This window comes from Azolla caroliniana, unplaced genomic scaffold (genome assembly GCF_043228905.1).
Source record: "Azolla caroliniana isolate FFs.n. ecotype wild unplaced genomic scaffold, voAzoCaro1.0.p SCAF_12, whole genome shotgun sequence".
Lineage (NCBI taxonomy): Eukaryota > Viridiplantae > Streptophyta > Polypodiopsida > Salviniales > Salviniaceae > Azolla > Azolla caroliniana.
In genome coordinates, this window is record NW_028230447.1 from 848,845 (window position 1) to 993,023 (window position 144,179).

At 37.9% G+C, this 144,179-nt stretch overlaps 10 protein-coding genes and 1 pseudogene across 11 annotated transcripts in view; 7 read left to right on the plus strand and 4 right to left on the minus strand.

The window, feature by feature from the left end:
- Positions 1–8,149: 8,149 nt before the first annotated feature.
- On the plus strand, positions 8,150–15,240 carry LOC147856719 (uncharacterized). Its single transcript, XM_087328815.1, has 17 exons — positions 8,150–8,536; positions 9,229–9,333; positions 9,418–9,484; positions 9,567–9,754; positions 10,415–10,654; positions 10,735–10,818; positions 10,900–10,947; positions 11,324–11,388; positions 11,486–11,534; positions 11,612–11,846; positions 12,024–12,139; positions 12,647–12,727; positions 12,805–12,879; positions 13,264–13,409; positions 13,498–13,648; positions 14,441–14,674; positions 14,754–15,240. Exons 1-16 carry the CDS (start codon positions 8,165–8,167, stop codon positions 14,654–14,656), a joined length of 2,238 nt encoding a protein of 745 aa, XP_087184941.1. The 5' UTR covers positions 8,150–8,164; the 3' UTR covers positions 14,657–14,674; positions 14,754–15,240.
- A 1,504-nt stretch (positions 15,241–16,744) lies between these two features.
- On the plus strand, positions 16,745–18,950 carry LOC147856720 (pentatricopeptide repeat-containing protein At3g53360, mitochondrial-like). The gene is made up of 2 exons (XM_087328116.1): positions 16,745–17,258; positions 17,346–18,950. The coding sequence occupies exons 1-2, from the start codon at positions 16,751–16,753 to the stop codon at positions 18,896–18,898; spliced, it is 2,061 nt and encodes a 686-aa protein (XP_087184242.1). The 5' UTR covers positions 16,745–16,750; the 3' UTR covers positions 18,899–18,950.
- A 3,156-nt stretch (positions 18,951–22,106) lies between these two features.
- LOC147856721 (uncharacterized) lies at positions 22,107–25,401 on the minus strand. The gene is made up of 5 exons (XM_087328920.1): positions 25,280–25,401; positions 24,512–24,644; positions 24,272–24,375; positions 23,890–24,061; positions 22,107–23,707 (listed from the first exon to the last, which is right to left on the minus strand). Exons 1-5 carry the CDS (start codon positions 25,336–25,338, stop codon positions 22,670–22,672), a joined length of 1,506 nt encoding a protein of 501 aa, XP_087185046.1. The 5' UTR covers positions 25,339–25,401; the 3' UTR covers positions 22,107–22,669.
- An 11,393-nt stretch (positions 25,402–36,794) lies between these two features.
- On the minus strand, positions 36,795–41,591 carry LOC147856722 (ankyrin repeat protein SKIP35-like). The gene is made up of 4 exons (XM_087328468.1): positions 41,344–41,591; positions 40,537–41,252; positions 39,277–39,721; positions 36,795–37,682 (listed from the first exon to the last, which is right to left on the minus strand). The coding sequence occupies exons 2-4, from the start codon at positions 41,163–41,165 to the stop codon at positions 36,873–36,875; spliced, it is 1,884 nt and encodes a 627-aa protein (XP_087184594.1). The 5' UTR covers positions 41,166–41,252; positions 41,344–41,591; the 3' UTR covers positions 36,795–36,872.
- Positions 41,592–55,364: 13,773 nt separating this feature from the next.
- LOC147856723 (uncharacterized) lies at positions 55,365–73,749 on the plus strand. The gene is made up of 11 exons (XM_087328356.1): positions 55,365–55,492; positions 55,865–56,019; positions 56,133–56,247; positions 57,038–57,379; positions 58,246–58,400; positions 59,926–60,043; positions 64,917–65,098; positions 65,580–65,709; positions 71,663–72,155; positions 72,230–72,519; positions 72,627–73,749. The coding sequence occupies exons 2-11, from the start codon at positions 55,987–55,989 to the stop codon at positions 73,535–73,537; spliced, it is 2,769 nt and encodes a 922-aa protein (XP_087184482.1). The 5' UTR covers positions 55,365–55,492; positions 55,865–55,986; the 3' UTR covers positions 73,538–73,749.
- LOC147856724 (uncharacterized) lies at positions 60,453–64,064 on the plus strand (annotated as a pseudogene).
- Positions 73,750–85,340: 11,591 nt separating the features above from the next.
- LOC147856725 (glycolate oxidase 1-like) lies at positions 85,341–89,480 on the plus strand. Its single transcript, XM_087328325.1, has 12 exons — positions 85,341–85,444; positions 85,893–86,052; positions 86,405–86,529; positions 86,840–86,886; positions 87,001–87,078; positions 87,495–87,619; positions 87,737–87,803; positions 87,912–87,974; positions 88,058–88,127; positions 88,400–88,500; positions 88,764–88,868; positions 89,045–89,480. The coding sequence occupies exons 2-12, from the start codon at positions 85,910–85,912 to the stop codon at positions 89,228–89,230; spliced, it is 1,110 nt and encodes a 369-aa protein (XP_087184451.1). The 5' UTR covers positions 85,341–85,444; positions 85,893–85,909; the 3' UTR covers positions 89,231–89,480.
- A 2,965-nt stretch (positions 89,481–92,445) lies between these two features.
- Positions 92,446–96,412, plus strand: LOC147856726 (ras-related protein RABH1e-like). The gene is made up of 6 exons (XM_087328896.1): positions 92,446–92,680; positions 94,587–94,657; positions 95,011–95,099; positions 95,186–95,297; positions 95,430–95,520; positions 95,849–96,412. Exons 1-6 carry the CDS (start codon positions 92,513–92,515, stop codon positions 95,999–96,001), a joined length of 684 nt encoding a protein of 227 aa, XP_087185022.1. The 5' UTR covers positions 92,446–92,512; the 3' UTR covers positions 96,002–96,412.
- A 3,748-nt stretch (positions 96,413–100,160) lies between these two features.
- On the minus strand, positions 100,161–103,759 carry LOC147856727 (cytochrome P450 CYP736A12-like). Its single transcript, XM_087328639.1, has 2 exons — positions 102,263–103,759; positions 100,161–101,101 (listed from the first exon to the last, which is right to left on the minus strand). The coding sequence occupies exons 1-2, from the start codon at positions 103,541–103,543 to the stop codon at positions 100,355–100,357; spliced, it is 2,028 nt and encodes a 675-aa protein (XP_087184765.1). The 5' UTR covers positions 103,544–103,759; the 3' UTR covers positions 100,161–100,354.
- Positions 103,760–115,681: 11,922 nt separating this feature from the next.
- LOC147856728 (uncharacterized) lies at positions 115,682–129,259 on the minus strand. Of its 2 annotated transcripts, none has more exons than XM_087328353.1 (18): positions 128,877–129,259; positions 128,604–128,720; positions 128,271–128,433; positions 123,876–124,007; positions 123,572–123,796; positions 122,095–122,519; positions 121,794–121,974; positions 121,251–121,387; positions 121,126–121,177; positions 120,124–120,318; positions 119,199–119,450; positions 118,577–118,717; positions 118,344–118,490; positions 118,142–118,273; positions 117,959–118,058; positions 116,764–117,404; positions 116,430–116,511; positions 115,682–116,352 (listed from the first exon to the last, which is right to left on the minus strand). In XM_087328353.1, the coding sequence occupies exons 1-17, from the start codon at positions 129,257–129,259 to the stop codon at positions 116,434–116,436; spliced, it is 3,501 nt and encodes a 1,166-aa protein (XP_087184479.1). In that variant the 3' UTR covers positions 115,682–116,352; positions 116,430–116,433. The 2 variants fall into 2 exon arrangements, with proteins under 2 accessions (XP_087184479.1, XP_087184480.1); XM_087328354.1 differs by having other exon boundaries at positions 128,604–128,724; positions 128,877–129,016.
- An 8,639-nt stretch (positions 129,260–137,898) lies between these two features.
- LOC147856729 (uncharacterized) overlaps positions 137,899–144,179 on the plus strand; it is a 6,482-nt gene continuing 201 nt past the window's right edge. The window contains exons 1-9 of the mRNA XM_087328355.1: positions 137,899–138,284; positions 138,363–138,819; positions 139,547–141,035; positions 141,296–141,413; positions 142,607–142,707; positions 143,315–143,380; positions 143,470–143,559; positions 143,650–143,830; positions 143,917–144,179. The exon at positions 143,917–144,179 is cut by the window's right edge and continues 201 nt beyond it. Coding sequence (XP_087184481.1) covers positions 138,068–138,284; positions 138,363–138,819; positions 139,547–141,035; positions 141,296–141,413; positions 142,607–142,707; positions 143,315–143,380; positions 143,470–143,559; positions 143,650–143,830; positions 143,917–143,951 — 2,754 coding nt within the window. The 5' untranslated portion in view covers positions 137,899–138,067 and the 3' untranslated portion in view covers positions 143,952–144,179. The remainder of the gene's footprint in view (positions 138,285–138,362; positions 138,820–139,546; positions 141,036–141,295; positions 141,414–142,606; positions 142,708–143,314; positions 143,381–143,469; positions 143,560–143,649; positions 143,831–143,916) is intronic.

The window sequence follows — 144,179 nt, forward strand, 5'->3', positions numbered from 1 at the left end:
GACATGATCATGGTCATTTGTCATAACATCTCATAATAAATCCCAATAGTTTCTCATAAAACATATAAATCAAGTGAATGTTATCATAAATTATTCCGACAAATATGGCGATTAGGTTGGTCACAAGGTATGTGTGTTTACAACACGAGACAATCTAAACTCCAAAGCTTCAAATGTCCCTCTCTCGAAATTCTCAGCCTCGATCGTGCCTCTTCTTTTATGCATGCATGGTACCTTGCTTCACGAGAAATCATGATTTGGGCCATTGGATCTAGTCACTTTCTTTTTTGCAACATCCGCATATACTTTGATGCCAAGTTCAAAGATAAACGTGGATTTGGGCCATTGAATGTAGTCATGTTTTAATCGAATGAATTGTCAATGGATCAAGTCACCTTCTTGGCATGAATAGTCAAGGTCTTCTTTTTAGACATTCATTAATTATTTGCTTGCCATTTATTTTTATTTATTGAAACTCTCCAAACACCAACACGTGGGTAGTTTCAGAGTGAATCATGATCAACTTTACAAAGAAAAATGAAATTTGATTATTTTATAGTGCAACAACTAAGGTATATTAAAACATAACATCTTGATATATCGTACATCCTTTTTGTTTACAAATATTCATATACTTAAAAGTCAACAAGAGATCAACTAGTTGTAGTTTCCAAGACATGAAATCTAAATGTGTTAAAATTGGTTTCAAGTCATGCTTATCTTCTATTGTACTCTCGCTACAATACATCAAAGGTATGTATAAACATTATTTATTTGCATGTTCTAGAGTTGTGTGTGTGTGTTGAGCATTGAACTAGTACAAGTGTCGTGCTTGAAAGCATGTAATCATATGTCAAGTTTTTACAATAAGCTTTTGTATGATGTCTTCTTGTCATATATCATCATGTTTTACAAAAACCCATGCATGATAATGCGAGACCCATACACTTTGGCCTCTATAAAGGCACTAATATAGTGTTTCTCTCTGTACAAGTTGGAAATAACACAACATTTTCCTTGAGATTGGAAATACATTATACAAAACAAATATTAAGAACTAAATAGCACAACTGCATACGATGGAATAGGTTAAAATAAGATACACATGTGTGTGAGAGAGAGAATATATTGCTTAAGAACTTGTATTACGAAATGGAGGAGGATTAAAATCTACCTAATTCAATTGTTAATCAACTTGTAGTCATTACTTTATAGAAAGAGGCGGCTTGTTTATATAAGCACTTATTCAAGTGCACATAAGAGTTGGGAACAATATAACAATCACGAGACAGCTTGCAAGATATTTAACATATGCACTTCATCCAATATAAAAAAGACATATTCCATCTGTAAAGTCAAAGGTAGACTTTAGCACACACAAACACATCTTGAGGAATCTATAGATGAGTTTATTATCTCCACATGCTCCTTCGAGTTCAATAGCATCATGCGATCATTTGTATGGCGAACTTGGATTTTCCCATTATGCTCCTCTTAGCGTTTCGGTATTCCCTCTCGAGTTTAACAAGCCAAGCCAAGTGTATACAAAGCATGTGCCCTTGAGAGCTACCCATCCTTGGGCATGAGCTACTTCTGTGAAGCTCTATTGATTGGGGATGCCATGACCATCATGTGGAGGTTGCATATTGTTGTATCATGTAATATCATAGCCAAACAAGACCATTGGTTTGTTCTTGTGGCTTTAGCAATGTATTTGCTTACATGGCTTTTGTAAGGCTTTCTACACTCGGGTGTATTGAGGGTAAGAAGTAGCAAGAGGTTGGGCCTCTATGAAGGAGATCACATGATCATTTAGGAGTCATGCCCTTGATCAATAAAGCACCATGCTATTGTTTAGTGATGGGATAAATGAATTAGACACATCATTATACTCGAAGCCTCATAACATTACTTGATAACACACATAAAATAAGGAATGTAGAGAGGGAGAGAGAGACGCACGCACACAGGCGCATGACAACAACACTATTTCCTTAGAAACTTTATAGATTACTCTTATCGCCCTAACAATTGAGCTTTTACAAAAAAGGTTTTTATGCAAAATTACAATTCAACATAAATATAAGGTACAAAGAAAAATGCATTTGGGAAATCTCTAAGGCTAATTTGCTAAATCCCAAAATGCTTTCATGTTGTATGTTATATGTATTGGACTTCTTCTTCTTAAATTTTACATATGATAATTGGAACTACATATCATTTACTAGATGTCTAATATAGGGATTGAAGTGTGCGCAAGTACTCCACAAAAGCTTAATTGCCTTTTTTATTGCATATAAAACTTTTAATGCTCTTTTAAACTATATGATTAGTTGTTTAATAAATGTATTTAATTAAAATTGAATTAATGAGGTCTCCAATTGTAAATAGTGATGATAGAAGTTGAATAATTGTATTTACTCGATGATAATTCTTCTCCTTTTCTTCTTTTTCCAAAAAAAGGATACTACATTAGTATTAAGAAACGCCCTAAGGCTATACATAAAATATGTATCTTCCGATAATGAGCCCTTTTTCTAAATTGTAATCGTCGACTTAAATAAACATGTCGGTGTAAAGTAGAACCACTCCACCTTATAAAAAATCCATCTATAAAATATACCTTTGTCCCAGATGGCATGAAACTCCAATCATTTCAACTTTGCCTAGTGCGTATTACCTTTTATGTTATCCAGTTAACCTTTGAGTTTATGCACAATCAAAATCGAAATCCTAGAAATTATGTGGGCAGGTCTTTCAATCACATTGTACAATCACCCATAATATTGCTCCCCATGTATACACTGGTCGAGGATATATTGGTATTAATTGTGTTATGATTCTTTTCCATATTTCCATCACAAAGTCACAACTCCACAAACAATGCTTAGCAGTTTCTACCATGTCTGTACAAAAAGGGCACATATTGTTTGCTTTCCACTTTCACTAACCATTAATTGGTATACCTCTATGAACCAACAACCAACAAAAACAAACAATTTTCTTACTCATTTTCCTTCCCCACAACCATTTCCAAATTTGCGATGATACTTTGAATTGAACATAGTGATTACGTGATTATTTAGTGCATATACTTTTATTAATTAGCCCTTATTCCTTAATGCAATTAGAGATTCTTATAATTAAACATGCCTCAGAAAGCTCAATTATAATATTAACAAGTGCATTAATGGGCAAAGCTCCACCTGCGAATGATATAAGCTTCTAAATATTGTAATAGTTTGTGATTTTGCAATAACAAATGGTGAAGATGTTTTTTTATATAATATTTGGAATTTAATTCAGCATGTGGTCAAGATTTGCGTCTTCATGAGCTATTCAAAATTGGAATCATTAGAAAATCAATGAAATTTCAGACACAATAATAAAATTTGAGCTCTTCTTTTGAGGGTAGTGAATTGATCAAAACAATGAGGCTCGAACTCGAGAAGCATTTTGTGGAAGTTGCAAAGCCTTGCCATTTTGATTGTGTAGCCTTTAGTTAATTTGAAGCAAAGGATTTTGTCAAAGTCAATTATATCTTGTTTTTTCATAAATCGATCGACATCTCAGCTCACACTTGAGTCTTCTCTTGCTTCACATGTTAGCCCAAATCCCCCTAGAGAGCACAAACATTAAAATTGCTCCTTTTTTGGTGGTATTCGGCGAGATGATTGATGTGGACTTAACGAAGCAATTTTCATGGTTTGGGTAAGGATGAGTGATGATGGTGTGGAAGCCGAAGCATATTCTCATGAGAATATGAGGAATTTAAACTCATTTTATTGTCTTTGTGTAGGAATTTGGTGGTAATCGGCGAGATGGTTGATGTGGACTTCACAAAGCAAATTGTAGGTTTTTGATAAGAATGCGTGATGATGGTGTGGGGGCCGAAGCATAAGCTCAAGAGGAGAGGAGAAATTTGACTTAATGTGTTGTTGTATGACAGGAAGTTGGTGGTAATCGGCAAGATGGTTGATGTGGAAAGAGGAAGCATATTTGTTGAGTTGATAGTATAATGTATTGGATCGCCTTCAAAACTACAATAGACATGAGTAGGTTGAAGAAGTATCGAAAGGTTCATAACTATGACATGCGAGGGCTTGTTTCTGAATATAAGTACTTTGGTTGTTGTCTATGGATATGATACCTTGCATTGTATCTAAGGAATAACTTACAATTAGTGGATTGTTTTCTCTATTTTGGATTTGTTTCCTCAACTAGTGTCTTTCACAATACGGGCTGGGGGAAAAAACTTTGTATGTTGTAGTTGTTATGACCCTTTTTATGCAACTAATAGAAGGATATTTGTTTTGGAAAAAAACAACATTAAAATTGTTCCTTTGACACGTGGAGAGGTGAGACTATAAAATTCGAAATTGAAAACTTTCACAAGAATTTGATCAAAGTATTAGACTCGAGACAATATTAAATCTAGACAATCCAAATTCATAGAATAATAATAGAAAAATGGAGTATTTGTAAAATGAGATTGAATGTCGAGTTTTCCATAAAAGAGTCAAGAATATGTATGGTATTCACAACGTAACCCCAATCAAGTTCTCCATAACAAAATTGAAAATCCAAGAACTAATGAAAACCTTTTGTATGGATTGGAATTCCACCAATTAAAAATACGTGACATGGATGAGAACTACATAAAACGTATCACACTATCATAAAAAATAAAAAAAACTCAATGAATTTAAAGTGCTTTAATTAGATCATCCATCTCTCAATGAACAAAATCCATAATTCAATTAAAATACTATGAATTACGGAAAATTCCAGCCAAAACTATCAATTAAAACTCCATAAAATGGACGAAATTGTCGCAATTTCTTTTATAATTTACCTCGAAATAATGAATACAATTAACCAAAATTCCTTAAAATAGATAAAAAATCATCTCCTATTAAACTCCCATAGAACAAATTAAAATATTTAAACAAAATTAATCAAAACTTCGTAAAATAACAAATCAAGTGAACATAAAACATCAATTAAAATGGATTAGAACTCTATGAAAAATGAACCAAACTATCATAAAAAATCAAACATAAATGGATTAAAACTCCATAGAAAAGATATCAAACTATTTATAAAAATGGATTAACAGATAAAGCAAATTGTCATAAAAAAAGAATCAAACCCACAACGTTGTAGTTCGCTAATCCAATATGTTGGCTTTAGCTTCAACAACACTCATTTGTACATTTCCTCTTATTTGGTTGGCCCATTTTAGGTAATATCTATCTAATTGAAAACTTTGGGTATCAATGCCACGACATTCAACTCAAGTCAAATTTAGCTTCAACCAAATCGCGGTCAACGACCAAGGTCTTCTTTATTAAGACTTGGGGTTAGTATCACAAAACCAGTAAAAGAAAGTTTTTAAATAATCCATCTAAAAAGAAAATGAAGCAAATTGTGAACCCAAAATCAACGACAATGGATTAAAAAAACCCAAAACAAATTGTAACAATAAGGTCAATCTAGACGAATTAAAGAAATTCGTGAGAGAAAACGAAACAAATTGCAAGAAAAGATCAATCGAGGTGGATTAAAAAATCCATGCCACCCTCTAGAAAAAACAAAATTATGATTGATCATGAAATGGGTTTTAAAACATTGAATAAAAACGGAGAAATGGATTGAACGGTCAGAGGAGATGAATTGGAAGAACCCCATTCAACACGATCAAAACAAAAATTTTGATACGCACACTAGAGAGAGAGAGAGAGAGAGGTAAATGGTTTTTCACAAAGAAGATTAATGGCCTTTTGAACAACAAGATCAACATTTCATATTTGGAGAGGTTATACCTTTATATGGGATAAGTTGCAATATTTACCATCATTGTATGAGCCAAATCTTGATTTAGATGGGGGATCTCAAAAGCTTGATTGGATGTTTGTTGGAAATAAGACATCAACTATGATTTCAACTAATGATGTTTATCACATATTGATTGACAAACACAAGTGGATGGAAGAAAGGGTTTTAAAGATATGGGGTTTTCATAAGCCCATTACTTGGTGGTTTCATGTGATTAAGGCAAGTTGGTGTTCTCAATTGATGCTACGAGCTAACAATCGACAACGGTTCGGTTCGGTTCGAGGGGGTCCAAACCAAACCGGTTTGGAACCGAACCATTTAAAAATTTTGAAACCTGAACCAAACCAAACCGTGAAACCGAACTGTTTAAATTTTTTCAAACCATTAAACCGTAAAAACTGCAGTTTCGGTTTTCAACATATGTCAAATTTTTAATTTTTTAAAATTTATAATATTTCATTTTTTAGAATTTTTAAGATGTTCCTAAAATGTGAGAATAAGGTGTAAAATGAAAAGATTGTTTAAAAACAAATTTTAAAAAAAATTATTAAATTTTTTTTAATAAAAATTAAAAACCGTTAAACTGTTTAAACCACGGTTTTTGACTATTGAAACCAAACCAAACTGTTTTAATAAATCTAAACTTGAACCGAACCATTGCCGATTGTTACTACGAGCTAAGGTATTCATTTGGAGAGTTATGGTTGGAGTGTTGTCATTGGGGGCTGCATTAATCAAAGGAAACATTGCTAATGGAATGCGTTTCTTTCTTTTTGTGGAATTGGAATATAGTAGGCATCAATTTCTTTCATGCATGATGGCTACGATGGTTTGGTGATGTATCGATTTAGTGTAGATGTCTCTAACTGGAGTAAGACTATCTTCCTTTATTTGGGTTTTTGCATGTATGACGAGCAATGAAATGTTGCCTCATTTCTAAATTATATTTTGAGTTCTCGAGGTATTGGGGGCTATGGTTCATTTGGAATATGTGGAATGCCTTAACGTTTGATTTGTAACTTGGGGTGAGAAACTATGTTGTAAAGTTAAATGAATTTCTTTTGTGGCAATTGACAGTGCTAAAGAAGTAATGAAATCTCATCAACAAGGAGAAAGAACGATGCAAAGTCACATATAATCATATTTGCAATTTTAATTAGTGTGTAGGGTAGCATCGGGTTTTTAGTCGTAGTAGTATTTAGATCCCTATCAGGGTTCTATACTTAGTTGTAAGTTAGTCATGGTGCTATTTTTTTCTTTCATAATGAAAGCAATTCTTTATAAAAAAAATGTGAGGCTAGATGGATGTAGCTCAGTTGGTAAAGTTGCCCAATGGAGACTAGGACATAATGGGTTCAACCCCAACATTCCATAGGGCCATCTAGTAAATCAAGAAGAAAAAGAAAGAAAGATATATTAACGTATTCTAAGGCCAAAATTTGGCCCATGAGACAATTGGTACTACAATAAAATAGGGTGTCTACCCAAGACATATCTATGGAGTAATGGAGATGTCAGAAAATTGGGTTTTGAAAACCCAAGACATAATGCTAGCAGTGTAACAACTTACCATTAGGGTAATAAAAAGAGAGAGACAATAAGTCAGATAGATGTAGCTAAATTGGTATAGTAATTCATTGGAGATCGAGGGGTCATGGGTTCAACCCCTAGTGATCAAAGAAATAATCGTGTAGAAATTTTAGGTATTTGAAGAAAATACCCCTCCTCTCCATCTCCATCTGTTTGTGTGTGTGTATGTCTCTCTCATCCTTGAGGTTTTAGGCGTTTGCAGGAAATACCCCTCCCAACACAGTTCTTAGGTCAAAAACCAAACCCAAACCCGCAGAGCGTATGTCTCTCCTTCCGAGGCTCCCCATGGAACCTTCGAAGCTCCACGACTTCAACGACCTCGACACTACTGGAGATCAAGAGGTCATGGGTTCAACCCCGACGTGCCACATGGAAAGGAAATAAATACATGGTATACAAAGAGAGAAAGGCATACATAATTCTTCATGTAAAGACTGTGCCTAGCGATGAAAGAAAAAATTGTGTGGGAATTTTAGGTATTTGCAAGAAATACCCTTCTCTCTCTCTCTCTCTCTCTCTCTCTCTCTCTCTCTCTCTTTCTCTTTATCTCTCGGCCATAACAATTCTCAAGAGGTTTTAGGTATTTGCAGGAAATACCCCTCCATCTCCATCTCCATCTCCATCTGTCTGTCTGTCTGTCTCATCCCTGAGGGTTTTAGGCGTCTGCAGGAAATACCCCTCCCAACGCACAGTCCTTAGGTCAAAAACCAAACACACACAGAGCGTCTGTCTCTCCATGGAACCTTCGAAGCCCCGCGATTTCAACGACCTCGACTACTGGCAGACCTTCTTCAAAGCCAGAAAAGGCAACGCCTTCGAATGGTATGGAGACTTCTCGGACTTCGCATCCCTTCTCTCACGCGAGTGTGGATTAGACGTATCGGCCTCTCCTCCTCCTTCTTCTTCTTCGATATCTGGAAATCGTTCTTTGAGCATTCTAATTCCTGGATGTGGGAACTCGGAACTTTCTTCGAGCCTTTATGATGCTGGTCTCGAGAACATTGTTAACATAGACTTCTCCAAGGATGTCATTGTGGAGATGATGAAGAAACACCTTCGCCGTCGGCCTCACATGAAGTGGAGAGTTATGGATATGACTGCGATGCAGGTAAGCAAAATCGTGGTGATCGAAAATTTCTTTTCTTTCCCCTGCTTTTGACGCATAATGCATTTATTGAAAGAGGTTGTTTATTAGTTTGCATGAAAATCAGTTTTTTTTGCTCTGCATATCACAAATTTACGTAAATAATTAGTTATGTTGTCACGTGCAAAACTTGTATAAGGAACAAATTTTCTCTTTTCTGCACATTATAATTTATGAGTATGCATTTAAGTAACACATTTTCTTTTGAAGCTTATAAATCTGCATAATAATCAGGGTTTGTCGTTCGCAACAATATATGTACATAAGAGTCAGTTCGTCTTCTTCATTTGTGCATATTATGATTTTGCATGAACATCAGTGGGCATAAGAATCAGATGTTCTGTTTCCCTAACTGAAGATGCAGACAATCTAAGGGTTATCAGAACGGAAAGTGTTCATAAGTTTTTCTTTCTCTCTTATTGCATACAATGAATTCCTCTCTTATTGCATATAATCAATTTGCACATTATGAATTTGCATAAGAATCACACAGACTTTCACACAATGAAAGTGCATAAGAACCAGGCAAAATGATCTTGGAGTGAAGATAAATGAAATAGACATAAAATGGGCTTAATAATGGAACTTTGACAAGTAGGATAATAGGAGTTGTGTGAGGCTAGTTAAAGACACATGCTGCACTCAATTGTATGTAGTTTCCAGATGCCTCCTTCGACATTGTTATTGATAAAGGTGGCTTAGATGCCCTTCTTGGAGACCCAGGTCAAGAGCAAATCCAAGCTACACGGTTTCTGTCAGAGGTAGAAACAACAATATCTCTATTGTCTCTTTGCAATGACCCTAAATATTTGCGCACGAGTTTCTCATCATATTCACACATGCAGGTTCAACGGATACTTGTTCAAAAAGGCAAATATATTTGCATAACTTTGGCACAATCTCACGTGATTGGTATTTCTAATCAAAAGCCTCATTTCTTCTATAGCTCTCCGATTAATTTATTGCTCTTATTTTTTGGACTGATATCTGGTAGAGCTGCTGCTTACAATCTTAAGGCATGGATGGTCTGTGAATATCCATCGGGTTCCACAATCATCCACAACGCCTGGATTCAAACTAAAACCATTTTTAGTTGTGGCTACGCGAGATACATCTACTTCTTACTCTTTGGTCTCAATGTCATTTGATCCAGCGAAAGACTTTGCTGATTATGAGGAACAGGTGAAAAATATGAATACTAGTTGTGTTGAAGCTTGTTATTTAAGAGTGATAAATTATAAGCGGAAGCATATAAACATTCTTTTGATTATGACAATCAATGAAAGAAGAATCTAGTGTAAGCTCCAGCCTTCAATGATTATATAAGAGTTTTACCACGCTAGTTTGAAACCAATGCCCCGTGTTGTTTATTGTCAGTATGCCAATTAATTAGGCATTTAGTATAAGCTCCTGGCTGCAATGATTGTATAAGCGTTTTACCACCAGCTTAGTTTGAAATAAATATCTCATGTTTATTGTCAGTCTACCTACTGTGCATGCAAAATATGGGATTGATTTAAAAGGGAGGTCTGGCTGAGGGTCTAAAGGGTTCAATCTAGCAGATTTGAGATTCTTAAAATTATCTGACTATATTTTGAAATAAACTCTTTAGTTTACCGATGATCATTCAATTATGATTGAATATTTTATTGTAGCTTTTTTGGGCGTCTTTTTTTTGCCTTAAATTTCTTTTAGAGTACATGCGAGATACTAGAAATATATATCTTTGTCATTCTGAAACATAAAGCAAATGGAATCATGAATGGATGATTCTTATTCGCAAAAAAATAATCGATTTATATTATTGTCGTTTACTTAAGCATACACATGCTTGAATTTCAGATGCCTTCTCTCCAAACGGTAGTGCAGAAGGAGAATTTGATTCGAAAACTAATCATAGATGCAAATGCAGACGAGGCTGCATTGACAACTTCATTTGATGCTGTTGTTCCTGGCCGTAGGGTGATTAAAATATTAATAGGAAAGAATGCATCAAGTTCAAGCTACTCAGCAGTGGTTCTAGATGCACCAGAAGATTACAAAAATTTCCAATATAAATGTGCTGTATTTTTGGTACCGAAGGTAAATGCTTTTGGATATCCTTGATTAATTTTGCATGGTAACTGTGGGGTTTTGTGTTTATTGATGTTGTTCATATGCAGGGAAGGAGACATGAATGGCTTTTTTCTTCTACAGAAGGACAATGGCAAGTTGTAGAAAGTGCCAAAACCAATCGGCTCATCATGGTGAGGTGCATTCAATTCAAGTACATATGTCATATATCTGAAAGTCTTTTTTCTGAGCAAAATCTCTTCGTATTTTTGCAGGTTTTTCTCGATACTGATTTCTTTTCTGGAAGTATGGAAATAATTCAGGTAATGACTAGAATTTGACTGTACCAGTTTTAGTTTTAGATTCTTTGAAATAAGTACTTTAAAAATTTAAAAGTTACCAACGTCACCGGAAATTTATGTATGAACATATAATATGAGATTACAATCAGCAGTATTTTTGTGCATCATGAATAATTTCTATGACATTCTTATTGTCATTGGACAGACGTCTGACTGATACTAAAGCATGCATACTGTACTGTTGTCCATTGAACTTCTGGATTCTGTGTAAACTTCCGTTTTGAAATGTAATATGGTTTTATAAAAGATTATGTGCTTTGAAGTGATCTGCTATGGTTTATTGTTAAACAAATACCAGTTTTTTATTCCTAAATCTTTCCCTTGGGCATTTCCCTAGAATGATCTTTCACCATTGGTACAAGACCTACTACCGGTTGATTGCAAGGCTGGTGTAAGTGTACCGTGAGTATATATAACATTTACATCAATTACGTTTTTTTCCCTTTTCTCAGTTGGATATATTATTCCATTTTCTTGTTTTCGTTGGCTGTTATATTAGGTACTTGATGTGCAGTGATGGAGTTCTGAAGAGAGCCATTTTAGAGGAGGTAAAATATGTGTACTCTTATGAGTTTCAGAATATGCTTTGGTATAATATCCTCTGATTGCAGAGGTGTTGATGCAGGTAGAGTCTTCTTTGACAGGTCCAATCCTCGTTGAAAATATTTCTCTAGCTGATGAGGACACAGAAGGCCAATGTAAATATTACCGTCGACTTGCTTTCCGTCGGAACCCAAATATGATACAGTCAGAGGCTTTGCTTATAAAAGTCCCATCCAAAACCCACCAGACAATCAAAGCTGGTAGCAATAAAAAAAAGTCAATAAAAAATACAAGTAACGACACAGATGAACTGTCAGGTTAGATTTTATTGAAGCTCAGAGCCAGTAACCTTAATTTATGGTGTTTTGGTTATTGGTTTCTAGGAGTGATACCTTATTACTATTGAGGGGAAGAAAACATCTTTATTGTCTTGTGTAGCATAGCTTTCTGACTTTGGAGTGCTTGGTGATTGACTGTATGTTATATATATACAGGTGAAGATTTCCTAATAGACCATAGCTTTTTGGCAAGCCCCTACCATGCTGTAATGATAGCTGGACTATCATTGATTGCATCAAATCTGGAGAGCCAGATTTTAGAACATCAACCGGTATTTAAAGATGCATATCCAAGCTGTCCACTGTCTTAAATACAATTTTTTTGGTTCTCAACTTGTGAAAAATGTTTGATTTTTAAGGTTATTGTCTTATTTTTGTAATCAATAATGTTAATTGCTTTAGTTTCTGGAATTTATTGAAATGATAATAATATACTATTCCTGTTTCATTAAGCTATATATTCTTGATGTGCTTATGTGTGCATTGAGTCCTTGTGGTCATTCGAAGCAAAATTGGGCAGTTACAGTGTATAGATGATATTTAAACTATTACTCACTCTATCACTGTCTTAATAATTTGATTCTTATTCATTTAGATATTTGCCCTCATTTCAGTTTTCTATGCATATGATTATACATGCATTGAGATATATATCCTTGTATTTCTTGACTTGTGGATGTTTCTCTAGCTGGTTTGGTCTTTGGATGTTCTTGACTTTTATTCATTTCTGTCAGCAGTGTGCTTATTTTCTCGTCTTGACTAATATCAATATTCTATAGGTACGGGCGGTAATTATTGGACTTGGGGCAGGGCTTCTTCCCATGTTCTTACACAAACACATGCCTTTCCAGAAGATTGAGGTAAGTTGTCTTTGCATGGCTATGATTACTTGCCTTTATGAGATTCAAAAGCTCACTGTTTTTCAAGGTACAAGTAGGTCATGGAGCTAGATCCAGTGGTTGGTGGGCTGGCAAAACGTCATTTTGGCTTTATTGAAGATGAACGCATGAAAGTGAGTTCGCTAATCGTTTTCTTGTTTCTACTTTTGTCTTAAGGATAAATCATACATATTGTGGACTACCATTTTGTGTGCTTAAAATATTGTTTTAGAAGCGAATTCAGTAATTCTTGCTGAACTATGAATAGATATGACCTTGTTTGCTGTTAGAATTTGCTATATTTAAATCTGATACTTTGAAAATATAGCCTCAATATGCTCAATTAAAGGAAAGTTAGGCTTGCTGTAATGCAGCATGCAGTGACATTCTTGATTTGATACTCAATGGGGTTTTCTTAGTGTTATGATAGCTTAATTGAACTCAAGGCCACTATAGGCAGTTACTTCTTGCTTTTATTTAGCTTGACATTAATGTTTGATGATCTTTTTCTACTGCAGCTTTATATAGGCGATGGGCTGACAGTTGTAAATAGAAGCTCCCAAAAAAGTAATGGCATTTCCCAGCCCCTCACTAATGATCAAATAGAGGACATGGACACTCCAATTCATGTGATCATTATTGACGCGGATTCGGATGATCAAAGGTAACTGTTGAAACACATCAATTGCACAAGTATGCTGATTTTTGTGGACATATATTTCAACCTGATGGTTGAAATTATTTATTCTTAGCTCTGGTATGAGTTGTCCTCCTGCTGCATTTTTGGAGGAGTCCTTTCTATATGCTGCAAGGGACAGGCTTGATGAAGGTGGAATGCTGGTGGTTAACATTGTTGCTAGAGCAAAAGCTCCCCATATTACTGTGCCACAAAAACTATTGAAGGTTCTCTCTCTCTCTCCCCCCCTCTACATGACAAGGCCCCATCTCATATATTGCAATCTGTATCCCATGGATGTTAAAAATACATCTATCTCTCTAACTACATGTTAACGTGAACTACTGAGACCATTATGTCATTACTTTTGACTGATAATAGCTCCCACCTCTTACTGTAAACACTGAATGAGCATGAACAAAATGAAAGTATACTAATATTTGATATAAATGCATCAGTAAGTCATGTCTGGCAGGGAATGCCATCCCACTATGCATGAATCATGATAATCTTTTTAGGACGTCACAAATATGCTTTAACCAGTTGGCTCATTTACATTCATCACATGTAGAAACTAGATGTAATGCTTATCTTTTTGCTACTGATGATGAAATCAGAGTGGTGTATCCTTTAATTGGGAATCCTCGTTGTTCCTCTACTTCTTGCTACTTTTGATTCATTTTTTTTAACAGGAATTTGGTTGTTTCTCATTGTCTATTTTTTTCATTCAATTTCTTTGGGATCTTCTGTCGTTTAGTATGTTTTCCAAAGATAGTTCTTCTTATCCTTTTCCAATCCCTTCTGAAATAAACAAAAAACAAGTTTGTAATGTTTAAGAAGCAAACTAGCTGTTGAGCAGCACAATGTGCAAGACCAGTAAAGGTGATTTCTGCCTTATGTTCTCTTTGAGTTGGACTAGGTTGCTAGAAAGCCTCGTGTATTGAGATATTTTTGTATAAAAATTTGTTGGTATTATCATGAATGTAAAATTTGTTAAATCATCTTGGATTTTGTTGAAGGTATTTGCCGAAGTTTACTCTCTGGAGGTTGAAGATGATGTGAATCGAGTTCTTTTTGCCTTACCTCACTCAAGTGGCATTGATGATAAAGATGATATCTTAAGACTGGCATCAAAATTAAAGGAGCTAGCCATGAGTTTTGCACCATGGGATAATGGTCCAAATATTCATGAGCTTGCAGAAAGATTGAAGCGATGTTCGATCCCCATGTTATAAACTATTCTTTATTTACAGGTTTGGCTTCTAGTCTTTCCGAAGAAAATCTAAGATGGCTTTGTAGATGGACTAAATAGTGAAATGGTTTGCAATGCAGAGGCAGTGACTCATTACAGGGTCGCAAATTAGGGATATCAGGACCCTGGTGGAGAACCATAAAGGATTTATATGCACGTGTACATCAATTGCAGAACATTGCTTTTGATTTGCAATGCAGAGGTTCACAAATTAGGCATTTAGGAAGCCTGTGAAGAACCATACAGAATATATATGTGAAGGCCATAGCTTTTGAGGCAATAGTAATTCAATAGGCATAGATGGAGCGTGGTGGAGAAGAACTACAATTGGCGAGAGGTAGCTTTTGATTTGTAAAAAGATAGGATTTTGGAAGAATGCTTGATCGTGTACCAGCTATGATTTTCCCTCAACTGATCTATCGTAGCTCCGGCTATGGCAATTTATAGTTGCCTATCTTTTTCTTTGTTGAGTAATTTTCAATTTGGAATCCACTTGGATTTTGGAATTCATACAAATGGCATTTTCTACAACATTATGCAAATTTATAAAAATGTGTTATGTTTGTACATTTGTTATGTTATAGAGATGGGCGGTCAAGGTAAACTTTGTCGTTCCAATAAGACTGACGTGTTTCACAAATACATGTCCCATGAAATTGTAGGTTGCAAGTCAAACCTTAAACTTGTGAATCATCACTACCTATTATCTTGAAATGAGATTAAGAATTTATTAAAAAGAAGAGTAAACCATTAGAAAGAGAATGGAAACTAATTAGTGTGAAGGACAATGAAAAAAGAGGAGGAACTAAAGAATTGGTAATAAAATTCAAGATGTTAATGTTTTCAAGATATAGATGATATGTATTTCATCCATAACTCTCACTCAACTTCAGACGAACCTTGTGAATGCATCCAGTGTTGCAGAACTAGGATGATGTATAACACGAGCCACATAACATCCAAGAATATGATTTGACATGTTAACTAAGTTTTTTACACCTCCACATCCAAGTTCAAATCCCACCATATGTATATGCATTACTGTAGTAGAAGCCAATGTAGAATGGAGGGATAAATGCATGACCTTGTTGCATCAATGAAACACCTAAAAACAACAAACATAGTTGTAGGCCTTAGTGGCAACATATAGCCTTCATCTTGCCATATAAACTCACACTATTAATCTTGTACACTGATTCCAAAGCAAACCCAAAAGACTATGTCAAACTAGAATTCTAATGCATAATTGGAAAAACATACATAACTGCATGGAAATGATTAAAATATCGCCTCATCAAAGTTCAACATCAATGCATTTTTTCACTAACCATGGTGTCTCTTCCGATTCAACAATTGAAAGGTTTATCTCAACAAAGAAAAGAATGAAATCCTACATCCTATTTACTCCAAATATTTCTATTGGAACATAAACATTCTGATATTATTTTTGGGCCACCCCTAAAGAACAAGGCCACAAGACGACATAGACATGGCTTCCCATGTCTCTCACTATCCAGAAGACTTGTGGCCATTTTTTAAAGCCACCACTAAGTTACATTATACATAACACATTTTCTCCAGCAATGTATCAAGCCTCCTTCTATAGGATCAGGCTCCAATCCTCCATGGTGATGTCCTCCGAAACTAAGACGTAATGCAAAACATTAGAAGGGTGTATAGAGAGAGAGAAGAGAGAGAAAGAGAGAGCTCAAATGGATGTAGTTCAGTTGGTAAGGTTGCCCAATGGAGACCAAGGGTGGTCATGGGTTCAACCCCCTACATTCCACAATGGCATCTAGTGAATTAAGCGATATGTATGGAGTATATAATAGAGAGGTGAGTAAAATTGGGTTTCTAACCCAAGACATATGTAACAACTTACCAATAGAGTAAGCTAATTACGATAAAAAAAAGATAGAGAGAGTCTTGAGAGAGCACCTGCCTGGGCAAAGCTCTCTTTGTGGAGGAGCAAAAGAGACATAATGCTATCAATGTAGACCCATGGCCATAGAGAGAGAGAGAGAGAGAGAGAGAGAGAGAGAGAGAGAGAGAGTGTACCAAGGTCCTCATGGGTAGTATGTGTAGAAAAGCTTCTTTAGAAACATCCCAAGAGAAGAAGAAGAAGAAGAAGCATATAGATATTGTGGCCACCCTAAAACTCTGTGCCAAGCAGAGAGATGTGGTCAGAGGTATCTCTGTACATGCTTATATCCTCAACAGAGGTTTGCTCCATGAAGATATTTACCTTGGTAGTGCCTTGATAAGCCTGTACATAAGATGTGGTATGCCTCATGATGCTCAAGATGTTTTCGATAGTCTTCCATGCCATGATCTTGCCACTTGGAATGCTCTCATTGGTGGATATGCCCGGCTTGGCCATGGCGAATCTGCATTGAATTGTTACGAACGTTTGCGACAAAATGAAGAGAAATTCTCTCCCAATGAAGTCACCCTTCTTTGCGTGTTGAATGCATGCGGTGGGATAGGAGCTTTGTATAAGGGTCAAGAAGTGCATGGTGAGATCTGTAGACGCGGATTTCTTCGTACAAATGCTTTGCTTGGTAGTGCATTGGTGGACATGTATGGTAAATGTGGCATGCTTTCACTAACCAATGAAGTGTTTGATCAGATTTCTGATCGAAATGTGGTCACTTGGAATGCATTGATTACAGGGTATGCCCAACATGGTCATGATGAGAAAGCAATCATGTGCTTTCAACAAATGAAACAAGAGGGATTCTTCCCTAGTGACGTAACATTTGTTTGTATATTGAAAGCATGTGGAAACATGGGATCAGATAATACAGGTAAAGAAATACATGCTGAGATTTCTAAACGAGGGTTGTTGAAGACAAATATTGTAGTAGGTACTTCAATGGTGGATATGTATGCCAAGTGTGGAATCTTGGTAAAAGCTCAAGAAATATTTGATGCACTTGTGGTAAGGGATGTGACCTCATGGAATGTATTGATTTCTGGATATGCCCAACATTGCTATCATGAAGAAGCATTGAGCCTCTTTGAAGAGATGAAAAAGCAAGGTTTCTCTCCAGATGCAGTGACAACCATTAGCATTTTGAAATCATGTGGCAAACTACAAGCATATCAGAAAGGAAAAGATATACATAGTGAGATTATGAAAGATGGATCAGTAGGCATGAATGTTTTGGTTGGTGTAGCTCTGGTGGACATGTATGTGAAAAGTGGTGAATTACATCTAGCAAAGGGTGTGTTTGATGAGATCAAAAACCATAATGCAGTCTCCTGGAACACAATGGTGGGAGGATATGTCAAACAAGGACATGGAGAGGAAGCATTGGTATGTTTTAAGCAAATGCTTCATGAGGCTCTCTCTCCTGATCAGGTCACATGTATATGCACTTTGAGAGCATGTGGAAGCATAGGAGCACTTGATAAGGGAAAAGAAATACACATTCTTATTCTTGTTGAAGGACTTCTTAAACGAGAGCCCCTTGTTGGTATTGCATTATTGGATATGTATGCAAAATGTGGGGAATATGCAAAAGCACACAAAGTGTTTGATCAACTTGATGTCCGAAATGTGGTCGCTTGGAATGCATTGATGGCAGGATATGCACAATTTGGCAAAGATTCCATTGTTCTTAAACTATTAAATAGAATGGTAGGTGAAGATATAGAACCAAACACAATTACTTTCATTATTGTGTTGAATGCATGTAGCAATTCTGGCCTTGTAGATAAGGGTGAAATGGTCTATGATGCAATGCATAGAGATTATGGTATTATACCCAGTAAGGAACAATATACATGTATGGTTGATCTTTTTGGTCGGGCAGGCCAGTTGGGAAAGGCAATTCAAGTAATCCAAATGATGCCATCTCTTGATTATCTCCCAATGTGGACTTCACTATTAGATGCATGTCGAAAATGGGGAGATATCCCACTAGGGCAATTTGCCTTTGAGTATGCAATGAAGTTGGATGAAAACTCCACGGGGATGTATCTTTGCATGCATAACATGCATAGAATTGATACTACCATGCCCGAGAATGTAAATAACATTGACACTTTTGAGACTAAAACATGTGGCATTAAAATAAGTACCAATATGAAGCCCTTTCAAAGTCGCAAAGATAAGTGCAAATTTACCACTGCCTCGTCATCTGACATGATTCAAACTATTAGAACTTCAAACCTCATTCAACAAACAAAACCAAAACAATTGATGTCAACAAAAACCTAGAGATTTTCTCATGCAGTTGGTCATTGTAAATGTAATACCAAAACAATGGGAAGATTTCTACACTTTTAGTCACGCAGATAAGTGGAATCCACTTGGATTTTGGAACACGTATCAAGTTGGTGAATTGCAGTTCACATAACTGGCATTTCCTTAATGGATTTTATGTGTGTCTACAAATTGGGTGAGTGTAAGGAGATGTGAAGCAAGAAAACAATTGCATTAATGGAGATGGGCACTCGATAGTGAATATTTGAAGATATTTTTCAATGTCCATTGAAAAACAATATCTTCCCAATAAAAACTCCTTTCAGATAATAATATTGAATGAACACCTTTGCTATTGACCACTGATGTGATTTAATAGATTGTTGGATATACCTGACACTGGTACAATGATGCTAACAGATGATGCAAATGATTTGCCAAGTATATATGATCCAGTTTGACAAAATATGATCCCATGCAAAGGATAATTAAGGCTATTAGCCACTGTTGGTCTTGCAATGTCCATTGATAATTAAGGCTGTTAGCCACTTCTGGGCTTGGTGGAGGGGTTCAGCTGTTGTTTTATGGCAATTGATTCCCTCATTATAGGAGGATATATGCGCATGATAATGTATGAGATCTATCATGTTGAAATCAACATGACCTGACCTTAAAAAACAAGCAAAATATGTTTATGAATCCTTTGCACAAGAAATCTGATCAAACACTTCATTAGTTAGCCACATTGACCATACATGTCCACCAATGCACAACCAAGCAAAGCATTTGTACGAAGAAATCCATGTTACAGATCTCACCATGCACTTGGCCCTTATACAAAGCTCCTATCCCACCTTTTGCGTTCAACACGCAAAGAAGGGTGACTTGGTTAGGAGAGAGATTCTCTTCGCTTTGTCGCAAATGTTCGTAACAATTCAATGCAGATTCGCCATGGCCAAGCCGGGCATATCCACCGATTAGAGCATTCCAAGTGGCAAGATCATGGCATGGGAGACTATCGAAAACATTTTGAGCATCATGAGGCATACCATATCTTATGTGCAGGCTAATCAAGGCACTACATTTAGGGTTTGCCTTACGGCTTTGCAAGGAGTGCGGGTCGGTATACCGCTCGAATACGAAGCGTGTCCACTCTTGATAGCAATGGGACCCCCCCGAACCCATTACTATCGCAGATGTAACTAGGACTTCCTGGGATGTCACCCATCCCAATATTGTTTTGGCTCAAGCACGCTTAACTTGCAATGCTTGAAGCATCCAAACAACACGTAGTTGTATGCTCGCCTGAGTTTTCTATGCCAACAACACGTAGATGCACTTCTAACGTGTTGCATTATGTCTTTGTTTCGGAGGACATCACCATGGAGGATTGGAGCCTGATACTATAGAAGGAGGTTTGATACATTGTTGGAGAAAATGTGTTATGTATAATGTAACCTAGTGGTCGCTTTAAAAAATGACTGCAAGTCTTGTGGATAGTGAGAGGCATGGGAAGCTATGTCTATGTCACCTTGTGGCCTTGTTCTTTAGGGGTGGCCCAGAAATAATACTAGAACATTGATGTTCTAATAGGAATGACAAATATTTGTACTAAATAGGATGCAGGATTTAATTCTTGTTGGGTATGATGTTCGATGCATATGTGGAAGTATGTTGGGACTTGTCGTTTATGTGCTCAACAAACAACACAGAAAGTATGGCAGGAGAATAGATAGAAGCATAGACACAATTTTTAGCTTTAATGGAAGCTTTCGTTATTTCTCTGTTCTCTCTCACTTACAGACTCAAGATGCAAGAAGGAACATTATTACAACATTAGGTTAGGGCTTATATACTCATGCCCTAACTATTAGACGTGTTCACACTAGTAAGGATACAAAGTGGAAGGAGTCGGCCTTTTATGCGTGAACACTATTAGAAGCTTTTCTTTGTTGAGACAACTTTTCAATTGTTGAATCGGAAGAGATGCATTGATATTGAACTTTGATGTGAGTTTAATAATGTCAGCTTATATGGCAAGATGAAGGCTATATGTTGCCACTAGCCCCTACAATTATGTTTGATGTTTTCAGGTGTTTCATTAAGGTCACAAGGTCATGCATTTATCCTTTCCATTCTACATTGGCTTCTAGTAAAGTAATGCATATATACAATGGGATTTGAGCTCCGATGTGGAGATGTAAAAAACTTAGCTAACATGTCAAATCATATTCTTGGATGTTATGTGGCTCGTATATTACATCCTAGCTTTGCAACACTGGATGCATTCACAAGGTTCGTCTGAAGTTGAGCGAGAGTCATGGATGAAATACATATCATCTCTATCTTGAATACATTAATATCTTGAATTTTATTATCAATTCCTTAGTTCCTCCTCTTTTTATTGTCCTTCACACTAATTATTTTCCATTCTCTTCATAATGGTTTCCTCTTCTTTTTAATAAACTCTTAATCTCATTTCAAGCTAATATGTAGTCATGATTCACAAGTTTAAGGTTTGACTTGCAACCTACAATTTCACGGGATATGTATTTGTGAAACATGTCAATCTTATTGGAATGACAAAGTTTAACTTGACAGCCAATCTCTATTAGCTATACAAAATGTACAAACATAAGACATTTTTATAATTTTGCATAATCTTGTAGAAAATACCAATTTATTGTTTTTTCATAGCTTGCTATTGTGAAATACACATAGAGGGGATCCGAACTAGATTGTGTTGCTTCTTACTTCCTGCTTAATTTATAGTTGATACAAAGATAACCATTTGGGTTGGTTTGGCTACCCAGTAATGCATGCATACATTCTTGCTAAAAAGGTCGCACAAAGGAACAAAGGTACACTACAATATGAAGCCTTGCGCTTGATAAAAAGGTGGCACAAAGGTACACCACACTATAATAAAAACAAATGTAGCATTTATTCAGAAACCAACAACATAAACCCATATAGTATCATAGAATGATTATATTTTCACACATATATAATGATATATTGGTGAACATCATCATGTTTATTGTCATTACTCCAATCCTTTGTACCCTCCCAACATATTCAAACCATTCTTTCCATGTAACCTCTCCTATATTCTTGCAACAATGGCCACAAACATCAATTAAATTACAACTTTAAGAGCAATTGGCTTTGCTCTTTTTCACCTTAGAAAACCCTCTTTCACGTGCAAGCAATGATATGGACAAAAAAAAATGGTGCATTTTGTAGTCATGTCAAAATTACACACTTGTTGACAATTTGTATGCAAGTCTCTTTAGTAAAAATTATATGTCATAGATTTGTAATCAAATAGTTATTTGTGAGAATATTACATGTTTGGGGCACTTTACTCCCCTCTGATGCATACAAAAATAGTTGTGCAATAGACACTTTGAAGTGGCTTCATGTAGAGATCTACTAGCATGTACATATACACATATACACTCTAGGTATCAAACATCTCAATTCTAAGCGTACAGTTACAATGAAGTTACCCTAATAGTATCTACAACTTGAGTTTACGTTTATGAAATATGATCGATTGTAACTATAAAGAACTCGTGCAGCTAACAACAAAACTTCATGGCTTAGTGACTTACATTGACTCATAAACAAGGGTGGCAACCATTTCAAAACTTACTAGAAGGAATGAACTCATGCTACTAACATCTTATGTGGCTTATTAACTTGGATTGATCCCAAAAACTATTGGCATCAAGGACTAGGATTGATCCCAGAAACTAATGGCATCAAGGACTATTTAACATATTAGAATGAGGATTCCTTTTGGAGGGTTCTACGATTTGATAACTCAGCTACCCGCGCAACTACATGCTCATAATCAGGGGGAATGCTCCAAGGTTTTTTCATATGAAAGTCGTCAAAAGTGCTTGAAGAGGATCGGGGAATATGATTCTTCTTGTCGTTTTCCGTGGTCGTCTTGGCTAAGAGAGGCATAGATGACACCCTAGGGAATGGTGGAGGTGAGCGGCTCGGGGCACATGGCAATGGTGGTGGTGGGCGGCGAGGTGGCATGGATGACAATGAGGGTGATGGACTACTACTATTCGTGTCATAATTTCCAATATTATATGCTCTCGCCATGGTCGAGTATTCATCTGAATATTGTTGTAAATGTTGTACACTACATGAAGCACGGGGAGTGGTCGAGTAGTCATCTGAATGATGATGTTGGCATCGATATGCAAGATATTTCGTTTCATTATCTCCTAAGAAGTATCCATCATCACTAGTATAATTCACTTCTCCCCATCTATCACCCTCATGATCATCATTAGCATGTTGATCACCATATTGCCCATGTCCTCGGATATCTCTATATTGCTTTATATATTGATCATTATTGGTATTTAATGCTGCTTCATATTCATCAGCTTTCATTTTCCACTTTTGGGATCTAGGGTGTATTCCTCTCATCTTGGATCGGGAACCATAAGTACATGAATGTCGGCCATACGATGAATTCATATCATAAAGCCTTGCATTGGCACTATAATCAGATGCCGACATATTTAGCTCTTCATCTAGAACCAATGCCATATCGTTTGCTTCGAAAGGTTCTACATCGATTAGTTCATGAGTGCTACCATATGCTTCCAACTCTAATTTCGGTGTTATGACAAGTTTTCCCTCATTCACTTCATTGGCTTTAGTACCACTTTTGCTCAAAAGGCTGAGCAATTCTTTTTGTATCCTATCTTTCATATCACTCTGTTTCAATACATATTCTTTCAATTCTTCCTTGAAATTCTCAGGTGGCCCTTTTGTTGATAAGAAGTCCAGTATCTATATAAGATGAAACAGTAGAAAAAAGAAGAAGATTTTAAGTCAGAACACAAGTTTCCAAGGTTTAGGATGTAATGGCATAAATAAAACAGTTAGGGTATTGCAAAAACGATGAATCCAAGATCTCAAAAGAAATAATGTGTTGATGTTCCTTCAAATATTGATGATGATTAATGACATACCGATCGGTTGACATGAGATGTATCCTTGAGCTCTTGTGCAAAGTTAACAAAATCAGCGCCATACTTTGTTGCGAAAATTTCTCGCAATTCTTGCAACTCGGGAAGATCTGCACAACATGATGCCACAAAGCACAAGCCCGCTACAGGTTCTTCCAAATCCATCGGGCATTCTCTGCAATTAATTGCATCAAAAGACTGAGATTAAACATCACAAAGCTAATATTATATGGAAAGACCAATTTTTAATATAAAAACTTGAATCCCACCAACAGATCAAGATGAAACTCAGGGACAACCATTCTGTATAAATGCATTAAATTTTGATTTTATAAAATTTAAAGACACAATAACCTTCTATTATTAAGGCTTAGAGCTTATATACCTTTGTCCAGCAATGTTGCTCAGATTTATTCTGACTTTATTACAGTATTCTTGGATTTTGATGTACACAGAGAGCAGGCACAGCTCCTTCCACAGATGTTCAAGCTGTATTAATAAACACCGAATAATAGTATGAGAAACAAGTAAGAAATTATATATACATACTCTCATACATGCATATACCCATATATAATATATATCTAAATATGATATATTTTAGATTTAAGCATAAATTGCATACCCAAATTTGTGCTTTTTGGTTTTTTCCTCTTTTCATAAGCTGCGCTGCATCACCACGAAGGTGCTGAAGCTGAACTTCTCGCTTGCAACGCAAAATTTGTATTCTTTCCAGAGTGGTCTCCAACAGCTTTTTGCTGAAAGATGAGAAGAGTAATTGATATTAATTAAAAAAAACGGAGCTGATAGGAAATGAATTGAAATTGAAGTTAACCCACTAAAAAACTGGTGGGCAAGAGGAAAGAAAACTGTCAAAGAAGATGTGAAAAAAATATTGATAAAAGGATGGGCTCAAATCGAAGCAAACCCATTACAAGCAATGGTGAGATGAACAAATCCATCAAGAGACAGGCGGGTAAAAGATTGGATACATGAAAAAATGATGTGAAAATTAAAGTTGACTCACTATAAGATATGGAGATTGAGGAGAATCCATCAAGGAATAGTTGAGAAAAACATTGAAACCATGAGAAAGAGAGTTGAAAATTATAGCTATGCAAATATGAAATTAATCCATCAACGAAAATGCAAGAAATTTTTTTTATTGAAAAAAGGCCAACCCATGAATTGAAATTGAAGCTAATCCATTACAAGATATAAAGAGATGACAGAGCCCCATCAAGCGATAGATGAGAAAAGTAATAAGCGTTATGACAAAAGGAAGGAACAAAATTAAAAAAAAAAAAAAACAGTTGGAAAAAACAAGCTAATGCAGAGATGAAAAGAAAACCGATTTGAAGAAGAGAAGTAAAACGCGAGAATTTGAGCTTACCATTTTGATTTCTGGAAGGTTCGCACCACACCCAAAACAGAGAGTACGCAGAGGATCATCTGTGGGACTCAGAAACAGGAGCTGAAGCGTTCAGAATCCGATGCTTTCTTCGGCAAAACGAAAAAAAAGAAATCGAACAAACTTATATGCAGCTAACTGTTCTTTTCCTTGCAGTTGCAACACCTTTACATACAATGGCTTTCACAAAATTCTCTTTTATACCCTCTTCAAGACTGAGAGACAAAAGCTCACTTCTCTCTGCAAACCACTTTCACATACATACATACATACATACATACATATGTATATATATAGACTCTAGAGAGAGAGAGAGAGAGAGAATACCCCCTCTCTCTCTTTCTCTCTCTCTCTCTCTCTCTCACACACACACACCTACACACACACACACACACACACACACACACACACACACACACACACACATACATACACACACATACATACATACACATACACATACAAACACAAAGAAGAAGAAGAAGAATGAAGAAAAGAAGAAAGGTTCTGTTGCCGAGGTTTCACATTGTTTATTGCTTTTTCGCTCCCAGGCAACTACCAGTCACCTAAAAGAAAGCATCTTTCCAGATACGTCCCTCCCTCGGAGCGTGCCTTTCCTTCGATCACACTCCTCGCAGCTTCCTCCTTCCTCTAGCTAGTCCTCACATCCCTTTTCCGAGACCACACTCATCCTCAACATACGTGTCCATCCATCTCTCTCTCTCTCTCTCTCTCTCTCTCTCTCTCTCTCTATCTCATATCAAATTTTTTATAGCTTTTTCTTCATGTGGGGGGGATCTCCCTTATATCTGCCGACTCCTTTTTTCCCTCTTGCCCTTTGCTTGCTCGTACGCTTCCTCACAACACCTGTGACCTCACCTTGTCGATATTTGTATGTTGACTTATAATGCAGAAAGGACACGTGCAACTCAGAATGTTTTAACACCTAGACCTCGGTGGCATCATCATGACTACATACATATATTACAAGCCAGATCCAAAATTTTCGACCGATGGTAGGCAGTGAAAAGTCATTTTTGGGTGAAATTGCTTTCATTTTACGCATGATATGAATGCCAGTTGGTTTTGAAAGTTTCTACGAAATTTCATCCATGCTTCTTCAAACCACCTCTCATGCATGCGTCAGATATTTAAAGCATTGTGCCATCTGATGACGCAATGGCATCCTCTTTCCACCAATTTCCCAACGTCATGTTTTCTTGTTTCTTTTTTACCGTTCCATGGTGTACCCCTAGAAGAATATAACTTTCCAACAAATGCAATGACTGGTTTTTGCATCTGGCATCCACCAATCTAGCGCCACCGATCAATGAAGATGGTGATCAAGGAAAAGTGGCCTCTTTTAAGGCCTAGGTTTTGTATATTATTTTATTGGTCCATTAAAAAGCATGTTGTTTGTCCTTATATATTCGTAAGGCTAAAGATACAATGATGTCGCTTTCTTTATTCATGTTTTTCTAATTGGTTCCAATGAACAACTACATATGTATACCACAAACGTATACTTCCCTTGCAATGTGTTCATGCGTCATCTTTCCACTAATAATCATTAATGGTGCAAAGGAGATCTTTTGGATATCTAAATCTTGGAGTGAAAATGTCTTCCAAGAGAGGCAAATTATGTTTGAGCCTTCTTTCAAATGGTTTGGTTTCTGTTGCATTTGATAAGAACTCCAAAAGTCCGAGATTTCAATATCTAGAGAGACATATATTTAACAACATTTAAAATACTTTTTGCGGAGAATGTTTTTTCTCCTTTTAAATTATAAATAGAGTCTCTAGTTCCTCAAACTCAAAAAAGCACTTTAATATTTCCGAGATTTAAAAGCATAAAAAAGAAAGGAGAGCAATAGAGAATAATGGGAAAAGGGCGTGCACGTTGGTGTAGACAATGCATTTCCTAGTTGTGAATGTCATGGTTTTAAACAATACAATGGATTGTAGCTGATTTATCAACTACTCTATTCTCTCTAATTCGGCAATAGCATCAACACATTGAAATCTGTAATAAACAAAGATTTTCCGAACATGTGTCTACTTTTTTCTCACTTTCCCCTCTTGACCGTTTGTAATTCCCTTTTTGCCCTTTTGGCATACACCACCCACCCCCACGAACTTCAAAACATTCTTCACATGACCACTCTACGCATCTATGTTTCCTCTACTCCAAATATTACCGTTTACTTTGTCCCGATCAACATTAAGTTCGTTTCATCGAGTTTCAAAGTGTTGTGAGTGTCACATTTCTTATTATGAGTTATATCAAGCTCACAACATCACATTACTATGATCAAAACAATGGCATTCCATACATTATACATCTCAACAACAAATATGCCACCTTGTAAAGTGTTGAAAGGTTGTGAACTTTATTTTTTGAACTAGGAATTGACAATAGTTTGGTTTCGATTGCCTTAAGTGGTTGGGTAGCGCTCAAGTTGAACCGAACAGAGCTCAAACCGGTTAAGGAAATTCAAGCCTGAATCGAGTTGAACCGAACAACCACTACCAAACTGTTTAAAAACAGTTTTATGGCTCAGTTATGGCTTGAGTTGATTTGTTGTCAGCTCCTAACTTGAATGAAATTAAAATGGGTAAACCATACAATTTGGCACGATTATAGATGAGAAGGAATATACATAGGTGGTATTTTGGCGAGCTTTTGAACTATCTTAAGTAATTGATTGGCATTATGCATGTGTCTAGCAAATGGGGTTTACAATACCAAGGTACTTGAAACACATTTTTATATCCAATTTCTTGAAGAAAAAGGAAAAGCAATCATACAAACAACAATGGAGAAGTATATCATATAACAAGTCGTAATTAGAGCATTCTTAAAGGAAATGGGTACTCTTGTTGTAAATCCTTGTGCCATTACATAGAGAACTCTACAATATATGCTACATGGTATTCTTCAACTATATGACCTCCATGATCTCTATGGAATGAAGACAAAAACTTTAGGTACAAGATATAAACAATATCTAATAAGTTGTGTTGAGCACCACAACGACCTTGTTTGTTGTTTTTCAACATTCTCACATAAAGTTGTTCCCAAATAACGTGAGATTTACATGTTAATGATGGTTTTTTTTCGAGCCGCCTCAACTTCATGATCAATCTAAAACAAACATTGGTGGTTTACACCATATTATCAACATCAAAGTCATAATTTGAGAGAACCCATGCCTGATCCTTGTCATGGGCTCATCCTCATCCCATTGATCACGATTAGTTTCCATGGACCTAAAAAAGGCACTTGTGTGTGTGTATAAATTTATACTACCCTTTTCTTGATTTGTGCGTGTCTTGCTTGTGTAAGGGACTATGCTAATCTTCTTTGTATCATGCTCGACCTTGAAAAGATATCTATCCACTTATCACTCCCTCTCCCTCTCTCTCTATTTTTTTTCCAAGAAGGATTCTTCATTAGTATTAAGAAACACCCCAAGGTTGTACATGAAGTATGTACATATAAGTTCTAATTGGCAACTTGAATAAATACTTTGGCGTCGATTAGAACCACTCAACCTTGTAAAAAATGCGCTTATAAAATATTCCTTTGTCCCATATGACTACAATCATTGTAATTCCCCATCTGTCTATTTTGTTCATTTTGAAACTTGTTTACATTCAAAATAAAAGAAAGGATAATATTAAAATAACAAACACATACCAGAAATGGAAATGATAAATAGTACTATATTTCATATATACAAGCTTGGTTTATATATGTCATAGTGGGCATTTACATCACTGTATTATATTTTATTACAAGTTTTTGTGAGATGGCCAATCCAAGTAGGTGGTGTCATAGGCAAGAAAACACATGTTCATTCTTGATATCCATGAGCTTCATTCAAGGATCCCATTTAGTCTACATTCACACGAATTTGTTAACAATGAGGGCCAAAGCTTAGATGATGAATATGGAAATAGTAGTATATTCAAGAAGTTATAATTTGGTTAGGTTGTTTGTACAACATGTTTGATGTCTAGCAGTGTGGGTCAAATTTGTGATTTTTCATTCTTTGTCTACATTTTTGCACTAAGGTTTGAGGGAACCTAGAAGAAGGGGTGTGGAGATTGAAATATCCCATATTTATATGCAATATTGTTGACATTATTGAACAACGAAATTCTAGATGACTATCAATACAACTATTAGACGTGCTTTATAGAATAGGGCAAACTAATGTATGTTATTCTCTAATTATAAGGGTACAAATCATAAAATAATAATTAGATCAGCAAACAAAATTTCCATCTTGATTGAAATATCCCATATTTATATGCAATATTATTGACATTATTAAATAACGAAATTCTAGATGACTATCAATACAACTATTAGATGTGCTTTATAGAATAGGGCAAACTAATGTATGTTATTCTCTAATTATAAGGGTACAAATCATAAAATAATAATTAGATCAGCAAACAAAATTTCCATCTATTATGGTCTTGATTGAAATATCCCATATTTATATGCAATATTATTGACATTATTAAATAACGAAATTCTAGATGACTATCAATACAACTATTAGATGTGCTTTGTAGAATAGGCAAACTAATGTATGTTATTCTCTAATTATAAGGGTACAAATCATAAAATAATAATTAGATCAGCAAACAAAATGTCCATCTATTATGGTCTTGATTTCTAGTGCAAATGAACATAAAATAATAAAGCAGTCAAATCCACCTGCATTAAGTGCACACCGAACACCAATAAGTGGTCAAAACACATAAGAACTTTTGCATTCAATAGAGGACATAAGACAAAACACTCAACATCATCTTTCGAGCACGAGAGTTTGTCATGAGCATTAGCTAAGTATTCTATCATATATAGATGCGGTTGCAAAGGTTGTTTCCTCTTTAATATTAGGTCATGAGGTCATGAGTACTATTAAGAAGGGTTAAGGGTTTAATCAAATGTCCAACAATATAAGAACATACTTTCAAAGTATTTCAATAATGTACTCGTGAATATGTTTCCTTAAGTTTAACATGCGAACATCAAGTTTTCAATTTGCGAGACAAGAAAACAAAAACAAAATTACTTTTACTTTAATTTAATTGCACTTTTCTGAAGAGCACTAAAGATGTTCATGTATATTTATTTTCCAATGATGTGATCTATATTTTAGTCTCAGTGCTATATTCTTATAGGTGGGCATGTTAGGTAGTTTACACTCTTGTGATACTAAAGTTGGTAATAAATTTATTGACAACCCTCATTGGTCATGTGCTTATTAAGTCCCCCTTTCATATTCTCCTACATAAGAATATTGTTATCTTTTGTATTAACAAAACTAGTTGGAGAAAATGTTGGTAACGTCATTGGAATGAAACCTCCCTCTCCTTCTCTCTTGATTCTGTTATTTCTATGAAAGTATTGTATACATTAAAACAACATCACAATATAAAAAACCCATGTCGTTGCTACAAATTTCAAGATCTTATGGCAAATTGTTGTAAAGCTAGTTGGGTAAAATGCAGCCCCTCTAACAATAAGGTGCATCCACAACTTAGTTGCAAGAATTATTGAATAAATTTTACTTTCCACCATAGTTCTCAAAATTAACATGTACGGGCACCTTGTGTAGATCCTCTTGATTGTGGAACTTCATGTATGTATTATGGGAATGTCATATTTGTTGAGGATTTAGACACCTTCACTTAACGGTCTAACAATCATACTCAGCCTACAACATGATTAAGGAAAAGAATAACACACAATGTAAAGAGTCAAGTGGGATTGTAATCGACTTACACTTTGTCATCCAAAATTTACTTAGTATGTTCGAGATGTAATCAAGTTGGGTAACCAATATTTCACAAAGGCATGCATATGATCTCAATGTTAAGGATGTATTGAAGCTCATACACATCCTTTATTTCAAACTAGGTGATGAGCAAATACTTCAAGTTCTGGATGGTGGCCAAGTGGTCTCTTCCAGACATTAGGTCATTGACATATAAGAGGACAAAGGTCATACCATTGGGGTTGTATCACACATAGAGTAACATGTTTGATTTGGACATGTTGAATCCAAGAATAGGAAGGTTTTGTGTAATCTTTGAGCGAAAGGCTCTAGGTTCGTGTGTGAGACAATAGAGGAGCTTCTTGAGTCAGCATATTGACGTGTAGATGGAACTCAAATCTCACACCTCTTTCCTCCTAATTAATTTTAACCATTTGGCTTATAACACTATAAGTCATATAATCTTGTATATATATACTCTATACCACCCTCCCTAGCCTTTCCACTATCTTTCTACACTTGAGCTTGCCATGTCATGACAACGACAAAGGGGTAACATATTTACCAAATAGATTTGAAGAATACTTTCCTCCAAGAAGATGTCATGGAAGAATTATATATGGTACAACCACCTAGAAATTCCAATGAAGGAGAGGAGGCCCCAAGGCAAGCCCTATGATGGTCGATTGTTGGCCATGATAGTTCCTTCTCAATTGAGGAGCAATTTGTTTCTTTGTGTGGGCTGGTCCACATTATTGTTTATGTTGGGCCAATGATGGTTGGCCAATTGAAGGAATCTAGATTTTGGCATTCGGAGATGTGGGTTCGAACCATGTTGCTCCTAAGGAAAAGTTTAGTGTAGTTTTTGTTTTCTTTATTTGCCAATGTTCTTGCTTTTCTTCTTGAAATAGAATCAAGCACACTTTTGCCCAACATTAGTGTGGAAATCCAAGTAGTATGTAACAAATAAGTAAACAAATTCATAGTTCCAACTTGCACTAAGTGCTAAGAAAAGAAACAAATGGTGGGTGATGGGTGATTCTCTCAGGCTCACATGAAAAGAGTGCCTTGACAAGTTCCACAATCAGACACACGTGTTCTCTTGTGAGGAGCTAGATTAAGTACTTTCATGTTGAGCCATTAAATGATGGATGGCTCATCTAGTGTACACGGGGGTACCTCTCCATAAGTTGTTCCATAGGGAAAAAAATATTTTCACATATGGAGAATTGTGCCGAGAACTTATTTGTTGTGGATAGAGAATTATTATCCTTGTGCAACACCCAAAATCGTGGGTTGTTATAAAGGATGTATGCCACTTAATCTCTCCTCCTTGGGGCACACAAGTACTATATTGAGGCTTGATAGCTAAGTAATAGGAAATACTAATGTCTATGAGTAATGGTTCGTTCAAAAGATACAACATTATTATGTTGGCATGAAAAAAGTAAAGCTCAATGAACCTTAACTATCTGTTCATCTAAATAAAACAAATCTCAATAAAAGCAGGCCTAATTGGTACTAATAATGTCTCATCTATGGCTCTTACTTTTATGTTGTAGGTATAGGAATATTATATCTATGCTAACACCCAAGTTGTGGGCACACAATTACTATATTGATCCTTGATAGCCAAGTAATAGGAAATAATAATGTCTATGAGTAATGGTTCGTACAAAAAATACAACATTATTATGTTGGCATGAAAAAAGTCTCTAATTATGCATTTTTTATTTTCATCAACATTGCTGCCATTTTCATTATTCACGTCAGATGGGGTTCATGCTTGGCCCCCTTGTCATTATCATTTTCACTTTGTCATTGCTATTGTGTCACTATCCTTTTGTTTTTGTATTATGTTTTAGTTGGACTAGTTGAATTGTTTTTTTTTTACAAAAAAAAAATCCTTCCATTAGTCATAAAATTTTATATATGAGATTGTTATATACAAATCCCAATAGGGGCGTGATAGTTCCATCTTATGTGGAGGCCCACTGACTCAAGAAAGGGAGAGAACGACCATTGTTGGATGAAGGTTAATCATTGTCTTTCGACTCCATCATATTGGCTCTTTAGAGTGGCTACAACTTCACTTCATATCTCCTACAATAACATTGGTTAATGCACGATTTGATTGGATAAGACCCATATACACCATTGTTTCTAGATAATCCAAAGAGCTATTGGGCTGATCAATTCCAACACAACTTGAGCTTTGGCAGTAATAGGAGTTGAGTGGATATTCTCGATTGTGGAAAACAAGATCTCATATGCCCTTATCACCAATATCATCCCCTCCTCTTGATGTTCGTACTTTTCAACCGAACCAGAGGGTATGCCATGATAACCAACATATATCCTCCCACTTGATTGTGTCTTGCACATGGCATAATTGCAACCGAACCAGGGTATGCCATGTGCAAGACACAATCAAATGTTCGTACTTTTCAACCAAACCAGGGTATGCCATGATAACCAACATATCTCCCCCCACTTGATTGTGTCTTGCACATGGCATAATTGCAATAGGTAGCAAACCCCCCACCATATTTGATGGGTCTTTGGGCAATCCCACAGAGTTGGATTGACTCTGTTACATTTGGGCACACTACACAATTATCACCATTGACCAACATCATCCCCTCCTCTTGATGTTCATACTCGTCAATTGGAGTTTGCCATGATAACCAATATATATTCCCGCACTTGATTGTGTCTTGCAATAGGTGGCATAATTGCAATAGGTGGTCAAAATTTTCCATATTTTCATATTTTCCGCCAAAATTTGGTAATAACTGTATGGGGAACATTATATGTGTCCCATATATTTGTAGCAACTGGATCTCGAGCAATTTGAGGGGCGAGAATGTGGCGACCTAATCTAGTCGTGAATTGGAAGAAAGGGATGACTTTGCTTCCTTGACACACATAAGGATTGGGCCACATCCATTGCAAAGGGTCTTGGTAGACCTTACGTAGCTATGTATTTTCATGAGTACATGTGTCATTCTAGTTGTACTTTGATTGGATTGGGATCTACAATCCATTTAGGACATGTATATACGAGTACTTGAATTGTCATGTTCGATGTTGATACCTCATTGTCTTGTAGTTCAGGACCTTGGATCTTGTCTACTGTTTCCCTACCTCTTGGGATCAAAGAGCCCTCCTCCTCATAGCCTACCTCTTGAATTGTTGTATTGCAAATCCAATCTTCTTTCCTTGGTCTCGCTCTTGATCATAATTGTAACTCAATCATTAGAGTGGGTGCATGTCCAATCGAACTTCAAGTTTTCCATATATATTTATTTGAATTGAATTCGAGTGAACAAGAGAGATTCATTTAAGATGAATGAAAATATCATATTAAAGAAACATCATGTTATCTTCCATTACATGATTTTAACTTACAATTCCATTAAATTAAAATACCTTGTTGGTAACACATCAACACACATAATCAAAAATGAAATGGAATGATGAAAATAAATACCATAGCCATGGAAAATATTAGTAATATGATTGTTATTAGGCGAACTGTCCACAATTTGGACCTTTTGATGCAACAAATAGACTCTTTAGTGAAATATATATTCATAATGATGTAAATATTATCTTCCTTCTAACCAAGATTTAAATACGTGCAAGAGGATCTAGTGCGGCCCCCAGAGGAAGTGATCATGGACATATGGTTTGCGCTTATCAGTTGCCTACAAGGGCAATTGGACGAGGTTTGCAACCATTCCAATGACGTGGTTACTGCCCATTTGCGCTTTTGGCAGAAATGGCGGAACACGCCTATGGTGACACAAGGAGGAAGTAGCCTGAGGTGGAACTACCAACCCCCACGCTGGTTGTTTTCGTCTCACTTACCACCCTCCCTTCGTTGTCGACCCCAGGAGTTGTCTCGTACTAGCCATCACTAAAGGGCACCGTTTTTAGCTATAGGTGCTTACATTAAGTAGTCAATCCGAAAGGCGATGTAACTAGTCTCATTTTCTTGAACTTGATCGGGGGGAGATTCCTCAATCTATGTATAAGCCTCCTTGTACAATCTCTTTGTAATAATCCTTCCTAACTAATGGGAAAGTAGCTTCATTTTGGAAAAAAAATAAATAGGTGCAAGAGATTCTCCTTAAAACCCCATTTTTTTGCCAGAAATGCTTCTAGATTAAAAAATGGTTCTCTCTTTGTTTCTATCTTTAGATGCATGTATTTGACGAGTTTGCCTTTTATGCTCCCCAGAACACATCTTGGGCTTAATCCATAAGTTATAACTCCTTACATCACATTCTTTTGCTAAAATGATTGTCGTAGCCAAGTCCATCTTCAAAAGTCCTTTTGTGATTATCAATCCAATCATATTTGATTCCGTTAATTGTGAACTTTTATCAAACAAGACATTTCATCCAACACATGGATGTGGTTTCACATCCACAAATTTCCCTACTTATCAACAAACCAATCAATGTATAGGAGTTCTATACAAATTCCAATATTAGTGTTTTTTAAACAATAAACACAGGTTTATACCCTTAACCCTTGTGCAATCTATTATTGGTTATTGGTGTACTTCACATGTTTCCACAAGTCTTTCATGGTTTTACATTATTCGAGACCACACTGATTGTTTCTCCTAATTCTAAATTCACAAAATTTCTTTTCGATAAACCATGGGTTGTGAAGACAATAAAATTGATTGACTTAGGCATACTAAAAAACATCTAGGCCAAGCGCATTGGCAATGCAAAAGAATTATTAATTAATGTGGTAGGAGGTCTCAATGTAATGCAAGTGCAATCTATTATTGGTTATTGGTGTACTTCACATGTTTCCACAAGTCTTTCATGGTTTTACATTATTCGAGACCACACTGATTGTTTCTCCTAATTCTAAATTCACAAAATTTCTTTTCGATAAACCATGGGTTGTGAAGACAATAAAATTGATTGACTTAGGCATACTAAAAAACATCTAGGCCAAGCGCATTGGCAATGCAAAAGAATTATTAATTAATGTGGTAGGAGGTCTCAATGTAATGCAATGGTTTGACACACATCTGGTTATAACCTCCTCAATGTAATGCAATGGTTTGACACACATTATAGTTATAATATCATTCTCTAAACTATTGTTATGTAGTTCCTCTGAGATGAATCAGCAAGTGAGAAGTGGCAATTTGGTTGATTCCCCAAACCAAATGCAAAACAATCACAGCCATAACTGAGGCCTCTGTCCGGGTTTGAATAGCTTGCTTGTTTGTGGATTGGTCATAATGCTGATGGAAAAAAAATTCCCAAAGTTGGAGTGAGTTTCAGGCTTTATGAAGCATCCTTGTAACAAGGGGCTTTAGGAGGAAAAAACTATGTTTAAGGGGAATGAAGAAAGCAACAAAAACAAATGTAAGATGATTATTCAATCTAGGTCCTTGTATCCTAAGGAGAAAATATTCAAAGGAGAATTTGGATGGCCCAAGTGGAGAAAGGTGTGAACCATTTGAATGTGAGTTCATCAATATTGGTGGTACCATTTTTAAGATTCTTACATTTGCTCCAACACAAATAGAAAAGGTGACACCTTGTAGATGCAAATAATGTTGCGTTAAGAGCACGTAGATGAAGAGACCTCCAATACGAACAGATTTTTTTTTCCCCGCAAAAAATTGTATGATAGAATTGAATCTAGATTTGTGATGCAAGTTACTAAAATGAGCAAATTATATATACTTTCAGTGAATAAATGCAAATATGGCACAAAGTACCTTAAGGAAATGGTTGTCAGTAACCATTGACAAGAAAAGATGGTAACCTTGCCTCAATAATGGCAAGAAGGTCTTCTTTATTGAATCCTTCTATCTCTTTTGCAGAGTAATCTTTCCCTCCGAGTCGTATTGCGGCCTCCACAAGTTGACCCCGAAGCCATTGAGAGAGGAGAACCCCAGAGCTCCCCACACATTGCTTGTATAGGGGGAAATAGGCTATAGTAACTTGCAATTGTAAAGGAAGCTCTAGAAGACGAAGAGCTGATGTGCCTCTCTTAATAGCTCTCATCGTGTTTGTATGATGAGCTTCACCCACCAACCGGCCCAACACAAAAGCTTCGTCCGACCATTCGGCTTTGAAGAATGACTTCAACTCAGTTGATATTGATTCATCGTCAAGCTTCGACATACTATCGGCAACCGCATAAGTCGCCTCAGAGTTTTTCAGGAAATCTGATCGGAGAAGAAATGCGATTCCTTCAGAGCAGCCCGAGCTTCGCTCTCCTGCAGCTTTCAGAATGTCAAGGCTCAATGCATGTAGCACGTGAAGAGGAATCTCTTTGAGAAGGTACTCTGACACGATGATTCTACTGCTTGATGCGGCGGCCGTGAGAGCTAGGCAAAGCTCCATCTCTCTACATCCCCTCTCAACAAACCATTTCACAACTTGCATACAGCCTCTATCTGCGGCTCGCATCAAAGGACCCAAGAATGCATTTGTGTTACCATCGATAACCAGACACTCCATTGTCCCTATCTTGCAATAGTGAGACGCAAATCCCAATGCCAGATCCACATCCACTTCAATACCATTCCGTTGAGCTATCTGAATCACATGAATGACAGCTAAGTTTTGGAATTCCATAGTATCATTTATAAGTCTAACTAACTTTCAATATAGCAGGATACAGTACCTATCATTTAGAAAAGCCAAAATGGTATCATTCATAAATCTAAAATAGCTTTGTGATTCTGATGGTGAAATATCATTTATAAATATAACAAGGATTCATTTTCGAAGTTTATAATATACATCCAAAGTGCACATATGTTCTGGATTCCAAGGATACAGTATCTTTACTAAATCTAATTAAATATGAGATTCCATAACCTCGATTACCATTGTGTTCATAGATTTAAAAAGGTTCAGGTTCAGATAGCATACTATATAGCAACTTCTTAATTAGGATTATAACCCATTAGTCAGAAGTTCTAGTATAAATAAAGCTTGTCCATCCAAGAGAAACTTGACTGTATTTAGTGTTTGACTTATTATGAACCAATCAAAGAGAAATTTAAGCACACCCAGATACTAGGAAAAAAAGTGTCATGGAAGAAAAACAAAAAGCTTAGGACAGGCACAGTTTTTAGCATACATGAAACATACACATACATGTTGGATGTATATTTCAAGGTCTCAGACAGAAACATACACAGGTAAAATAAATAGTACTCAACAACAGTAAAACAGATGAAATTATGAGACACACAGCTAGTACAAAGTAAGAATCTGTGATAGAAAGACTGAGAGATAACACAAGGGCCATTTACACAAACTCTATACCCTAAAGGGAGAATCCAAGTTCCTGTAGAGCCAAATGGCCAGGATACTCACGGTAAGTATTGCCTCATGATGTGGTCATCACTCTCAAGAAAATCCTCATCACAAGTTTTCAGCTCTCCAACATACAAACATTATGGGAGAGTTCTTCTGTTCTGATGTTTACCATGGTGAGCTATGTGGACAAGCTCTAATGGAAAACTAAACTCAACTTCAGACATAAATGCAAGTAAACAATTAGGGAAACATTGCCTGACCTTCAAGTCCATCACATAAACCTCAAGACTATGCTTAGAAACTGAAGATGGTGTAGTGAACAATAGAATAGTCCTCAAACGAAGAAGGAATTTACTTAGGCTAAAAGCCAAAGTCGCTCTTGTTTTGAAACCTACAGAAGTTTAATTACTTCAAGAAAGCTTGAATATGCTGCACAAAATCCAGGTCAAAACATATCTACAGGTTTATATACCCACGTATATGAGTTAAATGCACAAGCTTCCTTGCTATGTAACCGAACAAGACAATCAAAATGGGTTACAGAACTTCCCCACATATACACTTGCCTTGAAATTCCGAATAAAGTGTGCCTTCACATTTCACAACATACTACAACAAACCTTGCTCCTGCCTCAAGCATAAACACTAATTATGCAAAGAGTATGTACAAAAATAGGTCATTTATGTATCCAATGCACTCAAGAATGAAGAAAAGTATCTGTCAAAACATTAATGCTCATAGGACATGCATAAAAGGCAAGCACAACAACACATAACATTAAAAAAAATCACTGAAGAAAAAATAAACATTAATGAATTCGTGTATATATATATATATTATTGATTTTTTAGGATGTGTTACCTGAAGTAGAATGCGAACCAATTCGGTGCTGCCAAATCTTGCTGCCTCCAGGAAGCACTGATTCACGTTATCAGCTCCCCCCTCGACAAGCATCCCTAATAAACCTTGCATGGCACTTGCAGCAATACCAGAGGCCCACCCAGAATCAATAGCAGTGGAAAACAGAGTAAGTGGAAAGCATGCTGCATCAAATGCCTCAGTGTAATCCTTTGCACTAAGACGGTCCCCAGCCAATTCTAAAAACCTCTTGAAAGCTTTGAGCTGGAGCTGAGATTCTATTGAAGAACTATAGGCAGCTATTTCTTCCCCTCCGATTCCTCGTTTTCTTGCACGCGAGTGTGAACCGATGCATTTTAATGCCCATTCTGTAAACCTCTGCACCTTGATAGCTGCTTCTGCTTTAAGCATCTCATCCACACTGCATTCTTGAAGTCTTTCTCTCAATCTGAGGCACATATCAGAAGCTACCTCAACAAAGACAGAAAGCATTACCTATTTAGGGGGTGGGAACTCTCTTATCATATAACCAGTAATAATTAAACACATTTAGTGGAGCAAACAATAGAAAAGCTAGAGATATGTCTCACTTTTCCAGCTGTGCTCCCCGCTGCTCGGCCTCAGGTCAGGGGGTACAGCAGGGTAGGTGATACACAACTCTAGTTTCTCTCTTGTTTACACTGTTGTATGTTAGTGGAGCAAACAATAGAGAAGCTAGAGATATGTCTCACTTTTACAGCTGTGCTCCCTGCTGCTCAGCCTCAGGTCAGGGGGTACAGCAGGGTAGGTGATACACAACTCTAGTTTCTCTCTTGTTTACACTGTTGTATGTTAACCAACCAAAAAACAAACAATTTTCTAGCTTCTCTAAATCATAGCTAATCCTGTTATTAGAAGAGACTATCCTAATACTACCTTATGACCAACAGGGAAATGAGCATGTTACTAGCATCTCTTAGCCACTAAATGCGGTTCATTATAGCTAAATTATATGAGGAAAGCTCCTCCTAAACATAACCCAACATTCAGATGGAAAACAAGCACAAGTCTAGCTTCTCTCTCTTTAATGCTGATTACATTTAATTATTATTATGTTAGGTGAGATAGTCCTAGCATTGTGATTGATGCTCAAACAAACTTGATTATCGCATCTCTCCTCTTTACAACTGATTGTATTTACTTATTGTTAATTGTGTGACTAAGTATCATCTGACGATCAACAAGAAGGCAAGACGAAATTACAACCTTTTGTCAAATACTAACCTTTGGGCCATGACCGTGACAGTGTCTGCAAGGCTCATGGTTCGACTCCGACAAGCCGAGACACATGATGCAAGAAAAGAGGTTCGAAGAGCTGCCCTTGTGAAATCATGTGCTCCTGCTTCAACCAACTTCTCAATAAGCCTTGTTGCCCCCTTTAACTCCTCATGAGTACACAAGAACCATACTGAATCAAGTGTGATACAAAGCCCATCATTCAGTCTTTGCAAATCAGCCAATGGAATCAAACTCTCGGCGAGATTCCAATCATGAGATCCTACTGCAAGCTGAAAAGATCGTCCAATCTCGATCTTGTCTCTCCTATGTTCATACCTTCTTGAACTTCCTCTCTCTCTTGATCTTCCTTTCATAGTTCGACATTTCCCTAAATTTGCTTGCTCTTGGGTTTCATCATGTGAATACCATACCTCTTCATTCGATCTTATATGGACTGATCGGGTTCTATATGTAGAGCCCACATCTTCTTCGTCTATCATATCGACTAGAGATTCATCAGCTGAATGTTCAGAACCAAAGCTAGTTGTACACTCACAGTGTGAACTTAGTTGGCATTCAATACTCTTAACCACTGATGAAGCTTCATCTTCTTCCATAGCTATGGCCTCATCCATGGCTTCTCAGAATTATATGCTACTATATATATGTATATGTTTATGCATAAACATATACGTATATATATTTAGAATAGCGATCTTTATCTGATAGAAACAAGAAAATTATATAGCAAAAGAAACCAAAATCAGATCAAAACCTGCAGAATGAGTCTCTGCGAAATGGAAAAGAGCTTACTTCTGAGGAACTAGGAGATCGACCGTTCCTCCTCCGTTCTTCGTTCTTCGTTCTTCTTTCCTTTTCTTTTCTTTGAGAAATCCTTGTCTTTTGATCGGCAAATCCAAGCCTTTTTCGGAGAGAAGGGCAGGAACTGATATAGAAGTAAAGAATGGGTGAGGTAAAGGGGAGATCGAAGCTATGGCGATGGGGTGAGTTAGTCTGTGTATTTCAGGAAGAAGAAGCAGAAGATGGGCAGCTTCAAACAGAATAGCCACAATAGAGTATGAGTACTCTCTCTCTCTCTCTCTATGGACATCTATGTGATGTCCATGACCATGACCATCTATGTGATGTCCATGGACCATGACCATGACCATCTATGTGATGTCCATGACCATGACCATGATGGCCATGATCTCATGTCTATTTGCTACCAAATCATAAAGAGGCCTTTTGAGGGAATCGCAGCCACGAACAATGCAGGGTGCATTTCGAAAGTCTCGCGTCATCTGCGTTGTCAAGTCCCGATCCACAAAAAACTAACTCGGCTCTGATCAGCCTCTATCACGATGATCCCGGGCAGTTGGAATTTCGAACCAGGCTTTTGTCTAGCATGTGACACGTCTATCTAACCTAGCTCTGACCAGCCTTTGTCACATCAATCCTGTGCAATTGGAATTTCTAACCAGGCTCTGTCCAACCTCCGTCATGTCTATCTAACTTGGCTCTATCCCTGTGTCTGTCATGTCTAACCAGGATTTGTCCAACCTCTATCACGTCTAACCTGGCTCGGTTCTTGCCTCTGTCATGTCTAACTCGATCGAAAGTTGCTAACTTTACTGTCTTTTTTCTAACCCCGCTACCCCCCCCCCCCCCCACCCAAAGTTTGAAACCCGACCACCTGCATCTAACCCGGCTCAAATTTTTGAAGAGACCAAAAACTTCTAAGATCGTCCAAAAAATTCAAAAACATATTCAAAGATCAAAATATCCGAGTTTTAGGTATAAAAACTCTAGTCACCAAAAACTTATGCCATCACCGAATGTAAACGAAAGGTCAAAGATCATTGCAGACGCCTAACCTTCTTAGATTTCATCCACCATAAAAAATTTAGCCACCATTTTTTATTTTTTGAAGAGACTAAAAACTTCAAAGATCACAAAATTTCAGTCACCAAAATCTTCAAAGGTCATACATTTATGCAAAACCAAAAACTTCAAAAAACATGAGAAACCAATATTCCAATAATCCAAATTTTCATATTTCAGCATCCATAAAAATTCTAAGCCACCATAAATATTTCAGCCACAAAAAATATTGCAGCCCTAAAAAATTTAGCCACCATAAAAAAAGTTTGATCATACATATTCAACCTTAAAAATCAAAGGATGTAAACAATAAGTTAGAGATCATATCTCTTGTTCAGAGGATGGCCTGAGTTGGCAGATCCGTTGATAGAGGTGGTTTCTTTTAACAACACTTACTTTGGGCAACAAGTTTGAATCCATGTTGTTTTAGCATGGAAATGACACAATTAAACATGGTAATGTGTTTGTGTGATGTTTTGCCATTTGCAACAATCCAACTTTGATGGTCTTGAGCAATAACATTAGTTATGACATTCTATTCTATCCAAGATTTATCAATTACTATGTCATTTGGCCTCACACTTAGCATCCTTGCAAATATAACTTTCAAGCAAGTTTCCAATGCTATTTTCTCTTGATTTGAGCCCTGGTTAACTACAAATCTATACCATAGTGGGATCCCGATTCCATGGTGTTTGTGCAACTGTTGCATTTAACAAAAGTTGAAATTGATTTGTACATTTGCGACAATTGCCCACATATTTCCAAGTTCCAACATCAATTGATCTTGAAGTATTAAGATAAATGGTTGTAGGGTTAGATATCCATTTGGACAAGGCAAGTATTGTTAAACATGTGTCACTTTCCTTTGCTCTTTAAGTGCAAAGGCATCTTGCATCATCGAAGACCAATCACCTTTCGACAATGCACTTCTTATTTTTAGCTTATTGTTCATATTATGCACCTCCCTCAATATCATAAGGAATCTAAAAGAAACAAATTCTAATGGACTAGCCTTAGATTTGTGAAATGGGTTTCTTCACATGGTCATCTTGTCAACATGCCTTGCACACCCAACATCAAATAAATCATATTTGCAACAACTTATTATATTAGGATCTAGGCCAGAAATGATACACATAAGGTCTCATTCTTGGGACATAACGACTATGGCAATTGTATACATAAATGCTCACAATCCCATGTTTAACCCCTTCATTCACTCTTATTGTTAGGATCACGAGATTTATTTATATGTATGTATATATATATATATATATAGATATATATATATATATATATATATATATATATATATATATATATATAGAGAGAGAGAGAGAGAGAGAGAGAGAGAGAGAGAGAGAGTATGATAGGATGGAAATATATTATAAAAAAGGAAGAGCACAAAAATAGGAATAACTTTGAGGCTTAAGACTGGTTTGAACTAATTTGATATTTTTGGAGCATTATAATAGTTATCTTAACAGTAAGCCTTTGACACGTGTATCGTAAGTTCAAATCTTTTTTGGGTCAATATGTGCATGTTATCATGACACTATCCCCCTCTTTGAATGAAGAGTATTAGGAGTTGTCATTGGTGAAGGACTTGGTTTGTTTGGGTATTGTTGATGAAATTCCTCAACAAGGGTTCAAGAATTTGCAATATTCTCCACCAATTCCCAAGTGCGGTCACTCAAAGTATAGCCTAGCAAATCCACCAAATAATATAGCTTGTTGTGAAGAATCTTGCAATCAAGAATGGCGACAACTTCGTACTTTGATCTTCAAGTTCAACAAGAGGTAGAGGTTGTATAGTACAATTTGGAATATAACTTATCTGACATGATTATAAAATAGAAATATGAAATATTGGATGTAATCGTAAGTGTGGGGGCAGATCAAGGTGAAAACTTACATCATTGATTTTTCCATTAATGAAAAAGGGCCTAACCGTTGATAACCCAATTTGGCACATGACTTAATAGACTTTATATGACGTTGTAATAACAATACTTGATCTCCAACTTGAAAAGTGGACAGAACCAGATGTTGATTTGCATCAACTTTGTGTGTTACTTGAGCTTCCTATAGATGATTTGAAAGTTCCGCTTGAATCTATCGTAGTCAATCTAAATGATCTTGAGCACAAGGATTTAGGAGCTTCAAATAAACACCATCGAGGATGATAACCTATGTATGCATAAAATGGTGTAACCCTAGTAAAGGAATGTATAGAATTATTGTAATATGCAAATTCGGCGAAATCTAATATATCAACCCAATCGTCTCGTTGATAACTAATGAATCATCGAAGGTACTGCTCCAATATTTGATTTCTACGCCCTATTTGGCCATTAGTTTATGGATGATAAACTGAGGAGAGTTTGTAGGAGACTTTAGAGCATTGTGAAGAGATGCTTTGAAATTTTAGACATAAACTGTGGTCCATGATCACTGATGATGTTCTTTGGAAGCCCGTAGAAATATTTCACACATAACTAGATTTGTTGTTTCCTCAATAGTGATATATTTAGCGCATGACAATAAATGTGTCATTTTAGTATATCACTCAACTACTGGTAAGGTAGCATGGAACCCCTTACAATGTGGAAAATCTATAATAAAACCTAAAGACATAGGTTGTCATGATTTGCTTGGAATTGGTAACAGTTGCAATAAACCATATGGATGATGTCAAGCATCATTTCTCTGCAACATATATCACATGTGCGAACATAATCTTCGACAAATTTATGTAGATGAGGCCACCAAAATGATTGTGTTAGCAAATCCAAGATTTTATTGATACCAAAATACCCAATGTATATGTATCATGGCAAATTTGTATGACTTGGAGGCGATATGATCCATTTGGAACATAAAGAAGATTTTTGAAGAAGAGTAATCCATCATGCCACTTGAATTGCGTAAAATCTGTATAGGAATGTTGTGACTGAGAGCAACATATATGACTTGGAACAATATGATCTAAGGTTTCTTGAGCGAACACATTTGTCTTGAGATTATGATGAATAGTATCAATAATACTTGAATCTAGTAAATTATCAAAGACTGTGGTTGTTTGACCCCGTGCAAGACCTAGGGTTATTTGTTTTTTTATTGAAGGTCGGATCACCAAAACAAAGGTGCTAAATACGAATGTAATGATAATGCACATGCTTTCCCTTGTTGTTTTCCTGGACGGAAGGTAATCTTGAAATCAAAATGAGTAAGGAATTGTGCCCATCGATCCTATCTCGTGTTTAGTACACGAGCACTACGGAAATAGGTGAGGTTTTTGTGATAAGTGAATACAATTATTTGACGAGGAGAGCCTTCTAAGAAATGTGGGCATTGTTCAAAGGAATTAACTATAGATAATAGCTCCTTATCATGTACCTCATATTTTATCTCAATAGTATTAAATTTGCGCAAATTGAAAGCCACTAGGTGTAGCTTCCCATCATCACCTTGTTGTGACAAAATGCTACCAAGTGTAAAATCTAGTGCATCTACTTAAAAAATAAATGGTTTTTGCGGATCAATACGAGTTTAGATAGGGGTGAATGTAAAGGTCTTCTTAAGATCCAAAAAACCCTTATCTCCATCAGTAGTCCAAACAAATGATTGATTATTCCTTCTATGTGTGAGAGGCATAATAACTTTTGAGTAATCTTGTATGAATTTGCCATAGAAATTTGCAAATCCTAGAAAACATTGCACATCTCTCATAGATTATGGAGTTTTCCAATTCAACATTGTTTGGACTTTAATTGGATCCATGGAGATTCTCTTAGAGGAGATGATGTTGCCTACGAATTCCACTTGTTTGCAATCAAAACTGTAGTTCTCCAATCTTGCATAAAGGTCATATTCTCGTAGTTGTTTTAGTACTTGAAGAACATGAGAATCATGCTCCTGTTGTGTTTTTCAATCAATCAATAAATCATCCAAATATATTTGTTGAGAATCAAACTCAACTTCCCTAGTGTGGGAACACACCTTGGGAATACCCAATTATGTGAACATCCCACCTCTTTGTATCATAACTAATGTGTCATAGAAGTTTAGTCCTATAACACATATTTAGTAAGTAGTTAAGACCCCACCTCTTTCCCAAGAGACAGTTCTAATGAGAGAACTTAGAGAGAATGTGACTACATAAGCACCTTCTCATTCTCTTTGTAACGTTGGTTAATTCTTGCTTCTTGTTAATACAATTTTCTTGTTTTTTGTAAACATTGTGTTCTCTCTCTCTCTCTCACACACACACACACACACACACACACACACACACACACACACACACACACCACACACCACACACACACACACACACATTTCTTCCGTTGCACAGAATCACTCCCGATTCTGTACATAGTATCAGAGTGCTTGGTAGCTTGATCCAAGTCCAATGTGTGTCATGCCTAACCCCACGTTCACGAAGAGCCAGTCGATTGTTGTAGCAACAACGTGCATAGTTCGTATCACAAAGAAGAAGAACATTCGACATCAATACTCAGATGGGACACGCCCTTCCCACTAAGAAACTCGACAGAAACAACTTCACATATTGGGAGTACAACATGCACCAATACCTTGTCGGCCAAGGCTATTGGAGTTATGTCAAACGAGCACAAGAAAATCAACCCAACCCAGCACATGTTGACCACCCAGCTTGGGAGCAAGCGACGAGTCACGTGCTGCACTGCCTTGCATCATGCGTTCATGATCATATGCTTCGCTACATTTGAGAGGCCAAAATGTCAAAAGAGGCATGGGGGAACCTCAAAAAGATATTCGCGGCCAACACAACTACATGAAAGCTTCAACTTCACCAAGAGTTGAACATCATACAACAACGGGATATGTCAATCAGTAGCTACACCTTGAAGATCAAGGAGATGTGCGACTCCCTCGGTCGATCAATGTCAACATGACGAAGAAATGGTGCAGATATGCCTCGAAGGCCTACCACCTCGGTTCGGTGCGATACAGTCAACAATCCTTGCGACGAAGAATCCTCCCTCCTTCTTCGATCTCCAGTCAATGCTATTGGTTGAAGAAAACCACATTCGAACAAGAGGCAACAAATCAGGCAGACAAATGCTCTACACGAGTTCGGATGGAGGGAGAGGGCGGGGTCATGGAAGAAGAGGCCGATTCGGGCAAGCCGATGTTGTTACGGGCATGACCATATAATATCCCGTGGTGAGAATGTATCGTAGTATTCTATACACCTGGATAAAAGTGTGAGGGTTAAACGAGAGTGTAAAGAAGGGGAGGATTACTTTTAATCCACGGGATTGAGACAACTAACAATCGGAAATTGTTTGGTTCGGTTTGAGAGGGTCCAACCCTAACATGAACCGAACCGATGAAACCGTTAAACCGCGGTTTAGCTGTTCAGTTCGGTTCGGTTCAAACCAAACCGTTGCCGATTGTTAGAGACAACCCATTAGGCCAAGTGTGAACTTGTATGGGGGCCTTGGGTCTAGCTATAAATATGAGGCCTAGACCCAAGGCCCCTAGGCAAGTTCACACTTGGCCTAATGGGTTGTCTCAATCCCGTGGATTAAAAGTAATCCTCTCCTTCTTTACACTCTTGTTTAACCCTCACACTTTATCCACGTGTATAGAATACTACGGTACATTCTCACCACGGGATATTATATGGTCATGCTCGTAACATACACAACCAAGAACAACCCCAAGAACACAACTTCTACTATCGGCAAGATGTTTCAAACACGCGAGGTGGAACGTTTGGTAGAAGGGGGAGCAATCATGCCGGACCAAGCTGACAAAAAAAATCCGTCCAATGCGGATATTGTGGCAAATTCGGCCACTACAAGACAGAGTGTTGCAAAAAGAAGAGCGAGTCGGCCTTCACGAGCCAACAACTCACCAACTACGCCTACAACTCCAACTATGACGATCGTGGCCAAATGTTTGTAATGAGGCACATAGCGAACTCAATGTCGACCTCCAACTGACCAACACCTCCCAGTTACTCAAAAGATGTATGGTTTGTCGATTCGTGTGCATCCAATCACATGACGTCTCATAAAGTTTGGTTCGGATAGCTATGAAAGCCCGAACAACCCGACTATGTGGAAATTGGGGATGACACAATTCACCCCAATTCAGCATGTCGGTAATGTCCCATTCGGCGAAGAGGGAAACCAAACCTACATCAAGAACGTCTTGCATGTTCCGACAATAACGAAGAATCTGGTCTCTGTTGGTCAAATTGTGGAACATGGCATGCAAGTTCGGTTCAATGACGGAGGATGCTTCATAGAAAAGGAAAGCCGAATTATTGCTCGTAGTCGAAGAGAAGGTCAGATGTTCATCCTCGATTCTCATGAGATGAAATTTGCAATGTTTGCCAAAGGCCATAACGCCAACATCGACAAAGAGTTGTGGCATAAAAGAATCAGCCACATCAATCTTCAGAAGCTCAAATGAGTGTAGTCAAAAGGAGTCATCATCAGACTCCCGACCTTTATTGAGAAGGAGATTGCATGTGTATACGAATCCTACCAATTCGGTAAACAACACTGACAACCGTTCGCAAAAGAGAGGAACGTGAGCAAAGGGATCCTGGATGTAATACATTCAGATGTATGGGGACCAGCCCAAACGGCAACATTCGGTGGTTGTCGATATTATGTGACATTCATTGACGACTTCTCCAGGCACACCTGGATATTCCCTATGTGGTGGAAGAGTGAAGTGTTCTCACATTTCCAGAAATTCAAAAACGAAGTCGAAAAGGCAACGAGACGTCATGTACAATGCCTTCGATCGGACGGCGGCAAAGAGTACTTCTTCAACGCCTTCACGACATACCTTCGACAAGAAGGAATCCGACAGGAGTTTACTTGCCGACACACACCTCAGCAGAACGGAGTAGCCTAACGAAAGAACCGACATATACTCGAGGCGGCAAGGGCAACGATAAATGAGAAACATCTGCCAAAAAGTTCTATGGAAAGAAGCTAGACCTATCCCACGTAAGGATATTTGACTCTATCACATTCGTACATATTCTCGATGAAAGCGGCAAAAACTCAATGCAAAATTGGAGAAGTGCATCCTCGTGTGGTACTCACTTAAACAAAAAGGGTATAAGTCTTTCAACCCCTCTACCAAGAAGGTTCGAGTGACTAGGGATGTTGTATTCGACGAATTGGCATCTTTGTACACATTTTATTCAACTCCATTTGACCCAATCGAAACCTATTTCGAAAAAAATTCAGAGGAGGAAGATCGACTAAGGCTCATAACAAAGGAAAGTCCAATCTCAACCAAATTGAGTGGACCACATGAGCCACGGAGTGACCATAGCACCTCACAGCCAAGTCCAAAATCAGACAAAGGAAAGGCTAAAATGCCTAAGTACAAAGACTCAAATGGAAACAAATCGGCTCACTCACTCGACAGTGAGTATGGTGGATTGGAAGTTCCTATCTTGAAGACACAAGGAGCCAAGAAAGCGTTGTCACGGTTTTCCGCATGGATGCGTTGAAATGGGGTGGGACTACCGGGGTCTCCGACCAAGAAGCCAATAAGGGAGAAAGGCGGCTCGTAATAGTGTCCGAATAGCTTCATCGGATCGACTTCCGAGCGCGTGCCCAATCTTGAATGATTCCCCGATACCAGTTGATTAGCGCATGGGCCAAAAGAAGCGTAACGTCCCGGTCAAAATGCCAAACAACAACGATGAGCTCACAAGCTCACAGGCTCGGACGCACACACAACAGGAATAGATCGGGATTAAGAACACGAACTTGGGGTGCAACAAATTGCAGCAAGTAGGAACCACGCAGGAGTACACAAACGGAAGAAGAGACACTACAACACTAATGATTAACAGAGAACGAAAGAATACAACCGGCGGACTTGGCTGACAAGTGGTGCGTCGAGCTACGGCCAACACAAACACACCCAGAACGATGAACCTCTGGTCGGGCACTCACGGGCTTCTTGTGCGAGTAGAGGCTTCACCTTCTTCCCTGGATCAACATGGAACACAAAACAGAGAGAGAGAGAGAGAGAGAGAGAGAGAGAGAGAGAGAGAAAGCCGTGCACCCAAACCGATCAACATTTCTTCCTCCCAATCCTCGATTCCTAAAATAGGCTCAAGCCTCCCCTTTTATAGCACCAGGAAAGACCGTTACGTCGTGATCAGTGTCAGAGATTCCCCCCGATTTCTTCACATCAAATCCCCGTATCCTCTCTATCCATGCGAGTCTTTAAAGTACCCCGTAAATCCTACTCCCTAGTACTCACTAGTCCTATGCAATTTACATTTGTTTTTACATAACACTTTTTATTTGTGTGCATCCGTGCACACACACATTCACGTGCAACCGACTCCATTTCTTCCTATGGCCTGAATCCTTCACGACATCCACCCCCACCAAACCGCACATCCTTGGACATGTGCCAAGTAGTGAAACGGTGGAGATTTCGGCTCAGCTTCACTTGCCTTCTCCTAAATCGTCACCATTCACGTCTCCTTTCGGCTCCTCGCTTTTGCTCCCGCCTTCTTCTAGTTCCGGCTCACACCGCTTCTTGAAGGCCTTTATCCGCTTCCCTGCAACAGGCACCACGATCCTCATCCTGTCAATCTCGGCAAGATGGTATGTCACATTATCGTTGGCGCTTGTCACCACGTACGACCCGAACCACCTCCTCGCAAACTTTTGAGTTGACCGGTGTTGGTTATCTAGGTTGTTGTCATAGACCAACACCTAATCGCCCTCCTCGATCTTCTCTGGTTGGAGTCGGTGTGTCTGGTCGAACCGACCCTTGTTCTTCTTCCGCGTTTCTTCTATCCTCGCCATCGCTCATTCGACGTCCTCCGGTGTTCGCTCGAGTTGTTGTTGGATCCACGCTGCCAACAACTCTTCCCCTCTCATCTCCTCCGACCAGTCGACTGCTAACCATGACGAATTCGTCTGTTCCATCGGCATGATCGACTTTTGTTCAAACATCAGTTCTGTCAGCATGTACCCGGTTACCGAACTTGCGTAGTTCGGTCGGCCCATAAAGCGTAAGGTAGTAGTCTTGGCCAGTTCCCGACTCGTCCGTCACACACTCCTACTAATGCTTTTACGATCGGCCCGTGCCTGGCTCGATTTTCCCATTGGCTTCCGGATTATACGCCGTGGTGAGTGAAATCTTGACCCCAAGTCGGTCGAACAACTCCTCGACTTCTAGCGCGTCCAACTCCCCTCGGTTGACCACGATCTTACCCACACACCGGTACTGGCAAATCACATATTTGATCAGGAACCGGTATACAGTTGTGGTCGTCTTGTTCGCTAAGGTTAGACCCTCCACCTGGTTCGTTAGATCTTTCCTTGCAAGCACCAAGCACCACATATGTCCTACCCCCATCAGCATCATCACTAAATCAACCATCCACTTGAAGTGACTGGTCGGCAAGTAGGTCGGGTGTAGCTCGTCGCGATGCCAGATACTAGAATGCATCTTACAGCTTTTGCATGGAGTTGACTCGAAGCCGACCTAAAGACCAATCTGAACCAACTATTCGGCAACCGAAAATTGCGTTTGAAGGGGTGTGGTGAGAATCAAACTCTCAACTTCCCTACTGTAGGAACACACCTTGGGAATACCCAAGTCTATGAACATCCCACCTCTTTGTATCATAACTAATGTATCATAGAAGTTAAGTCCTATGACACATATTTAGTAAGTAGTTAAGAACCCACCTCTTTCCCAAGGTGGAATGCAACATCATTGATTTGATCGGAGATAATAAATGGACCAAGTCATTGATAACCCAATTTATCACAAGGCTTGGTGGTCTTCATAGTACGTCATAATTGTCATACATGATCTTCAACTTGAAACTTTGGTTCCTCTGATGAGGAGTCAAGGTGATGACGACCTGAAACTTTCTTGTGGGTGGCTTCAACAATATCCAAGTGGTGGGAAAGTGTGACATGAACTTCTTGGAATTAACATAGATGATCCTTCGTATCAAGATTCTTTGATATTTATGGACGTTCAATCATTGTCCAACATAGATGATATCTTATATTTTCAAAGAATGGAGATATCATGCTGAGGAATGAACTAAATTATTGTATGCAAACTCTGCAAAATGAATACTTTATTTACCAAATCATCCTATTTGTAATTGATGAAACATCGAAGATATTGTTCTAGTGTCTAAGACCGTCACTTTGTGTATGATATATTAAAGAGAGTTTACAAGAGATTTTGAGCATCTTAACACATGTTTCTAGAATTTTGAGATGATTTGTGGGCCACGATCACTAATGATGTCATTTGGAAGACCATGATGCCGAAATACTTCTCTCATACCGATGTCATCCTATTGGTAATTGATGAAACACCGAAGATATTGTTCTAGTGTCTAAGACCGTCACTTTGTGGATGATATATTAAAGAGAGTTTACAAGAGATTTTGAGCATCTCAACATGTGTTTCTAGAATTTTGAGATGATTTGTGGGCTACGATCACTAATGATGTCATTTGGAAGACCATGGTGTCGAAATACTTCATGACCATGATGTCATCCTTTATTAAAGACTTTGTCAAGCTATAATGGTAAAAATCAAGAAAATCTTTGCTAATGACAATGATACGAAACAATAACAAACTTGTTGATGTATTGTCTCGTTATGGTCTTTCCATCATCTTGTTATAAAAGGATAATTCAACTCATTCTAGTCAAATTAAGAAAATATTTGTCAGTGATTATGATACAAATACCTTTCATGACTTTGGAAATGAAGAAAGTTTGATGGAATTCAACACTTTTTACTCAATAAGTTATTCAAATCTATGTTTGTCGGTTGATAGTCAGTAAGTGGTCATGATGGATAGACTGTAATGAGGCAACATGCCAACAAGCTCATTATTTGTTTTGTATCATAATCACTGACAAATATTTTCTTAATTTGACTAGAATGAGTTGAATTATCCTTTTGTAACAAGATAATGGAAAGACCATAACAAAACAATACATCAACAAGTTTGTTATTGTTTCATATCATTGTCATTGACAAAGTTTTTCTTGATTTTTACCATTATAGCTTGACAAGTTGAATTACCCCTTTACAACAAGATGATGGATAGACCATAATGCAACAACATATCAACAAGTTTTATCTCCTATCATCGTCATTGATAAAAAAAATAATCTTATTGTGACTAGAACAATAGATTCAGAGAATGTGTGCTTTTGCGAGGGAATGATTGATCCAATAGATTGACCAAGGCATTACTTTTTATAAACAAAAAAGGTCAAATGAAGAAGGAATAAATGAATTGATTGCGGCTTCTAAGCATTAAATTTGGGTTATCAACTTAATATGTTACCAAAGGGATGATTACACATGGTCCATGACAACTTCATTGCTTATCCACAAGGGATTTTGCTATTGTAGACACAACACTTTACATTGAGAAAAATCAGAGAAACATGTTAGGAATCGACTAGCCACAACTGGTTACACGTTCGTATTCGTGTACAGAAACCAAGAACTAGTACATAGACAGAAAAACATGAAGACACAGAGACATTGATATTTTACGTGAAAAAACCCGAAATGGGAAAAAACCATGGGGGTCCACAAACCTCGAGAAAAATAGATTACTATAGTAGAGAGGAAGTACAAATACGAAACTCGGAGGCAACGACCTCGAGTTCTCCTTCGTTTGACAGACGGCTACAAAATTACACTCTCACTCACGGTTATAGAGGCAAACTACCTCGTTCTACCTTTACAATAATGATCAACTACAATTTACTAAAGTTTGCCCTAGTTGCTTATAAACAAAAGCAACTTTCTGGCTATTTACAAGTATAGCCCCCAAGAGGCATTTTAGACTATTTACAATTATAATCTTCCGAACTGATTTCGGTTTCGGTTTCGATTTCGATTTCGGCCTTGGCCGAATTACCCTTGTGTCCTCGATTTCGGTTTCGGCCTTGACCGAGTTACTCACCAAATCGATTATTCTCTTCCCATCCGGAGGGACATGTTTCCCAACAAAACATTCAACCCGAATGTGTCATGGTAGAAAGATGCAATGATGTCAAGGAGGTAACAATCAAAGAGGAATTTGTAGGAGTATAGGAATAACGTAGATCACAAATTTTCTATAAGGTTAGTGTATTGATTCCATTCAATCAAACAAATGTACAATGATGCAACAAACATTTGCGAAATGTGTCTTTCGTAGGAGATATAATGTCTCTTAGGTGAGGCACCGTCAATGTCTTTTAATATTTACAATTTATTTGTTTGTTTTATTATTTCATTATTTATTTTAACACTCTCCCCTAAGGAAATAATCAAAACACCATATCATTTTCGCCAACTTTAGAAAATTATGGTAGGCCTATATTCTTGCAACACAATAAGTTTTTTCTTTTCTTTTTAGACTTGAAATTGGATTCATAAGAAAATCGGTCCACACCGAGGTTGATGGCGTGAACTTTAACTCTATTTTTTTGTCTTCGATTAGCACGTCGCTATAAAACACACGATGCTTGAAGGAGACAATGTGTCGAATGGTGTCGTGGTCACTCATCGTTGGATTTCGTGTGAGCTTCACAGATGATTGATTCTCACGATGTAAGTCCGACATTAGTACTTCAAACAATTTGGATTTGTCGAAGTACTACCTCTTTAATCCAAGTTCCTTCCCTTGTGGACACACTCACTACTGGCCGTCGTCGATAGGAGTCGGAGATGGCTTGGCTCAAGCCTGACCTGAGCCGTTAAACTGCTTTTAAACGGTTTGGTGGTTCGACTCGGCTTGGTTCAGGTGTGAGCTCTCCCTAACCGGTTTGAGTTCGGCTCGCACGGCTTCAGTAGTTGGTTAGAAGTTAGAAGTCGAGAGAGAGAGAGAGAGAGAGAGCCTGCGCGCCTGTTCAGCGACCAGCACCTCCTTCTGTCGACTCTCGAGCTGCAGCCTGCACGCCTTCTGTCGACGAGCACCGTCTTTTACTTCTGAATCCTGAGCCCGGGCACTAAGCATCGAACACTTTTGCCATTCACGGTAAGTACTCCTGACTCACCAGGTCACTTTCACGAAGATCAAGCTTTCTTTTATCTTGATTTAATGGTGGAGTTTGAATGGCATCTTACTGGCCCCTTTTAACCATGGATCAATCACTTATTTCTCCTAGTTATATATTGCGTGGGCAATATTGATGATGATGATTCAACCCCCTTTCTCTCTCTTTTTTAATCACAAGAATCTGTCTTCTTTGTCTTTGAATCCATCACCTCTCTTTACTTGGTGTTTTCAGTATACATACATTTGACTATGCAAGATTGATTTCTTTAGAGCTAATTGCGAGATACATTTCCTTGGTATCTATCATTGGAAGCAAATTCCTAATAAATGTAACAGGTAATGCATGCCTAGGAATGATGTTCGCCTGCAATTTTGATTGAGTCAGATGATTAATTATCGAACACCACACCCTCAAATCCTGGAGGGAGTTTTTGTAGCATTCTTCAGGAAGAACATCATCAACAGCAATATTCATGGCCCCTACTGGTGCTGCTACTACTAGCAAGGTGCATACTTCGTTTGTTTTGTTTCTCGCAAACTCGGGAATAAATATCTGTTCTTTTTAACGGTTGATTATGCATTTTTTCTATCTTTCCAATGGTTGTGGCTACTTATTCAGGCATTTGCATTCCTGTGGACCCATGGGAAGGCAGAGAAACATGGCAAGGATTTGCACAACGAGATCAATTTCATCATTAAAGGGACTTACAATGATGATATCACTGGAACTAGAAGTATGTTAAGCTCATGCTTCAACCTCCACATCTGAATTCAATAAAATTTATATAATAAATATGTTAAGGTCGTGGCTCTACAAAATATGAATGGGGTTCTAGTTTAAATTTGATTTTGAAGACTGTATTGCTTTTGTTCTTGTGTGTATGCACGTCATTCTTCTTTTCATGATCCTCTTAGAGGTATTGAATGTAGAGAGATGGTTTTGTGATTCTCATTTTTTGAGACATGTGTTTAAACTATGATGGGTATAGAAAAATTACCCAGACGATACATTTTAATTTTTCTACTTTTTTGTTGAACACTGTTATATTACAGTTGTTGCATGTGTGAGGATGTGATTTGTTTTTCTTTTTCATCTATATTTTCTTTCACCTTTTCCTCTGTAAGAAAGTTTTCTGTTCTCTCTTGTGTATTAAAGCACTTGGGTTTGGATAAGTAAGGAATATTTTCTGGGTCCAAGATATTTCTCACAAAGTGGGTGTAAATTTTCAATCAATTTTTACACTGCATAGAGTTTTTCGGGTAGTATCGTAAGATCGCCAAAATAATAGATGTAGACTCACATAAACTGTAGCCCGCCTTATCAGTATGGTCTCATAACCTTTTGATCTTGTATATCTTTATTCCAACAGTGAACTCTCTGAAATTCTTTTTTTTTAACTTCGAATTGATGGGCTGCTTTCTTCAGGACGAGAAATAGTAAATTCAGTAATTGGTTGCTGTAAGAATTTTGTTTAGTTTATTATGCTGAGGATATAATTGATGTAACAATTTATTTCTAATCAGAATTCAGAAGTAGGTCCACAAAAACATTGGGCTTTGTCAAATCACAGAAGGCAACAGTCAACTTCCAGCCCCCACCTCCTGTTATGCCGGCAAAAAAATTCCACATATTTTGGATTAAGATGAATCAGGTTGAAGCTGTAACATCATTTCTTGAGGCATTGCTAAAGAGGCTTAACGAGCTTGATCGAGATGATGCGGAAGGTGATAAACTTTCAAGATCTAGATGCTCATGGACTTTTGGGCTCATATACCGTTCCAATGACAGAGTTACAATATGCTTACCTGGGTCTCCTGCAGTAGAGCGTGCATTTCGCCTTCCTCCAACTGAAAAAGATTTATTTAGTATCCTTTACTTGAATTTTCCTTTTTTGTAAATACAAGAATCTTTGTGATTGTGTGACAATGGAACTTATATACAATATTAGAAACCCTTGCATTTTGACTTACCCTTTTGAAATTCTGCTTAGATCGTTAATGCGTCTATGTACAGTGACTTATGTTGTGCTGTTTACCTGAATCATAGGGGCTGATACGTTGGTGTAGCAATTATGCTTCTTCATTGAAACATCTGGGAAAACATCTAGGAAGTCTTTAGGAAGAATCAGTACCAAGTTTGACAAAGTATATGGTCAACATGGCTGCACAACTCAAATGTAGCCGGGTATCCCTTATAGATATATACTTTTGCATGGGCATGAATTAAGTAGACTGTTGCACACAAATGAGTTCTGTTGCATGGTTGTAACTAACATGAACATGCTGCTGTTCTCACCATTCATTCAGCTCCTCTCTCTTTTCTGCCCTGAGACTTCTATATATCTTGCTTTGAGTGAGCCTCCCCTGGATTGTGATGTGAATGCTTATCCCTGGTGGGCATCTTTCTATGTGGATTACATGGATGGTTGTGGGATTGCATGCATGCACTAAGTATCGTATCCTTGGCCACCAGGGATGCATGCATCATTTTATTCTCCTTTTATTTCTCTCTTCTTTTCTTACTCTTCTATCATTTTATCTTGTCCTTGGCCACAACCCTAACACATTTTGGAAAGGATTCTTCTATGTTTTGACTTGGATGAAGATTGTTCACTTCGTCTTTTCAGAAATTTATTTCAACTCTTGAGTTTAAATTTTTCATTTTAAAGCTAATTGAGGAAACTCTTTCTGCCTAACTTCTCTGATATATTGTGTTCCCTATTACAACATGGATATTAAAACGACCATGAAAGGTTCCATATTGAACACAATCTTACTGCTTTCCCTTTACCATGACCTAAATCTGGAAAAACCAAGTGTTAAACATCTTCTTCAAATGATGACAGAGAGCACTCATGGCAAACAACATCGTACCTGGCAACAAACGGTGAGACCCAAACCTTTATTCAAAAAGTGAATTTACCTCAGAAATGTTTTATGGAATGCAATATTTTATAACGTTATGTTATGAGCATATATTTCTCTATGCACACTTTGAAAATAATTGAAGAACAGTATGGAATTAAAAAACATAGTAAGGAATGAAAAGATCGAGAAGATTATATATGTCTGTCTCTCAGGCTACCTATTCCCTATTACATTGGACTGCAGGACTTTTGTAATTCAACACAGATAATCCCTTTCAGACTGTTTGTCTTGTATTATGTGGATGAGAGATTCCCTGGTTATGTTGAAATAGAGTAGGCTTTAAGGGTATATTGTCGTTTGTATTCGAAGATTATCGATGACACAACAGAAATACATATTCGATTGCCTGCACCAGTGAAGCACATGCTACAATGCAAATAACTAGAGATTACATTGGATTGTATCATGTAATGCCATAGTTTATAATGTCTATATGCTATAATTGATCAAAAGAATCCTTCAGCGTAGTCTGTATGGAATAATCTCAGTACTTTCATTGTCTTGCTGGCAATGTCTGGTAATTTATTAACATCCTTATGCCCCTTCAACACACTTTCATACATAACATTCTGTTTTAGCTACATATTCAATATATAAACTTTTCTTCAACTTAATTAATGCTTTATAGTTGTTCTGCAATGGTGCATTATTCATTTGCCGTCATTTTTCTCATTACTGTTTCAATTATTGATGTATATTTGGCTTGTTTGGATGAAAGCAATTGATGATAATGACCTAGATGAGGAGTAGATGGGTAAAGGAATCCTCTCAATTCCTTTTCAACATCCCTTTATCAACCTCTTATCTAATAAATATGCAGAGCGATTTATCATAATAGAAACTGGAATTTCTTGTCTTCAAAATGGGTAGTTTGATGTATTTATATTCACTCAGTTGTACATTTATAGGACAGCAGGCTGAACGGATATAGTTCTACGGTGAGAAGGTAAATGCATCTGTCAAGGGGCATTATTGGGGTCATACCATTTCTGGGGGGTCAAATAGTGTGGAGAACTAAATGAACCTTCTGGTATGTTATGTTTATTTTTGAACATATGCTTAAGTATTGGATGGCAGATTTTTGCTACAATATTCAAACATAAAAATATTAAAAATTGTCAATGTATCCTAGGTTACCTAGATTTGTCTAGAATTTGAGAACTGTTCTCAGCATATCATCCTTTTCGTTTGTGATAGCTTTCATCTCGTTTTTCCTTTTCTGGTGGGATTTTGACTAGCTGATGAGATATGGATATACCTAAAGCCATTGCTAAACTTCCACATATCTCATATATGCCTAAATCAGATGTCACCTGTATAATTGTATGTTATTGTCTCCATTTTATCACCCATTCCTTCCAAGCTATAAATGTTAAAACTAGTAGACTCAAGTGTATGTGCATAGAAATTTCTTATTTTCATACCATTTTGTTTTATTCTTTATGAACTTGAAAATCCCATGAATATTTATCACTATATCACAGGTTCTACATATCTTAAAACTCAACAAGAAAGAGAAACGAAGATCCTTAGCAACCATGGTTGGACATTGCGCAGCATGCATCGCTAGCCATATATCAGCTTTAAATAACTGCATAATTGGTAATGACATTGTCCACATTTCCTATTGGATAATAATGACTCTTGGTTTTATTTTCCTAAATCAAACTTCTTTTTTTCTTTTTATGGTTAATGAAATTTGTTTATCTTTTATGTGAAATGTATTCCTGTCTAATTCATCTTTCTTTATGTTACCTAGAGAGAGCTTTTATGCCGTGTAATTCAGCTCTATGGCTTAGTTAAGAAAGAGTATTGTAATGCTGATATTGTAAAATTAGTCCAATGTTGTATTGGGATCTGAAGGTTCTCCCCATTAGCAACAGAAGTTATGGATTTCTTCACTATGTATCAACAAGAGACTCAACAACAATATATAACTTAAGAGACGTCAACGGAGGGGCACCTAGGTTACATTTGTCTCCTTGTGGTAATTTTCTACACCTCTAGTAGCATGACCTACCCATGTGTGACCGAATTCTTCTTGGGAGAGGAAAAGGTGGGATACACACGCTCCTACACATACCTAGGAGTAACATTTATAGGACCTAGGTTCTCCTTATAGGAGGCTGCTTGTGCCCGACTTTCTCATGGATATGCAGCCCTTGGTGCTCTTGAGAGACAATGTGCGCATTTGCAGTTCCAAGAGTCACAGACTAAGCTATGGTTATTTGATACACTTGTCACACCAACTCTTCTCTATGGAGTAGAAACATGGGGATCGAGTCATAACAAGGCAATTCATTGGAAAGATTTAGAGAGACCTTTAGTGTCAATGATTGCTCGCATGATAAGGAGCAAAGCATTAGTGCCCCACGATATAATCCGGGCAGAGATGGGAGCAGCACCTATAATAACCGAGGCATTGTTCCGATCAGTGACATTTATCCAACGTCTTTGGAAGCTCCCTAAACGAAGGTACCCAAGGTTGGCACTTATGTCATCAAGACAACTGGCTGAAAATGGAGACACTCATTGTTGGTATGCTGAAATGCAGCAATGGTTTGAGTCACATGGCATGAGTATAAATGCACTACCTCCGTTCCAATATAGCGTGGATTCTCCCCACCTAAATATGACCCAAGTGGAAAAGAATAGAGTGATCCGAACTGATATTATTAACTTGGAAAACAAGATAACATTGATCAGCCCCAAAATACCACTTGGTAAAAAGGTGGCCCACTATAAGTCGCACTTCTTACATACATCGGAGGATGGATTCGTCATCAGGCCACCTTATATGGACATACATCTATCCTATGCGCTGCGTAGTGTGATAGGGAAGTTGCGAACTTCATCACATCAGCTACAGATTGAGGTAGGCAGATATACACGACTACCTCTAGAAGAAAGAAAGAAAGAAAGAAAGAAAGAAATATTAACGTCTTTTAAGAGGCCAAAATGTCCTATAAGACCAAATAAGAGAGAATTTGCCAATTGTGTCATGAAGGAGTGGAATTTGAGGAACACTATGTTTGTCATTGTAGTGTCTTTTATGAAATCAGAGGGAGATACCATTGACTCTTTAAACAAGGCTTTGGCCCACTATGCAAGGTAATGGACCATGAGGACCAACAATGCCTAGGCCTTTTCTTGCTAGAGCTCAAGAGACATCGGGAAAAGTTGTTGAAGAATACAACCACACAAGCTCATCCACAAAGAACAATCACAACTTTCTTTAGCCCCATCACTCCTACTAATGCTACAAGTCAATCACGAGATACACAAATGGGCTCCAGACCAGGACATAACAAAGGGGTTACAATTGATCGGGCAATAGCAATTTTCCGTGCACATAAGCCCTGGCCCCATGGACCACGACCTCGACACCCTTGTCATCGACAGATAAAAGCCATTATCTCCCGCCATCGTAGGTGCTTCCCTCGCTTCGGAGACATTTCCATTTTGGATCGACCTATGCTAGAGATCTTTCGAAGAAAAAAGGTACAATAGACCTAACTTGAGAATCTCGCATGTGCCCAAAACCAGATTCCCTCGTTTCTTCTCTTTTCATCTTACTTACTTTTATATTTACTGTATAATATTAATTTATTTTGATTTGCTCTCAAAGACGAGACAACACTCAAGATGTAATCTCTTATTTGGTCTTATAGGCCATTTTGGCCTCTTAAAAGACGTTAATATATCTTTCTCTTTCTTTCTTTCTTTGTATTTCTCTGTGCTGCTAGACAACAACTACCCGTATATACCTAATCGAGATCAACCTCTCAGCTCCGATACCATGTTAGAAATATTGTGAATCGATTAGATAGGTATATAGAGTTACAACCACAGAGATGGATATATGAAAACAAAACTTCTATTACATATGAGAGTAGCTCACAATGGTAGTTCACCCATGCGCTCACACCTTAGAGCTTAGATGGGATCTGGACCAACTCACTCCAAAATTAGTGGGGACTGATGATCAATCCAACCACTGTGTAAGAAAGTGGATTATATTCTATGTTTGGTCTGAGTATAACATTAAATGTGCAAGTCAGTTGATAGTAGTGGAGATATTCCTTTTCTGTCAACTGACTTGTCATTTAATATGACCCAACTCCCTAGATACAGGCTAGTGCTAGATAGTACTTATCTTGAAGTCAATGGCACATACTTCAAGACTAAGTACATCGTAACTTGCACACTATTACCTATTACCTATTTCGCTCTTTCCTAAGTCCATTGTGTCCTACGCATCTGTAGTTTCCTAGATTAACACCTTATCGACCCATATGGTCGAGTTGCACACTAGCCGCTCCTCATTTGGGGCGTTATCACAAAATGTGCACTCTAAGAGCACATATGGGGATAGATTTACAACTTTGGGCTGATCATTGATTATATCCAACACATATCTATGCTTTGAGGTGCAGGGTAGATCTATAGAGGATGTATATGCAAAGAACGAGAGTGGGCTGGCGAAAACCAATTTAACAGGGAAGACAGTTGATGTGTATAGTTGTGAAGTATACAATGACATGCTAGATTTGGATTCTTCTAAACCCCTTGAGGAAGTCATGCAAGGATTATCAAGTCATTGCATATGGCAGCCAAGAATGCCTTTTCCCACATAACAGGCAATGCACCCAAACTTGGTAAAGTTATACCAAATAGTTGGTATGATAAAGAAATTGTTGTGATATAAGGAGATGCTTGCAACAGAAAGTAACTCGGGGAATCTGTACATAAATAAGCAAGAGCAACCTTCCAACACCTTGGGAGGAAGAAGAACTCATATCTTCTTCTATATTGCTTGTTCCTAGGAGAAGAAAGAGTATAAGAGCGTGGAAAATATTTAATGAAAGGAAACCTACGACACAATTGATCTTACCTCAGGTGTGGCATGAATATGGAAAGGTACTATATGATATCCTCATGCAGCTCTCATGTCCCCACCCACATGGCTCACATGAATCCATGTTGTTTACTCCAAAAAATGAAGGGAATGTCATTGATCAATTACAAATTGGGAAGGCTCAAGTTCATGATGGATTGGTAGATGACCACGTAATCTGTGCCCAGGATATCTTGCTCCTATTGCTAGCACACATCTTTAATAGAGATGTGTATGAAGGTTGCCATTCTTGCTGGACAGAACATACCATTCTGCCAATCTTGAAGAGTGGAGACCCCATGACTGAGCAATAATAAGACAATCATGATTGACCATTACTTGGCCAAATGATATCCTACAATCCTACAATCAGAATTTAGTATATGGGCAAAGAGGAATTGCTATAGTTATCTGGATAGGTAGGATTTCGAAAAGGGTTCACAAATTTGTATCACATATTGAACCCTTATCAAGGTGGGCAAGGCACATAAAAAGAGGATATATTTTTGATTTTTGGATTTCTGAAAGGCCTTCAACTTACCGTGTGCTTGTTTTATGCAACAACTAGAAGCCCTTTGTGATCCTGTAGATATGAAATGGGGAATCTATGCCCTGTATGAATCCATGTTAGGAAAAGTGGGATCTCCGAAGGGGTTGTCAGAGACTGACTATCATAAGAGTGAAACAAGGATGCTCACCATCATTCACTCTTTAGTCTCAATATAGATGTGGCTGTTAGAAATGTTGAGAATCGATTAGATAGGCATATAGAGTTATAATCACAAAGATGTATATATGAAAACAGTTATAATCACAAAGATGTATATATGAAAACAAACTTTCTCTTACATATGAGAGTAGCTCGCAATGGTAGTCCACCCATGTGCTCACGCATGGGATCTGGATAAGTTGACTACAAAATAAGTGGGGACAGATAACAGACACAGCCACTGTGTAAGAGATAGAGAGTGGATTATATTCTCTGTTTGGTCTTAGTGTCACATCAAATGTGAAAGTCAGTTGATAGTAGTGGGGGTATTCGTTTTCTATCAACTGAATTGTCATTTAATATGACCCAGCTCCCTAGATACAAGCGAGTGCTAGATAGTACATCTCAACTTGCCCACAGAATATTCTTCTAGGTGACCTGACTAGTCAATCCTATTACCCTACTCCCCTCTTTCCTAAATACATTCTGTCCTACTCATTTATGATTTCGTGCATTAACAGCTTATTGACCCATATGGTTGGGTTGCACAATAGCTGCTCCTCATTTGAGGTGCTAGCTCAAATGGCTAAAATTTTCTTTTTCAAAGTTCTGGTTATTGTATTTAGTTCTCTAAAAGGATTTTGGATGTGTATAACCTATATGAGACAGCGAGGCAAGTGATGATGAGAAATATTTGGAAAGTGAGTGCAAATATCAAATAGAAAATGTTTATGCTAATTTTATTGTTTGTCCTATTTAAAATAATATTACTCAAAAGATATGAACCATTAAGATTAGATTATTGCTGAGTCATGCAATGTTCAAGGAGCAGCTATTTTAAGGGTTGTGAATATGAGGTATTTATGTAGGTGCTGGATGGCTGTATTTGTGGCTGCAAGATTGTGCATTAGATGGGCATGGTGTAGAGATTATTGGAGTACTGCTAAAATGTCTAGATCTGATTCAAAAGGATCCTTCAACAATTGTGGCTCCATCTCATGAGCTTCAAATAATGTGCGTTCTATACATGATTCGTAGCTTCCTGTCTTTGGTATGTAAAACAAATCATTGTTCTCAATTTATTTTCAGGCTTATGTTTGTACAACTCGAAGTTCTTTGAGTAGATATTAAAGTACATGTCTAATTTCAAATAAACAGTGTTATCAGATAAGTAGTTGTGTCAGAACTTAAATTCGTCTAGTAACATAGTTTTATAGCTCAGGTTTTGTTTATAACTCGACCTTATATTGAGTTCTAAAATTTTTAGCAGGACATTTTTGTCCTTGGTTGCACTTGAGTTCTCTTTGTTACCATTTTAATGGAATTTATTTGGATGAGGAGAATTGTGTAGTTTGAATTTTAGTGCCATGTCAGAATGAATAGTTTCATAGATAGTTTTTTGGAATTAGGAATGTAAAAGAAATATGAATTTATTAAGTCTTATAATACAATAAGCTACATAATACCCCCCTGAACAAATATATGATCCCAAATCTTGAGTATTATGTACTCATATTTGTTTTAACAAACAGACTTTCGTATGTGATACAACTTATTCTCAATTAATCAATGCGGTGAAAGGACTTATGGGTTGGCCTAATCCAGTTGGTCACCATGTTATAGAGACATACAATGCCATCAATTTGGAAGGCAAAGCTCCTGGTACGCGTTTCAAATCTTTTGACAATTGTGACATGCAATACAACCTGAAATAAAGTTATGATATAATAAATCAATCAAACTATTTTAAAAATAAAGGAAATCTAGATATATTATATTGATTGGTTAACTAGTTGTATTGATAGTAGTTGTGATTATTGTAAGAAAGGGAAGAACCCAAAAACATAACATTTATATAATAAAGGTTACAAGAATACAAGCACTATGGTGCAAAAAAGAATTAAAATCTCATAAGGTGATCCTAGAGGCATAAGTGAAAATTTTCCATAATGAATAAAATGCCTTGGTTTTTGTGGTTTCCGAATATACATCACTTATAATCCAGTCAATGGAATCCTGAAGTTGTTCTTGGATACCATGTAATGTATGCATCATCACTGCCCATGTCCGCATAATAATAATAATAATAATAATGAAGGTAGTCATTTGTGTAATGGATGTCCTTGGGATGATTCATGACTTTTATGACCCAATTTTAACATGTATACATACAATACACTTAATGAAAAAAGTAAATAAGATGAAAAGAGATGAGGGAATCTGGTTTTCGGCACATGTGAGATTCTTAAGTTAGATATATTGTATCTTTTGTCTTCGAAAGATCTCTAGCATAGGTTGATCCAGATTGGAAATGTCTCTGAAGTGAGGGAAGCACCTATGATGACGGGAGATAATGGCCTTTATCTGTTGATGACAATGGTGTTGAGGTCGTGGTCCATGGGGCCGGGGTCTATGTGCATGACAAATTGTTATCGCCTGATCTATTGTAACCCCTTTGTTATGTTGTGGTCGGGAGCCCATTTGTGTATCCCTTGATTGACTTGTAGCATTAGGAGTGATGAGGCTAAAGAACGTTGTGATTGTTCTTTGTGGATGAGTTTGTGTGGCTGTATTCTTTAACAACTTTTCCTGATGTCTCTTGAGCTCTAGCAAGAAAAATCCTAGGCACCGTTGGTCCTCATATTCTATTACCTTGAGTAGAAGGCCGAAGCCTTGTATAAAGAGGCAATGGTATCTCTCTCTGATTTCATAAAAGACACTATAGTGACAAACATAGTGTTCTTCAGATTCCACTCCTTGATGACACAATTGACAAATTCTTTCTTCTAGAGGTGTTTGTGTATATTTGCCTACCTCAATCTGTAACTGATGTGATGAACTTCGCAGCTGTCCTATCACATTGCACAGCGCATAGGATATATGTATGTCCATGTATGCTGGCTTGATGATGAATCCATCCTCCGATGTGTTTTATAGTGGGCCATCTTCATACAAAGTGGTATTTTGGGGCTGATCCATGTTATCTTGTTTTTCAAGTTAATAATATCTGTTTGGATCACTCTATTCTTTTCCGCTTTGGTCATATTCAGATGGGAACAGTCCAAGCTATATTGGAACGGGGGTAATGCGTCTATACTCATGCCATGTGACTTGAACCATTGTTGCGTTTCAGCATACCAACAATGAACGTCTCCATTTTCAGCCAGTTGTCTTGATGACATAAGTGCCAACCTTGGGTACCTTTGCTTAGGCAACTCCCAAAGTCGTTGGATAAATGTCACTGATCGAAACAATGCCTCGGTGATTATAGGTGCTGCTCCCGTCTCTGCTCGGATTATATCATGGGGCACCGATGGTTTGCTCATTATCATGCGAGCAATCATTGACACTAAAGGTCTCTCTAAATCTTTCCAATGATTTGCCTTGTTAAGAGTCACTCCCCATGTTTCTACTCCATAGAGAAGCGTTGGTGTGACAAGTGTATCAAATAACCACAGCTTAGTTTGTGGCACTTGGAACTGCAAATGTGCACATTGTCTTTCGAGAGCACCAAGGGCCGCATATCCATGAGAAAGTTAGGCACAAGCAGCCTCCTGTAAGGAGAACCTAGGCCCTGTAAATGTTACTCCTAGGTATGTGTAGGAGGGTGTGTATTCCACGTTTTCCTCTCCCAAGAAAAATTTCGGTTCTGATCTTGTTACCCATGTTGAGTGGTGTTAAACACCATCACTTTATTTTTATCCATGTTTATTGACAAACCTTTGTCCATACAAAATAGTTTTAAGGCATTTAGATGTCTTTGTTGTCCCTTCGGAGAATCAGAAATCAGCACAATATCATCAACATATAGTAATATTTGTATAGCTATACCTGCTGGGCATGCTCCCGAACCCCCGAATCTCTCTATGTAATGTGATACCTCATCTATATAGAGACCGAAGAGAGTGGGTGATAGTGGGCATCCTTGCTTCACTCTGATGGTGCTAGCCACCGCCTCTAATAAATTCTCGGAAGACCGCACTTTTCTTGACACGGATTCATAGAGTGCATAGATTCCCCATTGCATATCTATAGGAACACCAAGGGCTTCTAGCCGCTGCATAAGCCGAGCACGTGGCAGTGTCAAAGGCTTTTCGGAAATCCACAAAGCAGCAATAAATCCTCTTATTATGGGCTCCGCCCTCCTCAATAACAGCCCAGAGGGTCAATATGTGGTCCAAGGTTGTGAACCCCGTCCGAAAGCCTGCTTGTCCAGCTGAACGGCAGCCATTCTGCTCTGCCATATACTCAATTCTGATTCTAGAATCAAGCATATAGTTTAGCCAAGTAATGGCCAATCATGACTGTCCTATAGTTTGTTGGCCTCATGGGGTCTCCATTGTTGAGGATTGGCACAATGGTATGCTGAGTCCATCTAGTAGGGAAACCTTCACACATGGCTCTATTAAAGATGTGTGCTAGCAATGGGAGCAAGGTGTTGGTTCACACCATACTTATGTTGGTGGTTCACAATGGATTGGAGTCCACTTATTGGGATTGAGAGTGAATCAATATATAATATAGACCATAATCAATCAAATCCAACTTCAAGATGATTTACCATACATGTTTGATTAAATCATTCTCGAATGCGAATGCACGTATGATACGTATAGTTCATTCTATGTCCACAACAATACACATCAATTGTCTCGCAAGTAAATCGATACTTAGCCAGCCTACTCTCCTTAGCATATACATCCCTTGAACATCCATCCTTTACCTCGAAGCATAGATATACATGATCTGCTGCCAAGCCAATAGGTCTACCCGATATAGTGAACTCTTTTATTTTAGGTATGAGAGATGGAGATCCCATTAGATAATTGACTGTGCTTGCACCTCCTTTTGGGTTCCAACATGTCAAAGCATCCGATCCAGGCCATTGTGACAATCCATTATATATCACAAATCCATGCACACTTCCCAAGGCTAGAAAGTGTTTGCCATATTCAGTTACAACACTCATATCTTGAGCTTGTCGCTTTAGACCAACCGCTTCTGCCATAACTTCTCCATAAACAGCCTTGTTGATGTGTTGATGTCAAATATAGTTGTTTGTTCATCCTTGGTTCGTGCATTAAAGTCTCCTAATAGTATTATATCCCCCATAGTAGCAAATTTTATGGTATCATCATATAATGGTAGATATGGTGATTCACCTAGAGGTGCAAACCTTGAGTAGGCAGGTGGAAAGTAGCAAATTGCAATATATAGCTCCCTAGGATCCCCTCTTATGATTCGTATCCACATGTAACGTGCATCTACGTCCTTATGGACAACATGCACTCTTATCATGGAGCTCCTTTTTGTATAACACAGCCACTCCTCCTGAACCTCTAGTGCTTCTTGGTGTCCGCGGTTGGGGACGACATATTGACTCCCATCTATATCCTTGTACATCAGGGAGTTTGCAACCCATGCACTAGTGGGTCTCTATATACATAGAAATATCTGTGTCTTTGAAGGTGTCTTGAAAATATCCGACATCTGTCTGTAGAGAGCTGTTGCAATTCCATATAGTCATGCGTAGGGTCTCATAGGCCATATATCATCATGCGATTCTCTTCTTTGCAATAATGACCTTACCATCTCTATATACAACTCATTTTCCTTCCTGTCTTGCATCAAGCACTCATGGCATATTTTCTTTGCAGTTTGCCACTTGAGCTGTAGTGAGATCATAAGTATATTTCCTTGCCCTTGAGTGCCTTTCTTTTAGATAGGAAAGCTTTTCTCTTGTCAATATCCATGAAGCGGATAATAAGGGCTTTAGCTCTAGACTCATCTCTGCCCACCCTCCACGCTGAAGCAAATGGAATATTTGATGCCCCAATCTTTGTTCCAAGATACCTCGTATCTTCTTGTGGGCTTCCTTTTTCGGCCCAACCAACCACTTGTACATGCAACGCACGAGATTTCCTCTTGGTTACTTCTTCTAATGTAGGATTCATCATTTCCATCCTATCCAGTGATGTTCCTGTTTGCTTTTTCACTACCTCTATCCAAGGAGCATTTGCTTTAATTTCTTTTTGGGCATGCTCAACTTGAACTTTGGCATCTTTGGCCATGTCTGCCCATGTTTGCATTTCCTTAGTGACATTGACTTTAACTGTAGAGATGCATTTTTCCATTGCTTCTTGTCTTTTTTCTAAATCGACTTGTATAGTTGCTAACTCAACCTTATTTGAGGAAATTGTGTCATGTCATCCTTGAGCTCTAAGTTTGATTTCTTGACATGGCTTGTTATGTCTTTCGGCATTTCTTCTAATAACTCAAACTTGAGAGAGGCATACAACTCTGTTTTCTGTTTCTCTATCTCCTTTTTCACTTCTTCTTTTAGTGCTCTTTCTATATCCTCTATGATAAGATTGATCTGCGTAACAAATTATGTTTTCCATTTTCGACATCAAATGGAATGTCAAATGGAGCTTGTGTTTTGGGTGCCTTATGCGCCCTCTTAACGCTATTCGGGCTGCTTCCATCCCGTCCTTTTCGTCTATGGTATCTTCTTGGGGTCTTCCATGGATCTGGACCCTCTTCGTGTGTGTTGAGATCCATATTTTTATTTTCTGTCCATTCAGACTCCATGGTGTCTTAGGACAGCAGGTACAGGGTATGAAATGCATAGGGCAGAGCGAACAATATAGATTTCAGGAATTCCTAATCGGCAGAAAACACAGAGGATCAGACTTGGCAGAAAATGCAGAGAATCAGATTTGGCAGAAAACGTAGAGGATCAGACATTGCAGAAAACGCAGACAAACATGGCCATTGTTCAACACTGAGGATTAGGAGAGAGGGAGAGAGAGGTGGCATGCACTTGCAATGGATGTGTTTGTCATGGAATATCTATGGTAGGCCCCATAATATCCCAAGAAAATATATCACAAATTCCGAATCAAGATGAAAGCTCACACAATAGTCTTGGGCTGATGGTACACGTTCATGCTTTTTTTTCTCTGCTCCAATCCTTGACTCATTACTCAGTTGTTGTCATCATTAGTGTTAACTCATTGCCACTATTGGAATCAGTCCATGCATGCATAAAGGGGATAATAATGCATCAAAATTCTATTGTGTTAAATATTTACAAAGTAGAAGAAACCTCATGATTAACGACAAACGCAAAGCAAATGGTAAGGAATTTCACTCTCCTCATGAGCTTCGGCCAGTTTTCCATCTTGCGATAGCTGCATGTGTGTCTCTTTCCTAGACTCTACTTGTGCAATGTCTACTACTTGAAATTCCAAATGTGTGGGATAAACCACAGAATTAGCCTTGATTACTGTCTACATTGTTGAGTTCTCCTTCAGTTTTGCATAGTCATACGACCTCTGATCAAAGGTAGGTAGCCATCTTTAAGTTATTGAATGCTCATTTCATTCAATTAAGGGCCGCGTCTCGGGAGGGTCTGCTACATTACAGTTGAGGTGCTCTCATGTATAGAAATTATGAATGTATTAATTGTTAATGTGTTTACTTGATTCATTTTTAGAACTATGGAAAGACATGTTTATTTAAGGCATATATTTAATATTGGAAGCTATTGATGCCATCCCTTTCATGGCATTTTGTAATGAGAGTGTTTTCTCATGTCTTTACTTTTATGCAGGGTATGCACTTCAACACCGATTCATGGTGAGTGATGTACAATTCATACCTAAAAGAAAAAGAGGTAGTGAAAGTTCAGAAGGCAAAAAGAGCAGATCTATTGTTGTGAACATGACTTGTCAAAATGGTGCCCTATTTCAATCACTTCTACAATGTGATAATGCTCGTCAAGCAACACCTGATGAAATTATAGATGCAAAGCTTCTCATTAGCCTGTTCATCCTTGAAAATTCAGGAGCTGAGAATATGATTCAAGATGGAAGGAATTCCTGGCTATGGAAACTACCAGCATCTATAGTAAAAATACTTTATGATGCTTTACTTGAGGTTATAGAAGATGCAAGCAACTCCAAGCAATTGAAGGATGCAATAGATATCAGGAAAATTCGGATAGGGGAAATATGGCGAGATCTTGAACAGACTTACATATTAGGCCAGCTCCCGCAACTGGTACCAGAAAGAAAACTACCATCAATAGAATTTCTAACAAAACGGTTTGTAATTCTGTTCTTCACCATTGTCGTTTATTGTGTTCATTTCTAAATTCATGACATGATTGTTACTTTAGGGTGCAAGATATCAGCTTTGTATTTTTTACACCAGAGCTAAAATGGAAACCTGTTAGTACAAAGGTAGTAGAAGTTCATGCCCAACCAGGACCGATGCTCGCTCGTTACAGCAAAACAGGTGCAGAGGATCTACTTATGGATATCATTGCAAAGGAAGAAGAGAATGGAAAAACAGATTCTACTCATTTAGTAAAAGAAGTAGTTCAACTGTTACTAGGAGGTGGGGATGGCACATTGCATTACATACTAGCTGGATATGTGAGTTTGACATATTCTGGAAAGCTTGCAGGTAAATGCATATATGATTCTGATACATCGTTATGGGATATGCATATCCATGTGTGGTGTGCTATTTCATAGCCAATATCGCTCATCAAGTTAATGGTATTTTTTTAGGTGGTATGAAGATGTTGAATGCTGCTAGTTCCATTGACATACTCTTTTATCTAATTCCACTAGGACAAAATAATACGTTGCCCACATACATAGCTCAGAGAGACTTGTGGTATGATGCAACTCTCTATCGGCCACTGATTGATCAACTACCCATGGTACCTCACATTAGTCAATCCAAAGCTGATGAGGCCCAATTTGATATTACATCGACGCCAACTAAACTCCTCACACGGCAAATACAAAATTACCTCATTGATGCAGCATGCATTTTGAAATTAAGTATATATAATTGTGAAGGATGGTATCATAATGGAAACCAAAGTTACCATTGCACAATACCCTTTCTTCTCAGAGCTGAAATGGGAATTCCAGCAGCATCAGTTTCCGAACATAAAGAGATGAACAGTCCCCATCAGGAATCCATGCCACGAAGGCCACTTGATCCTCTTAATGAGGATTCATTAGCTCAATTTGCATCAGTGTACTCTTTACGAGCAAAAGTAATATTCAAACCTATTGATTGGGAAGGTAAAGAGGGAGAGGAGAAGGTAAATGTATGCTCTTTCACTGCAATTCAAGCTATTAATGTTCCAAAGCCTTGTGACAGTCGTTTGGGACGTGACCCTCGTAGTCGTTTTCTCGATGTATGTTTGATGGATGCAACAATGGCAAATAAGATCAAGCATCTTGATGAGATTGTGAATTGGGTTAGTGCTTACAAAGTGACTTGGGTGATTGTGGAGGCACAAGATACTTCCCAACCTTTTGATGTTCTGCTTGATGGTGAACTTTATGGACCATTTTACCGTGTTCGGCTAAGTTCATGTCCTCATCCCAGCAATAGGCGTTTTGTACTCAAATTTCCTGTTGCGACATACTGGCCTACGCATATCTCACGCACATCTTTTTAAATCTAAGATTTAATGGACTAGGTTAACAAGAATTAGTTGATCACACTAATGTTCAAAGTAACTTGAGCTCATGGACAATGAGATAAAATATCTAGTTTGAGCAAGATTTCAAACATAAAGCTAAAAAAACTAGGTAAGACATGGCTAGCTCTTGTACACTGAAGCATCGTTTTTCATGATGACACACCTAATGATTGACACTTTTTAACCAACTTGATCAATACTAACTTTTCCCTCCACAAGCAAGATATTTAAACACATAATTTTTGTCCACAACCATGTGAGGCTTCTTGTTAACATTGTTGTATCCTAGATCCAGAAGTAAAGGAAATTGTCATCCACTTCTCAAAAAGTCATGAATATCTTATGTGAAAGTGAATTCATAAATCTTCAATTACAAAGCATTATGTGCCTTGTATCTTATGTACTATCTTCATTCACAAAGCATTATCTACCTTTGAGGTATACCCAACTATTTTTAATTTTGATTCTTTGCTTTGTATTGCTAGCAATTGTGCATACAATAGGGCTTTCTCTTGAAAGAGCAACACCATGTTTCCCAACTTGATATGCCACAAACATTCACACTTGACATTACCATAATGCACACTAAAGAATTATTGATTACCTTATTGAGCAATGCAAGTGTTTACATACATTCATCTTAATTACATTGATGCCAATGTTCTTCAATCTTCATTCACGTCCTCTCAAATCTCTTAAATCTATATTTTCTACACTATTTTCTTAATTCATCTATTCATAATAAGTGAATCAGAGACAATACATTGGGCTAGGAGTTTGTTTGGTATACATTTTTCATCTCACTCACATCTTGCCTTTAACAATGGATAACTTGTTGAGACATCCTTTGACTTGGAATTTTCTCCTCTGATGCGAGAGGTTTTTTGCTTGGTAGTTGCCCTAGGCTAAATTGGGGTGCTTTGGATGCATTAATTGCATGTAATGTTCTTTCATTGGGATGTCATGTTATGAATCAACCGTTACAATATTTATCGATGCATTCAGTTCGAAGAGGTGCTATTATGTGTAATGATATGCAAGTGGCATTGGGACAATTTATGGGGTCATGGTCCCCCTCAAGTAATAAGATATGGTTTGGTTATTTTTCTCCTTTAAAGGTTATTTTAGGAGCTAAAGTAACTAATGCTACGAATGATGCTATGTATTTTAATGTTGATGAGGATGGTAGGTTGTGGCATGTATACTCTGCATCAGATGTGTGGATGTTTGCCAACACTTTGGCTATTTGAGTAGTTGCAAGATCAGGGAAAAATGGTCTTTAGATCCACCCTTTCAAGAATGCTTGTTGTATTACTCATTGTGGGTTTTTTTAAAAAAACCTCTTCATAATTTGGAATGGGATCCTGCTGATTATCAATGGAAAACGCCGAGTTTTGGTGAAAATGGTAAACATTTGGAGTTTTTCCAATATTCGGTTAAGGTAGATAGAAATTTGTTGTTGCAATCAAAATATAAATGCCCTACTGTCATGAAGCACTAGTTTGAGAATAATGTGCAAGAATTACAACTTGCAAAATTTTGGAAATGATTGTGGAGCATGCATTTGCCGAATAAAGTTATTTTCTTTCGTTGGTTGTTGATTCATTATACTCTTCCTGTTGGTGATTGGTTGAGACAACATCAACAATATGCTTGTGGATTGCATTATGGCGCACCTACGAAATTGATTTTGCATGTGTTTTGGTTATGTCCTAAGATTGAGAAATTTTGGAGTAAGTTGTTTTTATTGTTGAGACAACACTACTCTCGTTCAATATTCTCTTAGGGCACAATATTGTGGGGTGTCCTTCATGGAGAGGTTATGAGGTATGAAAGTACGCATGCTTCTCATGTTTTTCGGTTTTCTTCTGGACACCTCTCTCTCACCTTGTTTCCTTCTTCTATTCCACGGTTCAGATTTAAAAATCTTCTTTTCCACGGTTATGAGAGAGAGAGCAAAGTGCATAGCTAAATGCTTAATCAAAATTGCAACCAAATGATGAAAGGGCCTTTGTTCTATTTTCTCATAAATGTGATGGAGTCGTTAGTGAATATGATGACTAAGAGGAAATGAATTATGATTCATGACTCCAGGAATATTAGTATCATACTGGCATTAGACAATGTGTACATACTACAACAAAGTTGGATCTGTGACAAAGGATTATCCTATATTCCTGAACCAGTTTAAAACATACCTATTTGTCTTTCAAATTTTCATATATCAAGCACAACCCTTCCTAAAAGTTTATTTTTAGTCCATTACTAAAAGTGTACCTGATGCAATGGATTCTAAATTTGTGGCCGAAGATTTGATGCCCAATATCTGTTTCTGAACTTCCAATTCCTCTTTTTCTTTTAGGAACGAATTGTACATCACTTGAATAGGTATCAAAGCGCATACCCTGCATAAATGTTAAGACATGAGATTACACTATCATTACAAAATGCCATGAATGCCTAAAAGGAAAGACATCAACAACCTCCAATATTAAATATCTTTCCATGTCTCTAAAAAAGAATCAAGTAACCACATTAACAGTCAATACGTTCATATTTTACATATATGAGAGCACTAGTAGTAGACCCTCCCTAGGGACATCCATTAATCGAATGAAATGAGCATTCAATAACTTAATGCTGGAAGTTTATCTTTGATCAGAGGTCATATGAGTCTATTCTTCAAAGGCCGAGAGGTCCCATCAAAGTGTAAGTCATAAGATAAATAAGAAAACTATAATAATGTCTTCTCCTAATTCTGAAATTTCCAAACAATCATCTTAAATATTGCCTCAATCCATAACTAATAGATAGTCTTCAGAAGGAGAAATGCAGCAGACAGGAAAGGAAAAGGCCGCATATGGCGCAAACAGTGTGACCATAAATAACAACAGGTGATCCAAGCACGAGCAGGAGGTCGACTGCGGACCAATATATAACAACAGGTGATCCTTGGTAGTGCAGGTACAGGGGTTTGATTTAGGGTTTGAGATTAAATCAATCGGAACTTCGTCATACTCTGTACGCGGCTTTCTCTCGGAGGAAGCGGGATAACATACTCGATATTCAATTCATGTCTCGAGGATGTTACCACGTGGAATTTGCAAGCGAGGAGCCAGTCACAAGGCTACTCACAATTAAGGAGGTGGGCGTGGAAGGTGCGTGGTTATCTTTTCGTAAATGGTCTCATAATGTTAAGATAGATGACATATTGCAGGATCAAGAGTCTAGTATAATGGTATTTATGGCGATATTCCCTGCATTGAGGAAGGAGTGGAGGAATGTTCTTCCTCGTATTGGGGCTTTATTAGGTAAGGTCATTGCTACGCGCAATGGACAGGTGGATGGGGTCCCTATTGTTCAGTTGATCGCACCACGATCTGTTCGGTTGCCGACAACTATTGCTTTACCTAACTTACTTATAAATAAATCACCGGTTGTGCAAAAGGTATATTATCAAGGTTTGCCTAATCAATGTTTTGTGTGTCGGCATTTTGGTCATTTAAGTCGAGATTGTCAGAATCAACGCCCGAATGATGAAGTACATTCAACTACTCGACTAAATGTTAAGAATGAGGTGATTATGACAGTTATAAGGCTTGTAGAAACACAACTATTCGGAAAAGATGGAGAATTCGTCGAGTTTGGTCAGCTATTCCTATAATGTTAAATGTAGGAGTTGAGGTCAGGTGGAACTACGTACCACCTTGATGGTTGTTCCTGCCACCGACACCATTCTTACTACAAACAACATGAGTTAACATGGACGAGGCGGTTGCGGCATGTAGGAAGGCTCTTGGAATGTACAAGGATTTTAGCAGGAGTCGGCAGAAATCTTGAGATAATTGGAGATAGCGAGATGGTGGATGTGGACATGACAAAGCTAGTTTTATGTTTTTATGAGCAGGATGAGTGATGTTGGTGTGGGGGATGAAGCATATTATTATGAGAAGGTGAGGAATTTTTTACACTCATCTTTTGACTGTCAGTACAGGATTTGCTCAGTAATCGACATGGCAAAAGGGTTAGTGAGATGCTGCAGATGTGGGCTGAGTTAAGAAGATGTTATGGTTCTCATAGGTTGAGGGATGATGGCGATGGGGTTCGAAGCATAAGTGTCATGACGAGAGAATGAGTGGTGATGGTGTGAGGGCTAAAGCAAATCATGAGGGGATGAGGAAAACATTTTTCACTTATTTTGATTGTTATTTGGACAGGACCTTGGTGGATTTTAGTGGTAATAGGTGGAAATTCTTCAAAGATAATCGGAGATAGTGAGATGGTGAATGTGGACATGACGAAGTTGGTTTTCTGTTTTTGTGAACGGGATGAGTGATGTTGGTGTGGGGGATGAAACAGATTATTAGGAGAAGGTGGGAAATTTCTTTTTTCACTCATTTTTTGGAAGTCACTACATGATTTCGCAGTAATCGATGAGATGGCAAGAGGGTCAGCAAGATGCACTTCAAATGTGGGTTGAGTTAAGAAGAAGTTATGGTTCTCATAGGTTGAGGGATGATGGTGGTGGGGTTTGAAGCACATTTGTCATGATAGGAGGATGAGTGATGATGGTGTGAGGGCTGAAGCAAATCATGAGGGGATGAGGAAACAATTTTCACTTATTTTGTTATTGGTACAGGACCTTGCTGGTAATTGGCTAGATGGTTGATGTGGACAGAATGAAGCAATTTGTCTATTTTTATGAGTGATGATGGTGGGGGGGGGCCGAAGCAAATCTTGAGGGGATGAGAAACACACGAGACTCTTTTTGTTGTTATTTTTACAGGACTTTGGTGGTAAGTGGCGAGATGGTTGATGTGGACCGATCGAAGCAGAATTTTGTTTTGTGATAAGGTTGAGTGAAGATGGTGGGGGATCGAAGCCGATTTTCTTGTTGAGGTGAGGAGGACATAGATCATCTTGTTTTAGGGAGATTCATTACAAGTACATTTTCAATGTTAGTGGAGATGAAGGACATGCTCGTTGCGATATGGGAGATGATAGATGGGGGCTATCCAAGGCGGCCCATCACGTTTTATCCCAAGCGGCAGGTGCATCATGTACTATTTTCGTGTCTTCAACTGTTACAGTTGAAGAAGATCTTGTTGTATAAAACATTTGACAAATAGCAACAGCCTTACCACCATGATATGTATTCTCTTGGGCTGTAGGAATTTGGTTATATGTTGAGTATGGATAGAGCGAAGAGCTTTAGTATATGCGGAATCACATTCAGCCAATGTTGGCTGCAACATGAAAGGTTTTTAGAAACCATAACAAGGGCTAATTGAAGATGGGTTTCAGACACTTCATACTACAGATATGGTCTCATGGAATCCTAGCTTGTTGTAGCAAAGATGGTGTTGGCAAAGGCTGAGTCTTGCCAAATGCCATCGTTGATAGTTAGTCCTTTTTTTGATGATATATATTATGGAGTGGAAATTATTATGTACAATTTGTACATTGCCTTTGGCATTGTTAATTTTAATACCAATGGAGCATATTTTTTATTGAAATAAATAAATAAATATTGCCTCAATCCGGCTATGTACTTCACAATTAGCAACACCGAACCGAACCGCGAAACTGTGGGCTTAACGGTTTGAATGGTTCGGTTCGATTCAAGTTCAGGTTTTTTTTAACGGTTCAGATCAATTTCAACAGTTAGAAACCACTTTTTTTAAAATTATTATTATTAAAACAACCTTTTCATTTTCAAGCTTTATTCTCACATTTTAGAAAAAGCTTTCAAATTTTGAAAAATTAAAATTAATGAAATATTTTAAATTTTGAATTTTGAACTAAGTTGAAAATTGAAACCGAACCACGAAACCGCGGTTTTAATGGTTTCATTTTCTTTAAAACGGTTTGGTTTAACGGTTTCGTGGTCTGGTTCAAGTTTCAAATTTTTTAAATGGTTCAATTTTGACATTCTCAAACTGAACCGTTGCCGATTGTTATATGTACTTGTGTAAAAAGTGTAATGTATCATTTGATAGGAACATTCTGTGATATTTAAGATATGGAGTGAGGGTATATCTTGAAATTGTTGATAAACTCATGCTATTGTGAATTAACCAAATTCCATCTTCCTCTTTTATGTACATGTGACCTTAGGGGTTATAGTTAGAACTTAGGAATCGGTAAGGGTTCGGTTTCGGCTTAACCGTTTTGGCCTTGTCCAAACCAAACCACTTAGCTTAAACCAGTTTGGGAGTTTCCAAACCTAGACCGAACCTGTTCTTAAACCGGTTTAGGTTACCATTTGAAACAGTTTAACGGTTCGGTTTAGGCTTGAGCCGAGCCATTGCCGATTCCTACTTAATGGGACAAAGATGAAGGTTTTATACGTGTTTATGAATAACCCAAAAGAAAAGCTCGGTCTGCATTGTTGGATAACACCTAACTCGTCAAGGAATGGTGTGTTTGCGCACACGTGTTGTATGTGTTGGAGAGAGTGATGCATATATGTGTGGTCATCTAGTATGCACCATTAATTAAGAGAGAGGTTGCATATGTGTATTCTAGAAGGTGTCCCATTATATAGAGCTCCAATATATGTAGGAGTTTTACGTATAGAGTCAATGCACATCTCTCCTATCTCTAACCAATATACAAATTTTTTCTTTGTAGTGTAGCATGCGTGCTTGATACTTTCAATAACTAAAAAGATTCAACAATGGGATTTGTAGATAGGTTAAAGATGAAGTTATTTATTTATTTTTATGCAACATTTGCACAAAAGTATGTGTTTCCCTATGTAAGTAAAATCTATGTGTCGTTGACAAGTTCAAATTGTGATCCAAAGTAATAATACAGCCATACGATGTGCAAAGCACAATACGATGCACTTTCCCGTGTTCTTCTAACATTTGAAACATATAAAAACTTGTGTTCTTTTTGGGGCTGCCCTAAGTGAAAGGCTAAAGCCCACGAGGTAGTGTAATTATTTCTCTTAGTGATAAAATAAGAACTTCTAGTTTCTTTTTTGGATATCCATGTAAAATATGTTATTTCTCACATGTCAATAATTTCTCCTTTCTTTATTATATAGTTATAATGTCCCCTTATTCTACACTTTTTTAGGCATAAATTCATGTTTTAAAACATCTGTGAAGCATGAGAATTTGTATATTGTTTACTTGATTGTTTTAGCATCAAGTGTGGCCTATCAACCTGGATTTAGTTTCGGAAACCGTTGACGATAGTGTATAATAATACGTATATCTCTATAGATAATGATGTTTCATGTTTTTTCCACTGATTATAATTTTACCTGCAACTATACCATCAACAAAAGGTCATAAACCAACAAATAAAAAATAAACCACATTTCACACTACATATATTACATATGTTGCACCAAACTATAAAAATGGCCTTCTTCTCTGAATCGGTATACTTCGTTGACTTTAATACATGGTAGAACCCATATGTTGTCCACCATCCTTACCATTGTTTTATTATGACTTATCTATCATTATCTTGATGTGGGACGAGACGTTGGGGCACGTATGAGGAAATTTGTTGAGTAAGTATATTTTAGCATAAAAACGTTTTGGAGTCGGAGCATCACACTTTGATACATTGTGTTGCATTAGACTACATTTGAGTTTTCCACACATTGTCATATCTAATCCATCCTCTATATGCAATCTTCTCACAATCACAATGTGCACTCGATTGCAACATTTATAAGTAAAATGGTTAAACATCAAGAATCCCTAGTCAATTCCGCACATATTATGTAAAAATGCTTTGACCATTAGTCATAAATGTCATAACTAACTTGAAGGGCAATAATAAAATCTATATCTCATTGTCTTCCTCCCCACCATTCATCCCATGCCCCTAGAGGTTAGGGGCCAAGGCTTCAAACTAATCTAATAGATTTTCTCTAAAAGACTATCTTCAAATCGTATGCTTATATTGTAAAGATGACCATTTTCACTCATTCTCTTCGAACTAATCGATGTCTTTATCTGCTCTCTTGTAATCTCTCTTTCTCACTTTTGTTTTTCATAACCATTATCATCATTGATTTAATCTCTCTCATTACAACCACAATGCCCATTCACCTAAAAGTCATACATGTCAAGTTTTAATCTTTCTTATAATAGATTTCAAATTTTTTATGGCAACAAATCGATGGGCACAATTTTATATTTGTCCTAGTCACATTAATTTTGTTCAAGACAAACTTTGAAATATTATGTAGTTTTTCTTATTTTCCTCCCAACTTCCATGAGTTTTCTTTGCTTACCTTCAATATTTCTAAAACTAGCACTATGCTGAATAGTGTTAGTTTGGGACTGACAAGGATCATTGGGGAAATATTAAAACTTGAGATTTGGGGAATTTAATCAGCACATGTGAAGTGTATCTAAGTTTGTCTTTTTTTGTTAAATATCTCCTCAATCCTTCTTCAAGGTACTCTTTCTGTATGTGGTATACCATTTTGGTCCACAAATGAACCATTTGCAAAAAGTTGGTTATGTTTGCGGATGGATAACTTCCATCATAACCAGATATTCACAACATATTTCCATGTTTCATATTTATCTTATACTTGAATGACTTCTGACCAATGAATACCTATACCTGAAACCGACGCGATTGGGTAGGAAGAGAATACCTAGGGGTGCAAGACAACTTTCAGATAACTTTACAAATCAAAATTATAACTCAACGAATTTTGAAATGATAAAATTATATACTTTTATTAAGATCTTCTATACATTTATGAAGCTTTAGAAGACATTGTATGTGTCTAAATTCACGGTTTTTTATGAGGTATTTGGAATGAGATGTATTATCTGACTAATTGGATGCCACTAAGCATAATTTGTCCTTTGAGATGTTGTATAAACTTTGAAAGATACCCATGGCTCATTGACACTTGAAGGGTATTCATAATTGATTTCGATCTCTCTTTTTCTCCATTATATATATATATTTGGTATGTGTTTAACGATAAAGAAAACCTCAAGATTCAAGGCACAACCAAAATGTTAATAAAACTTGATTTGCCCTCTCATGGACCCTCAAAGAATTTAGATTGCACTCAATTCAATTACTATATTATAGAAGGCAATAACAATAATATTGTCCATTTATCCCCATAAAAAAGTTTTTGGGAACCAATGATACTCTATTTAACTCTCAAAATAATAATTAGTATGAAGTTCAATTTTTGTTGCAACTTGATGAATAAAATGAACGCAAAGGAGAGAGAAAAGAAGAACGATGAGGCAAATAGGAGCTAACAACAAGAGATGAATTATAGTACAATTCCATTTTCGCACGAGGTTAAAACTTTTTTTCATTGCAAATTCATCGAATGCATGTACTAAAGTAAGATGTGAAATTATGGATTCAAGCATTAGCGTATGTTGTTACAATAATTTATGTACAAGAGATCAAAATCTATATAAGGAACGTCAAACACACGTGTGCCCAAAGATTTGAACACATTTGAGGAGGAGACAACATTACAATGTGAAATTTGAGGTGGGGTCATCATAGGACATGGAGCATGTGATCCATGATGTTGTAGTAGTGGGAGGGGAGTGCCCGTGGGGGGATTATGTGTAGCTCCCAAAGAAAATACTAGGTGCTATCGTCTACCAATTGTGCGCATCATCACTCACTCCTTGACTATCCATATAGGTTGAAGAGATGTGGAAGATTCTTCCAATACTCGTAATTGCTTGATGGACATGCATTATCCATGTTTGCAATGCAACTCATGTATCGTTAGAACAAAGTGTGATCAACTTGATGCAATCGCATGTTGTTAATACAACTAATACCATTGCATGTTGTTACTACCACTAATACCAATGTTGATGAACCCCCACATAAACCCATGGAGCTCCCTCAAGTGTTTGGTGTGGAACTTTTGCTCCAAGCTTATTAACATCCTATCCTTGGTAGCGCATTCAATCAAAGTGCATATATGCGTCAACATTGTAAGGCTGATAATCTAATATGTTATGTGCATAGCCTTGTAATGTCTTATCGGCTTCCACTACTAAGAATTTATAAACATTTTGGTGTTAATGTGTACCTATTCGACAAACACATGGGTGCCATATAATCTCTAATGGTTGGTTACATGTGAGACTTAAGCATAGATCCATGTGAGATACAATATGCATAAGTATGATGTCCTCATAAACACTTACACAATGACTATTCTTATTTTGGTATACAACTGGCTAATCCCTCTATAAATAATTATCCAAATATTGCGAACACGCTTACACGATGACAATACTCTTGTTTTAGCACATAAAGATTGCAACAAAGGAGCAAAGCCACAAATGCTAGAAATTGACAACCATGGCCACTTTGCTTCTACATAGTAATATTGATCCCATGTTTATGTTGCAACCTCATATTATAATTATATTTTAATGATTGCAAGTGCTATTATAACAATTAAGAACAACCTAAAAATCGATGCTATTTTATTTGTAAAGGTCAATACATACTTTTGTACAATCGCTCAATCACCACAATGAAATATTTTGATGCATTGTGCTTGGAGTTGGGAAGTGATTCGAATTTTTAATTTTGTCTTTATGAATGTCACAACTAACAACGAGAGGAAAATGTTGAGTTGGATAATCTAGTCAAGCTTGAATGTGGGGAAAGGAAAGTCGAGTGCAAACGAAGATGGAGGATTGCAACTCAGTGTGATACTCAAAATCATGAACTTGTTCGAGGGCAAAATGTCATGCATATTCATCGGGTCTCTTGCATTTAAACATTCAAGTTTCATAAAGATTAACCCCCAAAAAATACCGATGTTGATGTTACTATGATGGTTAGGTATGGGAAAGCCACACAAACGATATAATTGGTTGATCATAGATATGTTCTAAGTATCAAAGCATTGCCTCGTTGCTTTGTTTTCATCATGTGTCATCTAATTGCCAGATCCATTTGCTTGTGATGCCAACATTATGCATCAATCGAAAGATTGTTGTTGTTCGTTTCACACTATGATATTTGGGATAGATCAAGAAGACAATTGAGAAACGAGTCGTGTTTGATGCCATGCCAGTGAAGCGCCATATTCATTTCCTCACGAGGCCAATGTTATGTGGTATTGATGAAAAGATGGTTGTTGTCTATTTCACACTTTGATGTTTGGGACATATTGAGTTCAAACAATTGAGAAATGAATCATGTTTCATTATGTGTTGAGGGAAGCACCATATTCATTTCCTCACGAGGCCAATGTTACGTGGCTTTGATGAAAAGATGACTATTTTTTTGTTTCACAAGATGATGTATGGGACGGATTGAGAAGACAATGGAGAAATGAATCATGTTTCATTCCATGTAAGGGAAGCACCATATTCATTTCCTCACGAGGCCAATGTTACCTGGTGTTGATGAAAAGACGATGGTTGTCCGCTTTCACACTATGATGTTTGGGATGGATTCAGAAGAAAATTGAGAAACGAATCATGTTACACTCTATGTCAATGAACTACCATAATATCCATTTCCTCGTGAGGCCAATGTTACGTGGAGTCGATGTAAAGATGGTTGTTGTCCGCTTTCACACTATGATGTTTGGGACGGATTGAGAAGACAATGGATAAACGAATCATGTTTTATTCTGTGTGAGTGAACCGACATATCCATTTCCTCGCGAGGCCAACGTTATAGGCCGACGAAAAGAGTGTTTTCTTGTCCGGTTTCACACTATGTGTTTGGGAGGGATTGAGAAGACACTATAGAGAAGAAAGAGATATGGGCAGTGATAGCCACAAAAAATAATGGCAATAAACATGTGAAGAAAAAAGCAGGGGATTGAGAAGATAACTTTCAAATTATTGCTGACAAATATTCACAGCTCTCCACCAGGTTTTCTCCCTTCTTCCTTCTTCATCTTCATCTTCATCTTCATCATCACCATTGTCAATGTATATTTTTAGGGTTTCCTCTTGAATTAGGGCCTTTTCCTCAGTTCTATTCTTAGGTTGTTCAACTTGAATTTTGTTTCTTTCTTCCTTTCTCATTTGTATCATCATCATCATCATCATCATCATCATCATCATCATCATCATTTCTCTTGTGTGTTAGCATTGTCTTCAATATTTTGTTTTTTCAGGGTTTTCTTGAATTTGGGTTCTTTCTTTCAATCTGTTTATCAGGGTTTCTTGAATCAAGAGGTTTCTTCATATAGTCTGTTTTTTTAGTTTGGTTGACTGCTTATTCCTCAGATTTTGTCCGTTCATCTTCTCCACATTTGTAGGATTAACATTATTAGTTTGATCAACCGTTTCTCTCTTTTTTTTGACTTTCCTTTCAGAGCCTCAAAGATCCACCATGTCTACTTTAGTAGTAAATGTCTCTGAATATGAGGCATTGGCTAAGGAGAAGCTACCAAAGATGATCTATGACTACTATGCATCTGGTGCTGAGGATCAATACACATTGAAGGATAACCGCAGTGCATTTGAGAGAATATGGTAAAATATATACATCTACCTTGTCTTCAATTTCGCAATTATCTCTTGTTTTTTTATGATTATATGATATGGATATTATCTAGTTAGCTATGCCTTTCTTTTAAGGTATATTTTCTATGGATTTTGCGATCAAACTAATCTCCACATTGATAGTTGGCTACTAAAGTATGGTTTTACCGCGAATTTTGCAATCATCTATCACCTTTGTGATAGTATGCTATGGATATGATATCCACGTCAATGATTAGCGACGAGATTCTGCTTGAATTATGCTTTATGCCAAATAAAGTTCAGTTTTCTTCTACTAAAGTATGCATCTAAATATAATTCTCTGTGGCAAAAATCATCACAGGTTCCGACCCCGAATCCTTATCGATGTGAGACAGGTGGATTTGACCACCACAGTACTTGGGTTCAAGATATCCATGCCAATCATGGTTGCACCAACTGCTATGCAAAAAATGGCTCACCCAGACGGTATGTTCATACTTCTTTCTATGTAACGATGGTATGAGCATAGCTCATCCTATGTTTGTGCATTCTATGTCAAGATCATGTGGTATAATTCATTCTATGCCAAGATGGTGGTATGTGCACAGTTCATTCTATATATCAAGATTCAAGATGGCGTGTACATAGTTCATTCTATAAATGGTGCGACCATAGTTCACTCCATGCCAAGATAGTATACGCGCATGTTTCATGCCTGCATGATAATTCCAAAAAGAATGTTCATTTTGATAATATTCATGGCATAACTAAAATGCTTTTCCCCTTCCCTTTATAGGTGAGTTGGCGACATCGAGGGCTGTGGCTGCTGCTGGAACAATCATGGTATGAAACTGGTTAACACTGTTTTGACATAATCTTTTTTTCGGTTATCAGAATGTAAATAACTTCTCTAGTGTCATTGGTTCCTTGGCCTTCTTGTGATATCATGGGGGATAGACACTTTCTTCATGGGCCACAAGCAGTGTTGAAGAAGTTGCTGCCGAAGCTCCTGGAATTCGATTTTTCCAGCTCTATGTAAGCCTCTGATAAATTCATAGAAATTGAATATCCTCCCCTTTATTCATATATGCTGAGTCCTGTGAAATTTGCTTTTGAATGACGTAACGATGCTCTGTTTTTTATAATTTTTGTTTGTTATGGTTATATATTATGCTATTTCTAGGGTGTAGGAAGTTTGTTTTTTGTATGATGACTGGATGTAAATGTCTACTCGCCCCAATATGTCTGTGAGCACATTTTGAAAATCCTTTTGAAAATGATGTATGGTGCATTGTTATAATGCTTCATCTTTATGGGAATGTGAGCATTGTATTCTGGGACTTAGATTTCACAATGATGTAAATTATAAAACATGTGCATATGTGGGATTTGATTCAATCTGAGCAGATTCTTTAAATGTCTTAATGTTAATTGTCAAATTCTTTTCATAGGTGTACAAGGACCGCAATGTAGTGGAACAACTTGTGCGTAGGGCTGAGAAAGCAGGATTCAAAGCCATAGCTCTTACAGTTGACACACCTCGCCTCGGGCGGCGTGAAGCTGATATAAAAAATAGGTTTATTAGTCTCTCAAGATTAAAAAGCATAGCAAAAGAAAAACACACATATACCATCCTTGAGAAAGCAAATTACACACAGTTCAAATATCAAAACATTTTGTGATCTTTTTCTAGGTTTGTTTTGCCTCCACACTTGACGTTGAAGAACTTTGAGGGGCTGAACTTGGGGAAGATGGATAAGGTTTGTGGATATGAATAAAAAAGCAATATTAGCTTTTTTAATGATTATGTGAGGGATTGTGTGAAGGAAAGGAATGAGGCTTAATTTATTCTTATGTCCTTGCAACAGACTTCAGATTCAGGGCTAGCATCATATGTTGCTGGGCAGATTGATAGGTCTCTTAGCTGGAAGGTTAGTATAGATTTTGGAGATGTTCTTGGTTGAGTTGATTTACATTATATGCTTAAAAGAGTTATGAGTGTGTGTTTATATAGGATGTGAAGTGGTTGCAAACAATCACTACGCTTCCTATCCTCGTGAAAGGTGTTTTGACTGCTGAGGATGGTATGTCTAGTTCTCCTTGGTCAACGCAAAAATATCTTTTTCTTGATCTTTACTTGTCTCTGCTGTAGATCTGAAATTATAAATGATAAAATTCATTGTTTAACTATGATCTTTTTGTAACTTTTATGTTTAAACAAGTTTCATAGTGTATTTATATAATGTTTCAGAGTTGATTATTGTCTATGATGCTTTGTTTAAGTGTAAATGATTACATGTATAGATATTAGAATCCAGTTTTTTGATGTTGGTTTAGTATTGGTTTCAAATTGCAGCTAGGTTGGCCGTGCAAGCTGGTGCTGCTGGCATTATTGTGTCCAACCACGGTGCGCGCCAGTTGGATTATGTGCCGGCAACTATCAATGCCTTAGAGGAGGTTTGTGCTTGCTATTGTTTGCATTTATTTCCTTTTACAAGGAAATCAATATAATCGTTTTCACTCTGATTGTATCATTGAAAATGTGTAAAAAATTCTGATGTGTAGTGAAAGCTGAAATTTTGATCTCGAGCTAAAGATTATGAAAATTTCTAAAAATCAATGAAACATTACCAAACCAATTGATCCAAACATTACCAAGCCAAAACTTTTAATGTTGCAAGGCGCAAGTTTTATCGTTACTTCACATTCATTTGTCTCAGGTTGTCCAAGCTGCCCAAGGTAGGGTTCCTGTCTTCCTTGATGGCGGAGTTCGAAGGGGAACCGATGTACTCAAGGCTTTAGCATTAGGAGCTTCTGGTGTCTTTGTAAGTTTCAATCTTCTTAAATATTCATCATTCTTAAAGCTTTCTCAATATATACATATACATATATATAAAATTCATGTTTATAATTTAAAAAACTAACACTAAAAACTTGTACAATGTTTTTAATTTGCTTTTTTAAGATTGATTTATTATTGCATGAATTTAAATCATTTCAGATTGGACGACCGGTTGTGTTCTCATTGGCGGTTGATGGTGAGGCTGGTGTAAGAAAAGCATTAAGCATGCTTAAAGAAGAGCTAGAACTGGCCATGTCACTGGCTGGTTGTACAACTGTGAAGGAGATTACTCGGTCACATGTGAAAACCGAGTACGACATTATTCGTTCGGCCGCGAGATTGTAAGATGCAAAATAAAAAGCATATTGCTATTTCCATCATTTATGTTGCTTCTAGCTGAATTACCACAATAAGGGTGTATTGTTGGTGCATTTTTATAATGCCTGGTAAGTCCAGGTGTCATTTTGTACTTCTATGCAGACCTTTGAATAATTTGATCATCTCTGTATAATTTGTATCTCTTTGGCGCGATATATTGCGCAACACAAGAATATGTGTATTGCTTATGGTGATAATTTTATGTCGAAGGCTTATATATGAATGTGATGATGAGAAATTAACAAGCTTGTCCTTATTTTGCACTTTTCATTTGAATCCAAATGAATATAGGCCGTAAGTATTGATATTGATAAAAGCATGGCGTATTTATGGTGCCTAACTTCAAGACAGATCTTAATTACAAACATGATGATGGAAGGGGTCCAACATGTTTTGAAATTCTTGTGAATTCTCTTACAGTGATGTATAAGGTCCACAGTATCAAAGGTGATGGTGACACGGCTTGAGAAGAATCATCAGATCTTCAAATGTTGTTTTGTTATAAGACATTTGGATTGACATGCGTCCACTTAGTTATTTTGATCAAGCTGTAACCATAGCTCTTAGTCCCTGTGTGGGGACTTGGAACCCGTCTACCTATATTGTTCAAGATTGTAGTGTAGTGAGTAATTTCATTGATGAGCAAAACCAAAGAAATTGGACTAAACAAGGGTCGTGACAAGTCATTATCATAGGGGAAACTTAGTAGTTTCAATCATTCATAAATGTGTGCACATTTGATCATTCAACATTGCTCTTGTGAATGGCTATAGAATGGATGTAAGGTGGTTGTTGCATTAAGCTCCAAGCATATTTTTAGGTTCCATATCACCACAATTGTTTGTGATAGCTATTGGTGGTTGTCTCTCATAGAGACCTTCGAATCATGTTTTTAGCAGCTTTGGTTGTAGAATACATATTTGTCCTAAGTTTGCATTGCGTAACACGAATTGGGTCATATTATGGATCTTATCACCCTCACCACTACCACTATGTCATGAGAATAAAATAGTCATAAAAGGATTGCTATTTCCATTCAAAGGATATTTACAAGTGACATAGAAGTGTTTGGTGGAAGTAATGATGCCTTGATGATGATTGAGGTTTTGCATAATGGAGTATCCTTCAAAAGTCTTGTTTTTATAATGTTTATTATTAAATATCTATATGGCATTAGCAATAATTTCTTGCTTTTGCTTCTCTACGCAATGTCACCAAGTGGAAAGTCTTTTCATCAGTGCAACAATACTATCGTGTGCAAAGGGCTCATGACTGATGACTTTGTACCACATGGTTCAATACGTGGGGCAAGTTTGTTGTTCCACATTCTTTTGCAACCAACAATGTCCTACCATCAAGAGAAGAGCTTGCAATGACGGAGAAGGCTTTTGTATTGGGACGATCACGTGACCCGCCCCACATTTTCGATAGACCTCTGTCCGGACAAAAAGCATTAGCGCCTGGGGGTGGCTCTACGAAGAACAACATTGTCTGTGTGTGTGTGTTGCTTGTTTACTTCATCCTCTTTCTCTAAAAAGCAGAGAATAGAGACAGACAGAGAGAGGACACTAGGTGGTCATGGGTTCGACCCCTACATTCTACAATGGCATGAAATAAGAGATATCTATCGAGCAATAGAGAGATGAGAAAATTGGGTTTCGAACCCAAGATGTAGTGCTAGTATTGTAAACAACTTACCACTACGGTAAACTGAGAGAGAGAGAGAGAACATGCACAACGCTTTTGTATTTGATGGTAGACATGGAGTGAAAGCATATCTATGAAAGTTGAAGGGAGTACTAATGTGACAATTTTCTTTATTAGAGCAATCTGAAATTCTTTCCTCAATGGAGTGTTCATCTTGCCTATTGGCAATTCAACATGTTCCACTACCCATGTAGTGTAGTTAGTGGGTGACCATATTCCATTGTCACACCCATGTAAGTAGTGTTTTTTACACACATTTATTAATATAATTGTGCGTTTTCATCGAAGAGAGAGAGAGAGAGAGAGTGTGTGTTATATCTAGTAAAGTTGAAGGGAGTACTAATGTGGCTATTTTGAGAGAGAGAGAGAGAGAGAGAGAGAGAGAGAGAGAGAGAGAGAGACTAGGTGGTCATAGGTTCAACCCCTACATTCCACAGTGGCATCTAATGAATTAAGAGATATATATGTATGGAGTATATAATAGAGAGGTGAGTAAAATTGGGTTTTGAACCCAAGATAGAGTGGCTTGTAGTGTAACAACTTACCAATTAAGGTAGGCTAATTACCAACAAAGATCAATCTAGTAAAGTTGAGGGGAGTAGTATTATTGTGGCTATTTTCTTGATTGAAGCAAGTGAAAATTATTTCCTTAGTGGAGTGTTCGTGTTGTCTATTGGCAATTCAACATGTTCCACTACCCATGTATTGAGTGGGTGACCATAATCCATTGTGACACCTACTATAAGTATTGTTTTTCACATACCAAGAAAGAAAAAGAGAGAGATAAAAACAAAGACAAAGGTGTTTATCCTGGATGATAAGGTTGCATAATGGAGACCAGGAGGTCATGGATTCAAATTGGTATAACGATTTACCATTAGGTTAAATTAATTATGATAAAAAAGAAAGAGAGGTGTAGTATAACAACTTAGCATTAGGTTAAGCTAATTATGATAAAAAAAGAGAGATGTAGTATAATGACTTACCATTAGGTTAAGCTAATTACAATAATAAAAAAAGAGGTTTAGTATAATAACTTAGCATTAGGTTAAGCTATTTATGAAAAAAAAAAAAGAGAGGTGTTATAACAAGTGGACTTTACATACAATTAATACAATTGTCTGATTTTACCCAAAGAGAGAGAGAGGAGTTTTACATTAGGTAAATATAAAATAAACCTAATTAATTATTTTTAATTCATAGTAGTTTAATTTTTAATTCATGAGTAGTTAATTTTAATCCATTATGTATGTATAGTTTAATTTTAACTCATTATAGTTTAATTTTAAATTCATTATAGTTTAAAACTTTAATTCTAATATAATTCCATTTTCTTCTTTCTTTCTTCTTCTTCTTCTTCTTCTTCTTCACGTTCCTTCTCTGATCGCCGAAGAGACGATCGAAGACAGGTCGCAGACTTGCCTTCAGACCTCCACCTCATCTTCATCGTCATCTTCTTCTTCATCTTCATCTTCATCTTGTACATCTCTGTCTCTGTCGTCTTCATCATCATCTCCATCGTCACCATCAAAGATCGTGTCCATGAATAATCTAACGGCGAGGTCCATGATCACCCCCACCGCCACCATTGCTACTACCATTATTTCTCCTCTCTCGAAATATAAACTCGTCTTCCTTGGGGATCAGTTTGCTGGAAAAACCAGCATCATCACTAGGTTCATGTATGACAAGTTCGACAACACTTACCAGGTAATATAATTCATGCGCACATATACGTGCATTTCTAATTTAAGCTTTGATCTTTTGCGTGTATGATCATTTTCTGCAAGTCTCGATCTTAGAAGATCAGAGGAGCAATCGTTTCTACTTTACCTAATTAATCTGTTCCTCGATGGATCTCATTGATCTGTGTCTTGATCGAAACCTGTACTTACTTTGTTTTCATTTAATTAATTGGAATCGAGTAATTAATGATACATTTCCACGTTAATTCATGGAACTATGGATCGATCTTTTCTTGATGGAAGTATAATTTATTTCCATTCTGATCAGACGGAATTGATTAATTTCCTTTTCGTCATTAAATCCTTGATGTAAGGATCTATTTATTTCTTGATGGAAGTCTGTGATTTCGTTTTCAGCATTTCATAAGCTGGAGTTTTTTGAGTTCATTTTCTGCAGTAAATCAATGATGGAAGGATCAACACGTTTCTTAATGAAAGTCTATGATTTTTAGTTTCTACATTCAATGGAATGGGATCTTTTTCGTACATAACTCTTGAATCTTTGGATAAACATATTTACTGATGAAGTCTGTAATTTGGTTCCTTCTATTGATGACGCTGGAAAGAAGCAATGTTCATTTGGACTGCATTTCAATTCATTGACAGAAGTCCCAAGCTTGATGAACATATGTTTTATCTAGGTTTGATTATAAGATCTGGAAATCAAATGTTTCTATGAATCTACATTATTTCGTTGGTAGTGAAAAGATCGAAACTTGATGAACGGCTGTTCATTTTATCTATATTTTGATATCTTCTTGCTTTACCATAAGACTAGGCAGAGATTTGCGTTTTTTTCTCAGCATCAAATTGTTAGTTTCAAGAGTTCATTGAATGGAGGAAAAATCCTGATTTGAAGTTGACAGAAATAATATTTGCTGAATTTCGATTACATATTGTTGCTAGAAAGATTTATCATTATGCAATGCTTTACAAAATATATAGATCTACAGATAAAGTCGAATGCATAGGGAAGCTATGTTTGATTCTATATATGTACAGTTATTTCTCATCTATATTGCTCGAAATTGCCATTTCCATTCCGGTCTTTATAAAAGGTTATTCTCGCTCTTGACCTAGAATATCAATTTTCAACGTCAACATTTCAGTCTATTGCTATTCTCAACAACATAATATTCCCATTTTAGATCTAAATTTTATTATAGAAAAGTTATCTGTCGTACTTATGATTCCCTGTGTCTTCTAGAATTCTTTTTGACAGTAGCACATGTTTTGAGTTAACTAAAATGCATGGTGTCATGCTGGAAGGCTATTTTAATAAAACGATTATTCTGTCAAAGATTTTATACATGCCAGTTTACTAGGTAATTATTTCAATAGCAAGGATCAATAAGACCATCCTGCTTTCTCTGAAATTCTCCATTAGATAAACTAATTTTGTGATATTTTGAAAATTTGAAGTAAGTAGTATTTGTTGATACTATGGTTCACTGTGTTCTCCAGAATTCTTTTTGACAGTAGCACATGTTTTAAGTTAGCTAAAGTGCACGTTGTCATGATGACAAGCCCTATTATAACAGGTCAATTATTCTGAATTAATATTCCAGTTTATTTGGTAATTATTTCAACATCAAGGGTTAATAAGAGCATTCCCGCTCTCTGAAATTCTCCATTCGATCCAATGGGGATGGCTATGCATATATATATGAGATCCTTGATGGTCTTAATTAATCCTTGATGCTGAAATAATCACCAAATAAACTGGAATGAATTCTTTGACCAAATAAATATATATATATACATGCATGTATGTATTCCTATATACATATATTGCTCATTAGTACTTCTTGTTTTTCTAAATTATGTGCTCTTGACTCTCATGAATAAATACTCTTTGATTTTATGAGCAGGCCACAATTGGCATTGATTTCCTATCAAAAACCATGTATCTGGAGGATCGAACAATTCGTTTACAGCTATGGTGATTAAATTTGGACTTATTTTATTCCAAACTGTAGAATGATGTATTCTTCCATCATGTGCATTCAAAATGATGCTTTTCCTATAGCTGGAGTTACATTGGATGCTCATGCCTTTGCAAGAGGAGACTAAGAAATTATAAATTGTTCTATTTACTCTCCAATCCATTGCAAAAATAATGTAGAAAGTCCATGTTTCTACTTATTATATATATTAAAATGTATCGGTAATCAATTTGATTCCTAATATAAGTGAAATATTGATATTACTTTAGGATACACCTAATCAAGGGCATTTGTTGTATTGTTCATTGATTTGAATCTTAATTACGGCGAATTGCTGATATTTTTCTAGGGATACTGCTGGTCAAGAGCGTTTCCGTAGTTTAATTCCAAGCTATATTCGAGATTCTTCAGTGGCAGTGGTGGTTTATGATGTTGCAAGTAGGCATTTGGAAAAAAATACTAGGTCAACTTCTAAAGATAGGTATGTATCATGATAAAGTTTAGTATTACTGCTGTTTTTGCAGATCGCCAATCTTTTCTAAGTACAGATAGATGGGTAGAAGAAGTGCGTGGAGAACGAGGCAATGATGTCATTATTATGCTTGTTGGAAACAAAACAGATCTGATGGATAAGAGGTACATCTTAAATCGATATAATGTAGCTGAAGCTCTATTTGTTAATACAAATTCCAAGAGCATTAATGCAAATCCTTATCCATTAAGTGTGCATACATCTTATATTATAATTGATGATTTATGTATAAACAGGCAAGTGTCAGTAGACGAAGGGAATGCAAAAGCGAAGGAACTCGGTACTATGTTTATAGAAACAAGTGCAAAAGCGGGCAGTAACATCAAGGTTAGACTCTCTCAATCATCAATAATATATGCTGGAAAATATAGACATAGAAAATATTATATATATATATATATATATTATGCTGGAAATTTAGGGAACCTCAAGTACTTACGAAGTAAATGAAACATGGGCTAATAATCATTACAGTTTTCACAAGATGTAGCTGCTTACATTTGGCAAAGATGAATTCAAGTCCTCATTAAAAAAATTTAGTTGAAGCTAACAGAAAGCTCCGAAAATGCTTTAGAGACTCTATGTCCACTTCTTTAAGATACAGGAAGTGGTCATTGTTTTGTATTGTTACTGAACATTTATTGGTTGGTTCTAGGCATTATTTCGTAGGATTGCAGCATCGTTACCTGGGATGGAGGGCTTATCTTCAGCAAAACGAATGGGGTTAATTGATGTGAAGTTGGATTCTACCGAGAATACTCCACCTCCAGAAAGAGAAAAAAAGAAGACGGCTACATGTGCATGCTAAATTTTAATGAAAATTTTGCTTTCTATGGTAGTAGCCTTTTGGGTGTTTTTTTTTGCCTTTCACTACAGAGAAGGTAGCCCCAAGTTTCCTGATCATAGTAGCTTGGCATCCTGATATTCTTTTACATACTCATATGCATTTTAATGCAAAATCTAGAGAGCTGATTCACCGGAGAGTTTGTATTATCATCTCAGAAGCTCCGAAAGGCCCGTTTGTGCAGATTTTGTAAAATTGCTTTTCGAAGAAAATAAGAGGATCCTTTGCTGGGAGCTTCTCATAAGCTTGAGGTCAAAGCAAAATTACATTCTCATCACTATTCATCATACATCCACTCTGTATTTATTGACATTTTCTCCCATCCATTCCATGAAAATATATATATACATATACACAAAATGTTTTCTTGTATAAGCATGCCTGATGCTCTATATCAATATGTCAGGGTCGGTAATGCATACATGTTTTTGCATGTTGTCCTTGTATAAATTCATGTAGTACATAACCTGAGAGACAAGGGTACCAATGAATATTTATGGTTTTCCTTTCTTGCCCATACATATGGAATAATCATTTGTGCATGAAAAGTGTGACACGTGGACGAGACAACTCACGAAATGACAACGTTGTCATGAATTGATTGCTCACAATGTCTACACTCGTCAGAGTCTCCGACCAATGACAATGAATGGCATTGGCCTAAATGATGAATGAGGAAGAAAAACAACATAATTTGATAGTGTCTTTTAGAGTATGAGATCATCATTGTGAAAATGTGTGGCCTCTTCGCGGTATAGCAAGCTTGAATTATCTTGATGTTGAATCCTCGGTATCTCGATTAGGTTGAATGGACATATAGGAAGGAGTCGCAAATGTCAATACAATGTATGGTAGGGATAGACAGCCGCAAATAAGTATTAGCTCAAAGTTGGAAATATGGATAAAGCATGGTCCAAAAGGATGGAGCATTGTAGTTGAATGTGATTTATCACACTTTTTTAGTCAAAGCATGCATAAACATATAGAAACAATGGTACAAATGGTAGATGTGGGGATGGGTTCTAGATTGCATATGTAAACTAATGTGTTAAGGTACCATACCCCTTGAGTTGCGATTTATGTGTCAAAGCAACCTCATTCAATGATGAATCTACAAAGGCATCTTGAGGCAATTGTCATGGACCGAACCGTCTACACCATTTTTACACATCTTCCATCCATTCAAAACTAATTATTTTGTTGTGTCTTTTGAACTTCGCTCAAAGAACAAAAATGTTTATGTTTATGTGTACATGTCAAAAGTTTTATGTGTATGTGTATGTGTATGTGTACATGTCAAAAGCTTTAGGGTATTTCAGTAATGAATTAATTAAATAGATCTCGAATTTTGATCCAAATGATAAATTGAGAAAACTCATCCACCACTTCACAAATTTCCAAGTGATTCGTAGTTAGTTGGAGGTTGAATTAATGGTATACATCTCTAATTTTGATCCAAATGATAAATTGAGAAAACTTCCACCACTTCACAAGTTTCCAAGAGATTGGTAGTTAGTTGGAGGTTGAATTAATGGAATAGATCTCTATTTTTCATCCAAATGATAATTTGAGAAAACTCATCCACCACTTCACAAATTTCCAAGAGATTGGTAGTTAGTTGGAGGTCAACAAAAGCTATGACACACATGGGTTGGGCTTTAGTATGCATTCGATTAGAAGTGAAAAAAACACTTGACACAAAGATTTAACACCATAAAGTAAAAGTTGATGCAAATAGGGATAAAAAATAGAAAGGGTTTATTAAAATTAGCTTGTACAAGTTGTACAAGGGCGTAGCAAAATTAGGAGCACAAGTTGTACTCTAATGATAAGTCAATTAAAGAGAGTTTAGAGAGACGCTATTTTTCTAACTATTTTAGGAAGTATCAACTAGAACTCAGTGAGAGAGTGGAGGGACATTTGTACTATCTACACCATTCACGTTAGCAATGGGCCCGGTTTTGGCTCAAACCGAACCGAACCGAACCGAACCGAAAAGCCGTGGCTTAACGGTTTATAGGTTCGAAGTTAAATAAACGGTTTGGTTTGGTTTCAAATGTTACTAATCGATTTCGGTTCGGTTCGGTTTTGAATTTACCAGTTTATCGGTTTCTGTTTATGTGGTTTGGTTTAAAGGTTTATTGGCTAAAAAACACTCATAAATTTTCCCTACAGGCTCTAACTTTCAACTTTTAATTTTAAACTCTACTTTTAACTTATTAAAATTTATATGCATTATATGTAGAGTCTCCTTTTCATTTATGATGATCAAATATGATAATTATAATGATCAAATTTATGATTAGTATGATGACAAAATTTATGATAAGTATGATGATAAAATTTATGATAAGTATGATGACAAAATTTATGATAAGTATGATGACAAATTTTATGATAAGTATGATGACAAATTTTATGATGAGTATGATGACAAAATATATGATGATTAATATCAATAAAAAATGATTTGGTTTGGTTTTAAATTTTTCGTAAACGTTTGGTTTCTCGTATTCTTTAAACGATTTCGTTTAACGGTTATGCTCTAAACGGTTCGGTTTAAATGGCTTCAAAATGTTTAAATAGTTTGGTTTGGTTTTTATTATTAATAAATAGTTTGGTTTGGTTTCAAGGCCAAGAAACCGAACCGGGCCCATTGCTAATTCGCGTGCATTGCATTAATGCTTTCTCAATTGTGTCAACCAAATACTTACATATTCTCGGTGTCATTAACATTGTAATTTGATCCTCAACCCCTTTTATCACTATAGGTGGCTAGACATATGTTACATAAGTGTTATATTGTTACAACATGTTGGATGGCCTAAAAGAAGTTTGCTAAAATGTTTATCATGACGCAAAAACACCTCTAGGATGACACACATGGTGTGACTTAGAACATGTCTCAAAAGGCATGTATCTCAAAATTCATCTCTTAGAGCAAGCACATTTGGCATGTTCAACATGTGGACTTCAAAGCACGTCTTAGAGCACGTTTGTTTAAAAAAATGGGGCTTTTTTTATAGGTATCTTTTCGTACCCATGTGTGTGTGTGTGTGTGTGTGAGAGAGAGAGAGAGAGAGAGAGAGATGACATTGGAAAGGCCAAGGAAATGAATTGTACAATATGTAAGTACTTATCAACCCATGAAATGGTTTGGACTTACATCGATGTTACCAAAAAGGTACAAGCAATATAACATTGAGTGAGTACGTAACTTTTGAATGTTGTCTATATGGATCAACTATATATTATATATATAAAGTGCAATATGATCACATAACATACTTTTATTAAGAATGTGTTTCATTCTCAATACAGTATTGATTGCATCATTTCATTGTAAAGTGATAAGTCTCGATGGCATTGGTTTGCATTGTTTTGGTTTCTCATATCGTGATCACCCGTACAAGAAAAACTAACCACCAACTTGAAGAGAGGTGTGTGTGCGCCATGCGTGTGTATATTATATAAAAAAAGGCTTCAAGTAAAAGTTTAAAATTCCCTAATTAATTTTCCTTAATGTGAAAATGGTGGCGAATGTGTGTACATTTGGACCCACATAAGTGGTTATTGTTTGTGAGACTCTTAGAATAATGATGGGTTTGTATGCGACAGTTTTATATGGTGTCCTCAATATATGTTATGAAATTCCAAGAGCCAAGCAGATGGGACCTCACGCTTTCCATGTGACCTTGTACTTGTGTAAGACAATTTTATGTAGTGTCCTAATACTTTTTTTGTGAAATTATAAGAATATAGATATGACGAGACATATTGTTTGATCAAGATAATGAGAGGTTTGGATTATGTGGCGCAAAAGTGATAAAATGATATTATATGTTTGAGGATCTTGGGGGTTTAACTTTTTGTTATGATAGTAGTGTAAAAGGATAGATTTCTATCACAAAGATAATAGATCCCGATTCCTTACCTAAAATTTAGGGTATTAACATGTAAATGATGGGGAAAACCTCAAGTGAGTTCCCATGAGACAATAGTTATAGATAGGCATCATGGTTTGAGTTAGATTTCCAGAGGCATCCTAGTGATGGGGAAAACCTCAAGTGAGTTGCCAAGCCACAATTGTTTTACGTGGACACCAACATGTGTGTTCCAAGGATATGAATAGATAGATAGATAGATAGATATTTTTAGCGTCCATAGAGAGGCCAATATTGACCCATAGGACCTAAGTACATAAGTTATATTGATGTGTGCCTCCTTCCTAAGAGGGGATATTCATACTTTGAAGTGATCTCAAGTGGATCCCAAAGAAAGTGAGGATGGGCAAGTGACACAAAGAGATATCGGAGATCAGGTGGGTGAGGGGATTGCCATGAGGGGATATCGAAGTGAGATAGAGGTACCCAAAACCTCGTCCATAGATTTGACGCCATGGTGAGGGGTCGAAGGGATTGCGGCTTTGTCCTCCCAGTTGAAGCTATGCAAGAGATTAGCGAGGAGCGTGGTGGCCATGGAGAGGCCGAGGCGGGTACCGGGGCACCCGCGCCGCCCGTGCCCAAAGGCCAAGAGCTCGTAGGAAGACCCATCAATGTGAGCATTGGGATCGGGATTGGCATATGCATTATTATTATTGGGTAAGAAGCGTTCGGGATGAAACTCGGCCACATTGTGGCCCCAGATGGATTGGTCTCTCCCGATGGCCCACACATTCACGATGAGCCGGGTCTTGGCGGGGATAGCAAACCCCCCTACCTCCGCCCGCTCCATGGACTCATGCGGTATGAGGAGGGGTGCGGGCGGGTGGAGCCGCATCGTCTCCTTCACCACTGCTTGCAAGTATGGAAGCTTGCTCAGGGTTGTCTCCTCCAACACCTGCACACCATGCCCATGCCCATGGCCTTGGAGGTTGGGAGAGGAGATCTCCTCCACCATAGCCATGGTTGTGGTGGTAGTTGTGGTCACCATGAGCTTGGTTGCCCCTCTTAATTCAGTCTGCAGTTTCTCCATGATCCTCGCAGAGTCGGGCGCCCTTAACACCTCCACCATCGTCCACTCCACCAATGCGGCCGTCGTGTCTGTGCTCCCTGTCAGCATCTCCTACAACAATCAAATCATCACCACCACCATTCGTTCAAGATATGTTGACATACTAAGAGGGAGTGATAACTTAAGTGCCATACTTAAGACACCACCGAGAAGGTTGAGCTCACATGTGTATGCATTATTCACACATAGAGACTTTGTGCTTCAATGTATGAATGCCCCTTCTTCGGAAGGAGACACATATCAAGAACACATGTATACTCTGGTCCCATAGGTCAAAATTGGCCTCTTTATGGACGATAAAAATTCTAATTCTAATTCTAATAGTGGGTTTCATTAAGGCCATTCAGGGAAAACCCTAAACATCCCCAAGAGACAGAGAGTTCTTACAACTCAGGAGAGAATTACATGACAACTTTAATGGTGATGATGAGATGTTGGAGCATGTTTAAGTAGTTTTCTTCCTAGATATTCTACATGAGAGCTTTAATGGTGATGATGAGATGTTGGAGCATGTTTAAGTAGTTTTCTTCCTAGATATTCTACATGAGAGCTTTAATGGTGATGATGAGATGTTGCAACAAGTTTAGCCAGTTTTTGCAAGTTCGTTCTTAGAAATTTTACATGAGAGCTTTAATGGTGATGATGAGATGTTGCAGCAAGTTTAGCTGGTTTTTGCAGGTTCACTCCTAGAAAATTTTACATCACAGCTTTAATGGTGATGATGAGATGTTGTAGCAAGTTCTTCGGTAGTTTTGCAGGTTCATTCCTAGAATTTTTTTACATCACAGCTTTAATGGTGATGATGAGAAGTTGCAGCAAGTTCTTTGGTAGTTTTGCAGGTTCATTCCGAGATTTATTTTTTTACATCACAGCTTTAATGGTGATGATGAGATGTTGCAGCAAGCAAGTTCTTTGCTAGTTTTTGTAAGTTCATTCTTAGAAATTTTACATTAGAGCTTTAATGGTGATGATGAGATGTTGCAGCAAGTTCTTTGCTAGTTTTTGTAAGTTCATTCCTAGAAAATTTCACATCAGAGCTTTAATGGCGATGATGAGACGTTGCAGCAAGATCTTTGCTAGTTTTTGCAAGTTCACTGCTAGAAAATTTCACATCAGATCTTTAATGGCGATGATGAGCTAGTTTTTTGCAATTCCACTCCTAGAAAACTAATACATCAGAGCTTTCTTGAATCCCTAAAAACAAAGATTTACCAGCAGAGATGCCTTCACGGTGTTGATGTTTTCGATCAGGCCCTCCAGGTTTGATCCTGCAGGTGTACAGATCCTGCACCCATTCATATAATCAAGAACCTTGAGAGCATCCTCCATAGCCAGAGCTGATCCATCTCCAAGATATTGCACCATGAAAGTTGAGAGCATATCCTTGTGGCCATCCCTCTCCCACTTCACAGGATCTTCAAGTATCTGATTCAACCTGGACCGCAGAATACTGGTCAAGATCACATCCATCTTCTTCGCTTCTGCTTTGATGCGCCTCCGCACAGAGCGGAAGCGATCCACCCACCATAGCCACGGCACGAAATCTGCTATGATCGGTACCGCGAAAAGCCTCGAAATGCTCCAGTATACAGCCGGGAATTCTGAGAGCGATGCCTCATCAGACGACCTTTGGCTGAACAGAACGCGGGTCATGATGTTGAAGATGACCTCCGCCGCCATGGCTCGGATGTCCACAGCTCTGCCAGGCTCTGCAGATCGGAGCTTCTGGACGAGGATGCTCACTTCGTCGTCTCGGATCGATCTGTACGCGCGCACGCGTTTCGGCCTGAGAAGCTCTTGTGTGTACAGCTTCCGTATGAGCCGCCATTTAGGGTTAGGTTGCAGGAGCGCGGAGCCTTGGCCATAGAAGGCGAGGTGGGAGAATTCCATGGAAGGTCTGCCGGAGAAGATGTGGTCGTAGTCGTGAAGGAAGAGCTTGGCCATGGCAGGAGATGAGATGACCACTGTGGGATGGATCCCTAACTGTATTAACAGGATTGGCCCGTATATCTCTGAGAGCTTCTGCAACACTCTGTGTGGCAGAGGGCCTAAGAGATGGAGATGGCCTATCACAGGCAATCTCCTCCATGTTGGCCCCGGAGGAACTCGCATGGCCCTCCTCGCAGGCGGAGAAGGAGACGGCGAGCTTCCATAGAAACATGTCAGTACATTTCTTCTGCTGCTTCTTCTGCTGCTTCTACCACTTCTTTTTGCATCTTCCTCTGTGAATTCTTCGCAACTTGATTCCTGCCCTAAGTAGTAGGCTCTGGCCCAGGCTATGGCGAGCACAAGAGCTAAGAAGCTCATGATGTACATTAATATCAAGTCGAGTTTAGGGTTAGGGTCTGCAGTATAGAGTTTAGGGTTATGTTCTGCAGTATATGCAGTAATTATGCTTTCCATGTCATAGGAACTGGGGCTTGACACTGCATGCTTCAACAGTATCTCATCATAAGATGCAAAAGATTCCTCTGATTTGATGAAGGTAGCCATGGAAGCTTGAAAGGAAGTGGGTTTAGGGTTAGGGTTTATAATCTGTAGAGAATATGTGCGTTAGCAAGAGTAGACAGATCAATCCGAAGGGCGAAAAATCGATTTGGACAAGAAAGATAATCATGGGCTCTTTTGAATAGCCGATTGAAATATGTTTCATCTAAAGATCGACATGACAATAGAAGCATATCATGATTCATGGAATCAATAACTAACAAAACACAGAGAGAGATATGTACATATATGCATCAATTCAGTCTGCTATGCTTTATAAAGAAACTTCTCTGCATTAAATAAATACCTAAGCCATTTGTGGATGATTCTCCTCTCCAACAGATTCTGTATTGTAATGTGAATTCATTAAGTAAATGATGTTAACAGGAGGAGGTCTTGAGAAGACTTCAATTTGGAAATACCTACCTTCTTCCTCTCCTAAAAAAGGCTGAAAAAAACAGAGTCCAGACAATGACTAAAGGTGTGGGTCATTATCAATTATCATTATCATTATCATTATCAAAGGGACACAGTTTAGAAGATCATGATATCATGCATGACCGAATTCATATGAGCTATGCCTATATAGCTCGTGTCTATATCTGCACCCAATTCGTATTCGAGAATGATTCAATGAAACGTGTATCGTAAATCATCTCAAAGTTTGATTGGATTTATAAGTTTGGAAAATAAATCAATAAAGATTGGAAATCAAACGGGTATGGTAAATCATCTCAAAGTTAGGATTGGATTTATAAGTTTGGAAAATAAATAAATAAAGATTGGAATTTCAAAAAATGACTATAGTCTGCATTATATATTGATTGAATCAAATGTCAAAACACAATTTGAAAGTTCAAAACTTACGGATTACTTATATTATATAGCCCTAATGGAGAGGTGCCCCCCTTCCAATTTATTTTTCTCTATTTCTTATTTCTATACACATTTTTCTCATGGTCAAATAGTTCCAATAGTTCAAAGACAATATTATATTGATGATGCGCTCATCTTGCAACTAGTGAAGGTATCAATTTCTTCACTTTATAACTTTACAAAAAAATGAGTATGAACTATAAAGATTGAATCAAAATATGTCATTATAAACTATAAGCATATGTTCAAAAACTCATAAAACGTATATTCGAGAATACGAAGAAAACATGGCATAAGCAATAGTAGCATAACAAGTTACCACTAAGGTGAGCTAATTTCTAATAACAAAGAAAGAAAGAAAAAAGGAACATGACACTAACATAAAATTTTGTTATGACATGACACTAATGAGAGAGAGATGAGAAAATTGAGACAAACATCATAACAACTAACCACTTGGGTGAGTTAATTTCTAATAACAACAAAAGAAAAAAAAGGAGCACACATTCTTCCCTTTTCAAACCTTTCAGTGCTTGCACGAACACGTTTATTACGTTTTATGTTTGCACCCAAATCATATGAAGAGGTGTTCCTGGTAGGAATCGGCAACGATTCCGTTACGGCTTAATTGGCTTGGCATTTGTCCAAACCAAACAAATTAAGCCTTAATTGGTTTGGGAGTTTTCAAACTTGAACCAAACCGGTTCCTAAAGCGGTTAACGCTTAACTGGTTTAGGTGCCGAATTATACTTCCTGCTCAGCATGGCAAGAGACGATCAATGGGGTCCACTCACGCGGTGGTTGGCTCAGATGGATTCAGAGAGGTTGAGTTTGAGGCTGGGGGTTGGGGGTGTGGAGGAGGAGCTTCTGCCATGGCGCATGGCCAATAGCAATTCAACCACAAAAAACGCATAAAAGAAGAAGAAGAAGAAGACTCTCTTTTTTTGGGTGAAAACACACAATTATATTAATAAATGTATGTAAAAAACACTACTTACAATGGGTGTGACCATGAAGTATGGTCACCCACTAACTATGCTACTCTCTCTCTCTCTCAATAATATCATTAGTAAGATCTAGTCACGACTCAAAACAATAATTGATTGAACTCGCTCATGATGATGATTTTGGGCTCTAATTTATACAAAGTGTTGATGAATTTGATGAGGAAAGTGGTTTTACTGGAATTGCTAATAGAATATTTGGAAAATTTAGGTTCTAACTTCTAATTTGTATGAAATGTTGATTGATGTAATTGATATGAGGAAAGGGTTTTGGTAACGTAAATGATACGACAAAATTTGGAAGAATATTTACATTCTTTTATTTGGGTTACCAAATTCAAGTTCCTATTGATCCAGGATATTATGAATCTCTCTCTCTCTCTCTCTCTCTCTCTCTCTCTCTCTCTCTCTCTCTCTCTCTCTCTCTCTCTCTCTCTCTCTCTCTCTCTCTCTCACACACACACACACACACACAATGTACATCGTATGTATATATCTATGTATCACGTATGGATTTCAATCATACTCGGAGCCTTGTCACGTATGAGTATGATACAAATATTGGCGTATGAGTATGACACGAATGGGAAGTATGGCTAGAACTATGCCTAGAAGTGAAAGTTGAAAACATATAAAAGCAAAGATCATGACTCTTGTGGGGTGGATGGTAAAAGACAACCACAAATTTTGCACTAATCAACATTCGAGTCCCTTGAAGTCAAGGTCAAGCCATCAATGCAAAGTTCATCGAACCTTCTCAATCTCAGATATTGGCAACCGCCTCCTAGCCTGATTAGCATCTCTCTATAGTTTTCCCGATTTTGGCATGTGATGTGGACTTGTTTGGGGAACCAATAATAAGTTCTTGCGAAATGTCGAGTGTCTCTCCTCTTTTCGCACCAATTTGTTGCGTCCAACTTATGGATCTTGTTTCTACGTCGTTGGTTGATTTTGGTGCACCTAAACTGTACACCTTTTTCCTAAGATTTGCCATTTGTTGGATACAATCCTTAATAACCACCATGTTGAAGGATCTTTAAGGCATGACCTTTGATCCCTACAATTTTCACAGGGCACAAATCTACCACACATATTTTTGCCTCTACATTAAACAATGGAGTCCTGCTTAAAAAAAATATTGCATCTATGATTGGCCCATTCTTGATAATGAGGAAGAAATCGATAGATTTAATGCCAATCAAATGAGTTTGTCGATTCTTAGGGTTTTGGGATCAATGGATTCCATTTTACCTTTCTTCATTAAACTTCATGCGTTGAGTAAGAACACCAGTGGACAGATTCAAAATGTTGTATATTCGAGCCTTCCCAACCAATGCTTTTCATATGGTGCGGTGGGTCATTTAGCTAAAGATTGTGAGGTTAATAACAAAGTCAGCATAAGAGTCTAGTGTTGGAGACAAAGGCCGTCAGTGCGGAAGATCAAATAGCATTTGATTGGGGTTGATACCTGCGTATGACAGTTTCTGAGATCGTGCACAGAGAGAGAGAGAGAGAGAGAGAGAGAGAGAGAGAGAGAGAGAGAGAGAGAGAGAGAGGCACAAAAGAGTCTTTCTATTCAATAGAAACAATAATACAACCAACCTTACAAAAAGGTTACAAGGTCACTATATGTAGTGACCGACTTAGGGCAACTACCATTTATGCTAATTACACAAATGGCCCAAACTTGATCTATACAAAGGGATAGTGTGAATACGTCCATTATACACTTGTATTCGACACTCCCCCGTAATGGGCGTATACATGGGTTATCTAAGATTACAGGTATAAACCTAGGTTCTCAGACATATCAGTTTTTGTTCGAGTCTGCAGGGTCCGAAGGCAGAAGACCGAACTGGTCGGGTCGGAAGAGTTGAAGCCGATCATTAGGGAACTGATGTCGGTTGTCTGAAACCATCCTGCGCTGTGTCCGGCTCTAACCGGACTGGTTTGTCGTTACGCCCATCTGATGCCGAAGGGACCGAAAGCGGTCTGCCGAAAGACACTTGGTCATTCCATCTGCAACATTGTCGGTTGTGGATATTTTCTCTAGACCGATTTTCCCTGAAATGACGCAGTCCCGAACGAAGTGATATCGAACGTCGATATGTTTGGAGGCGTTGTGGTGAACCGGATTTCTCGACAAGGCAACAGCACCTTGACTGTCGCTATAGACAACTGGAGCCGAGTCATGGTCGACTTGCCGAAACGTGTGCGCCAGCCGGCCGAGCCACAAAGCTTCTTTTGCAGCGTCGGACGCAGCTACATATTCTGCTTCGGTCGTTGAGGTCGCTGTGCACTCCTGAAGTTTCGACTTCCACGAAATTGCTCCATTGCCGAATTTGAAGCAGTATCCGGTTGTTGATTTCCGACTGTCTATACAGCCGGCGAAGTCCGAGTCGGTGTAACCGACTACGCCTGAGGTTGAGTTCGGACCGAAAAGAATGCCGTGATCTTTTGTGCCAGCCAGATATTTGAACACATGCTTGACTGCGTTCCAATGCGATCGGCCAGGATTGTGCATAAATCTGCTAACGACTCCTACGGCATGAGAGATATCAGGCCGTGTCGCGACCATCAGGTACATAAGGGAGCCGACTGCCGGTGCATACGGTACCGACTTCATATCTTCCCCCTCCGGACCGGATGTCGGGCAGTCTCGCTGAGAGAGCCGAAGATTCATGGGGAGCGGGGTTGAAGCAGATTTGGCTGATTTCATGTTGAAGCGTTCCAAGACACGTCCGATATAGTCGGTCTGAGACAAAAAAAGATGTCGTTTATCGCGGTGCCGACTAATCTTCATGCCAAGTATGTGTCGTGCCGGACCGAGGTCCTTCATGGCAAACTTCAACCGCAATTGCCGAATGAGATCGGCAAGTTCGCCCGCGTGGCGTCCAGAAATTAGCATGTCGTCCACGTAAATGATGAGGAAGATGGGTGATCCATCTTGAGCTGTGTTGGTAAAAAGACAATGGTCCTCATCGCTTTTTGAGAAGCCGATCGATTGGATGAAGTCATCGAACTTCTTGTACCATTGTCGCGGTGCCTGTTTGAGGCCGTATAGACTCTTCCTGAGTCGGCAGACTAGATGTTCTTGGCCAGTTGCCACGAAGCCTTTTGGCTGCTCCATATAAATTTCCTCTTCAAGATCACCATGGAGGAAGGCTGTTTTGACATCTAGCTGAATCAGCTCCAAGTTGTCGGCTGCCACTACGCCGAGTAGAAAACGAAGGGTTGTCATTTTCACCACTGGTGAAAAAATCTCGTCGAAGTCGACGCCATATTCTTGTCGGAAGCCCTTCGCAACTAATCTGGCCTTGTACTTTGGGGTGGTCGAATCAGACGTCTCTTTTAGTCGATAAACCCACTTGCAAGGAAGAGCACGTCGATTCTTAGGTAGTTCGACCAGATCCCAAGTCTTGTTTGCCCGAATGGAGTGCATTTCCGACTCCATCGCCAGATGCTAGGTGGCTGAATCGACAGATGTCGATGCTTCTTCGTAAGACGTCGGTTCGCCGGCGTCGGTGAAGAAAATTCCAGGAGAATACCTCTCCGGAGGTTGCGATAGTCTCTCCGATCGTCGAGGTATGATTGGACTGGTCGCATCGGGTATCGAGGTCGGATGGTCCGAAAGCGAATTATTCTGCTGTGCCGAGTCAGAGTTGTCCGAGTCGGTGGTGTAAGGTTCAGCTACCCGTGAAGCTGACCGTGTGTTAAGAGCGGGGCCTTCTTGAAGGGTCGGCACATCGGAAAATGTTACCCTTCGGACTTCGATCGGTTTTTCGACTGATGGATTCATAGCCGACTCGTTGAACACAACGTCCGAACTTCGAACGATTTGTCTGCGTTCGGGGTCCCAGAGTCGGTATCCCATTTCGCCGTCTGATCCATATCCAAGGAAAATGCATTTCCTGGACCGAGGTGCAAGTTTTCGGCGATCATCTTTCGGAATAAGGGCGTATGCCTCGCATCCGAAGATCCTCAGCTTGTCGTAATTCGGCTTACTGCCGATCCATAGTTCCTGAGGAATTTGAAGTCCTAGAGGTCTGCTTGGCGACATATTGATTATGTGTACTGCCGTGAGTAGAGCCTCTGCCCAGAAGCCATCCGACAGTCCGGAGTGTTGGAGCATGGAAACTATCCGTTCTTGGATTGTCCGATTCATGCGTTCTGCAATCCCGTTTTGCTCCGGACTGTGTGGTGCCGTAAATTCACGTCGGATGCCGCGTTGTCGGCAGAATTTGACGAATTCTTCTGATTTGAACTCTCCCCCATTGTCGGTCCGAAAGCATTTCAGTTTTCGGTCAGTTTGATTTTCTACCATAGCGAGCCAATCGGAGAAGATCGAGAAGACACGATCTTTCGTGCGAATTGGATAAGCCCACACCTTTCGAGTCGAGTCGTCAATAAAACTGACGAAGTAAGAGGCACCGCCGAGAGACTGATGCGGCATTGGGCCACAGACGTCCGAGTGGACTAAATCGAGAGGTCTCGTTACTCTTGGTGCTGATGTCGGGTGTGATGCGGCTGCTTGTTTGCCATACTGACAATGTTCGCAGAATTGATGGTCCGAGAAGGAGAGTTTAGGGATGTATCCGGCTCTAGATAGGTGCGTAATGCCGGCCTTGCTGAGGTGTCCTAATCTTCTGTGCCATAGTGATGACACAGGAATATCCACCAAAAACAGGTTACCCTCTCTGAGCGTAACATGTAACGGATACAGTGAGTGTATCTTGGGTCCTCTAGCAAGCAGGAGGTTCCCCCTGTGGAGTGTCCACCCTCCCGAAGAAAAACCGGCACGAATGTCGTCTTCATCTAGTTGTCCGACTGAGATCAATGGCCTTGAGAGCTCGGGTACATGTCGGACATTGTGAAGTACAAGTGTAGAGCCACCTGCAAGGTTGAGCTCTACTGTGCCGATTCCAATGATGTCACAGTGTTGCGAGTTGCCGACTCGAACTGAGTCGGAGTGACGGATCGTATATTGCCGAAATTGGGATTGATGAGGAGTCACGTGAAATGACGCGCCCGAATCTAAGAGCCATGTGCTCGATTCTTCAGTCGTGAGCAGAACTTCTGATCCGACTGGATTTTCGATTGATAGTATATTCGGGTCGTTTGGTAGCACATCAGCTGAGAAGCTGACGTAATTGATCTCCTCATGCCGGCCACTCTTCTTGTCCGATTTCTGAGACTTGTCGTTCTTGTTCTTGAGTGCACGGCAGTCAGCTTTGATGTGTCCGGGTTTCTTGCAATAGTCGCAGATTCGATTATCCCGTGACTGGCTCCGTCTTCGCTGATTGTTCGGCTGCCGTGAGGAATCTCTTCCTCGTATGTTTGATCGTTCTGTCGAACCTTGTACTACATAAGCGTCGTCTGTTGAGTCTTTGGCGAAAGACTTTCTCCGAGCTGCTTCGGTCAGGATTGCGCTCGTGACTTCGGAGTATTTAACAGCCGTGGTTGACGCGTTGCACACGGTTGTGACGAAAGTTTCCCATGATGAGGGAAGGCTGCTCATGAGTATCATTGCTCTGAGTTCATCCTCGATTGCCGTCCCCTGAGATGAGATTTGGGAGCTTATGCTTTCGTACTCATTGAGATGTGCTTGAACCGAATCTGATTCTTTCATCCGCAAGTTGTAGAGGCGCCGGATTAGAAACATCTTTGTTGCAGCGACCTTCTTTTCGTAAGTGTCCGACAGTGTTTTCCACAGTTCGAATGTTGTCGTACACGATTGCACCGTAAAGTATACCGATTCCGATAGGTGCATCCGAATCGTGGCGCGGACGATTCTGTCCAGCTTCTGCCACTCAATTGGTTTGTATCCTTCTGGAGGTTCTTCATTTTCGATGGGATCGATTTGCCCCTTGACTATGAGATAGTCCTGCATTTGCTCCTTCCAGAAGTTGAAGTTCGATCCATCGAACTTTCGTAGACTCATTTCTGACGAGCCGGATGTTGATGCCATCAAATTTGGTTTCGGTTGACGAAGCTCGGTTCGGAGTTGACTACGAACCTTGTTGGAGTGCAGCCGGTTGGCTCACCCGATATCGTTCTAGTCGGATTTGAACCCGAGTCGGTTCGGCTTCGGATATATGTATTGTTGAACTTGCTCGAATTGACTCCGGTAACTTGAGGGACAGAACCGACTGGTCTTCCCGAATGTTGCCGAGTCGGAGTGAGCCCGGTTCGCTTCCGAATATATATGCCAAATACCGATTATTGAAACCGATTGTCTGGACCGATTCTGCTTCGGGTGACTGCAGCGACGAGAGAGACGGATCCAACTGATCCTCCCGAATGTCGATCAGCCGGATGAAGCACGAATTTGAGTTGTTGTCTTGAGACCGATCTGCACCGAGTGGTTATAATGAGCGGCGAGCAGCGTTTGATGACCTCTTCGGATGCCGTTTAACCGAGTGGAGCACGATCGTGTCAATGTTGCACAAGGGGATTTCACCTCGAGCGGTTACGATCACAAGGAACAGAGTACAACCAGCTAGCTTACTCCAAGCGAAGATGATCTAACGCGATGAGATGCAAGCCTCGTTTTTCTTCTTCTCTCTTCTTCGAATGACGCAAGAAACCGAATGTTGTGCAGGCTGAGACGACGGCCGACAGCGGGTTGAAGGACCGAATGCTCTGATACCAGATGTTGGAGACAAAGGCCGTCAGTGCGGAAGATCAAATAGCATTTGATTGGGGTTGATACCTGCGTATGACAGTTTCTGAGATCGTGCACAGAGAGAGAGAGAGAGAGAGAGAGAGAGAGAGAGAGAGAGAGAGAGAGAGAGGCACAAAAGAGTCTTTCTATTCAATAGAAACAATAATACAACCAACCTTACAAAAAGGTTACAAGGTCACTATATGTAGTGACCGACTTAGGGCAACTACCATTTATGCTAATTACACAAATGGCCCAAACTTGATCTATTCAAAGGGATAGTGTGAATACGTCCATTATACACTTGTATTCGACATCTAGCCACGCAAGAGGATAGTTGGGTAAAGGTGCAAAGAGGTAAACATCGTTTTGCAAGTGTGGATTCTATGCAAAAGAAAAGGTTGCCTACAGGTAATAAGTTTATATCGCTTTCTATTCCGAATGCAGAGAAGGAACAAAACCATCTGGAAGATGAGGGTGATGGTCCATCTTCTACTAATTTTTCGAAGATGTTATTGATAGGGATTTGCAATTAATCTCGCTTGTATGTCATGATGATCTGATGCATGAGGATAAGAATAAGGTAGCGGAGCAAAGTCTCATGATCACAAACCTAGAGACTACATAGGAGTCTTACTAATTGGTGCCTAAGGTGATAGTCTTGCAATAAGATGTTAGGATGCATCCAGAATTTAAAGGTTGTATAACGAGATCAAGATCTAAGAGCATGGTTGTCATTGGTGGTAGTGCATGTGTAAATTATGAGGAAGAACATACTCGATTGAGCATACATAAGTTCATTGCAAACAAATCGACTAATAAGATAGTTGCTAAAGGCTTGAGAATTTCTACAGAAACATGTAAGCTGAAGAAACCTTCGGGGGGGAGTAAAAGTAAGGTTAAAAAACAATTATTATTAACATACGGACAATTATTATCACGAAATTGAATCCTTGTTCTTGTTTAAAACCTTTTGCCACAATTTGAGATTTATACTTAGGAAGAACACATCGGATGTGTATTTGCTTATACACCCATTTACATGGTAGTGCTTTCCTACCTTTGGGCAAAGGCAGTAAATCCCAAGTTTCATTTTTATGGATACTATCCAACTCATTTTGTATAGCTTGTTTCCACTTAGCATGATTACGGACAGATATTGCTTCATGGTAACATGAAGGCTCGTCGACATCTGATAGCATTACATAATCACCAAATTTACTAGGTGGTTTGACACGCATGGATCTCCTCAATCATGTTGACCAACAACAGTTTTACTTGACTGAGCACATGTAGAAGCATCTAAATTAATGGAATTTTTTGTTTTGCATTGACAGATAGCACAATATCCTTAAACATGACCTTTCTCACTTTTCCCTAAAGAGATACGCCTTGGTATTATAAAATCATAAGAAATACAAAAGTTATGTTGGATAAAGGAGTATACCAACCGACTCCATTGTGCTCACATCATAGCCGATTTGATGTGTACAAAGACTTTTCTCATTTTTACCTCCTATTTGGACTGTTTATGCATTTTATTCTCATCAAAAACAGCATCACTACTTCTAACCATAGTATGTGTATCAGGGTCCCATATGCGATATCCAAACTGCCCATCAATTCCATAACCAAGAAAAATACATTTTCTGCATTATAGTCCAATTTCTTTCTTAGTTGTTTTGGAATGTGTACATATGCGTCAAATCCAAAAACTCTAAGATGGTCACAATGAGGTGTCTTGCCTGTCCACAACTCTTGTGCCACTTTTGGACCTATGGTTGTGTTTAGGGATAGATTAATCACATGGATTGTTGTTAAAAAAAGTCTACCCAAAAACCTTTCGAGAGGTTTGCGTGGTGTGGTATAGAGACAACACTATCTTGGTTTATTCTATTCGTCCTCTCAACCACACTATTTTGGACAAATGTGTAAGGAGCTGTAAATTCTCTCTTAATGCCTAAATTCATGAGGGGTATACTCACAGCCATTGTTCGAACGTAAGGCCTTAAGCTTTATGCCTCTTTTCCAACTCAACTGAAACAAGCTATTTTCTGAAAGTAGGGTATACATCATCCTTTCCCTTAATCACATAAACCCAAACTTTCTTAGTGACATCATCAATGAAAGTGACAAAGTACAATGCACCACCCAAAGATCTTACGGACATAGTCCACAATAATCCGTGTGAACAAGATCTAATGGTTTAGTGGAGGAGTCAACACGGGCCTTAGAATAACTTGATACTCTCACATGTTTGGATGTTTATTGGTCTATATTTTTTGGATGTGTTTTGGACCACATTCTTTAAATTTACGAAATATTGTCCACAATTTCTACTTCATCTTTTGCTCATTCATAATTCTACTTCTTAATTATTACAATTCTACTGATTCATGTTTTGCTCATTCACAATTCTATTAATTAATTATCGGTTGTCTCCTTATGCTTTCTTTTTTTTTTCTTCTTTTTTTTGAAAGAAAGATACACCTTAGTATATTACTTGAGAAATGTACATATAGAAAACAGAAGGAGACATTTCATCTCACCTCTATTGTAATACAAAGGCTAATACCAACATCTGATCAAACTGATGATATCATACAAGAAACAAGTGGGGCACAAACTACAAGCTATGCAATAAAAAAGAAGGTATGGCATAATTCCACCTCATACCACAAGTTGTCTCCTTATGCTTTACAAACAAATGTTCAACTTTGCTCTTTGCTACTTATTATTTTTTATAACAATAGCATAAAGCATCTAGTCTGACTCTTATTGTATGTAGATACATATATTTGTGGAATGATTATCTTAATTTCACGCTTCTTATTCAGTCAATATATTTGTATGCTTATTTAGATGCAAATATCATAACATGCTTTAAGTGAAGGTACGTGATACATGTACAATTATTCTATGGCTATACCATATGTTTCTGTTGTTTGTTACTATTCATCATTTGCACTTTGATCTTACATAGAGGCTTGTGTCTATTAAAGATGTTGCATATCTTTTCAAACATATTACAAACCTACAAATAATGACATCTTTAATTTCTAGTGGTATATGAACCCCAAGGCAACCAATGACATCGGAAATGTAGTTTATGCACACATCTGGGTTGCATTGAATATATCATATGCAAAGTTACTAACACTATCAAAAGTTTCATTCCATTTCCCATGCTAATTTGGAAACATGAATTTCAAATCATTTGGGTTGTTACCTCCATTATTGTTCTCCATTACTTTCTTTCAACTTTTTTGCTTGTCTACAATCCTAGTGAATGTGGATTTCATCCAAATATTGAGGTTTGGCCAATTTCTCTAAAAAATGAGAATTAGACACCATGGATTTGCACATGGACGATAGTCTTCTCTTGTTAAAACACGAAAGATGGGGAGTAAATCAAATAGTTGGTTCGACACTTCTAGGTTTTACATTGGGTAATCCAATTCTAGTTTAGCCAGTAAGTCATATTCTAGTTTCAGCATATCCAATTTCAAACACCGATTAGGCACGGTGTGAAAAACCCTTCCTCGTATGCCCAAAACTGTCATAAGTTAGGCAAAATGCTTGGAATATATCTTGAACTGTCTCAAGGGATTGATAAAACTCAAAAGACAGTAATAGAAGATCAATCTTGACGATGAAGAGTTTTACAAAGCTTTGACTCTGAAATTTTGCAAGGTGTGAGTGCAAATCATGATATCAATATCAGTTGAGGAGCCTTGTATACACGTTAGAGGCAAAGCCTTCTCCCCACACAAATCCAGTTAATACACAAGTTATCATATTATTATTTGCCAAACTGCCATGCATTCAAGCAAGAGGTAATTCATTGTACACATCTCTGGTTATCGTAAATCCAGAGAACTCCAATCACAATGTTACACTGCATATATGAACATTTGGACAGGAAATGATCAACTTCATGTTCAAGTACGTTTCCAGTGATATTACAAGGAAACAGCTTAAATAGACCTATTACTCTCAAATGAATCATTTGTGACCGGAACAAATTTCTTTGTTACTGATACAGAGAACCATATTCACACTATCGTTTTATCAAGACTCGTACTTGTGGAAGAAGCCTTGAGCTATCTCTTTATGTAGAATATCCACACGAATCCTTTACTTGGGGAAAATCTTCTAATTAACTCTTGAAACCCAATCAGAAGATCGCAAATAGCTGTGCTATTTATATACAAGTATGTTCTGAATTGGTTGTTGGTTATAACCAGCTATATAGCCTGTAAGTTGTCCAACTACAAGGACAATTGTTATCAAACAATAAGAAACTAAGGTGAGCAAAATCACAACGAGAAAAAACCCACAATTATACCTGCTCATTTCCTCTTATCAGATAACAATCCTTGCCCTGCAGTTGGGCTATCTTTCTGCTGCAGCCTTGTTCTGGCTTTCTCCTGTAAAACCAAATGCTTTTTTACATACAATTCTAGGAAAGGATAATTGAACATTAATGGATTGAGATATTAAAAATAGAGAAAAATATATGGATATTGAAATTCGCATTAGTGAAAGACCAAAATGAAATACTGCTCTTCTGCAATTTGCAACATTGGCAAGCCTTGCTGGGCCTAACTATGTAAGCCCTTCCACTAGAATCAGACCCTCATAGAGAGGAAGAAAATGCTTTGGTAATAAATTAAATTTACCTCAGAATGAGAATCCCTCAACTGACTTTTGATGCGTTCTTGTAACTGCTTGATCTGTACGTGAAGGTGATCAGCTGAACCAGAACCACTATCCAGAATGGTAACGGATGCCTCGCTCCCCGACACATGAGTTGTAGCATCATCAGCATGTCGCTCTAGCCCAAATGCTTCAGTTATCTCCACCGATGATGTTGGCCTAGCAGTAGACAAGAAAGAAAATGGAGTCCCCCAATCTGAGGGTTGTCCAGATTCTAGATCATCCACAGGATTCACCACTGTGTGTGAAGTATCTTTATATGATCCTAGCGCAGTGGCTGCCTTTTCCAATACACTTGAATCTTGGGCCACAATCTCTTCTGGAAAAGCTTCAGGTGAGTCTAGCTCTTCAATTGTCTGCTGTCGACGACCCAAAACGTCATTCACATCTTCATCCAGTTCATCTATTGAATCCCAAAGGGCATCAACCTTGTTTTCTCCTCCCTTCTGAAGTGCTGCTTTCGCCTGTGTGTATACATGTCTCATTGACTCTTTCATCTGAATAGAATGAACATGGCTCCTTAATCCAGAAGTAGAGTCAGAGTGAGCTACTGGCCATGTACTCAAACTTGATACAAAATGTTTCGAATTATGAACCTCTTCATCTGAAAAGAATTGAGAGATATATATCCATATTCAGACAATGCTACAGCCACTTTACCAAAGAATCTACCGGCACAATCGCCATTTAATATATATTCAAAATCTTAGAGAAAGACATCAAGTGTAGCCTCAGCAGCAATAATGCCAGCATAATATATAGCCAATTTAGGAAAACAAGGCACAGAAATATGACATTTTTTAGATTATTATTATTGCATATGTTGATCTCTCGCATTCTTTTCCATTCACCACGCATATTATGATCTAAAAATTTCCAGGCATATAGAAGATATTTGTGGCAGGTATGACAATGATGCGAAGATAATTATTACAATATCCATTATTATTACAATGATACGACAGAACCAATCTGAGCACAATCAATAACACCACTGAAATAACTATAAATAGATACATTTATGATTGCCAAATATGAATCTAAGCATAACAAACCACTTTCAGCATGTAATTAATACATAAGCATATATTAACATTTTCCGACACTCTTTTTCACATGAAATTAAAATAGGCATATTACAAAAAAAAAAAAAAAAACCTGATTTTAGTTTCATTTCATATTCTAATTTTCTGGCAAGGTTGTCCTTTGCATCGAATGCTAGTCGAAGCTCCTGCATTTCCTGTTGTATATCATGTATCTGTAGGAACAGAAATCATAGGTTTAAGTCCTTAATCTTCTGAAATACTACCACAAAATCAATTCTAAGTGCTTGTTTCATACATCACTGTGTTTCTGGGCAAGCATTGCCTCAAGCTCTTGAATACGAGCATCTCGAGCCTCAACAGTTTCTGAGAATGTATTGTTTGCAACAGCCAGTTTCCTCTGTAGTTCTTCTAATTCCAACTCCTTTCTCTGTACAAGTTTGGCTTAGTTTTAGATTTATAAACGTCTCTGAAGAAAAGAAAAAGATAAACCCACATACCCTGCAGGTTCCTTCCAATGTAGCATACTGATTTTCACGGTCTTCCAAGAGTTTCCGTAATGAGCTAGCTATTTTGAAAGCGCTACTTAGTTTCTCTTGAGACTCATCAGATGCTCCTTCAAGCTTTTCTGCAGTCTCTTTCAAAGCCTGTACATATATTACATAAGCATTAGATTCTCAGGTTATTTATATTCAAAGAAGATTAAAAGTGAGAAAAGGTGGATTGGAGAAACCTCTTCATAAGATTTAAGTTGTGCAGACTTCTCAGCAAGCTGAATTTGAAGATCATTTACTGCTTGTTCCATGTTCTGAATTTCCAGAGTGTGATGTACCTCTTCTGCAGTATCTTCTGCATTCTTGCATTGTAGCTTTTTCTGCAGTTAAAAAGGTAAGAAAACGTTTTCTGTGTAAATACAGAACTTAAATCTTATTATGAAATCCACTGTAGCTGTACATTAGATGTTCTCTTAAACTTCAGTTTTATATCAGTGAAGTTCCAATTCGGATTTATTCATGAGCCAGCATCACCTATTAGCCCGTTCTATTAAGATTGTAAGAGAACCAGAATCATGTAGTAACATTTATATTAGCTGATTGGATTTGATGATGCATAGGTCTTAGTGCCACTAAGATCATATTTAATAGACATGTATTCTTATGCACAACATCCAGCTGACAGTAATCCTCAACATTAATAAAAAGCGCCAAGGCATAGCAATGGATCTATAAATTAACCCTGTGTTTCTAAACCATAGTACACGTTATAGATCATGATTCCTGACTTAGTACTCAGGATGTCTGATATTAAAATACAAGATTGCTTCATTTACTTTGTTGCGCGAGAGAAATCATTACCTGCAAACTTAGAATATTCAGTTCAAGCTCTTCAATGCGGATATGCTGTTGTTCCAGTTCACCCCGCATTGAGCTTTCAATGAAAGCACCATCCTCCAAAGCTCGATGCAGTTCTTCTTCCTGTTTTTCTTTTTCTGACTTTGTCATCTTGAGGTAAGCAATCTCAGAAGACATTGTGTGTAACCGATCGATTAATTGTAGATTTTCAACATCTACTGCAGTCGTTTGATGCTTCTGTTCTTCAAACAATGCCTATACAAGAGTTGACAATTAATAACAAACCCATAAGAAATACAAATACAACCTGAAAAACCACATATGCTTCCAGTGGAAGGAAAGTTCATATATAAATATCCAAGCTCTAAAGAACATACAATGGTTACACCATCAAAAAGCGAAATTGTAAAATAACTATCTGGAAATAGTAAGAATGCAGCCACTGAGGATATGGATAAATGTAATAGACCTCATATGTGCATTGATGATATACTAGGCATTCTCCATTTGAAAACCGTTCATGAATTGGACAGATAAACTCGATTCTCGGTTGAGTGAATTCAGATTATCCACAGGTGGGACATCATGCATGTAATTTAGTAGAATTGATAAACAGGCAATTCTAGGCCACCTTCAGAAATCCACCTGCAATTATTTGGATGTTCAAATATCACATATTTGCAGCAGGTGGAATATACTCTGGTAAGATTCTGAAAGGATGAGATGAAATTGGCTAATGTCTCTAGATGCCGAGGTTAGAAGGGCTAGACACCTTTATGTATATTTTATCACCTTGTACAGGAAAAAATAAGTAAAATGCGTGACAGCACTTCAAGTGCATCTTCTATTTCTATGAAAAATTACTTTTGCTGAACTAGGTTTAAACAAATTATATCTCAGCTTCTGTAATTGGAAAACATGGATATACCTTGGCTTCGAAAAGATCATTTTGGATCTTAGCGTTCGTGATCAACAGATTCTCAAACGTAGAATGCATCCAGCTATGTAAAGCAATAACCAAAAGTGTGTGTTGACGACGAGAAGCAAGCAAGTGCTCAAGTTGCAAAGCCCTCCTTTTCCACGCCATGTCCTCCCACCATGACAAAAAGATAACTCTTGCAAGCTGAAATACAATACAAGAAACAGATCAATTTTAGATGTTACTTTGATTGAACTATTTCCTTCTCATTAACATGCGGTTGACTGTCAATCTCACATTAATGGATGCAGGAAGTCTACGTGCCTGTAGTATCAAAACTTTTTGGGATGCAATTCAAAATCATTACATTCCAATCAGATACATGTTATACATTTGGACAAAACTAGTCCCATGCATGGTAGATAATTCCAACACTATCTGAAAGATTTCAAATAAAGTGATCATTCCTATTCTGATTCTTACAACAAACACAACTTTTACTAAATGATGTGGATTTTATTAGAAAACCTCTGTAAGTGAAAATAATATACCTAAAACATAGTGTCTTCCAGCCCATTAAAAAAATTTATTTACAACTGAGTAACAATAATCATGGACAAATAAATTTTTAGCAACTGTGAAAGATTAAACATTAATGGGTGCAGGAATTCTATGTGGCTGTAGTATCAAAACTTTTTGGGATGCAATTGAAAATCATTACATTCCAATCAGAAACATGTTATGCATCTGGGTAAAATTAGTCCCATGCATGGTAGACAATTCCAACACTATCTGACAGATTTTAAATAACGTGATCATTTCATATGATTCTTACAACAAACACAACTATTACTAAATGATATGGATTTTATTTGAAAACCTCTGTAAGGAAGTGAAAATAATATATCTACATTGGTGTCTTCCAGCCCATAAAAAAAATTTACTTACAACTGAGTAACAATAATCATGGACAAATCAATTTTTTGCAACTGTGAAAAATTAGACATGTACCTTCAGTGCTCTTCGCCTTCTGTGTGCATCTGCCTTTCTTTTTTTCTGTTTTCTACAGAAACAAAAAGATGGCTATTAATTGAATAATTCATTTACTAACATTATTTTCAGTATTAGGCTCTTACTTTAATGCACATAAAACATGGTGTTCTCGCCACAGAATTATGGCTGCCTTCATTAAAGCTTGGTTAGCTTCGAATACTGCCCTCACTTCTGCTTGCTGAAACTTTACATTGTGTCTCCAGACAACCAAAACCTGATGGTATATTTGATTTTGAGTAAATCCTCGATACTAAGAAATAGTACAACTTTACACTGCAATAAGATTATATTTTATCTAGGCAAACAGAAATTTTATGAGTTATTACACTACATCATTCTATTGTGTCAGACAGATATAGCAGCCAAACATCTTCATTTTCATTTGCTATGGTTATCAAGGAAAGAGAATTTGGCTTTGGAAAAGGGAACGAAAATGGATTTCCAAAATAGCTTTAATACTAACCAAGATATTGACACAGAAGAATAGCATTTACTCAAGTGTCTGCCAAGAGTATCTATGGGTTGGTTTAAATTTCATTAAATATCTGAGAAGCATAACCTTTTGCTCTTTTATTAATAGAAATATGCCTTTAAGAGAAAACACAATGACTTTGTCCTGCCTTCAGTTGAAGATTCCAAATATAGTGTCTGAAGGCCAAAGCTTGAGAAGCCTTTTTACGTCGCCTCATTTGCAAAAATTTGCACCAAGATTTCATTGCACTACGGCAACTACAAAAACTATTGAACTGCAAAGCTTTCTCTGTCAAAAGCTTCTCGTATCTCAGCACAAGTATCCCTTCCTGCCACCTGATGAACTCGCCAAAATTTAGAGTCAAAGGCAGAGATAGACCATTTTCGCTAAATACATGTTTTGAAATTTTGTTTAAGCCAAAGCCATACATGGTAGAGAAATGACATCAAAACTACCTGCAGAAAAATCTCCTTCGACGCCAGGTCTCCTCATATTCACAAGCTTTCTGTTTTTTCAACTTGTTTTCATGCGATAGACAAATGAACAATCGCCATGCTGCCAGGGTTTGTCTCTGAATTAACCTATTCATATGATCCCGAACACCTGATAATCTTACCTTCCTCGGCTTAGATAAGCAATCCATCCACCACATCCAGCTTTTAAAAACTCTCCTACAAGCACTATCTTGCCAAAACTCCTTGGCAACAACAGTGAGCTTTTGTTCATCGTCTGGACTGAGTTTTCCTATTTGTAGTAAACTATTCCATCTGCCAAATGCTTTACGCATACATGATTTTTTCCTCTCCTTCAATGCCTCATGGAACTTTTTGTCTGCAAGAACTAAAAGCAGCCATGCCCGACAAACCTCCCGCAGGCAAGCCTACATGATTACAGAAATTGTATAAATTCAAGTATTTACCATCCAAGAAAATTATCCAGGTTCAACAAACACAAATGAATTTCAATATTGTAGTGCAAACCTTTTATTTTTATGTTAATTAATCCAATCTCTACCTATCCAATGTGGATGGAAGTGAATAAGGTATTTTTCAAGGTATAGTAGTTCATTCACATCATAATATACAAATTGTCCAAAATTACATGGTCCAAAAGACATGGTATATCTGCTTTACTGGAGAAATGGAAATCTGTAGAACATTCTCCTTAGAACATTAACTCTTGAAGGAGACAATATGAGTCCTATGGAATAACACCCATTCTCCTCCCAATGTTCTTGATATATGGAAGAATAATAGTAAGATGGAGTTATCCTTTAGAAAAAATCTAAAAGTATCGTCAATGATGAGGATATTATTGTAATTCTAAATTTGCTATTAGCTCTCCTACAACAGCTACAATCCCTTTTGCTCATAACTATTGTAACTGCATGTTTAGTCGAAAACACTGCTTTATGTGTCTGTAGCTCCACATTACAAAGCACTTACATGTTTCTGTTTTAGTGGCGTCTAACTATATCTTCCTTCTGCCTCAAGTTCTCACTTCAATAAAAATGCCGAATCTTACTATAAATTTTGCCATCATCCTGGATGAACTCTCTAAGTATACTTTAATGCTTACAAATTTCTGATCTTACAAATAGTCTAAGTTTAAAGGGATCAGAAAGGGAAAAAGTATGCATTAATGTCAAAAAGAGACCAAACGAGACATTATATCTTAAAATGTTGTCTCATCTTTGAGAATGATAAAAGTTGCCTCTCTCTAATTTGCCAAACATGCATAGGTGAGGGGGGTGATGAAAGAGGCACAATAGAAATAAAAAAGCAATTAGATTGTAAAATCTAGGGTTGTAGTTGAGAACCAATTTCCAGTTAGATTGCAATCAATCAGCTCCTAACAAACTTTTTAGGTGTGTCTACCAAGTTTGAGTAAGCTGGAAATGATAAACCAACATAGCATTAGATAGAGTCATACCTTCGACTGCTGTGCTTGAGCTTTCTTCATCCAGTTAGAGCGCACAGCAGCTAGATGCATAAAACGCAATCCACGCCTACGACATTTGTCTTTGGAAAATGCAGATGCAGCTTCCTCATTAAATTTGTCTTCACGCTGCCTTTCTGCTGCTTCTCTTAATAAATATAACATTCTTCTTAGTAAAGGTCTTTTACAATGTTTTGCTATAGTTTGATTTCTTTTTTCCTACATAAGAGAAGCATTACTTGGTCATTGAGAAGAGAATATATCACTTTTCTCCAGATAAAAAATTGCTCGAACAAACCTCCATAATAAGAGCTTGAAGTTCTTTGCTATATTTATCAGCTTTTTGTTTCAGAGAATCTGCCTCTGCACAATAATTATGGATCTCGTCCTCAAGTCTTGCTTTGGCATTTAATGTACTCTCCAGTTCTGCCTAAAACCCAACCAAGAATCTAAACAAATGAGTTTAACATTAGATCCTAGAGCTCACAGTCAAAGTTGCTGATATGCTCCTAAAAAGTGCGTTTTCTAAAGATAATAAAAAAAGATATGATGTTCTGGCCCATATTAAAAACTGAAATAGATGAATAAATTATTAACAAAAACTAATCTGGATTAAAACAGAATGCTCCAAAAGTTAAAGGGAGAAATATATATGAAATATGTCTAATACATTGAAACAAGATTCAAAGTGAAAAGTGGGTCCATCACTGCTTTTATCATGCCTTCATTTCAAAAGCTCTTGATGTGTGGAATGAACAATGACGAGCATCTTAGAAAGAAAGAAAGATATAGTAATGCCTTCTATGAGGCCAAAGTGGCTTATAAGACCAAACATGAGATTAAAACTAAAAATGTTGTCTATCTCTGAGAACAAAAAAGACAAAATAAATGTAACAAAGTAAGTAAGAATAAAAATAACTAAAGAATCCTGTTATCTATGCATGTAAGTTTCCCACGTAACAAAGATTGTAATTTTTTTCTTCGAAACATCTCTAGCATAGGTCAATCCGGAATGGGGAGATCTCTGAAGTGAGGGAAGCACCTCCATGGTGGGAGATAATGACCTTTATCTATCATTGACAAGGATGGTGAGATCATGGTCCACAAGGTCAGGACATACATGCATGACAAATTACTATTGACTGATCTATTATAACCTCTTTGCAATGTATTGGTCAAGAGCCCACGTTTTGAGCCCTTGATTGACTTGTAGCATGAGTAGGACTGGTGGGGTTAAAGAAAGTTGTGATTGTTCTTTGTTGATGAGCTTGCATGGTTGTATTCATGTCCTTCAACAACTTCTCCATGTCTCTCTTGAGTTCAAGCAAGAATAGCCCCAATCACCATTGGTCTTCATATTCTGTTACCCTTTCATAGTGGGCCAAATCCTTGGTTAAAGAAGCAAAGGTATATTCCCCTTATTCAAAAAAATCAATGCAGTGGCATACATAGTGTTCTTCATATTCCACTCCCTGATGACACAAGTGTCAGATTCTTTCTTTCCAAAGATGGTTTTGCTTATCTGCCTACCTCAATCTACAGCTAGTGAGAAGCGGTTCACAGCTGCCCAATCACACTACGCAATGCATGAGATAGATGTTATTTCCAGGTCTGATGATGAATCCATCCTTGGATGTGTGTAAAAAAGGTGCCTTATATATAGTGATCCATCTTCCTACCAAGAGATATTGTGGGGCTGATCCATGTTCTTCCATTATCCAATTTGATAATATTGGTTCAGATCACTTTATTCTTTTTTCCACTTTGGTCATGTTCACATGGGAACAATCCAAGCTATATGAGCATGGCGATAGTGCATTTTATGCTTATGCCATGCGACCTAAACCATTGTTGCATTTCAACATACCAACAATGATTATATCCATACTCAGCAAGTTGTTCTGATGACAAAGTTGTAACATTGATTAACTTTATTTAGGGAGCTCCCAAAGCCATTGGATACTAGTCACTAATTGAATAATGCCTCAGTTGGCGCTGCTCCCATATCCACCTGATTTATACATGGAGCACCATCAATTTTCTCCTTATCATGCGAGCAATCATTGAGACTAAAGGTCTACCAAAATCTTTCTAGATATTTGCCGCGTGAAGACTCGGTCCACAGCTTCCTCAAGGAGAAGATTCAGTGTGACAAGTGTATCAAATAGCCACAATTTAGTTTGTGGATCTTGGGATTGTATATGTGCACATTGTCTTTCAAGAGCACCAAGGGTGCATATCCATGAGAAAGTTCAGCACATGCAACCTCTCGTAAGGAGAACTGAGGTCCTGTGAATGTTACCCCTAGGTATGTGTAGGATCATATGTACGCCACCTTTTCCTCTTTCAAGAAGAATTTTCGTTCTGATCTCTTAACCATGCTTGAGAGGCATTAAAGACCATCAATTTGGTGTTATCTAGGTTTATCGACAAATCTTTTTCCTTAAAAAAATGATTAGAAAGCGTTTACATGTCTTTGTAGTTCCTCGAGAGAGTCAGAGATCAACACAATGTCACCAGCATATAGTAATATCTGTATACCTAGACCAGGTAGGCGTGCTCCCAAAACTCCCAATATCTCTATATAATGCAATACCTCATCCATATAGAGACTGACAAGAGTGAGTGATAGTGGCCATCCTTGTTTTACTACAATCGTGCTAGTTACAGCATTCAACAACCCATCAAGAGATTGCACTTTTCCTAACAAAGATTCATATAGTGCATGGACTCCCCATTGCACATCTACAAGGACACCAAGGGCTTATAGCCTCTGTATGAGCCAAACACACGGTCAAAGGCTTTTTAAAAATCCACAAAGCAGAAATAAATCTTCTTTTTTATGAGCTCTGCCATCTTTGCTAAGGGCTCAGAAGGTCAATCTGTGATCCAAAGTTATGAACCCCTTTCGAAATCCTTCCTTTTCAGCTGAACAGAAGCCATTCCTCTTGCCCATGCATTTAATTCTGACTCTACAGCCACGTAATGCCAATCATGATTGTCCTATATTAGCTCAGAATCATGGGGTTTCCACCCTCGACAATTGGCACAATGGTATGTTCTGTACGGCTAGGAGGAAAAGAAAAGAAAGATATATATTGAGATCTTTTAAGAGGACAAAAATAGCCTATAAGACCAAACCAGATATTACAATATAGATCTATTAAAGATGTGTGCTGGCAACGGGATCAACGTGTCATGGATGTAGCTGAAGTGTACACCTACCAATCCATCGTGATCTTGGGCCTTCCCAAATTGTAACTGATTGATGGCATTTCTTACATTTTGAGGAGTGAAAAAAGTGGCTTCTAGTAATTCCACCTTTAGAAAGATATGTGACTTTACTTTTTGCTTCTCTTTATCCTTTTGCATTACCTCTTTCAAAGCTCTTTCTATATCATCTCTCATTCGGTTCAACTCTTGTATTATCAAACGGCGTAGAGATTGCCTTTTTCTCTCTTCAAGATCTAATGGAATGTGTATTTGGGGTGCCTTGCACATCCTCCAAACATTATCCAGGGTGCTCCCATCCCATCCTTGTATTCGACAAAAATGTATGAATGAGAGAAATTAACTGTTATATGAACATCTTCAAAAGACCAAAGCCCTTTATGAGACAAAATGTTATACCCATGTACATCTCATATGTTATGTCACCTAGAGTAAAACAGAAAAAAAAAAATGTATCTAAACTAGCTAGGTAGCCCATGAAGTTGCAAAACTGTGATCGATATCCAATGTAGAAACAAATCATAGTACATGATGCACCATAATATTGAGCATAAAAGGTACATAATAAATCTAGCATCAGTACAGCATGAATGGATCCGCATGAGCACTTGCATCTCTTAACATCATTTGACCCAAACGTCCTCCTTAGTGAAGTATAAATGGCATCATGTATCCTTGGATGTAGTACATCCATCTGTGAAGCATTGGGTGGTGTGATCTCTCTGAGGGCCGGTTGCAGCTAGAAGTTCTCACATTGCTTGTAGTCCAGAATGTGTTGACGCTCTACTGATGAGAGACTCTAAATGTGTGGATCCATAAACTCTCAACATCACTGTTTCATCTGCTTCTAAGATATTTTCAACAATATCCTCTGGAGAACAAGACTGAATGCAGCTATTTGCAGGGTTTGTGAACATTGACACATTCATAATATTAATAAAGTTCCTAAAAACACGCATCTTGTTTTGTTGAAAATTTACTGCTACTCGTCTCTGTCTATTTACAGGAAGTGTTGGTGATTCACTGTTTACAATAACTTTGCATAGCGCCCCTTTAAGCACATGCTGAAGCATATATGCACACGTAAGAAAAGGTTTCCATTCAAGAGTAACAAGTTCCTCGTTAACCTACACAAAGAGAAGAAACAGAAAACATAAAAGGCCTTGTGATAGTTCTTGTACAGATTATTGACCTGTAGAGAGTGCTTGTTCAATTGTCAAGAATCCTATATTCTTGTGCATCCTGGAATCAATTGTTTTATTTGCAACCATAACCCGTTTTAACAACAGACAAATTGGCAGTCATACAATAATTCTCTGCGTATCAGTTGGGAATATAGTGTTTAAGAGAGATAGGAAGCAAAAATGAGAACATATGCAGCTTGCACAGCTAACTATGTTCTGACTACCTAATGCAGCCATCCACTTATAAAGGAAAGAGTAACAATGTTATCACTGCACACCTGGAGGGATACTGCCTGCATTTCTGCATCCTCTCGGGCTTTTAAATCATCAGTTAAAGTACAAATTTTCAGTTGCAATGCAGAACGTTCTTCCTCAAACTCTTTGACACTCTTGTGAAGTGCCTGCTCCAGCTCATTCTTTTCTTTCTCCAGAGCAGTGGCTCTGCATGTAGTAGGACTTGATTAATAAAATGTAGCTGAGCATTTTATCTTAAAATGTAGCTGTGCACTTTATCTTAAAATGTAGCTGTGCACTTTATCTTTGTCATGCATAGCTTCATCTTCCTAAACCAAATATAACAAAGTGATTTATATATCCTGAGTTGCAAATACCTTTGAGCCAAACGACGTTGAAGTTCAAGTGTCTGTTCCATGTCTTCATGGAGTGCATTCAATTCCTTTTCAGCTCTCTCTACATTTTCATGGTTTTGCTTCATGTAAAGCTCCAGTCTGCCTTCAATTGAGCATATTTATAGGATAGTTACTTGTAAAACAAGGGATAGTGCCATAGGAATATGCAAATATGATTTAAATAGAAAAACCTAAGATTTAGACACAGAAATGTATTTCTTCAATCTGATATTCAGCATGAGTCAGATATCATACCTTTCACGAAGTTGTTGATTTATTTTTTGTAACCGTTGCTCTCCCTCTATGTGAGCTTCAAGATCAATTTGCAATGCGGCAACTTGGCGACGGAGTGTTGCAGCATCTGATGCAGGAGGCACCATTAGCCCTTCAGCCCTTAAACGTGGTCCTATTCTCAAAATTGAATGATGTTGTGTCGCTGATCCTGCAGAAGCATTTGGCATTATTCCTTTCTGATTAGGACTACTGGAAGATGACTTGCTACCACCAGGTCCATCCTCAGCTTTGGTGGTAGTTGCTTTCAGTGGATTTGTCTTCGTCATCCCCATGTTGCTATTCATCACAAGAGTGTTTCCCTTGTGAGGTTTAGCCATGCTACCTGAGGTTGACGGTGCTCCCATGGTCTTCTCAAGAACTGCCAATGTCCATGCTGCTGTGTAACATGTAGAATAGGAATCTGATATAGGAATGCAACAACTAAGGAGGCAAACAAATTTCAAAAGTAAAGAATCATAGCATGATTATCACATTTGAAATCTGGGATGGGACATGAGTGGAACTAGGAACAGAGAAGGATGCAGGGATTGCAGGCATGCACAGAGTAGAAAATGCTAATATACGTGTGTGTTTTGTGTCTGTATACATGTATAAGCATTTGTGATATGTTTGTGTGGATGTCTGGATATAGTGAATGCAAACATAAGTTGCTAACACAAAAAAATGTGAAAAAATGGTTAAGATAGAAAAGGAGTGTTTACTTTCAGGTGTTTGGACCTTTGTGACTTACTTTTATGAACTTTTTCTATGTTTGATATATCATCCTTAGCCTGATCCCTCAGATATAAAGCAAAGAAGTAACTTGGGGCTATGCTGTAGATAGATGGCCCATGCCAGCCATCTAATCTGACCCATCATTGTCACAATATGTCAAGATATCATTCAGCTTACAGATACCTGTAAATTAAACCATAGCAATCTCAAAATATTTCATATAAGCCATATTTTAGTTTCTTACTAGTTAAGAAGACAGAGCATAAGCTTGACAAAAGCCAAGAATCAAAACAAATTAGAATTATGCGATCCCATTAGAAAGAGGGAAGGGATCAAATCTTCTGGTCAGAAATGATTCACTCTCATGGACAATGACTGCATGGATGTCCTAGTATAATGTTGTTTCTTACAACTGTAGCTCTTTCAAAAGTAGATTACGTTTTAGTTTTAGTTTATAATCAACTCAATGACCCTTTCTAACTTACGTAATACTTTTGAGTCTCATAGGCCACTTTGGCCTCTATAGAGCATGTTTATATAGTCTTTCTTTATTTTCTTTTTCCTAATCCTTGCATTAAATATAATATACTGTGTAAGTATTCAAACCTCAGGCCAAAAATAGGACCTAGTTAAATGTAATGTGAAATGCCTATATCAGACATCACATCCCTGAAAAAGTAATAACATCTGAGAGTTGTCTCCTTTTCTCCACGCATACCCAAGGAACAATGGCCCAACATGTTTATATCATGAAATTAACACATGATCATAGAAAACCATACAATATTACCACCAGCATGTTTATGTCATGGTGGTTTCTTGAAGTACTTTTTGAGCAAATTTGGGTCAAGCAAAGGATCCCACTCGCTCCCACATTCTATGGTCTATGCATCAATGAAATTGATGAAATAGTAAACAAGGCTGCAACAGAAGAAGGATTGGATGGTCCAAAATTCATGCATACGCTTATTTTTATATATACTTCTATATGCTGAGGATGTCATTTTATTCTCTATAATTTGGATGATATATAACACTCGATGTGTTGGACGCATTCTGTCAAATCAGTGGCTAGCTGTTAGCATGGACAAAACAAAAATGATGGCAATAAAGGCAATACAACCAAGACACTACCCCATTTTACATACAAGGGAGAACCATTAAAAGAGGTGCAAAGCTTCAAAAATCATGGTATTGATGCCCCATTGACGAATAGGTGGAGGGCATGCTATGAATCTAGACTTCAAGCGAGTTGGAATAATTATTATATGCTCAGGAATCATTGCAACCAAAATGGTACTCAAGGATGAGAAGTCAGATTGATGCTATTCAATGCTATGGCGGTCCAAGTGTTGCTTCATGGAGTGGAAGTGTATGGTGGCACTCTCTCACTTGGTGCACGGGATGAAATAGAGAAAATTCAAAAAATGTTCTTACGTAGACAATTGGGGGTAAAATCCTCAACACCCTATCCTATCATGCTATTAGAAACAAGTGTTCGGCCCATAGAGGTACTAGCCATGCAAAGAGTATATATCACAAAAGTCAAGAATATGCCTGAACATAGATTGCCCAAACAAGCTTGGGACATAGGATGCAAGGTACAAGAGACTAATAGCAGTAAAATCATCTCGTCTGCCTATGTGCTTGACATTATGAAATGGCTTAAGAGATGAGGAGTAAAAGATCTATTAGAGCTCTCAAGTGATTCTATGAAGTTTATGATCCTTGAGGATAGAGTACTAGAAGCACTAAGGATGAAGTGGCAAGATGCTAAAATGTCAAATTTGGCATGTTACATTGCAAATATTAACCCCCCAATATTGGCCCCAATACAAGGAAAAAATGCCAGAAAGTATCCAATTGCATGTCACTACCCCCATGAGCCTTGGCTCTCGGAGAGCCTTAAGACTTCTTCAAACTCGCTGACACAATTTAGTTTTTCTTTATGCAAACATGAAGATATGCAACGTATGCAATGACAACCTATTGGAGGATGAATATCACTTACTGCATGTTCAGTGTATAAGATAATTCGCGAGAAATATGATGACTTGTTAGACAGGGATGATAATGTGAGTGTCATATTGAAATGTCCACCAAGAAAGGCGAGCACATAGTCCGTGCATTACTTTACATCGAGAGTTTTTACCACAGAGTAGTAGAGCCCCTTGTAAGGAAGGAGTCACATACAAGATGATATGTTGATTTAGTCCCATAGGTCAGGTCAATCTTGGCCTCATTGTGGACGATAAATATCCATTCTATCATAGACATACCATAAAGTGTCTGAAGATGTCAAGGTGTAACCTGCATAAATCACTATAATATCTGCATATCACCCCAAAGTTCTAAGTTCCATGATGCCAACATTATATGACGTAAGTTGTTTTTCAAGATCGTCCCTTCATAAGTCTCTCTCATCTAGACATCATTCATTGTCCATCATGATAAGGATGTGCTATACAAGATTAGGAAAGTCAGTGTTCAGATATGTATCTTTTTTTTAAACATCCAATTGTACCAGAAGCTTTGGATATTTTAAAATAATCTTAAAAACCTCAGGATAAGGTTGCATTACCAAAAAGAAAAAGCATTGATTACCTTGGAGAGATCAAATGATCTTTACTTGACTTGACATGTGACGGCTTATTCTTCTAACAACTCTGGATAAGAATCTGCCATGTATTGTGTACAACCATGAGCCATTTGAACTTATAAAAAGCATCGATTATCTTGGCCTTAAGAGAGTGAATGAATTTCATATTTGCCACTTGATGAGAGAAAGAGAACTTGCTATGCATTTGAGAACAATGGAGAACAAAAACAAACATTGAGTGTTCAAGTTACACATTCTGGTGACATCAATGCTTCTATATCTTCAAAGTATATCCTGATTCCTTTCACTTCCTTTTGTTCATGAAGATATATGCATGAGGCATGTCCTTCCATGCATAGGTGAGTTGGCATGCAAACCAATTGAGACTAAAGGTTGTCACAATACATATGCTTCTGGACCTCATACTATTGAGTGAGTCATGGTATTTTTACCAAACTTCTAGATTCAACACACATTTGAGTCTTAGTTCAAACATATCATCTAAACCCCCATGTTTTTGCCAAACAATGCCAAGAACACATAATTAAATCCTCTTCTGGGCCCTAATCCTAATAAAGAAGTAATATGCTTTTACAGAGAAAAAAACAGGTATTTCATGGATTTTTTATTGTGATAAGATATTGAGTAAGGTTTAAAAATACAACTCTGTACTGTAGTTCTGAGATAGCTGGAGAATCAAGAGCTCGTCAGAGAAAATAACAGAAAATGCTTTGAATTTATCAATAGCAGTAAGCAAGGAAATCCTTGCTCTGTATCAATCATGGAATGCCTCGTAATAATCATGATAACAATCAAAGTTGATGCATTGTTTAACTAGAATGAGCATTTTCAATCATGGCATGGTGCGAAAACAAATTTAAGATCCAATGAAAAATGAGGAGATTATAGATTTCCCCATTTTCATAGATTTCTGGTCAGATCACTATCCATCTCTATATGTGCGTGCATGTATCTGAGTCCGTGTTTCTATCTTAGAAGTTGTTAAACATGCATATGTATGTGTGTGGTGCTCTATACTCTTGTGTACACGCACAAACAAATGTGTGTGTGTAGCAAGAGAGAGAGAGAGAGAGGTATACAGATATGGCGTTTGTAGTGGTGCTCTCCACTCCCATGCAATGAATCGATCAGAGACACACAGGCACACAGAGAGACAAAGAAGAGAAGAAGAACGAATACCTGATGGAGGTGCTTGCGAGATGGAGAGAAAGGGCCACAGACAGACAGAGAGTTAGTTAGTTACGTGACTTAGTTTTTATTTTTACTTGGATTCAACGAATTCTTCAGTCGAGAGAGTAATATGTTCTTCTTCTTCTTCTTCTTCTTCTTCTTCTTCTTTCTTCTTCTTTCTTCCCGGAATAAATGAATAAAAATGCCGGTGAAGAAGGCAAAGAGCGTCCACCGGAGTTTATTTTCTTTCAATTCTCATTGGCTTCTCTCAGCTCTCCCGTCCGTCGGCCGATTAAAAGAGACACCATGCTGCCCGAATATATTGTGCCACCGAGTTTGAAGCAGAGACCGAGCTCATCTGTGTCCGTGTCCGTGTCTGTTTTCATGTCCTCGTCTGTGTCTATGTCTATGTCTGTGTTTGTGTTTGTGTCTGTGTCTGTGTTTGTGTCTGTGTCCATGTCTGTGTTTATGTCCATGTCCATGTCTGTGTCTGTGTTAATGTCCATGTCCATGTCTGTGTTTATGTCCATGTCCATGTCTGTGTTTATGTCCATGTCCATGTCTGTGTCTGTGTTAATGTCCATGTCCATGTCTGTGTCTTTGTTAATGTCCATGTCCATGTCTGTGTCTTTGTTAATGTCCATGTCCATGTTTGTGTCTATGTCCATGTCCATGTCCATGTGTATGTCACTGTCCGTTTTGTGTATGTGTCTATGTTTGTGTCTACACATGTGTGTGTGTGTGTGTGTGTGTGTGTGTGTGTGGGTGGGTGCACGTTCTGGAGACGTGATCAGAAATCTTGAGATATGTATGTGCAAGAGACATACGGCTTCATTAGGTTTTCTTCCCACCCGAAAGATGGTCAATTTTGGGACCACACACTGGGCTTGAAAAGTAACTACCCTCCGTCGATGCCCTACATGACTAACCCTTGAAAAGGGGAGGGGGGGGGGGGGACACTCTTGACCTTTCGCACCATGTCGTGGCCATCCGTTGTGTTCATTTGTTTCTTTTATTTTACTAATTTGTCCTTTTGCCATTTTAGGTGTTGGCATGTACTAGAGGACTGCTTGCACTACATGCCTTTCTACGAACTACATAACAATATTGTCATGTTGATATGTACTCCCTTCAAAACCCCAAGCCAAAGAGCCACCACAATGTGAAAGGGGCCAAACCTTGTTGTAAAAAGCTATAAAAGTTACTTTCGGGCATTTTCTAGCTCTTCTTTCCTGTCAAGTTTTTTTCTCTTCCTATAACCTAAGGTTGAGCTCTTTCATCCCTCTTCCTTAGTCTTTCACTTAAGTGAGCAGATTGATTAAGGTTAAGCACTAATTAGTTATAACTTAATCACTCCTCCATTTGTATGTGTGTTGAGAACTCTTATATGGTTGTTATATGGTTGGCATCAACATGCATATTGTTTACTTATGTGTGTGTATGTTTACTTCTTTTTAGCCTCTCCTTGTCTCTCTTTAAGACTTAATTAGCCTTTTAAAAAAGAGTCAACACTAGGAAGTGTGAGTGAGGGTTGAGCAACTAAAGGCTCAAGCACATTGACAACCACTCTTGCTCGATTCACTACCAATAGGATATACAACAGTCTAAATCCTTTGGCTTGCAACATCAATGTGGAAGTAGAACTTTGTTGATCAATATATGTGCTCTCGTGGTGTGCACCATGATATGACACAATGCTCAAACATGTCTAACACTTCACTAATAGACTCTAAAATTCCATGTGCTCAAATATATGCGCAAGTATACCCATAGCCATCATGTAGATGTCATGTATCTATAAGTTTTTATATATCCACTTCATGTTTTTGTTGTGGATATTATACCAAAATTGGACCTACTTATTGACTTGTTAGGCATAATAATGTTTGGTTATGGTCCATGGATATGTTTACAATGTGAGAGTGCATTCAAAATTGGAATTATTGAAACGTGTGGAATGTTTGATTGCACAATATACATTTACGTTGTATTTGTGATAACGGTTGATGTTGTGCTCTTCATTGCCTGTGTGGTGATAGGTGTGCATTGTTTATTGTCAGTTTATTCAAGTGGGATGTCTATGATGAATGGCTTTGTGCAAAATAGAGTACATGGATGTATGACAAGAAAGCACATCCTTAAATTCTAATTATGAGCAAAGTGTTACCTTTTCCATGAGTTATTGATATAGTAAGTGAAGGATTAAGCCTTGAACATGGATGTATATCTCAAACAATTACTGTTTTTCTCTACTTCATATAGTTGAATTGTTTGTTGACCCATATATTAGATATATCACAATGGAGTGGTTGGAAAGAGCAATTAACGCATTACGACATCAAGGGTAGTAAAGAAAGGCAATGACTCATGTGAAGCAAAATGGAGTGAGAGCAAAACAAAGATGTAAAGTTGAATATGCTTCTTATAAACATGGGGAGATATTGTGTACGTGAAAAATAAATTCTATTTTAAGCCCATAACTTTAGGTTTAGAGATAACATTTGAAGATAACAAATCAAAATCATCGCACATCTTCCACTGCTTAGCAATAGACAATACAATATATTTGTGTGTTTAGAGATAACATTTGAAGATAACAAATCAAAATCATCGCACATCTTCCACTGGTCAGCAATAGACAATACAATATATCTCACACAAACGAGTGGTTGGTATGTCACATCATACTCATTGTTCCCATTCATAGCAAGTGTACTGAGATGACTTTCGAAGATGTTGATTTTGTTAACTTATAATACTTTGTTGACACCATGAATTGTGACCAATTTGGAAATTGTCGTTGACATATATTGATGTCAGTATTTATGGAGATTGAGATCACACATTTAACAATTCAAGGCGTATATTGTCAAGTGTACATGAGACATGAGTGAAATTCGTGGGTGCAAGACTTGAGTTGAGTGAATATGAGCATTAAAACATTATAGGGCGATGGCATTAGTCTTTTCTTTATATTCACTCATATGTTCACTTGCAAGCTCCAACTGTTGTCATGCTTCATAGACCAACTAAACAAACAAAAAAGATGGAGGGTGTAATTGTTAAAATGCTTCGAAGGGCTCAATTGCACACAAAAACTCCTAGAAGTTTAGGTAGACGACACAAACTTAATAATCTAGAGGAAGTGGTGTCGTGAAGCTAAAAACAAACTCAAATATCATGGCATGAATTGTACGACAATGTTCTCCATACGAGGCATCACGCAATTCTTACAGAGCCCAGGTGTTCGGTTCATTACGAGCCTTAATATATGCCACCCAAAGGAAGTGTTGCATCATATTCAATCGGTTGCTGGTCGGCAAGGACTCAGAGCTTGGCTTGCTGCCCGTCGCGTGGCATGGACTTGAGTTAGAGAACTTTTGCACTGATCGTGTGCAAGTCGAATGGGGCGGTGTTCTAGCTAGAAATTAATTTTTAAGTTCACGTATTCTTCTTGAGAACCACCTCTATGTCGATGCGTAAGAATGTACCATTGTTAATCCATTTTGTTGGAAGATGGACGAGAGTGAGTGTTGATCACTCTTGAGTTACTCTAATGTGTAAGCTAACAACTAAAACAAACTTTAATCATACCATATATGATATGACTTAATCATCTTCACATGATAAAACAAATATGTAAACTCTATGAGACTTTACAACAAGCTTAACACTCGACTGAAGAGTAATCAAGAAAGAAACCACTAAAATGATCGAATTAGCTCGACTGCTTGGCAGGGATGCATTGGCAGGAGACGTAGTGCGAATCAAGAGACGTTTGTGTTCTTCTTCAATCAAGGTCCTCATATACTCAAGTAGAGTACGTAAAATTCGTGTTCGTCTAGCATATATTCGTTTTCCTACGTTGGAAAACCGAATGCGAATGTTATTCAAACATTCTTGTGTTTCCCCCTTTTTTTAGGTTTACTTACCTCGTTATAAATAGTTAATCCAAAAGAATGGTATTCTATAATTCTCGAATGTTTAAATCATTCGCGAATGCGAATGCACGGATGGTGCATACTATGTAGTATGTACTCAAGTAAAGTCAAGTCAAGGCAAGTCAAGGAAAGTCAAGACTTGACCGACTAACAATGCTCGGAAAAGAGGATCCAAATAAAGGAAGTGAGAAAAGACAGAGACGATCGTCTGTCTGTTCGCCCCGCCATAGCTCAGACCTCTTCTTCTTCTTCTGATTCTTCCATTCATCTCCTTCTTTCATCGCCGCCATCGCCAACATCTGCTTCTTCTGCTTCTTCTGCTTCTTCTTCCGATCTTCTGCTTCCTCAATCGTCACCTGTTCTTCCGATCTTCCTATCATCATCATCATCAAAATCATCATCATCATCATCATCATCATCTTCTTCTTCTTCTTCTTCTTCTGATATCTGTTCATCTTTCCCGTTCCCCTTCTTCTTCGCTACCTGTCTTCCTCATCTTCTTCGTCCGATCTTCTCTTTCTATCAAATTCCCTTCCTTCTTCCTCACTTCTTCGGTTTTTTGTTCTATTCATCTTCTTATTCCCACATTTTGTAAATTATTTTTTACAACTAATGCACGAACATACCTCCTCCCTCCATCGCCATTCTCTCCATCTTCTGCATCTCTGCAGCTCTTTTTCTCATCTGATAACAAGTTAGAAGCAGAAATGGACGAGTTTGCCAACATTCTCGAGCGTGACTATGGCTTGAAGCCAACAGGAAGATCAGCTCCCATGGCATCTGTGAAACCTTCTGTACCTCTGTCTGGTTCTTCTTCTTCGATCAGATCCACCACAGCAACCCCTAGAAATGGACCTAATCGATGGACATCTACTCCTATATTGCCTGAAGACGATCTGCTTCTCGGAGGAAGAAAGCATGGAGGTAAGTATTCCTCTTCCTCCTCCTCTTCTTCATGCTGGAATGTCTTTAGATCTGTTTTTTGCGTTGTTCTGTTTGTAGGAAGCTATGGTGATCCTATCTTTGGAGATCCATCTAAGTTCTCTTCTTCGGGTGCTCCAACGCAAACGTCCGACTTCTTCCATGGAATCGACGGCGTTTTCAAACCCCCATCATCTTCGTCGTCTTCTGTTCAGGGCAAAAACACAGTTTTTCCGCCTTCGGAAGCTCCTCTTTATGACGACGACGATATATTCGGTGGAATGCCGGGAATCAAAAGCAAAGGATCAGTTCTTGATGACGTTTTTAATCTATCAAGCCCAGCTATGGCACAACCTTCTGTGTCAGTTTCTCAGAAACCAGAAGTTTATGATGATCTTTTAGGTGATTTTGGTAGAAGCAAGGAGAAAGTTGAGGATGTTAATGCAAAATTTGATATGCCATCGACAACAGCGAATAAGGAGTCTGGAATTGAGGAATTGCTTCCTGGATTTGGCAACTCAGAGCCCACCAAAGCAAGGTATGGAAGCTTTTTAGTAATGAAAGCACAGAATACAAATCATGAAATGATGGATATTCAAACAAGAAAGAATAGAAAATTAGAAAATTATATTTTTCACGAAGGAATATCATTACAACACCTGGGGCACTACCTCGTGGGCAGGCTTTAAAAAGGAAGATAATGCTTAAGCAGTTTTTCTTAGTAAAAAACATTTTGTGCCGTTGTCGTAAACTTAAGATGATTTGCAGCAATCTAGGAGTTTGTGATCTTGTAGGAGACTTTTTCGCTGGTTTAAAAGTGTGTTTCAATCAAATTAAAATATAGCAAATACATTAGGATGCCCGTGAACCACTTCATGGAGCAACCAATCATGTCTGCCACTATGCCTTTAACCTTTGTTTATCCTGTTCTATGGCTCCATATATCCGTTTCCTAGTTAAGGATGTTGGTATATTCTCGTGCATTTATGGCTCGTGTGGGGTGGAGATTCTGATATTCCCATCCATAATGAACTTGTATATTGTGGTGTGTAGATCCATGGATTCATATTCGTGAAACTTTATATCATCTGTGATGGATGTTTGAAGCGTGTGGGCGGCTCTATGGTGCATAGGTAGATTGTGCAGTTTGATTGCATGCCAACATTATTTGTTGCTGGTTTTCAACAGTAGATGTTAATCACTTGTGATGCATTATCTTATTTAAACAAACAGAGTTTCGTTTCTGCATTCTGAAATTTGTTCAGGTCATCAGGAGATACAAAACCGCCAAAGCCAATCAATGAGGCAAGGGCCCAAGAAGACCCTTTTTCTGTATTTGGGCAAGAGAGTGTATCTTTGAAGGCTACATCACTTCCAGAATCAAATATAGATCCTTTTGAAACTACAGCTGCTAGCCTTGGAGGATCAGGCAGAGGAGATTTCACTAATGGTAATGAAAACAGTCACAACCTCATCTTCGAGGATAACTCACCAACAGATGGCATGGGACCTGAACTTGGGACATCAGTTGATGCTTCAAAGAAGTATGTACCAAAAAGAAACAAGCCTAGTCCTTCTCCAAGCCCAAACAAAGCAAGTGAGAGTACGGGCTCTACTGAAGCTAATTTCATACCAAGCAGTTCTGTTGATAAAAATCCTCACAAAGACCGGAAGAATGCTGCTCAAAGCCCAACTGTGAATAGTGGAGAGTCTGTGTCATTGGGTCGCTCTTCGGGGAGGAGTGGACATATACGCAATGCTGAAGGTGATGAAATTTCAAGAAGGCGAGAATCAGGGGCTTCATCTAGCTATCGGAGAGGGGATGATTCTTCCCAATTTAAAAGAGGTGCAAATGTGGATGAATTTTGGATTTCTGTTGAAGATGTTAAACTAGTGACACAACCCACTACAGTGCCACCACCATCAAGAACACCTCCAATACCTGGCTCAAAACAGCAAAGGTCTTCCACCGCAAAATCCTCATCAAGTCGGAGAATGAAAGCGGATCAAGATAAGTCATGGGAGAATGGGCACTCATCATCTGATCCTAATGTGAAGGGAAGTTTTAATAAACCTGCAAATAATCTCGATGAATTCGAAGACTTTGCCTATGGTGGCCATAAAACATCTTTTAGAGTTTCAAAAAGTGATGCAGCTTCTTCACCTGTCGATGAAGAAGAAATAGAAGGAAGTGTTGCTGCCACAGCCTCTGGGGCAGCTATGAAGGAAGCCATTGAAAGGGCTGAAGCAAAGCTAAGGCAAGTAAAAGAGGCCAAAGATAGAGATAGAGGCCAACAAGGCAGAGAAGAAAGGGGGAGATCTAATCAAGAGCCCACGGTTGTGCGGGAGGTAGAAGAAAGAGAGAGAGAAAATAGAGAACAAGAGGCAAGGGAAAGACGTCGTAGAGGTAGTGAGAATGAAAGGGAAAGGGAGAGGGAGAGAGAAAGAGAGAAGGACAGGGCTAATGAGGTTGCTAGCCAACAAAGAGAAAGAGGCAGTGCAGATTTGCAAGGAAAAGAATCTCCGAAAGCCGCAGATGCGAAAGCAAAGGCAGATCGCCATGCAGTACAAAAGGCAATGGCTGAAGCTCGTGAAAGGCATGATCGTGCAGCAATGGAGAAAGCGAAGGCTTCTGAGAGAGAAAGAACAGCTGCTGCAAAGGAGCAGCTAAGACGAACTGATAATGATATTGAGTCATTTTTCATGTCAAGCACAAGGCCAACCAGTGCACCGAAGCAGAGAACCCAAGCTACGGTAGTTAACATGACATTTATAGATAGTTTTAGATTCTCTAAAGAACTAACATATATTATAAGCTAGCTAGATATGGTTTGGGGGAAAAAACTCCAAGATATCCCTGACATTTTCTTTATTTCCCCGAATGCCCCTTAAGTTTTCATATTTTCCTAGATGCACCTGGTCAACCGCCAAATGAGAAAGGACATTAGCCAGGGTTTGTAAGTTTAAAGATGGTTATGCGATCATTGAAGTTATATCTTGTTTCATATTGCCAGGATATGTTCTCAGGACAGCCGTCAAATGAAGGCCAATGGAGGAGCTCTAACTTAGCGCCTAATGTCAAGAAAGTACCATCAATGCCAACAATGGCTGATGATCTGAGCGCTATTTTCGGTACCTTTTCTGCCTTCACCTTCTTTTCTTATCATATCTTCGTTTTTGTGTTCTCTATAAGGAGTTTGATGCTTATCCACATCCTTGGCCATACAACGGAATTGGGGAGAACACACATATATGTGGAGGTCCACCGTATGAGGCTTTGAGTTCAGAGGTGTATTTTAATTTCATGAACTGTCAAAGAGAATACATGATACATGTAGCACACAGCACAGTATGTGACACACAGTGCATGCTCCAGAGAGAGCACTACACACCGCATGCATCAGAAAGTGGCAGCGCAACAATGCATGCATGTCGATGCATTTTTTCACTATCTCTAATCATAATTCTGGCTTCCCATTCTGGCTCGACGCAATGACATTTTCTAGTTCCCCCCCTTGTGTCATCAAAGGAGACTTCTTTCATCAGCCCTACTATTTGTTGTTTTTCTTCACGTATCCACATTCTTCTAGTACATTCTCTGAATGTTGAACCCTCTGCCTTTTCCCTTAAAGACATTCCATGTGACACCCACTGCTGGGGGATCTAATTTCCTAAGAGACTTGAGGTGTCCAGAACATTTCCGCTCTAAAAATCCAAGCGGTGTTTCCATTTGGCTATTTCTATTCCTCTCATGATTTTGCCGGACAGTCAAGATCTTCACCGACATTTCTCCATCTTGGAGCTTCACTTCTGCATAGGCTGACCCATTATTCAACAATTTTGTCTTGATCCAGGTTGGTGTTATGTATGGTTCACCAAAAATCACAGGATAGGAAGCTGAATCTTGAACAAAGAAATGCTGGTCTGTTGCCACATCCCTATCTTCACTTCGATGTTTGAAGAAGCCCTGAATAATTCTTCAGTTTCCTTCATTGCGTCATTGCATAACCTCTGGAGACCAATTTCACAACTTTTGGTTGTATTGACATGGCACTGTTATTCATCCACAGGATGCATATTTCCATGAAGTGTACTTTTATTAGGAATACAAACATCATCAGTTCCAAAATTGTCCACTCTCATCATAGCCGAGATTCATCTTGCCAAATGCCAGACATATATACAGATTGATTTGTCTTGGTCTTGTTTCATTTTTGAATGAGCTGTAATGTCTCATGTGTTACTGCATACTTTAGTGTACTATTGTTCCTTTTTTCTTGGATTTTTCAAGTAAATTAATAATCTTTATTTTCATACTGACATAGGTGGACCATCAACACCTGGTGAATTTCAAGAGATCGATGGAGAACCTGAAGATCGACGCAAAGCTAGATGGGAAAGACATCACAGAACACTTGAACGAGCTGTACCATTTCTATCTTTGATGCTAGACTTTGGTTTGAAAATGAGTTTGTTGAAATCTTGCTGAGAAGTATTTCTTGCTTTTTTCTTTCACAATAACACTATAATAATGGAGTGTCTTCTTTCACATGAAGTGTATGAATCTGACTGCACGCCTTATGTATGTTTTTCATGGAAACTATGCTTAATGGTCATGTGTAGTAGTATAGCAATTTCTTGGAAACTATGCTTAATTCACGTGTAGTATAGCAATTTCTTGGAAACTATGCTTAATTCACGTGTAGTATAGCAAAATCCTGGGACAGTTGCTTGTATGTAAACTCCTAAAAATAATGGCCTAATATACTTGATCAACAACTTAGCCAACACTTCTCAAAACACAGGAGTTTAGTGGTTAAAGATCGGGTTTCATGCTTGCAGAATGTTGGATTCAATCTTCTTTATAATGACCTATTATTCCTTTTCCTTTAACAAAGCTTCTGCCATTATCTTGATAAAATGGCTACAACACTTCAACAACTAATTTCTGATACACAGTCCAAAAAACTTGTATGTGATCCCTCGGTAGTGTAGAGAAGATCTGTGGGCCTAATTTTCATTTTAAAATTCAGGCTAAAGCTTTGGATGAGAAACGGGAACGTGATTTGAAGACCGAAAGAGATCAAGCTGAAAGACATGTAAGAACATATGTTTGTTTTAACATTTGTGTGATTTCAAGCTTCCTTCATTTAAACAAGAATTTGCCATTTTGGTCTTAACTTTGCAGAGGGCAGGAGAACTCGTGGATGCTGCGATCAAACGTTGGGCTGCTGGAAAGGAAGGGAATTTACGTGCTTTGCTATCAACACTTCACCATGTACATTTTTGTTTGAAACCATTTGTGTGTACATTCAGCTTTGCCTAGCATTTCACTAATGTAATCTAATGGACCTGTTTGTTTTTGTAGGTTCTTTGGCCAGAGTCTGGTTGGAATCCAGTGTCATTGACGGACCTTATTACGAGTGCAGCTGTTAAAAAAGTATACAAAAAGGCTACTTTATGTGTTCATCCTGATAAGGTCCAGCAGAAGGGTGCTACAATCCAGCAGAAATATGTTGCGGAGAAGGTCTTTGACCTCTTAAAGGCGAGTTTCCATTTCACCTCTAATGAAGAGATTAAGAATAAATAGTTTTGCAATTGTTCGTAATAGTGATCTCTTTCCCTACACAGGAAGCTTCCAATAAGTTCAATTCAGAGGAGCTATACTAGTATTTGAATCTTGCATGAATGAAGAGCTGAATGATTGATGAAGGATCATATGGAGACTGCATGAATCTCGAGATTTCATACTGTGTTCACCCTTTCAGCAGACACGGGGATATTGCATGCAAATTCTCACGTCAACTTCATGTTGTTTGCAAACAATATTAAACAATGTTTTCAGAGACGAAGTGCTGCTGGTGATGGTGACATCAGAATAGAGTCCTGGACGAACCT

Coding starts and splice junctions, on each gene's coding strand:
- LOC147856725 (XM_087328325.1), top strand. CDS start 85,910: ATGTCTACTTTAGTAGTAAATGTCTCTGAATATGAGGCATTGGCTAAG. Junction 86,887..87,000: donor CTGCTGCTGGAACAATCATG/GTATGAAACTGG, acceptor CATGGGGGATAG/ACACTTTCTTCATGGGCCAC. Junction 87,079..87,494: donor TTCGATTTTTCCAGCTCTAT/GTAAGCCTCTGA, acceptor TTCTTTTCATAG/GTGTACAAGGACCGCAATGT.
- LOC147856723 (XM_087328356.1), top strand. CDS start 55,987: ATGGCCCCTACTGGTGCTGCTACTACTAGCAAG. Junction 72,156..72,229: donor ATAGAATTTCTAACAAAACG/GTTTGTAATTCT, acceptor TTGTTACTTTAG/GGTGCAAGATATCAGCTTTG. Junction 72,520..72,626: donor ATATTCTGGAAAGCTTGCAG/GTAAATGCATAT, acceptor GTATTTTTTTAG/GTGGTATGAAGATGTTGAAT.
- LOC147856722 (XM_087328468.1), bottom strand. CDS start 41,165: ATGGATGAGGCCATAGCTATGGAAGAAGATGAAGCTTCATCAGTGGTT. Junction 39,722..40,536: donor GTCACGGTCATGGCCCAAAG/GTTAGTATTTGA, acceptor TATGTGCCTCAG/ATTGAGAGAAAGACTTCAAG. Junction 37,683..39,276: donor TGGTTCGCATTCTACTTCAG/GTAACACATCCT, acceptor CATGTGATTCAG/ATAGCTCAACGGAATGGTAT.
- LOC147856719 (XM_087328815.1), top strand. CDS start 8,165: ATGGAACCTTCGAAGCCCCGCGATTTCAACGACCTCGACTACTGGCAG. Junction 10,655..10,734: donor CTGTATTTTTGGTACCGAAG/GTAAATGCTTTT, acceptor GTTCATATGCAG/GGAAGGAGACATGAATGGCT. Junction 13,410..13,497: donor GCGGATTCGGATGATCAAAG/GTAACTGTTGAA, acceptor ATTTATTCTTAG/CTCTGGTATGAGTTGTCCTC.
- LOC147856720 (XM_087328116.1), top strand. CDS start 16,751: ATGTGTAGAAAAGCTTCTTTAGAAACATCCCAAGAGAAGAAGAAGAAG. Junction 17,259..17,345: donor TGCATTGGTGGACATGTATG/GTAAATGTGGCA, acceptor CATTGATTACAG/GGTATGCCCAACATGGTCAT.
- LOC147856726 (XM_087328896.1), top strand. CDS start 92,513: ATGAATAATCTAACGGCGAGGTCCATGATCACCCCCACCGCCACCATT. Junction 94,658..95,010: donor ACAATTCGTTTACAGCTATG/GTGATTAAATTT, acceptor ATATTTTTCTAG/GGATACTGCTGGTCAAGAGC. Junction 95,521..95,848: donor AAGCGGGCAGTAACATCAAG/GTTAGACTCTCT, acceptor GGTTGGTTCTAG/GCATTATTTCGTAGGATTGC.
- LOC147856728 (XM_087328353.1), bottom strand. CDS start 129,259: ATGGGAGCACCGTCAACCTCAGGTAGCATGGCTAAACCTCACAAGGGA. Junction 128,434..128,603: donor CAACGTCGTTTGGCTCAAAG/GTATTTGCAACT, acceptor TACTACATGCAG/AGCCACTGCTCTGGAGAAAG. Junction 118,059..118,141: donor TTGCCCAGAAACACAGTGAT/GTATGAAACAAG, acceptor CTGTTCCTACAG/ATACATGATATACAACAGGA.
- LOC147856721 (XM_087328920.1), bottom strand. CDS start 25,338: ATGATCCTCTGCGTACTCTCTGTTTTGGGTGTGGTGCGAACCTTCCAG. Junction 24,062..24,271: donor AGCAACATTGCTGGACAAAG/GTATATAAGCTC, acceptor AATTAATTGCAG/AGAATGCCCGATGGATTTGG. Junction 23,708..23,889: donor CATCTCATGTCAACCGATCG/GTATGTCATTAA, acceptor CATCTTATATAG/ATACTGGACTTCTTATCAAC.
- LOC147856727 (XM_087328639.1), bottom strand. CDS start 103,543: ATGGCTACCTTCATCAAATCAGAGGAATCTTTTGCATCTTATGATGAG. Junction 101,102..102,262: donor CCGTGAAGGCATCTCTGCTG/GTAAATCTTTGT, acceptor TGATTGTTGTAG/GAGATGCTGACAGGGAGCAC.